The sequence below is a fragment of the Bufo gargarizans genome, chromosome 4, assembly GCF_014858855.1.
Source record: "Bufo gargarizans isolate SCDJY-AF-19 chromosome 4, ASM1485885v1, whole genome shotgun sequence".
Taxonomy (NCBI): Eukaryota; Metazoa; Chordata; class Amphibia; order Anura; family Bufonidae; genus Bufo; species Bufo gargarizans.
The window spans coordinates 243,321,749-243,465,927 of record NC_058083.1 but is presented as its reverse complement, the minus strand read 5'-3'; the positions used below and the strand labels follow the sequence as shown (position 1 = coordinate 243,465,927).

The window sequence follows — 144,179 nt, the reverse complement described above, 5'->3', positions numbered from 1 at the left end:
AGAGCGGGAGTGAAGCGTTTGCTATTACTTACGCTCCGTGGTCTCCCGTTGGCCCGCAATGCACTTGGAATACTCACCTTTCCAGCAGGGGGCCTCTAGACACTCTACAGCACGTCCATGGTCCCGCGTTGCACTGACCTCCTGACGTACACACGCCGTGACCTGACGCGGAACAATGGAGTGTGGGTGGCGCCCCTGCTGGAAACGTACGTTCGTGACACTGAGGGAGTGGGGGTGAGACTATGGCCGGGCGCCCCAAGTGTACAGCATTATAGCAACAAATGACGTTGTGCACTCCGGGTGTCAGGAGGAGGGGCAGGAGGGCACAAGGGGAGCAGAGACTATGACACAAGGGGAAGCAGAGACTATGACACAAGGGGGAGAGATGATTGCACAAGGGGGGAGAGATGATGGGTACAAGGGGGAGAGATGATGGCACAAGGGGTGGGGGAGAGATGATGGCACAAGGGGTGGGGGAAAGCTGAAGGCACTGGGATGAGGAAAAGCGGATGGCTCTGGGGTGGGGGAGAGCTGATGGCACTGGCGTGGGGGAGAGCTGAAAGCACTGGTGGAGTGGAGCTGATGGCACTATGGTGGGGGAGAGCTGATGGCACTGGGGTGGGGGAGAGCTGAAGGCACTGGGGGAGTGGAGCTGATGGCACTGGGTGGAGAGAGCTGAAGGCACTGGGGGAGTGGAGCTGATGGCACTGGGTGGAGAGAGCTGAAGGCACTGGGGGAGTGGAGCTGATGGCACTAGCGTGGGGGAGAATTGATGCACTGGGTGGGGAGAGCTGATGGCACTGGGTGGGGAGAGCTGAAGGTACTGGGGGAGTGGAGCTGATGACACTGGGGTGGGAGAGAGCTGAAGGCACTGGGGGAATGGAGCTGATGGCACAGAGGGGGGAAGCTGATGGCACTGGGGGATAGTGGAGCTGAAGGCACTGGGGAGAACGGAGCTGATCGCACAGGGAGGAACGAAGGGTGTTGGGGACTGATGGCAGGGGGTCTAATGAGTTTTTATAAAGGAAAACAGTCTATTAATAATTTTTTGCTTATTAGAGTACTCGATTAATGATAGAAATAATCGGTAGAATACTCGATTACTAAAATAATCGTTTGCTGCAGCCCTAGCGGGAGCTGCATGCTCCCATGTCTGTAGCAGCTGTTATATGCGAGCGATATCCCGGAGCCTGCTTGGGCCCTTATGCCTATTACTGGCATATTCCAATGCAGGCCTCCAGGTAGTAGCACTGCACTGGAATATAGAGAATGTTGTGTTCTGTGATGGATAAATATTCATCACAGAATACAATTGGCAATCTAATAATTGCTTGTTATAGTCACTTAAAAAAAGTTAAAAATAAAAAAGTTTAAAAATAAATTTTGAAAAAAATATATAAAAGTTTAAATCACCACCCTTTCCCCAAAATGAAAATAAACAATAAAAAAACATCATAGGCACTGCCGTGTCTGAAACACCTGTACTATTAAAATATAAATTCTAAATGAAGCAAAAAGTGATCAAAAGGTCATACACCCCCCAAAATAGGTACAGACATACACTGAAAAGTACAGATTGCCAAGCAAAAAATTAGCCCTCTGTACACACAAATAAAAAAAAAGTTATGGGGGTGAGAATATGGCTATAAGAAGGAAATAAAATTCAAAACACAAGAAAAACTATGCAAGTGTGGTATCGTTGTAGTTGTACTGAAACAGATTGTCAAAGCAACAGGTCAGTTATACTGCATAGAAAACGTTGTAAAGACAAAACCTGAAAAACTGTGGCAGAATTAAGATTTTTTTCCAATTTCACCCCATCTGACATTTTTTTCCAGCTTCCCACTACATTGTATGCAATATTAAATGATGGTATTAGAAAGTACAATTTGTCCCACAGAAAAAACAATCCTCATATGGCAATGTGAACAGAAAAATAAAAAAGTTATGGCTCTGGAAAGAAAGGGAATAAAAAACGAAAACACAAAAACAGAAAATCACTGTGTACTGAAGGGGTTACTGGAAGCCACTGTGAAACACGTGACTCATCTGCGACTTGGCTGTGTTTTTACAGACAAAACACAAATGGTCATGCAACAGCAAGTCACAGACAAATCGCACATATTTTTGTGTTGCGCAACTTTTCTGCAACTTAAAGTTGCACAACACATCACATCACCAGATCTCAGATGCACTACACATGTCAGGAAATAGAAGAGCTGATAAAATCATTTAGGCCTCTTTCACACTTGTGTTGTCCAGATCCGGCGTGTACTCCACTTGCCGGAATTACACGCCGGATCCGGAAAAACGCAAGCGTACTGAAAGCATTTGAAGACGGATCCGTCTTCAAATGCTTTCAGTGTTACTATGGCACCCAGGACGCTATTAAAGTCCTGGTTGCCATAGTAGGAGTGGGGAGCGGGGGAGCGGTATACTTACAGTCCGCACGGCTCCCGGGGCGCTCCAGAATGACGTCAGAGCGCCCCATGCGCATGGATGACGTGCCATGCGATCACGTCATCCATGTGCGTGGGGCACCCTGACGTCACACTCTGGAGCGCCCCAGGAGCCGCACGGACAGTAAGTATACGGCTCCCCGGCTCCCCACTACACTTTACCATGGCTGCCAGGAATTTAGCGTCCCGGCAGCCATGGTAACCATTCACAAAAAGCTAAACGTCGGATCCGGCAATGCGCCGAAACGACGTTTAGCTTAAGGCCGGATCCGGATCAATGCCTTTCAATGGGCATTCATTCCGGATCTGGCCTTGCGGCAAGTCTTCAGGATTTTTGGCCGGAGCAAAAAGCGTTCAGTTCTGGAACTGAAGACATCCTGATGCATCCTGAATGGATTTCACTCCATTCAGAATGCATTAGGATAAAACTGATCAGGATTCTTCCGGCATAGAGCCCCGACGACGGAACTCTATGCCGGAAGAAAAGAACACAGGTGTGAAAGAGCCCTTAGATACACCGAATAGTTAGTGCTCTCATTAAGAGAAACAAAATAAGAGTATTGCAGGTTTGATACATTTTAATGGCTAACAAAAATAGAAGTAATGATGTTACATAGTCACCAGTCTCTTCATCAGGCGTGCTACAAGAATATATGAAGAAACAGCAATATATATACAATAAGAACAGAAGCATGGGGGGAATGAATGGACATTTGGAAAAAAAAAAACAAAAACAGAACAACATATTAAAGGGAACCTGTCACCGGGATTTTGTGTATAGAGCTGAGGACATGAGTTGCTAGATGGCCGCTAGCACATCCGCAATACCCAGTCCCCATAGCTCTGTGTGCTTTTATTGTGTCAAAAAATCGATTTGATACATATGCAAATTAACCTGAGAAGAGTCCTGTCCCTGACTCATTTCACACACAGGACTCATCTCAGGGTAATTTGCATATGTATCAAATCGATTTTTTGACACAATAAAAGCATACAGAGATACGGGGACTGGGTATTGCGGATGTGCTAGGGGTGATCTTGCAACCCATGTCCTCAGCTCTATACACAAAATCCTGGTGACAGGTTCCCTTTAAAGATCTTGAGAATGAGTCCTTAATTATCTTACAGATAACTGATAAGGGGTGTGAAAGTTTTATGGTCTCTAAATTGATGTTATCTCAGAGACCTGGTGCCCCGACTATGTCTTCAGAAGACTCTTTAGATCTTGTAGTGTGTTATAAATCCCGGGGACAAATTCAGTCCAGTATTCAAAGTGTCAAGCAGTGTTATGAATTTGTATTCCCAAATTCTTCTAGCTTTTTGGGATTTGAAGTTACCTTTTAATATGAGAACTTTCATATGTTCTACATTGTGTCCTGGGCTACAGAAATGCTTAGCCACAGGAAAGTGTAGCTTCTTCTCTTTAATTGTGTGGCGGTGGGACCTCATCCTTGCATTAAGTTTCTGTCCTGTTTCTCCAACGTAGAGGCCTCTAACAGGACATTTAGTGCAGAGAATCAGATAAACAACATTAGATGTAGAACATGTGAATGTCCCAGGGATCCTATATTCCTGCTGTGTGTTGGGGATCCGGATCTTATCTGTTGTCATTATATAGGAACAGGTTTTGCATCTGCTTATATTACAGGGATGGGTTCCTTTTTCTGTGGTACCTGGCCTTGAACTTGATCTGATCAAAATGTTCCTTAGATTTGGAGGTTTGTCGGTAAGCTAGTAAGGGGGGGTCTGGGAAGATTGTTTTTAGTCGTTCATCCTTACGTAGTACATGATGTAATTTTTGGGCAGTGTTCTTCAGTACCTCTAGTTGTGGGTTGTAGGTCACAACCAGAGGTATGCACTGGTTCTGTTTCTTTTCATTGTATTGGAGAAGTTGACTTCTGGGGATCTTGGTGGCTCTTGTGATCTGATCTTCAATTGAAGCAGGATGGTAGCCCTGGTGTAAAAATGTCCTTTTCAGATATTGTAAATGCTCATCCCTGTCTAATGGGCTGGAGCAGATTCGGTTATATCTGACGGCTTGACTATAGATGATGGACTTTTTAATATGTTTGGGGTGGAAGCTGTCCCATTTGAGGTATGTAGGCCGATCAATAGGTTTCCGATACAGGGATGTCTGTATTGAGCTGTCTTGAAGTTTTATGGTGGTGTCCAGAAAGCTGACTTCTGTGTGGGAATAGTTGAGGGTCAGGTTTATGGTGGGATGGAATTTGTTGAATTGTTCATGAAATTTTATCAGTTCATGTTCAGAGTCGGTCCAGATTATTAGGATGTCATCAATGAAACGGAAGTAGGCCAAGGGTTTTTTGAGACAGGATACCAAAAAGTAATTTTCCAGTTTTGCCATGAACAGATTTGCATATTGCGGTGCCATTCAACTGCCCATGGCGGTCCCAGTGCACTGTAAATATATCTCCTTGTCAAAAGAGAAATAGTTATGGGTGAGGATGAATTTGGTCAGTTGTAGTACAGACTCTGAGATGATCCCATTCGCCTCCAAGTATACTTGGCAAGCAGTTAATCCATCATTGTGCGGGATATTTGAATACAAGGATTCCACATCTATGGTTGCTGGTTGCCAAGATTGTGCCTTTAGGGAGGGGACCTATGGCTGACAGTTTGTTCAATAAGTCAGTGGTGTCCTGTAGATAACTTTTTGTGTTCCTCACTAATTGTTTGAGGATGCCCTCTATCCAACCTGAGATTTTTTCAGTGAGGGTTCCCACACCTGAAATGATCGGCCTCCCTGGATTCCCTGCTTTGTGTATTTTGGAAAGCATGTAGAATACTCCAATCCTGGGATTCTCAGGTACCAAGTCTAAAAGTTAGAACCGAAGAGAGAAGAAAAAAGGGCCTCCCTATAATACCATAAATGAGGGCAAACAGAGAAACAATCGTATAAACCTAAAAATGTTGCTAGAAAAACAACCATAGAATGCCCAATAAAAATATAAATACTTTATTAAGTCATCAATTGATCAAAAAATTCGTAAGACATTTTCACAGAATTACTATGGAGAACAATCAGCAAAACAACCTGGATGCAGTAGTCCCCCCCGTCGGTGCCTCAAAATCCCGCCAAACAGATGGAATACATGTCTGTGCAATATGCAGTGAGATGATTCACAAGTAGAAAGTATCAGGTAAATACCCGCTACAAGTGACTGTGATGTTCAAGTCACTGCACAGCCCAGTGGAGAGTTAGTGTGTGGAGAGCCCAGTGGAGAGTTAGTATGTAATAATAAAACCCTAAATAATAATACTCTAGAGCACATAATCACATAACATCTATCTAATATATCCAGATGAATATGCCCCTATACAACAGATCATGAATAGCAGGCTGCAAAATATCAAACTCTCACACAAAAGTACCCACTGGGAACGTGAACATACCCACAGACATGATGAAGGGCTGAGACACCGAACACAAGGCAGGCTAGAACCCCGACGCGCGTTTCGCCTCAGCTTCGTCAGGAGGTTAATGAGAATGTGGCCATGGCTCCCTCTTTATACCCCTCATGTAGCTGCACATATGTAAATAAATTATATAACTCAGCTGATACCTATTAACCGAGCGCTTGTGCCCGATGATGCACGCCGAGGACATCATGGAGGCGCCGCATTCATCAGGAGGAGGGGTGGAACGCAAACATGCGTTCCAGCCCGCCTCCCAAGGAAACACAGCGGCGTCCCCACGTGACCCGGCGCACAGCGCATCCTGGCCAAGCGCTGTATCAACTCATCCAGCAGACCTGCCATTCGGCTCTGAAAATGTCAGAACCTGTTCAAATATATGGGAAATGATTTTAGCCCTGAATAAAGTCTACATGGGGTGTATAAGGTCCGGAAATGCCACAGGACCGCTGAGTATACATAGCTAGTAGCGGGGAAGATAGAAAAGAAAAAGGGGAAAATGGAGGGAAAGAAAGAGAAGGAGAGGTCAGCGAGAAATGAACAGAGACTCCATACCATATATTTAAATTATGGGTACACGTATCTATGGTCAAATAATCATACAAGAAATCATTGATATCATAATTTATAATAATGGTGAATTAATACATCAACAGTAACATGATTCTATGGGAAATTGAATACCATGATTTCTAACAGTAAAACTACAATTCCACAGTTCCATGATTCCATACAAATTTACAACAATTTAATATGATAAATGTATACATAGAGAGTAACATGATTCTATAAGAATTAAATCCCAAGATTTTTAACAATAAATTTACATATCCATGACACCATGATTCCATACAAAATTACAACAATTTGTCACCAACAACCATTATGTGCATAATTATGTGATGCAATATATATTTCCTCTAAGGGCTCTTTCACACCTGCGTTCTTTTCTTCCGGCATAGAGTTCCGTCGTCGGGGCTCTATGCCGGAAGAATCCTGATCAGGATTATCCCTATGCATTCTGAATGGAGTGAAATCCGTTTAGGATGCATCAGGATGTCATTAGTTCCGGACCGGAACGTTTTTTGGCGTGCTGCATGCTGCGCTTTTTGCTCCGGCCAAAAATCCTGAAGACTTGCCGCAAGGCCGGATCCGGAATTATTGCCCATTGAAAGGCATTGATCCGGATCCGGCCTTAAGCTAAACGTCGTTTCGGCGCATTGCCGGATCTGACGTTTAGCTTTTTCTCAATGGTTACCATGGCTGCCGGGACGCTAAAGTCCTGGCAGCAATGGTAAATTGTGGTGGGGAGAGGGGGAGCAGTATACTTACCGTCCATGCGGCTCCTGGGGCGCTCCAGAGTGACGTCAGGGCGCCCCAAGCGCATGGATCACGTGATCGCATGGCTCGTCATCCATGCACATGGGGCACTCTGACGTCATTCTGGAGCCCCCGGGAGCCGCGTGGACTGTAAGTATACTGCTCCCCCGCTCCCCACTATTACTATTGCAACCAGGACTTTAATAGCGTCCTGGGTGCCATAGTAACACTGAAAGCATTTTGAAGACGGATCCGTCTTCAAATGCTTTCAGTACACGTGCGTTTTTCCGGATCCGGCCTGTAATTCCGGCAAGTGGAGTACACTCCGGATCCGGACAACGCAAGTTTGAAAGAGGCCTAAGACGTGATGTGTGTACATCAATTATGTATATATATAAGAGAAAACAATAATTTTCCAAAGACAGAGATGATATTACTCTCATACCAATATTATCAAAGACAAATTCAAGTGACCCATCCAACAATTCATTCTATAGAAGTGTAGATCCCGGACACATACATAGTCAGTTATCCCAAATCCATAATTGTGAAAAAATCACCATGTATACTCGCACAAAAGACCATAGTGGTCGACACAATCTTCTAATACGGGCTGTATTATAACCTATGGTGACATATCCTGTGAAAAATTATTATGAGAGTGAAAACTCCAAAATCCATAATAATAAATACAAATAAAACTAATAGTTCATATTCAGGGGTGATAGATGTGCCCAAGTCCAGCTGGGTACCATCAATAGTGGTTATCCCAGCCCAGTCAGGCACATCATCACCCAAAATCCTTAAAAAATATCATATTTCAGTTCCAACCTATGTAGATTTAATACCATTGAGTCAATTCATAAAAAAAAAAAAAAAAAAAAATGCAACAATCTGGCCCATATGTCATAGCGGATTCCCTGTCAGATAATCATGACCCTAACCACATAGATGAAAGAATACCCAAAGTATGTATATTTTGAGTCCCATATATCCCTCCTTTCAAGTGCCTATATCATGATTCATCTTTATGTTGATATCTTCTTTTTAGTTTTGCATCACCAAATTTCCGGCCTATGTAAAAGCTGCTCCTCTGCTCGCACACCTCCAATCCTCACACCATGACCACACGAAAACTAAATAGAATAAAAGACAGTTAAAATCACTGAAAAATTCAGTAACACCACTACCCTAAATAAAGGATTTGAAACTCAAAGCCTCATTTAATCCATGAGGAGTCACCGTATTGAGCAGAACCATCCACTTTGTCTCTTTTTGGAGGAGGCAGCGTTTGATGTTGCCCCCTCTAATTCCCAAGCGTACACGATCTATCCCTTTAAAGAGAATGCCCCTAGGGTTGCAGCCATGCACCTCCCATTGCCACTGGTTTTAACTTCCTAAGCTTATCACACTCCGTAATCTCGGCAGCCGCCTTAATATCACGAATGTGTTCCAGGACTCTCGTCTTGAGTGCCCTCGTGGTCATACCTATATAGATCAGCCCACAGGGGCACTCAGCACGATAGATCACCGCCTCTGTTTTACAGGAGATGTGATGCACAATTTTGTACTCCTTCTCCCTGTTGGTGTTAGTAAATTTGTCTGATCGAATCATATATTTACATGCAGTGCAATCACCACAGGGAAAGAAGCCCCACTGTGGGCCCTTATCTCCAAATATCCCCCCCTTTGTAGGGGCTACATAGTGGCTCCTGGTCACTATATCTCTCAAGTTTTTGGCTCTCTTCCAAGTAACCAGCGGTCTATCAGAAATTACCTTTTTCAGGTCTCTATCTGTGTGAAGGACCTGCCAATGCCTATGGAGAATATCCTGCATTTGTCTCCATTGGGCATTAATGTTGGTAATAAACCTGGGAAAGCCAAAATCTTTTTCTTTTTTGCGTGAGGATTGTTTAAGCAGACTATCCCGCGAGGAGTTTTTGGCCCTATCATAGCCCTTTTTGATAACTTTGTGGCTATAACCCCTCTCTCGGAGTCTCCTGGAAAGATCCGCTGCCTCCCGCTCAAAACTTACTTCACTGGAACAAATTCTCCTCGCTCTGCAAAATTGTCCAATGGGTATAGCGCGAGCGACCTGTGGATGATGCGAAGAGGAGGAGAACAGTAATGAATTTGTAGCCGTGGTCTTCCGGTGTATATCAAAGCCCAGGAGGCCATCATTCTCCACAGTAATCGCAAGATCCAAAAAGTCGATACGTTCGCCACTATAAAGCCACGTCAACTTTATGTTCTGATCATTAGAGTTAAGATCACCCATAAACTTCTCCAGGTGCGACGTCGAGCCCTGCCAGATGAACAATACATCATCAATATATCTCGACCACGAGACTACGGCGTCATGACCTTCCAGATTCAAAACAATCTCCCTCTCCCACAGCCCCAGGAAAAGATTTGCGTACGAGGGCGCACAAGTCGCCCCCATCTCCGTTCCCCGGAGCTGTAGGAAATAGCAATCCTTAAAAGTAAATGCATTGTGTTTCAATGCAAACTCCAACAGCGTCATGATTAAATCAATCAAGTCGCTCTCTAGTTTTGTTGTATTTAGAAAAAATCGTGACGCTCGCAGCCCGTGGTCATGACAGATAGAGGTGTACACGTCGTCGCACGTAACCAGAACCATGTTTTTGTCCAAATGTACACCACTGAGTCTATGAAGAACGTCAGTGGTGTCACGTACGAAAGAGGGCAGGGTCTCTACACATTTTTGCAAATAGAAGTCCACAAAGCGGCAGACAGTCTCACACAAACTCCCAATCCCAGACACTATTGGTCTACCTGGAGGTGTTTTGGGATCCTTATGTACTTTCGGCAATAAATAAAGTGTGGGGAGTACCGGAAAATCGGTGGTGAGACCCTCCCACATTTTCGCACTAATAATGCCCTTGTCATATGCATACCTAAGGATACCATCCAGCTCACTCTTATATTGTGTCATAGGGTTAGATTCCAATTTCTGATAACAGGATATATCCCCCAATTGTCGAAAGGCCTCTTTCTCGTACATCTGCACCGGCCAGACCACAACATTGCCCCCCTTGTCCGCAGGTTTTATGATAATATTTTTCATATTTTTAAGTTCCTTTAGAGCCAGCCGTAACTCTCTATTGAGATTGTCATACGATCTATTATGACATCGTTTTTCAAGATCTTGTTTAACTAATTTTACAAATATATCAACTGCTGGACACGAGGCTGTAGGGGGCCAATGCTGTGATCGGCGGTGCAGGTGCATGGGAAATCTGGACACATCAGATTCCTGTTCATCTAATAATGATTGTAAATCATTTAGAGTTTGTATCTCGATAGGGGAGAGATCAGAATGATCCCCACCCCTACTAAAATATTTTTTAAAACACAATTTTCGTGTGAAGAGTTCCAAGTCCTTCACCAACAGGAAAAAATCTAATTTTCCCGTCTGTGAAAAAGTCAGACCTCTCCGCAAGAAGGATAGCTGGGGTTGTGTGAGAACAATATCTGACAAATTTATTACCTTTAATATCTCTTTGCTCGTTTCCCCAGGGCATAATTCTGCCTTGTCTTTCGCTATGTTGATCCTGCGTGGATCCTGCAGGAAGACCTCTGATGACCTTTTTCAACTCTTTTTTTTGATACACCGAATGACATGGTTGTGAAGATTTGAATGGGACACTGAGAAAGCTTAAACAGTCATCACAGTGGGGTTAGATGGGAGAGGATGCATTGTCCATGTGCTTCGTCTTGACAGCTCTTTATGTTTGATAGATCATCCTGTGGTAATGGAGTTGAAATCTTTTATATGCGTCAGTTTTAATGTACTGATTATGTTTCTGATATTGAGACAAGTTGTATGCTATGTTTCTGCTTATTTTATGTTGTAGAAAACAGAAAAATAATTTTTAAAAAAACGTGTTTTTTTTCTTCTCTATTAGTGGTACTGTATAATGCTGCGGAATTGCAAAACCCAAATCCACAGCATCCGTAGTCCTGTCCCTGGCGTTTCTAGTCTCTAACTGACCAAAAGTTCCATTCCTATTCATTTGGCCTCTGCAGCCAATCAGTGGCCTTAGTGGCGACATGGACAGGAACAGCACATGACCACAGAGGATCAGCAATTGCGTGCCGTTCCTGACCGGCTACAGCAATATCATGAATGAGAACAGAACATCATAAATTCCTATCCAGCAGGTACTGGAAGTGGTGAGCTTGGGGGCTAAGAAGCTAGAATGGCAAGACTTTCTAAAGGTGATTGAATTTTTATTTTTTTATTTTTTTTACTTCCTGTCTACCATTCATTTTTCATTGTCAGACAACCCCTTTAACTTGCTCCCCATTGCTCAAAATTAGTTTCAAAGTAAGCAAAACTGTCATGTGGGGTTGGTGTCCCAAAACATTGCAATACCTTTCTTGTGAAAATTCAGTCCTTTAATGATGAGAAATGCTTCTTATTATACAAATAAGGTTTTGAGTGCACCGACGGTGGGACCTATGGTTTTGGTGTCCCATTACTGCCTACAACAATGCCCAGCGTGTCCCCCTCTCGTTTGACATTTCCTGAGATTTCGGAGCCCGTAATGCCAGGTGCACTGAAAAAGGTTTGGTTAGGTTTCAAGGCACCTGCCTTACTTAGCGGTATACTTACTTTGAATGGTGACAGACTCTCTTTAAATGACTCTGGTATGTTACTGTCACACCTGTGAAAGGTGTTATAAGGTCTGAAAGACTGACTGCACATGAGTGATCTGACAGCCTCTTTTGGTTTCACTTTGTCTGTGTGTTGCTGGTATGTCCACAACCCCTGTTCAGGTGATGATCATGTGACCTTTACCTCTCCCTATTTAGTCTGACTTTACCCATCACTCCTTGCTCTGGATAGCTTTATTTGGTTTTGGAAGAGCTGGAGTGTGGTTCGTGTTGAAGTCCTGTTCATCCATCATCCTCAGAAGTTAAGTGTTCGGCTTGTTGTGTTTTGTATTTCTCCCCCCCCCCCCCCCCAGGTTCTTTACTAGGCCTCAGTGAGATGCTGGTTCCTTCACCAGGGAAGGAACGGGTTGTCTCTGCCCTGTCATTACCTTTAGGGCATCAGAGGATTACCAGGGTTTTCCAGGTTCCTGTGTATGGGCATCTCTACCATCGAGAGGTTCCCATACGGATAGAAGTTAGGGCCAGGAGAAGGGTTTTATAGCTTGTGACCCTTTTCTTTCCCTAGCGGTGAAACCTAGTGTTTTTTCTCTTCCTTCTTGTTGTCTTTTGGTGTTCTCCCCTACTACATCCGTGACAGGTACATCCTGTACGTAGCACTTCCTGTTGCAGCATCCAACCAAACCCATGATGCACTTCTCCTTTCTCTGCCACACTTCCAGCACCACCTCTAATGCCCAGCTAGTTTATAGCTTCCTCTCACCCAGCTGGTTACATAGACAATCACTGTCACTGCCCCTGTTGTTTCTTTGGCATGCCAATAGAAATAACATCTATAGGTGCTGCTGCCACAGGGACCCATACGTTTATTTAATGGATGTTTTCTAAAAAACGGACATTAAAAGCAGCCCCTTCAATTGTATGGGGGCCTTAGTTCTTTGAAAACTTCCAAAATAGGACACCTATTTCTGATGCCCATTATTAACAGGCCATTAAAAACAGCCAAAACCAGGAATGGAGTGGATGAGTATTTTTGACTGGTGCCTGATTTTGGCTTGCAATCACATCAGTAGTTTTCTACAGATTATGGGTCAGTAGAAAAAATTACATCAAAGACATGCAATACATGATGCATACCAAACACGCCCAAAACTACTGACACAACACAGATAGCATCAGTGTTCTGTCATTGTTTCACAGACTGTTGGTAGGAGATGCTCTGAAAACTAATTTTCAGCTGAGCAGCATCCATGGAATATGGATTCACACAAACAAAGGAGTGCAACCACATCAATTTTTTAAGATTAAAAAATAACATTTTATTTATATCATGGTAAAACAACATGTATTATGGTACATAAATATGTGTACACGGGGACAAATCACAGATATGAATCACCTTTTCAACAGACCCATAGCACTAAATTATGCCGAGATCTACCCCCTTGCATTGTACTCTCCGGAAACTCCCAGAAAAAATGGATCACACTGAGGGGATCCGGATCAAGGCAAATAATTAAACTGCACGCATGCTATCTATGTAGATTTGTGCCTCACTTATACAGCTCTAATCTTCAGATTTAACAAAGCCGAAAAGGTGCACTACATGACTATATTACATACCAAAATGCAGGGGCTGCTGGCAAGGTGAAGTTACTCCTCAACGCGCGTTTCGCGTATAGTTTGCTTCCTCAGGAGGAATATGGATGACACACGGAAGGGAAAAACAGACACAAAGACGAAACATCGATTCTTTATGGACATCTTCACGGATGAAACATTGACAGATTTTCCGCGGACATCAAACGGACATAGAAATGTGAATGAGCTATTACTGAGTGAAAGAAGCTTTAGGCCCCATTCATATGTCAGTGAATCATGGACCGCACACGTATCCATTGATTTTAATGTGTTTATTCACACATCCGTGTTTTTCCGCTGACTATGGAAAAACATGCACTATTTTAATGTTTGGTCAGTGATTCAGTGATGTCAGTTGGTCAAAAACATGGAACAGGTGGCAATCTTTCCACATCCTAAGGTTGCAGATACAGTTGAATGATATAGTGCAGCAGGGAGCCATCAGCTCTGTGCATCACCATTCACTGGCCTGTGCTCTACACAACAGCAGGCAGAATGCAGTAATGTCATCATACCAGCTGAGCTGTGATGGAGAGCGCATAGGCTAGGATTCATTCCTTGGCAAGGGAATCAGTCTGTTAGCTGATTCAGTCCTTTTTTTTTGCAGGCACTAAGGGAGCATCTTACTATGTGGGGGCACTAAGGGGACATTTTACTTTGTGGGGGCACTGTGGAAACATTGTAGTGTGTGTCAGGCACTAAGGGGGGCATTGTACTGTGTGGGGGCACTGAGGGGACATTTTGACATTCTGCTGTGTGGTGGCACAAGAGATCATTCTACTGGGTGGGGCATTAACAAGGATTATCTACTATGTGTGGGCACTAAGGGGATATGCTACTGTGTGTGGACACTAAGAGGGCATTCTACTGGGTGGGGAACTAAGGAGAGCATTTGACTGTTTAGGGGCACCAAGGGGGCATAACTATTATGAAAGGGCACAAAGCGGGCATAAGTACTGTGTGGGGGCACTAAGAGGGCATAACTACTGAGTGGGTGCACAAAGGGGGCATAACTACTGTGTGGGGGCGCAAAGGGAGCATAACTATGGTATTAAGAAGGGTGACCAAGGTGGAGTATCTACTGTCTGGAGGTATAAGGGGGACTGGGTGGTGTTGGGTGTGTATAGACAGGGATTGGGTGGAGGTGTGGCTAAGTGGAAAAAAATTCGAACATGAGTAACATGTGCTTCTGCTATTGTCCCTCCATGGCCTTTTTAAAAGTTGGGAGGTATAAAACTTTGAGATGTAAAAGAGACCTTAAAGTCTCCATATACATCATTCTAACACTGCAAGTGGGATGTGAATGACACACTGAGGACAAAAAATAGATACACAGATCAACAACTTCATGGATGAAACACTGACCGTCTTGTCATGTGCATGTGAATAAGACTTTATAAAGGTTTTCCCTTTTTAATTAAGCCTCCTAGTGTGTGGTCCCTTAAAGTGGTTCTCTGGGAATTAAGAAAATAAAAATACTTAAATATTTGTTTGTTATATTTCCAAATACCTTCTATTAGTTATATTGGCTCATTTTGTCTAGGGAGCAATCTTTAGGAGAAATAAAACGGCCGCCGTCCTATTAGTACACACAAAGCCTGTCCTAATTACACAGGAGGACAAGTTACTTAACAACACTGAGGTAAAGAGCTGCCTCATCCTCCTCTGTGCTCTCCTGGTCAGGGATTATGATCCTAAATACAGCTGAAGCTCTATAGGAATGGAGCTCATGAGGAGACATAAAGTACATAAAGGAGGTGGGGGTGTAGGTAATGAGCAGCAGCACTTGTATGCAGTCTCCATTACCACAGCTTCACATTACCACAGTCTGTCCTGTCCGTCCTCTCCGTACTTCATGTCTCCTCATGATCTCTATTCCCACAGAGATCCAGTTGAAGATCCTATTAAACTGTATTCAGGATCATAATCCCTGACAAGCAGAGCAGAGAGGAAAACGAGGCAGCTTTTTAGCTCAGTGTTGTAAAGTAACTTGGCCTATTGTGTAATTAGGACAGGTTTGTGTGTACTAATAGGAAGGCAGCCACTTTACAAATTACGAGTCAGACCACACATGGAGTACTGTGTACAGTTCTGGGCTCCTGTGAACAAGGCAGACATGGCAGAGCTGGAGAGGGTCCAGAGGAGGGCAACTAAAGTAATAACTGGAATGGGGGGGACTCATTGGCTTCTACCTCATGTTTTTTTTTTTGCCTTCCTCTGTATCAACTTGCAGGATAAGAGTCTGAACTGGATGGACAAATGTCTTTTTTCATCCTTATAACCTATGTTACTATGTAACAGAAAATATTACAATAAAGATGTAAGGACTATGGAGAACCATGAATAACAAAGTAGTGTGAGATGACAGACTCAGCTCTGCCACGTCTGTATAATGAAGCCATGGTGTACATGACTTTCTGGAGTATAAGGAATGACATGACCTACACTTTGGGCTGCTCTATAGGGCCAGATCTTCTTGCTCAATTATAGAATTAACAAAATAAATACCCGATGAGGTTGGAGTTCAGGAGGGGCCTGGATGTATTTCTGGAGTGTAATCATATTACAGCTATAGCTAATAGAGAGGGGTCGTTGATCCAGGGAGTTATTCTGATTGCCTTATTGGAGTCGGGAAGGAATTTTTTCCCCTAAAGTGAGGAAAATTGGCTCCTACCTCACAGTGTTTTTTTTGCCTTCCTCTGGATCAATAACTGGCTGAACTGGATGGACAAATGTCTATTTTCAGCCTTATAAACTATGTTACTATGTTATTTCTCCTAATGATTGCACCCTAGACAAAACAAGCCATTATAACTAATGAAAGGTATTTGGGAATATATATTTATAATGAAGTAATATTTAAGTATTTTAATTTTCTTAATTCCCGGAGAACCTCTTTAAGAAAGAAACATACTTACTTGTTCCCCACCACTCTAGTCTGGCGTCCTGGCTCTGTTTGGTGTTCTTCTGGGCCTTGGCTTGCTTTCCTTTCGGCAAGGGTATGAACGGGGTCTCGTGCTCCACTGCAGCAAATGACTGGCCTCAGCGGTGACATGTCCCCTTCCCGTGCCGTTTTCATTTTTTTCCTAAACTCTTTGTTTATTGTGGGATAAGATGTATTTTGTAATGGCACCATTTTAAATGATTGTCCACCTTCCTGCCAGACTATCCCCTCAACGTTGCTGGGACTGCAGAGAGAAGCATACTTAACTGTTCCCATCACACGATTTTCGGTCCCCTACTGCCGTGCCCACTGTCTGGTTTTCCTAGTGAACATCTGGTTTGCCGGGGAAGGGGTCATATGCACTGCTGAAGCCAATGACTGGCCACAATGGTGACGTGTCTCCCATGTGTCACGTAAATGGCGCATGGGGAGCAGTTCAGTATGCTTCCCTCAGAAGGTCTTGCCAACAACCCCTTTAATGTTCCATATGCTTATAAGTTCCATATGATGTATTGAAAAACTAGAAAAATTATCTGTGGGATGGAAATGGAAGAGAAACACATTTCCGACTTCACGTTTGTGTTTTTTAAAGGGCATGTTAACTTTATTCCGCAGGTCGGTTAGTAACAAATATTCTTTTGAAATTATGCTGCTTAATAGTGAATATTTGCATAAGGAAGTGGAGTTGATTAAGCATACCATATCTATGTTGGACGCCCAAATGCAGGGACTCCTTGGGGCTGATAATCTTACTATACATAAGGAAAGGATTGCACAGTATGTACAACGCCATGAGGTGGAGGTTGAAAAAAATCTAAAGAGATAAATGGCACAGGGATCTGGAGGATTACCAGACGGGTAAGGTGTACAACTGGCAAAAACAGCCAATACTATGAACAAAGTAATTTTGGATTCACTATTTGTGATTCTGAGTCCACAGATGAGTCGACTAAGTCCACTTTTTTAGGAGGACAAAAACAAAACAAAGATGGAATAACAGACGTGGTGGAAGGAAACATCACCGGACCCAGAAGAAATCCACCACCACAGGTCCATCCAGGTCGAATCAGAGAGACAAGAGGGAGGACAACGAGGCGCAATCCAAAGAATTAGAACTACTGATTGGTGAATATCTCCTCTATTGAACTCACTAAAGATCAGATAAGTATCCTGGGTCGGGGATTTACTTTTTGTCCGTCATCCACAAGTGACTGGTTCGATATAGAATTAGACCTACAAAGATTCTTTAGAAGACTGCGGTTGAAGGGATACTTTTCGGGAGATAGTGATAAGAATGTTGTGTTTGGATAGTAACAAAACCTTGTTGTGTTTAAAAGATTTAGGGTACTTTCACACTAGCGTTTTTTTTTTCCTTCCAGTATTGAGTTCCGTCCTAGGGGCTCAATACCAGAAAATTTTTTATCAGTTTTATCCTAATGCATTCTAAATGGAGAGCATTCCGTTAAGTATGCATCAGGATACATCAGATCAGTCCCTCTTATGTTTTTTGGCCGGAGAAAGCATGCTGCAGTTTTCTCCCCGGCCAAAAAATCCTGAACACTTGCTGGAATGCTGGATCCAGCATTCATTTCCATTAAGATGCATTAATGCCGGATCCGGCCCCAACTGTTCCGGAAAAACGGATCCGTTCTTGCCGTTCGCACATGCGCAGACCATTAAATGAGTGAAAAAAAATTAATACCGGATCCGTTTTTTCCGGATGACAACTGGAAAGACGGATCCGGTATTGAAATGCATTTGTGAGACGGATCCGTAGATTTGAGGAAAAAGAGTAAGTTTATTCCTCCACAAAACAATCATGTCATCGAGGATTACATCAAAGCGGTCACTAAACAGATTAATGACCTCAGGGAATAAAATAGTAACCAATGCACAGAGAATATAACACATCAGGAGAGAGATGCATTGAGATCACTTAAAGGAAATAAGGACATAACAATTAAACCAGCGGACAAGGGGGGGGTGGTAGTCGTGATGGAGACCAAAAAATATATGAGGGAGGTGAGAAGGCAATTGGATGATGTGGAGGTTTATGAGGACTCTGAGGAGTGAAAGGGGGACACGAAATTTGATATTATAAAGTAATTGGGAACTATTATAGATGGAGAAGTGATTGAAGGTATTATTGATAGTGATTTAGAAGAGGACCTGAAGGTACCACATCCTATCAAGCCCATGCTGTATATACTGCCCCAAATTCACAAAAGCCTTATAGATGCTCCCGGTAGGCCAATAGTCTCGGGGAGGGGGTCTTTATTTAAGGATGTGGCAATTTTTTTGGATCGTATACGCTGTACATATGCAGCAAACACCCCCTTATATATGATGGCTACCGGTCACTTTCTCCTTAAACTGCGTGACATTATAGTACCGCCTCATTTTCTTTTGGTTTCGTTTGATGTAATTTCGTTATATACCTGGATAGAACATGACAATGGCTTACGGTCTGCCGGTGTGGCGCTCGCCGGCACAGGTTTCTCTCTTATAGGTGCATGGTTTGTCCTCCAACTGCTAGAGATACTCCTGAGGAGGAATTATTTCCTCTTTGGAAACACCTTTTACCAACAATAGCGGGGTACTGCGATGGGGTCAAATGTGGCCCCTACGTACGCTAACATTTATATGGCAGATGTAGAGGACAGACTTGTGTACCGATCAAACTTTATGGAGAGGATCCTGTGCTGGTGGCACTACATCAATGAAATTTTTTTGATTTGGACAGGCACAAGCAAGGAATTAGATCAATTTCATGGACATTTGAATAAGGGCATCCCGAGACTGCAGTTTAACAAAGTTGTGTCAGGGAAATAATTGCAGTTCCTAGATGTTAAAATATATGTGGAAGATGGACGATTGAAAACTCATCTATATCAAAAACCAACGGATAGAAATAATCTGTTGAGATTTGATAGTAACCACCCGTGTAAAATGATTGAGTCACTCCCGTGGAGTCAACTGCTCAGGGTTCGGAGGATGGTCTCTGATGAAGGGAAATTTGACATTAGAATCGACGAGATGTGCAAAATATTTTCTGATAGGGGTTATCCCAGAAAACACAGAATAAAATCCTGACAGTAGAGAGAGAAACTACATTACAGTCTACATCACAGACAAAGGAGAATAAGAGGATCCCATTTGTGTCCACATTTGGTAACCATAGTGGGAAAATTGCCAGTATATTGAGGAAAGAGTGGCAGATCCTACACAAAGGATTACCCCAGATTAAGGAATTTGAGATACCTCCATTGATGGCCTACAAAAAGAAGGATAATCTGAGGAATATGCTGGTTAAAACGGATGTTGAGGGTGTACAGGTGGATCGCCAACAATACCTTACCCCACTGAAGAAAGGCAATTTCCCCTGTTTGGGTTGCTGTAACTGTGGCAATATGATTAAGGGGGATACTTTTGTACACCCCTATACAGGCCGTAGATACAGTCCTGATCAAAAGTTTAAGACCACTTGAAAAATGGCTAAAAAATCATATTTAGCATGGCTGGATCTTAACAAGGTTCCAAGTAGAGCTTCAACATGCAACAAGAAGAAATGGAAGTGAGACAAAACATTTTTTGAGCATTCAATTTAATGAAAACAACGAATAAACTGAAACAGGCTGTTTTTCAGCTGATCAAAAGTTTAGGACCACATGCCTTTAAAAGGCCAAATCTGTGCAAAGATGTGGATTCATTGTCATTTTCTGTCAGGTAGTCACACGTTGTGATGGCAAAGGCAAAAAAACTCTCCCTTTTTGAACGTGGTCGGGTTGTTAAACTGCATAAGCAGGGTCTCTCACAGCGCGCCATCGCTACTGAGGTGGGACGCAGTAACACAGTCATTTGGAATTTCTTAAATGATCCTGAGGGTTATGGAACATAAAAGTCAAGTGGAAGACCCAAAAAAATGTCATCAGCACTGAGCCGGAGGATCCAATTGGCTGTCCGTCAAGACACTGGACGATCCTCGACCCAAATTAAGGCCCTTACTGGTGCTGACTGCAGCCCCATAACCATCAGACGGCATCTGAGACTGAAGGGCTTCAAAAACAAAAAAATGTCTTCAAAGATCAGGACTGTATTGATTCAATGCCCGTGTAGTCTCATTTATGGAGGGGAGACGACTATTGAAATTAGAGAAAGGATTAATAAACATAAGAGTACCATCAGGAAGAAAATGTTGGATAAACCTGTAGCTAAACACTTCATCAACTATGGCCACTCGGTCAACCAATTAAGATTTAGGGAAATTGACTCTGTGGGTGTATTAAGAAGAGGAGGGGAAAGGGTAGCAATTTTGAGGAAGAAAGAACTAAAATGGATCTTTATTCTCAGATCACTGCAACCCTATGAATTGAACATAGAATTAAATGTAAGTGGTATTGAATAATATATCCAGCAGTATATTATATAGGTGAAAAGTATGAACATTGTTTTCAAATTGATTTTAATGTTGTCCTATTTATTTTGTCTAGACTTGGTGGTGAGTGCTCAGCGCTGGACCTTCACCATGCATGAGGATCCACAGTTGGCGTTCTGAAAGTGTTCATGTGATTATACTTCTATATGGATGTTTATTCCTGCTATTAATATGATCTGCATGTGGTGATTGTCTCAGTTGAGATCATAGTTTGCTATAACAAGTTGTGGATATTGGTCCCCATGGTGACGCTCACTCATATGACTGAGCAGCCGGTGAGGGCGGAAAGAGTTGTCCAATTATGTGATCACAAGAGGATCACGTGACGTGATGACATCATGGGGAGGCAGGGTCAAGGGCCTGCTACTGCAATTATAGAATTGAATGTCTATGAGTGGAGACATGGAATAACCACACGCAGAGAGGAGTCGTCTAATGGTCATGTGATCGGGTTCCTATCACATGACTGGAATGAGGGAAGATGTAGTGATATCGTGCGCTTTTTTCACGCATGTGCATTGAACATAAGGAGACGCCGGGCTGGGGGATGATGCATGAGGTGAGGAGCCCATCGCTTAATACTCTCCTGATGGTAATGAGCTATATGTTAACTATATTAAACAATACACTGTGATATTTGTAGATTGGTGGCTTTTCAAGCCCGGGTTGGGCTATGGAAATTCACTAAAGAGTATTGGTCTGCTCACTTTATGGGTGGTATTAGATGCCCTATAAGTAGTCTGGGATAGAACTTCATACTAGGCTTGACTAAGACTAGGTATTAGTCGAAACGTTGCTGCTTTTTATGCACCTTTTTGTACATTTCTTCATGGACTAATTGTAAATAAAGGATCTTTGGATGAAAATGCTGCCATCATCTTTCATCTTGGAATTTTATCTATAAAGAACAATGGATCTGGTGCTTTGGATTGGCTGATGCATGTCTGAAGGAGTCTGGAAGGTATAGGTGCTGCTGTACATAATATTTGTTGCACTATCCTCAGGATATGTCATCGATATTAGATGGGTGGGGGCCCGACATCCGGCACCCTCACCGTTAAGCTGTATAAAGAGCGTTCAGTGTATATGTGTCGTCTCCCTTTTCTCTTCCTGTCTGCTGCTGCTGTCTATGGTCTTTTGCCTGTGGGGTCATCAATAGTAAAAGCCCGGACAACCCCTATAATGGTCTATTCTCAGGTTCCACTTCTGATTTTGGCTTAAGAATAATGATGCAAAACACTGAGCATGTGAAAGTGGCCTTAGTGTCCGTTCACATGTTCAGGATTCTGTGAGGTTTATAAAATCCATAAGCATGCTGCATCCAGTGCTTGTAAATGGGATTTCTGGAACCCTATTCACATTTTTTTGTAAATTTCCACTCTAAAAAAAATGCACAAAAATGAAACATGCTACTTCCTCTGGATTAGCGAGACACTGACTAGCCTCATAATCCTTGTGCATAGTCATGGTACATCCAGCTGCAGAATATCAGCCTTGGATTTCTGATGAAGACTCTGTAGTAAGTACGTGTCGGATTTGCAATATGCGAACATTCCCTTACAATCCAAATCAGTCACTGCCTTAAAATACTCACTGGCTTTGTATTTATAAACTTTTTTCCTATCTCGCCATCCTCTTCCCACACGGCCTCTCCTCCCACATCACTGTCACTTTGTCATGTCTACTTCAACCTCTTTTTCTCCACCTGCTAACAGATGATTCGCTCATTATATCATAAATTAGGCAGTTTGCTTATTTTTCATTTTCACAGGTTTTGGAAGGAGGAAGCTTCCCAACTCCTACAGTATTTCACTGTGAAGCCACAGGCAAATAGCCATACAATATAAATGAGATGGAAAACATTCATTACAAGAATACCAACAAGTGTGCAAAATGCAATAAATACCTGAAGGAAAAGTAAGTGCACATAAACATGACAGTGAAAAAAGGACATTAAGGCCCCTTGCAGATGAGCGTGAGCGGAATAGGTCTGGATGCGTTGCGGATGATTTCAGTGAAAAATGTGTGATATCGCAAGCAAGTTTATTCAGTTTTCTATGCAATCGCGTTAAGTTGTTCAATTTTTTTTGCACGGGTGCAATGCAATTTAATGTGTTTTGCATGTGCGTGATAAAAAAACTGAAGGTTTACAAACAACATCTCTTAGTGAATCTATCAGTGAAAAACGCATAGCATCCGCCCTTGCTAGCGGAAGCGATGCGATTTTCACGCAACCCTATTCACTTTTATGGGGCCAGCGTTGAGTGAAAATCGCAGAATATAGAACATGCTGCGATTTTCACGCAATGCAGAACTGATGCGTGAAAAACAACACTCATGTACGCAGACCCATTGAAATGAATGGGTCCGTATTCAGTGTGGGAAAAATGCGTTCGCAACACACATTGCGCCTGCACGGAATACTCGCTCGTCTGCAAGGGGCCTAAAAACGAGTAAGCTGTCAGTTTTTCATTGCCTTGTGTCTATCCATTACCTGACCGTCTAACTATTTTTAACGTCCATTACAAATGAAATTAATTTTGTTGGCTATTTATATACACAAATCATATATTATACAGTATAATCGATGCACTGGGTACAGATATATAGTATATCCAGCAGTGTACTGATATGTACTGATATGTCAAGTACGAGGTATAATAGATGCAGTGGGTACTGATATATAGTATATCCAGCAGTGTACTGATATGTCAGGTACGAGGTATAATAGATGCAATGGGTACAGATATATAGTATATGTAGCAGTGTACTGATATGTCAGGTACGAGGTATAATAGATGCACTGGGTACAAATATATAGTATATCTAGCAGTGTACTGATATGTCAGGTACGAGGTATAATAGATGCACTGGGTACAAATATATAGTATACTAGCAGAAGAACCCGGCTTTGCACAGGTATATTTAATCTATTTCATTTAATGTTTCTGTGTGTCGTTAAAAAATATCGGCAGTATCCCCCATAACAGTTACCTGGCCCCCCTGTCTGCTGAGCTGTGTATCTAATCCTATCCTGTGTGATACTGCCTGCTGAGCTGTGTATCTAATTATATTATGTGTGATACTGTCTGTTGAGCTGTGTATCTAATCCTATCCTGTGTGATACTGTCTGCTGAGCTATGTATCTAATCTTATGTTGTGATACTGTCTGCTGAGCTGTGTATCTAATTTTATGTTGTGAGATACTGTCTGCTGAGCTTTGTATCTAATCCTATCCTGTGTGATACTACCTGCTGAGCTTTGTATCTAATCCTGTCATGTGTGATACTGTCTGTTGAGCTGTGTATCTAATTCTATCATGTGTGATACTGTCTGCTGTGTATCTAAGCCTATTGTGTGATACTGTCTGCTGAGCTGTACATGTCATCGAGTAGCCCTAGCCTAAAGCTGACCTATAGCAGTGAAGAAAAATGGCTGGGTTGTTATGGAAACCTGGAGTAAAACTGTGTGTATGTGGAGACTAAGGGCCTGTGAGCTTCTATTGGCTGATAAGGGAAATGTGACCGTGTGCATGGCAGTTGGGGGCTTGTATTGGCTAATGCAGGTAATTCTTGGGGAATATCTCAGGAACGGTACGTCCTAGAGAGCTGAGGCTCCCTCTAAAACCTTGCTGGACACCTGATGGACCTGTGTGCCAAATTTGGTAAAGATCGCTCCAGTCGTTTGGTCGCGCATAAAGAACAGACAGACAGACGTCCAGACAGAAACTCATTTTTATATATAAAAACACGATGCTTTGTTTATTCACACGGTGCATACAAGAGAAAAATAATAGTTCAAACACAGCAAGTCCCTGCTGCAGACTACTTGAGGCCTGTTTCCATCACACAAAACAAAGTCTATTTAAAGCCAGGAGTAATGTCACCTTTTTCTCCTTGGTAAAGTAAGTCCCTCGGTCCGGCTTCTACCCACGGAACACGGGTCCCTCCTGGCTTCAGCTGCGGGTTCCTGCACACTCCATTACAGGCCTCAACACACAGCCCAGCTCACCTCCACTTCTCACTCTCACAGCCAGAGAACACAGAAGCTCTACATTGAGCACCACACCCTTGTTGCTGGTCGGGTTTTAACCCTTCCCTGCAAAACCTGTCCTGGACCGTGGGGAGACAGGCACCCGCCCGCATATCTGCCTGCTCCCAGTAAGAGCCGGCCCGGATCCGCTGTGTTAACAGCCTAACCGCTGCAAAATACACTTTTCCGGCTCTTACTCCACCGGGGCCAGGACCCCCTGTGGCACGTACCTCCCGTCTACCACCAGCCCAGGTACTCTCCTACAAAACATATAACAGTGTACTGATTGGTGTTGAGTGAATCGAAGTTAAAGGGGTTGTCTCATCATCGTCATTGACATTGTCTTATAGGTGCGGGTCCCTATATAGAGAACAGAGCCCCGCAAACGGAGTGGCTGGAGGACTCCGGTCCGGCCACCACCAAGCCAGGCTCCCAATAGAAGTGAATAGGAGAGTACCGCGCATGCGCGGCCCCAGCTCCCATTCATTTCTATGGGGCCGACGGAAATAACTCGTCTATTTTCACCGGCCCCATAGAAAATGAATGGAGGGCAGCTGCGCATTCGCAGTGCGCCCTCCTTCACTTGCGGGACTCCATTCTTGATATAGGTGCAGGTTCCAGCGGTGGTACCCACACTTATAAGACAATGGGGACAAATCCTATCGATATGCCCCCATTGTCTATGATGAGACAACCCCTTTAACAAAGTGGAAGTCGATCAGAATTTCAGGAACAATTCGATTTGCTATGAATCCGAATTTCCTCATGCATTTTGGTAACTAATCAGATTTTTTTTTTTTTTTTTATGACTGCTGCGCATATTACAAAGAGAAAGTAAGAAGCCCGGGAATCAGGGATCACCCCTTTGTGATGTCACAGCCCTATAAAAAGCCTCATCCTACCCAGCCATTTTCCAGTGAACTGAGCATAGAGACAGATGTCACAAGTGCTAGGGAAAGTGATTTACAGACCTTTTAATAGTATAATCCAGGGTAGGGACAGTGAAGGGACAGTGTAGGGAGATTGTGGGGAGAGTTTTTACACACTGTAGGGAGGGCAAAGGGAGAGCATAGTGAGACTGCAGCACAATGCAGTGGGGTGAATTAGCTTAGAGTAATTTAAAGGGAACCTGTCACCAGTTTTATGGTGTCCTAACTAAGGGCAACATAAATAAGTGACTGATTCTCTTAGCAAAATGCTGGGTCACTTTCTTTAATTGACCCAGTCAATCTGCCAACATCTTATATTGAAAAGCTCCAGCTGATAATGATGAGTCATGAATATTCATGAGCTCCTGACTCTCCCCGCCCACCTGCTGCTGAATGACAGTTTGTTTCCATAGGAATCAGCAGCAGGTGGCCAGGGGAGTGGCTATAGCTCTGAATTAAATATACGCCGGACTTCAATGACATCACGCCGGACTCGAAACAGCTCATTAGCATGCGGCATGCGGCATCTTTGTGTGTATATTATGAGGTAACCATCTGTCACACCAGTAAGTGAATACATCTAAGGCACTTTTTAGTAGTTAATGATTGTATATAATTAGTTAGATTATGATCAAATATCCACATGACAGGTTCCCTTTAAGCATTAGAATGTTGTTCACCTGATTTATAGATAAGCAATTCCATTAGGCCTTGATTTATATATTGGGGTGAATTAACTGAGTAATTTAAGCGTTAGAGTATTGTCTACCTGGTTTCATAGTGAAGCAATTCCATTATTCTTTGATTCTCATTTTGGGGTGATGGATCCTGTCCTTGGAGCAAGGTCAGTATTTTGAATCAGGATTTGGTCATGATTTGGAAGCCAAAAGTAGGAGTAGGTCTAAAACACAGAAGACATGCAAAAATTTCCATCACATGTCATCTCTGTTTTGGACCCACTCCAGTTTTTTATTTATTTACCAATACTGATTAATTACTGACTAAATACTGGCGGTGTGAAGACGTATGCTCAAAAGACAGAATCCATTTTTTGTGGTGTTGTTTTTCTGATGAATCAGAAGAAGGGAAAAATAAGAAGTGATGTCAACACAAACTTACTGCTCACACCCTCTCCACTCTGTCATGGGCCTTGTATCCGCGTGTAACAGAACAGGTTCTCTAGCAATCTATGTGGAGTCAGCAGACAGTGTAAAAGGAGAGCGCTCTTTCACTCTATAGTAAAATCTTGGGCCACTGCACAGTTAAAGTACATTAAACCTGACACTAACATTGACCTGTAAGGCTGAATTCACACTTCAGTTATTTGACCAAATAAGTGAAGTGTGAACTGAATCCAAGAGTGACTCCTGCCACCTGCCTGTCATACTGATACACAGTAACAGTTTCACTACCACAACGGACTAGCTATGCATGATTCTGTGCTGCACCGTGATGAACACAAAGATACACTTTCCCCGCAGGCTGAGAAATAGCTGATTTATAAAGCGATTTGTGACAAATTAATTCTGATCGAATCAAATTTTTTTTAAACTTTAGTCATCTCTAGTACTGATATATGAGTTACAAGGTATAATAGATGCAGTGATTACAGATATACAATATCTATAGCAGTGTACTGATATCTGAGGTACAAGCTGTAACTTATAACTCATACTTCACATACCAGTACACTGCTGTACATACAATATACATGTATCTGTACACACTGCATCTATTATACCACTTACTATCTGACCGTCAGCAACATGTGACCTGTGATGTCATAACTCCTTTTACCCACTCCATTCTACCTTCTACCAGAAAGCTCTCTCCCGCCAACTCCAGCCTCATTGCTCCTGTCCTGCAAGTCTCAAACAGAAGTGAGACATTTCAATGGGGACAATGCTGCTGCCAGTTGTCAGAGGACAATGATGCTGGGTATTATGTACTTCATGGTGGTATTTATTTTGTACTTGTGGGGAGATATTTTGTGCTACAATGTTGTATTTATACGGTGAAGTTGGGGTGGTAATTTGGCATGCATGCTGGTTCAGATGCTGCTGTAGGGGTATTTTGAGCTTCATCATGGTATTGCTGCTGAGGAGGGTAATATATGTCCCTGACCATGTGATTTGGCATTTATTGTTCTTTATTGTTCCACTTTTATTATATTACTTGTTCCACCTTTCTTGTATTAATGGTTCACATAGGGGCAGGACCCACGAAAGCAAACCTCACCTCTGCAGTGCATTGCGCACCATTATTTTTATGTAATATCATATATGGCTGGTGGGGTTTGTGTGCCAGGGCTTTTTTGTAATCCCAATCTGGCCCCGATGGCATACTATATAACACACATGTAGTGGGAGGGGCTATGAATGGGGCATGGGGGCTCAATTTAGATTTTTGCTATGGGGCCTAGTGTTTTCTATGTACGTCCCTGACGACTGGGTTTCAGGTGGCCCCAACACTACGCTGGATCCCCTGGACACTGATGAGGTTTCATCAGTTACTGCTCTGGTTAGACTTGGTGCACCAAAATGGCAACAATAAACATATAAAATGCAATTCAACAATATAAAACATTATAAGTCTAAACAACTGCATACATCATAGTGCAAATTAACACTTCAAAGTGCACTAAAATACCCACAGGTAGACTTTGACACATCCGAGTAACAGGTTGGAGCAACACAGCGATCTTGGCCATAACTCCCATCCCATGACCGAAAATCTCTGTAGAACATGAAAGAGGTGCAAATCTTTACATTATACTTTTGTCTGTGGGTCCCACTCCTGGTTCTGGAGTACAGATGTAAAGAAAATGACCGTCTGAAAATGGCCACATACACACAACTATGTATTTCACATGAATTTTCCATGTGGATTTTCATTTTTCTGCAAACAAATCTGCGCAAAGAGTGAAACTTTCAAAGAAAATCCACAGAAAAGTTTGACATGCTACCGATTTCAAAATCTGCATCAAAGGTCAATTTACACACAGAAAACGTCTGCAACACATAGATGAAATCACATCGGAGGGGTCCGGAGCATGGGAGCGTCTGATGCGAGACGCTAGGCCCCGCCTCTCCGCTCCTCCGGCATGTCGGCTGTTCCGTCCGCTCGTTCCCGCTTGCCTGCTAAGCCGTTATGCTGAGGCAGGCAGGGGGGCGCTACCGCTGATATCTGAGCTTTGACGCTGCCATCTGGTCTGCTACCCGGTCTGTGAAAGAGGCGTGGAAGCGTAGAGGGGGATGGAGATGCCATGATCTGCAGGCGGTGTGGAAGATTACCCGACGCTGAGACCGGAGTATTGATACCTGGGCTTGTTGGTGACAGGAGGAGCCATTGTTACCCCCAGGAGGCAAGGAATGAGCCGCAGGTGCCGTGGAGCGGTGGACTTGCGTTGGAGAAAGTCGTGAGTTGCACATGTGTGCCTGTGCTTGCAATATTGGTTTAGAGCTCTTGTGGGGCTGTCGTTCCCCCCCTTTTTAGAGTACGCTGGACTGTATAGGAGTCCCATACGTGCTGTTGGTCTCAAACCTCATGCAGAGGATATATGGGCGATGAGACTTTGACCACTGTGGACTTTGGGGTATAACCTCCGGTATATAGCACCTTATTTTTATCCTTGGAGGAATACTGGGAGGGATAGAGTAAAAAAAAAAAAAAAGGAAGCACGAGTGAGAAAAAGAAAAAAAAAAAAAAAAAAAAAAAAAAACTAGGAGCGAATATATCGTGCTTATTACTGAGTATATTGCTCACCTCCCAGTTTATTGGTGCGTAAGCCCTCATTTGTTCTCTCCATTTTTTCTTTTCCGACCCCGAGACTCTGGCTCTAATTCTCTAAAGAAGTTCTTCTAAAAAGGGACTAACCTCATTCCTGCATCTATAAGTACTCTTCCTACTTTGGGTTCAAAGTTATACTAACTTTACTAACTTTACTAAAGAGAGGAAGGGGGAAAAGAAAAAGAAGAAAAAGAAAATAATCACTTGCGTTGCCCTATGTTCTATGGGTTCCGACCTGGGAGATACTGAGATACTGAGATGATGGTCTGGTAGGGGGATATGCTGGGAGCGCCCCTTGATACTATCTTGCTACTACCCGGATTTTTTCTACTTGTTCGGCGGTCTGCTACTAATACTGTCTCTCTGCTATCAATGTTGCGAGTTTGGCCGGACTGCCAAGATTGAACCGGGCTGTATGGAGGTGGAGGGTGTAGTTGCTGGTGCAGTCGTCGGATTATGGTCAAATGTTATGTACTTTTTTTCCCCCTTAGGAATGGTTAACTTAATTAATATTTGACTTTGCTAATATTTTCACCCTTAACCCTCCGCTGGATTAATCCTGGACTAACTCTTATTCTTTTTCTTTTATTTTTTTATTTTATGATTGAAGATCTAGTAGATAAGTGGGTATTAACAAAGTTTTGTGTTTTTTTGTTTGTTTTTTTTTCCCTTTTTTTTTTTTTTCTCTTAGAGGCGACTTCTGTGTTCTACGGAAAATAACGACAGCTTCTTTAATTTTTGACGCTTGCTTTCTGTTTTTTTTGTTCCTATCCCTGTTGTTCCAGTGATTTTTTGTGGGTGGGTTGACGGGAGGTGAGTAGGGGTGGGAGATAAGGAGACCTTAAAATGCCACCTAAGAAAGTTCCTACGGGGGGTAGCAGTAGTAGGAGGTCAGGTACGGGATTGGAGACCGGCCCTAAACAACAGGGATTAAATAAATTTCTAGCGCCAAATTCGCCTGGATTTGGGTCCCCACAAAGGGAGAGAACGATAGAAGCTGGGTCTCATGATTTGGTGCAGGATGGTGGGGCTTCGGGGGGAGGGGGGGAGAAGGGAGTATTAGCTGCATTCACAGAAAATGATGCAAAAATGATGAAAGATATACTTTGCACTGTCTCGAGGATGGAGAACCTAATGGGGAATATGGTGACCCAGATCGGGGCAGTGCAAATGGATGTTAGTGTAATACGGGTTGAGATGGAGAAGATAAGGCAGCGCCTACATGAGATGGAGGACAGGGTTCCCGTTTTGGAACATTCGGTACAGAAATTGGAGAAAGAGGTGGTTCTGTTAAAGGAAATGAATACTAGGATGGAACAAAAATTAATAAGTCAAGAGGATAGATCAAGGAGATCTAATATAAGATGTATAGGGATCCCAGAGCGCGTAGAAGGTGATAATTGTACCGAATATATGGAGAGATGGATAAGGGATAATTGTACGGAAGGTGCTCTATCTCCACTGTTTGCTATTGAAAGAGCGCATCGGGTCCCTACAAGAAAGAGGGTCCCAGGAGAATCTCCTAGACAGATATTGGTCAAATGTTTACTGGGCCAGGATCGAGATAGAATATTAACCGATGCAAGAACCTCCGAAAAGTACCAGATACAGGGTGTAAAGATAAGGCTATTTCCAGACTATTCTGCGCATACTAACGCCCACAGGAAAGAGTATATTGTTGTTAAGAAAAGATTAAGGGAAGCAGGTTTAAAGTACAGTTTACTATTTCCGGCAAAATTAAGGGTGGAATATAAAGGTAGGATTGTTTTTTTTCAGACTCCGGAGGAGGCTAGCGATTGGGCGGATGGGGAGGGCCTATGATGCCGGGGGACGTGGAGAGGGAGGGAGCTAGTATGCTAAGTTATGGAGTCGCCCCGACTGCTGGACAGCAGGGAGGGGGGCTATCTGGGATGGGGGGGTGTGGGTGGCGAGAGGGAGACGTGCTGTGATTTCCTTTTTTTTTTTTTTTTTTTTCTTTTCTCTTCCCCCTCTGCTAGATGGTTAGGATTGTTTCGTTGAATACGAGGGGTTTAAGGGAGAGAGTGAAGAGGTATGCTATCCTCGAGTGGATGAAGGGGTTTCTGCCAGCCATCATTTGCCTACAAGAAACACATTTGGATAAGGAATCTTTAAGATGGTTGCAGAAGAGATGGATAGGGGAAAGTTACCATTCTGTATACACTACTTATTCAAGAGGGGTCTCAATTTTGATCCATAATACAATAAAATTTGAATGTCTGACGTGTGAGGCCGATGACTGCGGCAGATACCTCTTTCTATATTGTAATATAGAAGGGGTCAAAATGGTAATTGCAAATATCTATATTCCTCCACCGTATACGTCAGAGATTTTATATCAACTGTATGGATTCATGTTGGATAGACAGGAATCTATAATGATTGCGATCGGAGACTATAATGCAGTAATGGATCCACTCAGGGATAGAACCTCTAGCAGAGGGGGAAGAACACAAAAAGTAGATTTTTATAAATTAGCCCATGAATTTAACTGGATTGACGTTTGGCGTCTCCAGAACCCGGATGAAAATAGGTATTCCTGCTACTCCAAAACACACCAAACCTGGTCTAGAATAGATATGGCCCTGGGAAATAAAAATTTGATGTTCTATGATAGGATCAAAATAAAGTATCTCCCCATGGCTTTATCAGATCATAATGCCGTAGTAATGGAACTAGATTTGAATAAAAAGAAGGCCTTATTACCGTTTAAGTTTAACTCCCATTGGTTACCAATGATCCCAGACAAAGAAAGTATAATGGAAGAATTAAAAAATTTTTTAGGGAGAATAATTATTCTGCAAGTAAGTTAATTGTTTGGGATACGGCTAAAGCATATCTAAGAGGATTGCTTAGTAAAAAAGTGAATTACTTAAAAAAAATTACCAGGGAAAAGGGGATTGCTCTGGAAAAAAAAGTTCAGGAATTAGCAACAACATGTATGAGAGATCCTACTGATGATAATAAGAAAATATGGGAGGAAGAACAGGAAAAGTTAAAGGCATATTATATGGAGAGAAGTAGGAAAGAATTAAGGTTTCAAGGGATCCGGCTGGCCACAGAGGGAGAAAAAGTTGGTAAAATTTTGGCAAATATAGCAAGAAATCAAAGAGAGAAAGCCTGGATAGGGGCGATTAAAGATAAAAGGGGTGAGACAATTAACACACCAGAAGGAGTTAAAGAAGTGTTTGTAAAATATTTCCAGGAGGTATACAAGTCTAGGGTACAATACTCAAAACAAGAATTAGACTTGTACTTAGATCAGATCCCTCTTAGGGAGATATCCCAGGCCCAAAAAATATTTCTAGAAAAAGAAATATCAATTGTAGAAATAAATAAAGCCCTGGGGCAAGTAAAATCTGAAAAGGCACCAGGAAGTGACGGGCTCCCTTTTGAAATTTATAAAACCTTCTCCCAGGTGTTAGTACCAGAACTAAAAACAACATTGGATGAGGCTAAAAAAATTGGGGACTTACCAGACTCTATGAAAGAGGCAATTATAACACTAATTCCAAAAAAGGGCAAAGAACAACTAGACCCGGGATCATATAGGCCAATATCTCTTTTAAATACCGATGTTAAAATTTTGGCAAAAGTCTTGGCCGATAGACTTTCAAGGGTGATTAAGGGTATAATAAACATAGATCAAACAGGTTTTATACCGGGCAGAACGATATACTCAAATATAAGAAGGTTGTATTTAAATATCGAAGCTAACAGAATAGAAGCGGGGGAGAAAGCCGTATTATCACTGGATGCCCAAAAGGCATTTGACTGTATTGAATGGGAATATTTATGGGCAGTATTAAAAAGGGTCGGTATAGGGGAAGGATTTATAAGATGGATACAGTTAATATATCAGGATCCGCGGGCCAGAGTGATGGTGGATGGGAGCTTGTCCCTGCCCCTTGCCCTATATCGGGGCACTAGGCAGGGATGCCCTCTCTCTCCACTATTATTCGCCATTGCGATTGAACCTATGGCAAGTATAATAAGAAACGATAGGGAAATTAAAGGCTTTCACTATGATGGAGGGGAAGAAAAATTGTTAATGTATGCGGATGATATTCTGTTATTTATGCACAATACTGGAGACCAGTTTGATAGAGTTATAGATATAATAGACAAGTTTGGTTGTTTTTCTGGTTTGAATATTAATTGGGGGAAATCATATATGTTGATGTTGGGAGATGCACAACCACAGGGGTTCTTAAAGGTGCAGGTGTTGGGAAAACAAGAAAACTTTAAATATTTGGGGATACAAATTTCCGGAAACATAGGAGAATATGAAAAATTAAATGTACTTCCCCTAATAAAAGAACTTAGGGCCAAAATACATGTCTGGCGTAGATTACCAATTTCAATACAGGGTCGGGTAAACCTAATAAAAATGGTTTTTCTCCCCAAAATACTATATGTCCTTCAAAATGCCCCAGTCAGGTTGTCGCAGGATACCTTTAGACTGCTCGATAGGTTAATGGGAGATTTTCTTTGGAAAGGTAAGATTCCCAGAATAAAGAGAGAGATACTTCAACTCCCAGTGAGAGAAGGTGGACTCGCAGTTCCGAATTGGTTTTTCTATTATATAATTACACAATATGGTCAAATAAAGAGTAGCTTGGATGGGTTGGTGGGTAGTCAGGTAGTAAATAGACTGGGATGGAAAGAAGAATGGAACTTTTTAGAGGTGTTGGAATCGGGTACACTGGCAGGAAAAAATACAGGAAATAGAGTTCTAAATTTAATGGAATATATATGGGTAGAGATTAAAAAAACACTGGAGATTAAAGGGTTTTTGCAATACACACCTATATGGAAAAATATTAACCTTAAGGAACTGCAGGGGATTAAAATGTATATTGACTGGGAGAAAAATGGGATGAAATACTTAAACCAGATATTCGAGGAGGGTAAATTGAAAGACTTTAATACAATGGTTAGAGAGTTTGGTATACCGCATAAGGACATATACAAATACTTTCAGCTTAGGAATGCATTGAGGTCAGTTATGCAAGAGGATAAATATAAGATGGAAAGATCTGAGATATTACACAAATTTACTAATCTGGGTGAAAGAAGAGGAATAACGGCAAAAAGATATAAGATATTGATGGGCGGAAAAAAGAAACGGGTTACAATACTAGCTAGGAAAAAATGGGAGAATGAACTGGAATTTTTTTCGGAAAAAAAATGGAACGATGCATTAAAGAACTATTCTCGAGTCTCAAACAGGGGATCACATAAGATTTCACAATTTTTTGTGGTTCATAGGTTGCATAGATCCCCATGGATATTGAAAAGAATGGGCGTTAGACCCTCGGATGATTGTGTAAAATGTGGGCGAGAGAGAGCTGACTTAATGCATTGCTTCTGGAGATGTCCCAGATTGTTTAGATATTGGACAGAAATAACAGATACTATATATCAAATTTTGAAGGTTCAAATATCAGAGGACCCGATGACGTGTATTTTGGGGGCAACCGAACATCTGGGTTTAAATAGAGATATGAGTATGGTTCTTAGTAAGGTTTTATTTCAAGCTAGACTCTTAATACTCAAGAAATGGGTAGGGGTTGACCCTCCAACAGTTCGGCAGTGGAGGAAAGCAGTAGAGGACATGATTAAAGAAGAACGGGTGATGGAGGGCCATAGTAGAAAAGGAAAAACTACGGATGAAATATGGAAGAGTTGGCTACTTTAGGGCTGGATAGATAGGTCGCTTTTTTTTTTTTTTTTTTTTGTGTATCGCACGTCTCCCCCTCCCCCCCCCCCTCCCCCCTAGGGGAGGCGGGAGGGTGGGAAACTGGGGAATAAAAATACTTGGGTATGTATAGATTAAGAATGGAATATTGTTATTATATATAGTACCTTATACTGTTATTATAAATAGTGGTGAGCTTGGGCGGGGGGGGGGGCTGGGGGGGCGGTAGGGCTAAAAAGTTAATTTGAATGATTATTGTAATGACCCGTTGGACGGTCTGATACTGTATATTTAATGTGTTTTGTATAACAATAAAGAAATATTAAAAAAAAAAAAAAATAGATGAAATCATTAGGGTATGTCCATATGTGACTAAAATGCTGTGGATTTGCCATTGTGGATTTTCGTGTGCCTGCATTGCACAGTACCAGCAAAGTATACGGAACCATTCATTTCAATGGGTCCGCAAAAAAAACCTGAATGTACTCGTATGCATTCCGTTTCCGTGTTTCCGTATCTCCGTTCTGTGCAAAGATAGAACATGTCCTATATTTGGCTGCAAATCACGTTCCGTGGCTCCATTAAAGTAAATATAGGTCCGCAAAAAAAACGGAATGCATACGGAAATGCATCCGTATGTCTTTCGTATCCGTTCCGTTTTTTGCGGAACCATCTATTGAAAATGTTATGCCCAGCCCAATTTGTTCTATGTAACTACTGTATACTGTATATGCCATATAGAAAAACGGAACGGAAAAACTGAACTAAAACGGAAGCAAAAAACGGAACAACGGATCCGTGAAAAACAGACCGCAAAATACTGAAATAGGCATACAGTAGTGTGAAAGAGGCCTTACGCTGTGGATTTCCCATATACAAATCCATGCGGCAAATCGGCATGTAATGCATAACGTATGCATGAAGCCTAAGCCTAGAACAGTTAAAACTACTGTTTTCAAGCTCCGATCTCCACCGTCGGCTGCCCCCTCTGTGCCCCCTGAGTGCCTCTTCTGTGCCCGCTTTTGCGCCATGCCACCCTCAATGACACTCTGTTGCAACTGCCAAGATCGGTGCTGACACAGTTACCGGCCAGATAAGTAGCATGTAGCAGCTCCCTCTCTCCCCCATCGGCATGTTGTGCAGTGGTGGCAGTTGGAGGCCTTATAAAACCTCCAGGCTTGCTATGTATCTCTTGCACACAACCGTATGCCTTCCGACACATACGAACCGTGTGCGGGCCATACGTCTCGGAGAGGCATTGATCGTGCGCACGGGAGTGCACAGCATCATAGATTACAATGATGCTGTGCATGTCGGGCTGCTCGCGGTGCTATTGTCCTGCACTCGTAAGATTATATGAGTGCAGGACAATAGTCCTGCGGGCGGCCCGACATGCACAGCATCATTGTAATCTATGATGCTGTGCGCTCCTGTGCGCACGATCAATGCAGCTCCGGGACATATGGCCCGCACACGGACCGTATGTGTCAGAGGACATACGGTCATGTGCAACAGGCCTAAGCCTGCCAGAGGCAGGGTCTGATCAGGCCTAGAGTCAGTGTAAAACTGACAGTGCAGAGCATTGCTAACAGATTATTGCAGTGCACTGTACAGCAATCAGACCCACTGTATGTTCAAAAACCAAGTGCGGAAAACCCCCCCAAAACAATTAAAAAATATATAAATAAATAAATCTCTTTTTTCCAATATCCCCTCATTCATTGGACAAAAAATGAAAAAATAAAATAAACTACACAGAATTGGTATCACCGTAACTGTAACGACAAAATCTATAAAATGATCACACTACTTATCATGCGTGCTGAATGCTGTAAAAAAAAATTTAAACATTGATGGAATTGCTGTTTTTGCCACCTTACCTAACAAAAAGATAGTATAAAAATAATCAAAAAGTCATATGTAACCCAACATGGTACCAATAAAAACTATAGCCCCTCCCGCCCTCAGAAAGCTATGTTGGCAGAAAAAGAAAAATGTTATGAATGTTAGTATACGGCAGGGCAAAATACAATATATTTTTAATTTCCAAAATGGTAAAACTAATCGCCACAATCATATCAAACCTCTCAAAAATGAAATGAAAAGTGATCAAAAAGTCATATGTACGGTATCCCAAAATGGTACCAATAGAAACTACATCTTTTCTTGCAAAAACATTATAGCAAATTTCATGTTAGAAAATCCAACTGCCCCTCCTTCCCTTCTGAAGGCTGCCATGTCCCCAAACAGCAGTTTAAGATAATATATGGGGTGTTGCTGTATTCAGGAAAAAATGCATAACAAATTGTGAGGTGCATTTTCTCCTTTTATCACTTGTGAAAATGAAAAATGTAGGGCTAAAGCAACATTTTATTGTAAAAAATTGAATTTTTCATTTACACAGCCGTGTCTCTAATGCTTGTGGGTCACAGCATTCACTGCACCCCTCAATAAATTCCTTGAGCGGTACAGTTTCCAAAATGGGGTTGTTTTTTGTTGGTTTCCATTGTAAGGTCCCTTCAAATCCAACATGGTGCTCAAAAACCATTCCAGTAAAGTCTGCCCTCCAACAACAAATTGTGTGCCTTGCCTTCTGTGCCCTGCCATGTGCCTATACAGCTATTTACAACCACATATGGGGCTTTTCTGTAAACTGCAGAATCAGGGTAATATATATTGAGTTTTCTTTTCTGTTAATCCATGCTGTGCTACAGGAAAAAATGGATTAAAATGGAAAATCAGCACTAAAAATGGCATTTTTAAATTTGCTTTAATTCCTGTGGAACACTTAAAGGGAACCTGTCACCCAAAAATCGCCTATTAAGCTGTTTACAGTACCTTATAGTGCTGTATAGTCGTTTCCTGATGCACTTTTTGTTAGTTTTGCAGCATGTATGCTCAGTCAGAAATCGATGTTATATTCAGCTGCTGCCCCGTGCTTCAAGTCAGGCTTGAAGTCACGGGGGCAGCGGCCTCGGCGTCTTACATGGCCCTCTCCCCGCCCCCTGCCTCTGTGACTGACAGCCGAAATCCGATTCCGGGACCGCGCTCAACGGCCGCATGCGCAGTAAAGGGCGGCAGGAGCGCGGTCCCGGCTGCCGCGCGTACTACGCGCCGTCTTACTTTCGCCGCACTGCGCATGCGCCCGACATCCTGTATCAAACGCGCCCGCGCCCGGCATCTGGGCGCGGGCGCGTTTGATACAGGATGTCGGGCGCATGCGCAGTGCGGCGAAAGTAAGGCGGCGCGTAGTACGCGCGGCAGCCGGGACCGCGCTCCTGCCGCCCTTTACTGCGCATGCGGCCGTTGAGCGCGGTCCCGGAATCGGATTTCGGCTGTCAGTCACAGAGGCAGGGGGCGGGGAGAGGGCCATGTAAGACGCCCAGGCCGCTGCCCCCGTGACTTCAAGCCTGACTTGAAGCACGGGGCAGCAGCTGAATATAACATCGATTTCTGACTGAGCATACATGCTGCAAAACTAACAAAAAGTGCATCAGGAAACGACTATACAGCACTATAAGGTACTGTAAACAGCTTAATAGGCGATTTTTGGGTGACAGGTTCCCTTTAAAGTTTTGAAAATAACGTCATTTATGGGTGGTTTCTATTATGTAAGCCCCATAAAGTGACTTCATAACTGAATTGTTCCTTTAAAAAAATGCCGGTTTTGAAAATTTTCTTATAACACATAGTAGCCAGATGATGAATGTAAAGTAATAACTATTTTATGAGGGATCACTCTTCGTCTTAGGCCTCATGCACACGGCCGTTGTGCAGCCGTTCCGTGCATTTCTGTGCGGTGGCCGGGACGGATCTAGACCCATTCAACTTGAATGGGTCCGTGATCCGTCCGCACCGTAAAAAAATAGAACATGCATCTATTTGCGAACCCATTCTGTTTGCGAACCCATTCAAGTGATGCGGGGTGCACACGGCCGGTGGCCATTTATTGTGAACCAGGTATATGTGGGCCGCCATACGGCAACGGCCGTGTGCATGAGGCCTTAAAAGCAGAGAAATTCAAATGTTTCCAAATTTTCTGTAAACTTTGAATGTATTAATATATAAAGGCAAAACATATTGACTCAAATTTACCATTAACATGAAGTACAATGTGTCATGAGAAAAGAATCTCAGAATTGCTTGGATAGGTAAAAGCGTTCCAAAGTTATTCCCACATTCATCTGTTAGCGACCGATCTGGAGGCTATAGACGTCCAGCTCATTTTTTTAGGCAACTCGAGGAGAAGAGGCAGACCAGGACAAGGCGCACTAGGAGAGGTGGGAGGAAATAATCAAGGGGGTTGAATACAGACAAGATCCCAGGTAAGGAGAAGAACTTAGTAGTTAATATCTCCTCCACCAACCTATCTCCAGCACAAACTTCTACAGAAAGGACTATCCTTCTGCCCAGCACCAAACTTGAACATGTTTACCCTGGAACAAGAGCTCCAGAGGTTTTATCGCACCTTGAGACTAAAAGTACATTTCAGCTAAACAGAACCAAGACCAATCGCTACCGATGATCCCCCAAGCACATTATCTATAGAATCATTAGGCCTTAAAAATAAGAGCTCATTCATGCCTCCACGTAATAAGCACCCAGTTGAAACATTTATCTCCTTTGTTTAAAACACTATACACGAGATCTTAAAAGAAAATACCCAAGGCCATTTCAAACACACCAACAATTTAACAGCAGAAGAAAGGATGGCCCTAGATTCCCTACAAATACAAAATGACATCATCATCAAACCGGCCGATAGTGGCCCCCATAGTGGCTTCCACTGATTCCGTTTGTTCCCCCATTGGCCACCTACCTTGAAAAGATCCTCACTCCACTCATTAAGACATCTAGATCCTTTCTCCTTGACACATCAGACTTCATCTCTAAATTACAACAATTAGACAAAACACTGAATTGTACACTGGTGACATTGGATGTAAATAGTCTATATACATCTATTGAACACAATAAGGGGATACAGGCAACGGCCAAACTCTTACACACACAATCCGAACTCTATATGGTACAACAGGAATTTTGCCTTGAACTATTAAAAACAATATTGACCAAAAAAATAAAAATAAATCATGTTCGGTGATACATACTATGGTCAAAAGAGGGGTACCGCAATGGGATCCAATGTGGCTCCTCCGTATGCAAATGCCTATATGATGGCCTTCGAAGAGGATCACATATACACACACCCTTTATTCCACCAATTCTCTGTTATTTGGCTTCGCTTCATTGATGACATTTTCTGCATATGGAGTGGCCCCACCTTCACCATTGAGGAATTTGTTCAGGACCTCAACAAAGTCTACCCAAATTATGTTTCACCATGCATGTTAACCAGGAAGAAATCAGCTTCCTGGACACAATTGTCAAACTCAAGCCAATGGGCAACATAACGCTGGATCTCTTTAATAAACCTACGGACCGCAATAGTCTCCTCCATTACAATCGTTGCTATTCCAGGGCCACCAAAAATTCCCTTCCAAAGTCACAATTTATACGGGTTACCGCATTGTCTCTAGTAGCGACGTGAAAGAAACCAGACTAAATGAAATTACACCAATAATTTCAGATGAGGGGTTACCCGCAATCTCTCCTCGATTCCACAAGAAATCCTCAACGATTGGCATGTGTAACGACATATCATCCCCTCATCCCCAAAATCCATCAGGCATTGAGGAAACATTGGCCACTACTAAAAAAAGCTTACCCTAACATCGTGGAATTTAGGCAACCCCCTCTCACCTGCTACAAAAGACCACATAACATCAGGGACAAACTCGTCAAGGCTGACATAGGGAGCTTTACTAAATTACCCAAACAAACTATTTTGAGGAGTCAACGACAAGGGACATTCCCCTGTCTACACTGCACACAATGTTCTAGTGTCATCAGAGGCGAATACATCACTCACCCAAGAACAGGACGACCATACCCTATCAAGGGATTCTACACATGTGACTCTAGCTTTGTAATTTATTTACTGAAATGTCCATGTGGCCTGGCATATGTGTGCAAGACAACACAACATGTCCGTGATCGAGTAAGCAAACATAAATCCACAATCAGACTTGGACACATAATGTTACCCGTTCCACACCACTTCAGTGAAAAAAAGCACCGGGTCTCGCAACTACGATTTCAAGTGTTGGAATAAATTAATTCCCCAAGACACGCTGGTAACCGAACCCTACTTTTAAAACAGAGAGAGGCGTACTGGATCCACACATTATCATCACATGGCCTTAACCGGGAATGCGATTTCTTTATAAATGTTTAATTTGACTGTAAAAAGCTATTAACTCCATGAGACTAACACATTCTTTATTTCTTTTTCAGACTCGTTGAAATCACAACTAGTAAGGGTGAGATATGTCCCCCCCTCCCCCACACTCCCCCCCCCACTTTCCCTCCCTCCCCCCCAAACTTCCCCCCCCTCCCAGCCCACACACATTCTCCAACTATGGTACTGATGTTTCCCTCGTGTTTCCTACATCGTTTGATATCAACCCCAAATCCAAACCATGTTTTTCAACTCTATCCACACTGCCTCTTATCACATCGAATTACACTCAGACATACCAGTAAGGTTTAAATAGAACTACTTTTCTTGAAACATGTGACGTAGACATCACATGATCTGACATTTCTCTGCCTCTACAGACCGGGTAGCGCGGCGCACGTCTGGCTGGGGCGCGTGACACGCAGGTGGAACGCACGTCGGCTCCGTCTGTGTCACGTGACTCGCGCTATTCCTGTTATTTCTGCCATTTCAACTAGACCACCACAGGGCATGTTTGCGTATCATCACTGCAGTTACATTGGCCCAACCATGGGGGGGGGGGGGGGGGATCTGTAAGGTCTCTATACTCACCATGATAAACCAGACTGCTACAATGGATATTACCATGCCATTATTTCAATACTCATACCGTATTTGGTTATACGATTCTGGTCACTCCGCGACTCCAACAAGCTGCCCCCTGTTTTTAGTCCCTTTATCCCTCTATGTTTGTTCATTATGTCCTGATTCCTGTTCTTCAAAAAAAATATATATATATTTTGAGTTTTTTTTATCTTTATGCATGTATCCTACCACTCACAGAAGTATATATCGCTTTGTTCTAGATTATGGACCGCTGAAGAAGGCCCTGACAGGCCGAAAACAATTTGTACATGACTGACCTATACGTCCTGTAATTGCACTGGATCATGATGGTTATATGATGAAATACTATTAAAACATAACTTTACTGCAAAGAAAAAACTGTGTGCTGCAATTTTCTACTACATTACCACATACAGTGAGACGTCAAATTTGTCATTTTGTTTTTTTTGTGGTTTTTTTTGCGGTGCGTATGCAGAACCATTCATTTCAATGGGGCTGCAAAAAAACGGAAATGATTCAGGGTGCATTCTGTGTCCGTATGTCCACAAGTGCGTTCTGCAAAAAAATAGAACATGTCCTATTCTTGTCCATTTTGCTGACATAGACAGGCACTGTTACAATGGATCTGCAAAAAAAAAAAAAAATGGATGTAACACGGACATCACATGGATGTTATCGGATCCGTGTTTTGCAGATCGCAAAATACAAACGGTCATGTGCATGAGCCATTAAAGGCTATGTACACCTTTGGGGGCAATTTTTTATTGCATTATACTTATTTTGAGCTAAAAATCTTTTTTTCAATTGGTCTTTATTAGCAATATGGAATCTTTTTTCTGTACAGAGCTAAGGTACTCTACTAGCTGCCTGTGGATTTTTTTGCCCTGTCATGAAAGGAGCAGACGGGCTTCTTATCTGTGCTCTCTCACATCATAAACACTCATTAAAGCTCAATCCTTATCTTTCTTATAAGGGCTCCTGCACACAACCGTTTTTTTCCCCTGTTTCCTGGCCGTTTTTTGCTGTCCGTATACGGAACCATTCATTTCAATAGTTCCGCAAAAAAAACGGAATGTACTCCGTATGCATTCCGTTTCCGTATTTCCGTTCAAAGATAGAACATGTCCTATTATTGCCCGGAAATCACGTTCCGTGGCTCCATTCAAGTCAATGGGTCCGCAAAAAAAGCAACACATATGGAAATGCATCCGTATGTCTTCTGTTTCTGTTCAGTTTTTTGCAGAACCATCTATTATAAATGTTATGCCCAGCCCAATTGTGTCTATGTAATTACTGCATACTGTATATGCCATACGGAAAAACGGAACGGAAAAACGGAACAGAAACGAAAACACAACGGAAACTAAAAACGGAACAACGGATCCGTGAAAAATGGACCGCAAAACACTGAAAAAGCAATACGGTCGTGTGCAGGAGGCCTAAGAATGTGGCTTAAGGCCTCTTTCACAAAACAGTTGTTTTTTTTCGTTTGCGGGCCGTTTTTTGCATTCAGTATATGGTACGTATACGGAACCATTAATTTCAATGGTTTAGCAAAAAAAATGGAATGTACTCCGTATGCATTCCGTTTCCGTATTTCCGTTTCTCCATTGAAAGATAGAACATGTCCTATTATTGCCTACAAATCACGTTCCGTGGCTCCATTCAAGTCAATGGGTCCGCAAAAACAATGGAACACAAATGGACTGCAAAGTTCGGGTGATTTTATTATTTTCCATTATAACATGGTTATAACAGAAAATATTAGCATTCTTAAAGGTAACCTGTCACCGGGATTTGATGTTAGAGCTGAGGACATGGGTTGCTAGCTCGCCACTAGCACATCCATAATACCCAGTCCCCATAGCTCTGTGTGCTTTTATTGTGTACAAAAAAATAATAATTTGATCCATATGCAAATTAACCTGAGATGTGTCCTGTACGTGAGATGAGTCCAGCGTGAAGGAGCCCAGCACCGCCCGCATCCTTAGAATCTCCTCCTTGCTCCCCGACATCAGACAGCCAGATCGCCGTAATCTCGCGATGAGCGAGCTAGCGCATGCGCAGATACTTCCCTGAGGCTGATGCCAGCACAGGGCAGCAACACTATGACGACACTGTGCATACGCTAGCTCGCGCATCGTGAGATTACGGTGCTCTGGCTTTCTGACGTCAGGGACCAAGGAGGAGATTCTGAGGATGCGGGGCGGTGCTGGGCTCCTTCAAGCTGGACTCATCTCACGTACAGGACACATCTCAGGGTGATTTGCATATCTATCAAATCGTTTTTTGGGAAACAATAAAAGCACAGAGAGCTATGGGGACTGGGTATTGCAGATGTGCTAGCGGCCATATAGCAACCCATGTCCCCAGCTCTATGCCCAAAATCCCGGTGACAGGTTCCCTTTAAGGCCTCATGCACACGACAGTATTTTTTTGCGTCCCGCAAAACGTGGTTCCGTTGTTCCGTGATCCGTGGCCGTTTTTGCTTCCGTTGCGCTTCCGTGTGTCCGTGTTACCGTTTTTTTTTGCGTCCCGTCAAAAATCCAAGAATGGTGAAAAAAATGGCATTTTACTATCTCCACCCAGGATACTGGTATAAATCAGGGGCACCTGAGTATGCATTTGTGGCCATTTTCTGTAGTCTTTCCAGAGTACAGAGGTTATTTTGGCTGCTCTCTTTGCTGTTTCACCATGTCTGATTCAGAGGAAGAGGTCTTAGTGCATTGGCTCGTTTCTCGGCAATGGGGTCCGCGCCCTCCTTTGTTGAATGATGAACCGACTAGAAGGCGACGTTTTTGGGTCCATCCGATTGTTTCCAAACGCTACCGGAAAGGACACTTCCATACCCTTTACCAAGATCTGCGGCTGCATCCAGAGAAGTTCTTTGCCTTCTGTCGGATGTCAGTGGGTACCTTTGACCGATTGCTGTCGTCTCTACGTACTGTCCTTACCTTTATGGACACCAATATGAGGCGCAGCATTTCACCTGAGGAAAGGCTCATCGTCACGTTGAGGTAAGCAGTATAGTACTTGTTAAGTTTCACCAGTAATGTGCACTGCTTGTGTCTGGAGGACCATGTGCTAGAAAATGGCTGCTGTGAAACATGTGCTACTGTTTCCTGAAGTCCCCTTCTTTTTAAATCCTATTTTTCTTGGGGGTGTTTTTGTTTAGATTTAACCTCTTGAAAACCTGCGACATATGATTCTTTTTTTTGGGGTTAGGTTTATTTTAGCAGCTTTAAAACGTGTGTTCATCTATAAAGGGCTCCAGACACTCCATGATTCGTCGCCATTCGCCTGTAGTTTGTTTCAAATTGTGTTTTTAGTCAGTCACTCAGCCATGTTACTGCAGGCTGTTACATGCCTTTTTTGGCTTCTAGACAATTTTCCACAAATACAGGTGTATTCGTTTGTGTTTAGGAGTGTGTGAACGAATTGGGTCACTCTGTCAGGTTCTCTAGTGGCGTGTACCACCTATTAGAAGTCTATATCCCAGTCTGTTCACTTTTATAGGGGATTGTGCTGCTGCCAACCCCTCAGATTTAATGTTCACATAATGGCTATTGCTCGCAGATTTCTTACCTTGCACATGACTATCTGCATTTTTTCCAAAGGGTAGAACCAGTGTTTATGTTAAAATTTCGTGTTAGTACTGCCCTTACCCCAAATGATGCTACGGTATGGTTTGTATTCCCCATTGCCAATATAATTTAGTTTAAGCATCCATGGACATGTTGCAGAGTTGGCAAGCCGTTTTCAGACAGAGGTGCGACTGGTCATCCATCATTTGGCTACTTTACTGCCAAAAGCACACCAGACAATTTTGCAGGAATACTGTGGTACAATATGGTTGGGGCTTTTGGTTTTTAACCATTTGCTAGACAATGCATGAATTAATTCCATGCTGCCTGTCGCTTGAATTGTGTGCTTTCGGCAGATCAATGCTATGTAAAGTCTAGGGTGTATATTTGTTAACCCTTGAATTTACAATGGTTGTGGGCGCACACAGAGAGACCCTTCCCATAGGTTACGCTCCACTAGACATAGTGTGGTTTTAAATAATGTAGTGTATAGAACGTTGCTAAGGAATCCAGACTCTGTTGTTCCGTTACTTATTTTTTTTATTTTTCTCACAACAGATTCCTTGCCACTGGGAACTCGTTTGCATCCCTGCATTTCGAGTTTCTATTAGGAACCTCCACGATCTCGAGAATTGTTTTACACACTTGCCAGGTCATCTGGCAGCAGCTCCGAGAGACGGTGATGCCGCAACCCAAGGTGGACGATTGGCTTCGGATCGCTGAGGGCTTTCAAAATTCAGCGCAGTTCCCAAACTGCATCGGGGCAATGGATGGCAAGCACATCCGTGTGAAGAAGCCGCCACACTCAGGGAGCCGTTTCTTCAATTATAAACAGTTTTTCTCGGTAGTGCTGATGGCTGTTGCTGACAGTAACTACCGGTTTATAATGGTAGATATTGGGTCCTATGGAAGCACTGCGGATGCTCGCATCTTTAGTGCTTCTAGAATGGGTGAGCGGCTTCTTGCCAACCAGCTAGCCCTGCCCGAGTCCAGAACACTGCCCGGATATGCCCGTCCGCCGGCTCCATTTGTCATCGTGGCGGATGAAGGGTTTGCATTGACTCCACATGTTATGCGGCCCTTCCCAAAGCGTGGTTTGGATGTCAGGAGGCGTATCTTCAACTACCGGTTGACTCGTGCCCGTCGGTATGTGGAGTGCGCTTTCGGGATACTCTCTAGCAAGTGGAGGGTGTTCTTGTCATCCATACAGATGGATCCGGAGAATGCTACCCTGGTGATTCAAGCTTGTGTTGTTCTGCACAACTTCACCAGGATTCACGAGGCTTCCTCTTCTGTAGACTTGGAAGATCTTCCAACGTCTTCAGATTTGGGCTTGGAAAGGACCCTGCATAGACGACCAGGGACTGCAGGCATTGCAGTTCGTGAACTCTTTGCAGACTACTTTCACAGCCCAGAGGGGTCCTTGCCATGGCAGAGGGACGCTATTCGTGGCAGTTTTTGAAATCTTCTGGGCTCGTTAGTTTTTTGTTATTTTCTAGATAGATTACTTGAATTTATTGTATTAGTGGAGTGTAGGGACTCGCAAGGTAATGAGGACCCTTGACGTGGGCTTGCGGGCTGAGATTTTGTGGACATCGCATATTTTATTTAATCTACACATTTAATTTAAATGATGCTTTGGTCTAAATTTATTTAGACTATTTCATCATTAAACTTCGAGTATTTGGTCCATAAAATTTTCTAATACCTCATGTTGAAAGTTAATAAATTTAAAGGTGCGGTGCATCTTAATAAAGTGTTGCATGTGTAGATACTGTGTGTGTGTTTTTGGGCAATATACACCAAATGATAAGGTTAATGGTTTGTGGAATGTTAGAAAATAAAACCAGACACATTTTTAGTGCACAAAATAACTTTTTTCAAAAATATTCAGCACCAAAACAGGTTAGAATCAATATTTTTGACAAATAAACACAACCAAACAAATTGAAACAGAAAAACCACCCCCCAAAAAAGAAAATCATAACTCAAAGAGGTCCTGGGTGAAAGACCCTGCCGGAAAGGAGGACCGTGGCCTTCCTTGAGCCTGCTGTTGTGGGACAGTGGGCAAACTGCCCTGGAAAATGGGCTGTGATGCCCTTTGCAAATGGCCATGGGGTGGCCCGTACTGGGGGTGTGGGGCAAAAGAAGGCGCCTGAGTTGGTTGCCTTTCCCGTCCAAATTGGCCGGCCACTTGGGGTTGCCCCTCATTTTCAAGATCCACCATCCATCTGTTCAAATGGCCCAGGATGTCCCCATGATTTGGGATGGCGAACATCTTCATGACCACCGCTATAGAAGCCACGCATGCGTTGTGGTCCGGTTCCGGCACTTTTTTCAGAAGGGGCGCCAATCCGCGAAGCATCTTCTCCTCCACTCCGTCACTCCGCCTCTGTGCCAGAAAATCAATGACGCGTGCGTCAATAACCTCCCGACTCTCTGGCACAGAGGTGGAGGGAGGGACTTGGCGGGGGCGTCTTCGGTGCGGCTGCCTGACACGGGGTGGACTGGGCTGTTGGTGCTGGCCCTGTGACGACTCCTCCGGCTCCTCTGCTGGCGTCGGTTCCGGACTAATTGCAGGGGAGAAAACAGCTGGGGTTTCACTTCCATCTGTCGACGACTCCCCAGAGGGTTCCAGACTGTCCACAGTACTGTTTTTCAAAGACATGTAAAAACTAAATTAGATATCTCTTTTTAAATTTAACAGAAAATAAACAGTGATATTAGGTGTGATCAGCTGTATACAGACACTATACATATGGAGTGGCTCGAAACAACATAATGTAAGAGAATATGCAATAAACACATGCATCTATGTGAACAGTGCAATTCCAAATGTATTTACAATATATAGGGCAAGATGGGTCACAACTGGTAAAGCGCAAATGGTAATGTAATGGTAAAACATGGTTTGATGGTTGAAGCAGTCCAGCGAAAGAAGAGGAATATTCATTCCAGGCACCAAACCAGTGCGGATATTGACGCCATCTCACCAGTATGTGGCCTGCTTCAACCATACCAACATACAAGAGGTAGGGTCTAACTCAGGCATGTCCAAACTACGGCCCTCCAGCTGTTGCAAAACTACAACTCCCAGCATGCCTGGGTAGCTTACAGCTATTAGGGCATGCTGGGAGTTGTAGTTTTGCAACAGCTGGAGGGCCGCAGTTTGGACATGCCTGGTCTAACTGGTCGAACTTATTTTCCAGCAAAATAATAACATGTACTGGGCCACAAATGTGCATGATGAGAGCAGTCATTCAGAGACGGGTGGTCAAGCCTAGAAGGAACATCATTGGATTCTGGTTTTTTTTTCATTGAACACAAACAAACCAAGGAATCAATGTTGGTCCTGGTGCCATACATTGAAAGCAATGTGAATGACGTGGCCAATACCAAATGGTGATCAAATTCCGACATGTCAGTAAAAAAAAGGAATCTATATGGGAACTATAAAAGCACCCGCTAATGTCAAAACTGATATACTAATCTGGACTTGCATTAAAACGGGAGACATGCACATTTGGAGGTATAAATGACCTATCCCTATGAAAAGTTCCAAAGATTATCGTGGTATAAGACCAACAGGAGGCAAACACGCAGAACATCTGTATGATGAGATAATGCGTGCGGAGCGCACGTGGCTTGTCGTTTGTGAAATCCTTTCATTATTAAAAACATCTATGTTCTGGGACCTGCCCAAAATTGATGCAGCAGGAACCAAACAGAGAGGGGGGGTGCTATATGCGCACTACACGTGTCGTCTCATCATACAGCTCAGCAGCGGGTTTGAATGGGGGCAACCTTTCACATAAAGTGATGGACACAACCAACCCCAGGCATGTGCAAACTGATGCCCACCATCTGATGCACAACGACAACTCCAAGCAGGACTGGTTAACTTACAGGTATTCAGGCATGCTTGGCGTGTGCCTTCAAAAAATGTGGGATTGTGACATTTTGTACATGGCTGCCCCACAGAAAGTAGATGCCTTCAATAGTACAACAGAAATGAAGCCATTACTTTCGTGTACACATTAGCTGAGGCATCCACAATTGAAAGATTAAGCACAATGAGAAATGGATCAACAAATCATAATTTACTTACGGCCTCAAGTCCATTACGGGTCTGAGAAACTGCAACTGGGCAGTATATATGTATGGCCTCTTCCGGGAGGGACCCTCTCCACTACGCCCCTTGCTGGAGACCTCTCGCCGAAATTGGTCCCGGCAACTGGCCCAGCGAGTTTTGGTTTGTTTCACTGTTCATAATGAAGCAAAAAAACAAAAAAAATATTACAAAGGATCCAAAGAAACCAGCATAAAATGACATTTTACAAAAAAGGGAGCAAATCGGGAATAACAAGGTACCAAAAAAAAAGGACCAAATAAACAGCACATGGTACAGTCCAGCAGGTGTCTGGATACTAATGCAGACGAACAAGATGGAGGATACTAGTCGTGTAAGCCTTGTGGCCCTAACTTTAAAAATTAAAGTGTCGGTCACAACTCTAAGATGCTCAAATACAAGGACATGTGTCTGGGACAAAAAGGGCACAAACATGTGATTATAAACATGAGAACTGTATGCTGGAGCAAAGGGAGTGACAGCCATTTACACTTAGAAATGGTGTTGTATGGAATGTAATAGACGTCACTTTAACAAAGCATGTGCGGCCCTTTATGGCAAATGAAGCTGAACTGCACAAAAAACACTATTGGGAACTCAGGGTTAAAAACAAAATCTGGTTGCCATCCAGTGGGCACGCACAGCACAACTACATTGCTCTCACTTACCTAAGTCAGCACGGCCTCTGCTATCAGCTTTGGCCCAATCATTCTTTCGGAGGCTACGGGCCACCTGCTCCCACGCAGCATCCTTTCTGGTCCGATCCAGATATATATTGCTGCGCGTATCCCAAATTTCTGGCCTCTCCTGGACCAGGGTGATGAGCTTTTCCACATTCCACCTCGGCATTTTCTTCTCAGTGAAAAATTTATGGCTGCCTCACCACACAGAGAAGCTTCCAGACACAGGTGGCTAGAAATTAGCATAATCTGTGACCCTAAACTTCCTGTACATTTTTTTTTTTCAAATTTTATTGCCACAACTTTTGCCAGACAGAGTGCCCATGGCAAATGAAATAAATAAAACGGGCGCGGACGCGGACGCGGGTGTCAAACGGGTGTGCAAACGTGTTTTTAACGGCCCCATTGACTTCAATGGGGCCGCGATCCGTTAGCCGTGAAAAAAATAGGACAGGTTATATTTTTTTCACGGCCTCGAAACACGGGTCACGGGCGCGGTGTAAAAACGGTGCACAAGCCGAGTTTTCAACGGCCCCATTGAAAGTCAATGGAGCCGCAGAAAAAAACGGCTAACGGCACAACGGCCACGGGTGCACACAACGGTCGTATGCATGAGGCCTAAGACAGAATGCTAAATAAAATGGCCATTGAGGGGTTAAAAATTATTTTTAAAAACTCACCTCATCCACTTGATCGCGCAGTCGTTATCTTGATCTTTCTGCAGGAACTGCAAAAGGACCTGCGATGAAGTCACCGTGCTCACCACATGCTGAGCGTGGTGACGTCATCGCAGGTACTTTTGCAGGTCCTGCAGAAAGAAGAGGATACCAGCTGCGCGATCAAGTGGTGAGGTTTTTTTTTAACTCCCTCAATGGCCATTATTTTTTTAGCATTCTGTCTCAAGAATGATATTATTTTACGTTATAACCACGTTATAACAGAAAATAATAAAGTGAAGTTCGGGTCCCAATTGACTTTAACCCCTTAGGGACACAGCCTTTTTACACCTTAGGACCAGGCCATTTTTTGCAAATCTGACCAGTGTCACTTTAAGTGCTCATAACTTTAAAACGCTTTGACTTATCCAGGCCGTTCTGAGATTGTTTTTTCGTCACATATTGTACTTCATGACACTGGTGAAATGAAGTCAAAAAAATATTTTTTTTTGCACCAAAAAATACCTAATTTAACAAATTTTTGGAAAAATTTGCAAATTTCAAAGTTTCAGTTTCTCTACTTCTGTAATACATAGTAATACCCCCAAAAATTGTGATGACTTTACATTCCCCATATGTCTACTTTATGTTTGAATTGTTTTGGGAATGATATTTTATTTTTTGGGGATGTTATAAGGCTTAGAAGTTTAGAAGCAAATCTTGAAATTTTTCAGCAATTTACAAAAACGACATTTTTAGGGACCAGTTCAGGTCTGAAGTCACTTTGCGAGGCTTACATAATAGAAACCACCCAAAAATGACCCCATCTAAGAAACTACACCCCTCAAGGTATTCAAAACTGATTTTACATACGTTGTTAACCCTTTAGGTGTTGCACAAGAGTTATTGGCAAATGGGGATGAAATTTGAGAATTTCTTTTTTTGTCAAATTTTTTATTTTAACCCATTTTTTCCACTAACAAAGCAAGGGTTAACAGCCAAACAAGACTGTATCTTTATTACCCTGACTCTGCCGTTTACAGAAACACCCAATATGTGGCCGTAAACTACTGTACGGCCACACAGCGGGGCATAGAGTGAAAGGTGCGCCGTTTGGTTTTTGGAGGGCTGATTTTTATGGACTGGTTTATTTACACCATGTCCCATTTGAAGACCCCTGATGCACCCCTAGAGTAGAAACTCCCTAAAAGTGACCCCATCTAAGAAACTACACCCCTCAAGGTATTCAAAACTGATTTTACATTCGTCGTTAACCCTTTAGGTGTTGCGCAAGAGTTATTGGCAAATGGGGATGAAATTGGAAAATTTCATTTTTTTGCCTTATTTTCCATTTTAACCCATGTTTTCTACTAACAAAGCAAGGGTTAACAGCCAAACAAGACTGTATCTTTATTACCCTGACTCTGCCGTTTACAGAAATACCCAATATGTGGCCGTACACTACTGTACGGCCACACAGCGGGGCGTAGAGTGAAAGGTGCGCCGTTTGGTTTTTGGAGGGCTGATTTTTATGGACTGGTTTATTTACACCATGTCCCATTTGAAGACCCCTGATGCACCCCTAGAGTAGAAACTCCCTAAAAGTGACCCCATCTAAGAAACTACACCCCTCAAGGTATTCAAAACTGATTTTACATTCGTCGTTAACCCTTTAGGTGTTGCGCAAGAGTTATTGGCAAATGGGGATGAAATTTGCAAATTTCATTTTTTTGTCTAATTTTCCATTTTAACCCATTTTTTCCACTAACAAATCAAGGGTTAACAGCCAAACAAGACTGTATCTTTATTACCCTGACTCTGCCGTTTACAGAAACACCCAATATGTGGCCGTAAACTACTGTACGGCCACACAGCGGGGCATAGAGTGAAAGGTGCGCCGTTTGGTTTTTGGAGGGCTGATTTTTATGGACTGGTTTATTTACACCATGTCCCATTTGAAGACCCCTGATGCACCCCTAGAGTAGAAACTCCCTAAAAGTGACCCCATCTAAGAAACTACACCCCTCAAGGTATTCAAAACTGATTTTACATTCGTCGTTAACCCTTTAGGTGTTGCGCAAGAGTTATTGGCAAATGGGGATGAAATTGGAAAATTTCATTTTTTTGCCTTATTTTCCATTTTAACCCATGTTTTCTACTAACAAAGCAAGGGTTAACAGCCAAACAAGACTGTATCTTTATTACCCTGACTCTGCCGTTTACAGAAATACCCAATATGTGGCCGTACACTACTGTACGGCCACACAGCGGGGCGTAGAGTGAAAGGTGCGCCGTTTGGTTTTTGGAGGGCTGATTTTTATGGACCGGTTTATTTACACCGTGTCCTGTTTCAACCCCCCTGATGCACCCCTGGAGTCGAAACTCCCTAAAAGTGACCCCATTTTGGAAACTACGGGATAAGGTGGCATTTTTTGGGGGAGTATTTTTAGGGTAAATATAATTTTTGGTTGCTCTATATTACATTTTTGTGAGGTAAGGTTACCAAAAATTGAAATTCTGATATTTCATCTCCATTTGCCATTAACTGTTGAGGAACACCTAAAGGGTTAATAAAGTTTGTATAATCATTTTTGAATACCTTGAGGGGTGTAGTTTCTTAGATGGGGTCAATTTTAGGGAGTTTTTACTCTAGGGGGGCATCAGGGGGGCTTCAAAAGGGATATGGTGTCAATAAAAAAGGCCATCAAAATCGGCCTTCCAGAAACCATGTCGGTCCTTTCCTTTTGCAGCCTCCCTTTTACGGATACAGCAGTTTACGACCACAAATGTGGCGTTTCTGTAAACTGCAGTATCAGGGTAATAAATTTTAACTTTTGTTTGGTTGTTAACCCTTGTTTTCTTACCGGAAAAAACGGACTGAAATGGAAAAGTGCCAAAAATAGCGGTTTTGGCACCGTTTTTTTGTTTTTTTTTTAACCGTGTTAATCTGGGTAGTTAGGTCATGGGATATTGTTATAGAGGAGATTCTTACGGACGCGGCAATATCTAATAAGTCTACTTTTTTTTACAATTATTTAGGTTTTGACTATATTATCTTTTTTGATACAACTTTTTTTTTTGGGTATCTCTAAAGTCTAAGTGTAATTTTTTTAATTTTCTTTTAGCCAATTATCTTATGTGGGGGCTCATTTTTTGCGGGATGAGCGGACGGTTTTATTGGCACTATTTTGGGGGCTATATGACTTTTTGATCGCTTGCTATGAAACTTTTTGTTATGTAAGGTGACAAAAAAAAAATTTTTTGCACCTATTTTTTTTTTTTTTTTTTACTGTGTTAATCTGGGGGGTTGGGTCATGGGGTATTTTTATAGAGGAGATTCTTACGGACGTGGCGATACCTAATAAGTCAACTTTTTTTTTACAATAATTTAGGTTTTAGACTATATTATCCTTTTTGATACCCTAAAAAAAAATTTGTATCTCTAAAGTCTAAGGGTCATTTTCAATTTTTTTTTTTATCTGATTATCTTATGTGGGGGCTCATTTTTTGCGGGATGAGATGACGGTTGTATTGGCACTAATTTGGGGGCTATATGACTTTTTGATCGCTTGCTATTAAACTTTTTATTATGTAAGGTGACAAAAAAAAACTTTTTTTGCACCTTTTTTTTTTTCTGGACCGTGTTAATCTGGGGGGTTAGGTCATGGGGCATTTTTATAGAGGAGATTATTACAGACGCGGCAATACCTATGTCTACTTTTAATAAATTATTTTAGTTTTTTTGGGTGTCTCAAGTCTGAGAACCATTTTTTTTTTTTATCCCATGTCAGTCCTAAATTGGGATATAAATTTAGTACTCCATGGAAGTGTGATACTCCCTGAAGCAACCGTCAATGCAGAGGCCCGGATGATCGGGGCATGTGTCGCACTGAGTAGTCGTGTCCTTCCGTATCCCCCTCCTGCGACACACTCTGCACTTTTTTTGGGTTCGTCCCTTCTTTCCAGTATGGGGGACCACACCTGGAAAGTGTTGGCCAGGGACGATCCGGGCGCCTACAGTTCCCGAGGTACTCCGGCCTGCTCTTTCCCGGTCCGAAAAGATCAGGGCCTTGAGGACTGCCTCATAGAACTGGAGGAATGTCCCTGTGCTGCCAGCGCTTCGGGATAGTACAAAAGAGTTGTACATGGCAACCTGCACCAAGTAGACCGCAACTTTTTTGTACCATGCCCGGGTTTTGCGCATGGCGTTATATGGCTTGAGGACTTGATCCGAGAGATCAACTCCTCCCATATACCGATTGTAGGCGACGATACAATCGGGCTTGAGGACCGTTGCCGCGGTACCTCGCACAGGGACAGGGGTGATGCCGTTACCATGAATTGTGGACAGCATAAGGACATCCCTCTTGTCCTTATACCTGACCAGCAACAGGTTTCCAGTGGTAAGGGCACGGGTCTCACCCCTGGGGATGGGTACCTGGAGGGGGTGGGCAGGGAGGCCGCGTTGATTTTTCCGCACGGTCCCACAAGCGGACGTGGATCTGGCGGCAAGGGACTGGAACAAGGGGATACTGGTATAAAAGTTATCCACGTACAAGTGGTAACCCTTATCCAGCAGTGGGTACATAAGGTCCCACACGAGTTTCCCGGTAACACCCAGAGTGGGGGGACATTCTGGTGGTTGAATCCGGGAATCTCGCCCCTCGTACACACGAAATTTGTAAGTGTACCCTGAGGTACTCTCACAAATTTTGTATAGCTTCACGCCATACCTCGCCCGCTTGGAAGGCACATACTGGCGGAAAATGAGTCTCCCCTTGAACGCAATGAGAGACTCATCAACCACGACCTCCCTTCCAGGTACATAGGCCTCCATGAATTTGGCCCCAAAGTGATCGATGACCGGCCGTATCTTGTACAGACGGTCATGGGCAGGATCACCTCGGGGTGGACATGCTGCATTATCGGAATAATGCAGACATTTCCTGATGGCCTCAAACCGGGAGCGTGTCATAACCGTACTGTAAAGTGGGGTCAGATATAGGACGTCCCCACTCCAGTACAGCCTGGCACTGGGTTACTTGACCAGGCCCATATGCAGCACGAGGCCCCAAAATGTCCTCATTTCGGCTGCACTGACCGGCGTCCAGCCACCGGGCCTGGCCAAAAAGGAGCCCGGGTGTTGAGCGACGAACTGTTGGGCGTACAGATTCGTCTGCTCCACCATCAGATTTACCAGTGAGTCACTGAAAAAATGACAAAAAAAGTCATATTCAGTGTAGCCCACTGTGGAAATCTGGATTCCTGATTGGCCTACAAAATCAGGAATCACGGGCTCGTATCGCTCTGGGCTACACCAGACAAGTTCACCGGCAGGGTGCTCCGGTGGATTTAACTGGTGGGCCGGGAAACCAGTACGAGCCCCAGAGCTGCTCGTACTAGTGTGGGCCACAGGGTCCCTAACATGGCGGTCCCCTTGCTCCGCCTGGCGGCGTCTCCGCCGCCTTGGGGGCTCATCATCATCGCTAGATGATGAGGAGGATGCGGATGACAACAGGAATGTGGGGTCATCCTCATCCTCACTGGGACTCTCGGACTCGGAGGCAAGCTGGGCGTATGCCTCCTCGGCCGAGAACGTCCGGCGGGCCATAGGGGAGTGTGTGTCTGCGTGTATATGTGCGTGTGTGTAACTCTTTATTTGGTGTGCGTGTGTGAGGGGGCACGGGTGTTCACGAACTCACCCTAAAACTAACAGAAAAAAATAAATAAAACTAACTAAAAAAAGGGCAAAAAAGTGAGGAAAAAAAATTCAAAACTGCTGATCAACCGTCCGAAGTTGATCAGCGGTGGGGTGTGCGATGCGCTTACAGTGGCCGGACGCTAAGTGCCGGTCACAGTCAGCGAACTCAAAAAAAAAAAAAAAAAAAAAGCACCCCAAAAAAGGTGGGGGGGGGGGGGGGGCAAGTGGCGGGGGGGGGGGCAAGTGGCAGGGGGAGGGGGGCAAGTGGCAGCACCTCTGGGGGGTCTAGGGTCACACAGCTGTGCTGTGGACCCCAGACACCCTAACTAGGGTGATGCAATAAAAAGTAAAAAAAAACTAACTTTCCCTTTTTTTTCCCTGCCTATCCCAAACTTTCCCTAGCTGTCCCTATGTACCTGATGGGGTGCTGGGGCACAGATCGGGTCCTGGGGGCACAGATCAGGGGTGCTGGCAGCGATGGTGGACACAAGCAGGCAGCTCCTCTCTCCTCCGGCGCTGGAACACAAAAGGAGGAGGAGAGGGGCGCCTGCCTCTTTTGAATCTGCCGCCGCACCGCCCCCTGACCAATCAGAAAGCGATCCTGAGTGGTGATGTCACCATCACCACTCAGGATCGCTGGATGGTGATTGGTGGAGTGAAATCACACCACCATCACCATCCTGTTCCGGGTTATCGGGTCTTCAGAGACCCGAATAACCCGGAAACGCAGAAAACCGCAGGTCTGAATTGACCTGCGGTTTTTTGCGATCGCATACATGGGGGGGTCACCGGACCCCCCGACGCATTTGCCCCAAGTGCCTGCTCAATGATTTGAGCAGGCACGGGGTTCCGATCGCCGCCGGCCGCGCGGCGGTGATTGAAAATGCACAGGGCGTACATGTACGCCCTGTGTCCTTAAGTACCAGGGCACAAGGGCGTACCTGTACGCCCTGTGTCCTTAAGGGGTTAATGGGGACCGGGGTCAAGTTCAGGTCAAGATCGGGTGCCGAACCAGAACTTTGACCTGAAGTTTGGCCGAACCAGAACTTCCACGGGTTCGCTCATCCTTATTTATGGCCTCTTGATAGTTTAGAAATAAGGGTAATTACATGACCGTCACAAAGTGAAAGTACCAGTCAAACAGTTAGAAAAACTGTTAAACCTTTGAGACTGAACGGGTCAATATTTTTAATAAAGGCCAGCCAATTGAAAATATGATTTTTAGCCAAAAATAAGTTAAATGCAATCATTAAAAAAAAATCGACCCAAAGGTGTACATAGCCTTTAATGTGTGTATTCACACATCAGTGGTTATCTACGCACAATGGGTCTGTGGTGAAACCTCGGAAGCATGCTCTGTTTTTGCCCATGATTACGGATCCCTCACGCACATTACAGTCAATGGGTTTTTTGAAAACCACAGACTCAATATGGCTGCCATCCTTGATTGGTCCGTTGTTTTCATGGATCGTTGCTAGACATTGCTGTACAAAAAAACAGACACAAAGCCCAAAGGCAGTTTCTTCCCGGACATCTTCATGGATGAACCGCTGACCATATTGTCTCAGATATAATTACAGATGTTTCCGTGCGCGAGTGTGATCCTCAGTTCTGGACAACGCTCTTTTCTCTGAAGCGCACGGCATTATACTGATTTATAATAATTTTTCCCAGTGTTTTTGGCTCACTAAACTAAACACCATGGAAACTGCGCACTTTTTTTCCTTACTGTATGTTTCTTTTATTGCCTTTTTTAGCAGCATTTTGTTCTAAACAACTGTGCAAAACATTTTTTTTCCTGACATTTTTTAACTGTAGAAAAGATGCCAGAAAAAAAAATTCCAAAGTTTCTAAATCCTGTTGGCGGTGTCATGGTGTGGGCAGCTCTGCAGGTCATGGGCTGGCGGTTAAAGCCACAACTGTGCCAAGAAGGGGGCCACACCAGGTGTCCGCTTGCGGTTTGGAGCTAAGGCTACTTTCACACTTGCGTTGCGTTTAATTCCGTTGAGATCCGGAATTAAACGGATCGGTTTTGATTTTGCACATCAGGATGCCTCCGTTCCGTTAGGATGCGGCTGTGTGAAATCAAAATGAAAATAAACGCATCCGTCATAAAATATATTAAAAGTCAATGGTGACGGATCTGGTTTTTATGGAGCCTAAAAAAAAGGAACCGTCACTACTGACCAGTGCCGGATCCGTTTTTATAACTGGTCACAAAACCACAGCCTGCAGCAGTCTTGTGTCCGGTCACAAAACGGAAGACATCCTGAACGGATCTCTTTTTATTCAGAATGCATGCCAGCTTCTCAATACCGGAAACCAACGCAAATGGGAAAGTAACCAAAGCCGCAAGCCAGTCTGCAGTGTCTAAACTGGGACATTGTGACAAACAAATCGTGGCAGTTTCTGTGTGGTGATTTTCAGTGTGAACTGGCCATTTATCGCAGTAAACATCAGGAAAAAAACACTGATGGAGTAATGTATTTCTTGAGGCTTTTTATTTTTCACAAAAACAGGACCTTTTAGGGCCGGGCACGTGGTGTTTTTTGACAGAAATTGCCTCAGATGATTCTGCCAAAACTGCGAAACAGCCGCCCATTGTTTTCAACGGAGGCCGCAGTTTACACCGCTACACGTCCTCTCCTGGCGAAGAACCGTCTGTGTCATCTCCGGCGGTAAGAGAGCGGGCACGGCCATTACAGGTCCTGCCTTCACAGGAGGCTGTGCCCGCGAGGACATGCTGAGGTAAGATGTCGTAAGCTGATCAGGGGGCAGGCCTGGCACTGTGCGCTCAGGAACGGCTGTGACACTGTGGGAGAGGGTCCCTACTACGGGGAGCAGAGCGGTGAGTTGGGCACTGCTATGGCACGCTGTCTGTGCCATGTGATATCCATGCCATGCTGCAGCACCCGCCTGTTCTTCCCTGCTCAGTGAGGGTTATATAGTGGGCGTCGGGCTATACATTGTGGCTGATCAGTTGTCCTGCCCACCACCAACACAGACCTCCCAAGTGTCCCTCTTTTGGAGTGACAGTCCCTCTTTTTGTCCCAAGTCCCTCTTTTCTCCTTAAAGGGGTATTCCCATCTTAATGATATCTGTTAAATCTGTTAATGATTTAACAGTGATCATTTTTCTAAATATATTTAATTAAAGGGGTTTTCCCATCTTAGACAATGGGGGCTTATCGCTAGGATATGCCCCCATTGTCTGATAGGTGTGGGTCCCACCTCTGGGACCCGCACCTACAACGAGAACGGAGCCGGGGAGAGTCGTGGCTGGAGGACCCCGGGTTTCCCAGGGTCCATCCACCACCAGGCACAGCTCCCTGCCTCTCCCATTGAAGTGAATGGGAGCGCACCGCGCATGCCCGGCCACCACTCCCATTCTTCTAGCGCTCGGCTATTTTCGGCGGCTCCATAGAAATGAATAGAGGGCGGCTGCACATGTGCAGTGCGCCCTCCTCCACTTTCTCCGCTTCGTTCTCCTTGTAGGTGCGGGTGTCAGCGGTGGGACCCGCACCTATCAGACAATGGGGGCATATCCTAGCGATATGCCCCCATTGTTTAAGATGGGATAACCCCTTTAATTCCCACCCCTTAGAAGAAAATAAACATATACTTACCTGACTGTTGTCTTCCGTCTCCCCTGGTTACGACCACCGCTTTTCTCAGGAATTGCGGTGGCCGCGCTTGCGCATAAGACTTCTCCCGGCCGGCCGAGCCCAGTCCCGAAAGCGCACGCCGAGGCCGCGCATGCGCTATGGTAATTTCTTTCTGCCCAGTATAGTATAATTGCCAGGAAGAAGTCACCCGGGCGCATGCGGGGCCTCGGCGTGCGCGTTCAGTCCAGTGCGCGGCCCGGTGGGAGAAAACTTCAATCAAGATGGAGCCCGCCCCCTGCCGAGTGCCGAAACCAGGAAGTGGACAGCGCGCCGGGAGCAGGTAAGTATTAAACGGCGTGTTGATAATACCCCTTTAAATGTCCCTGTTTTTGATCTGAGGTATAGATTTGCATTATTACATTTACAATATTGACCCGGAAAGCATTTCTCTGGTTGGTTTCTATATATTTGAGCCCACCTTGTATATTATTTCATTATTTTATGCAGTTGGAATTTTACAAACCTCTATAGTCAGATTATTTTTGCGCCATTTTGTAAGAGAAAACTATTGGAGTCTATAAATAGGCAGGAAAATGGCATCTTTCACACAATGAACCATAAGGCTACTTTCACACTAGCGTTTTTGCTGGATCTGGCAGGGCTCAGCAAAAACGCTTCTATTACTGATAATACAACCGTCTGAATCCTTAATGAACGGATCCGGTTGTATTACCTTTAACATACCCAAGACGGATCCATCATGAGCTCCATTGAAAGTAAATGGAGGACGGATCCGTTTTCTATTGTGTCTGAACAGAACGGAATTCTCCAAAATGCATTCCGTTCCGTTTTGCTCTGCATCCCACGCCATGGGAATGTAACCAAATGGAAGGGAACGCATTTTGGATCATTCTGTTCTGTTCAGTTACGTTTTGTCCCCATTGACAATGAATGGGGACAAAACGGAAGCGTTTTTCTCCGGTATTGAGCCCCTATGATGGATCTCAATACCGGAAAATATAAACGCTAGTGTGAAAGTAGCCTAAGTGTCAGTCTTTGAACATCCAAAAAGTTGGAAGGTATGGCGACATGCCAGGCTGTCCCTCCAGAGAAACGGACTCCCAGGTCCCTAAGAACAATGGCAAATGATTGGCAGAATTTGGGCAATTATGTGCAGGTTTGGCGAACAGCGCCCGAAATTTTCCAGCAGACAGTTTGCTCTATTTTTATAAACGCCAGTCAGCCCAGGTCGGCCACTTTTATCTCGTGAATGGCCAGCATTATTGAACTGACCCACAAGAAGTACAATTCTTACTGAGGATAGCAAATATTAGCACAACACAAAGCAGTACCCCATTGTGTAGTGTGTGCTGTGCCCCCCCTAGACAGCGCACCTTGGTTGAGGAATACCAGTCTGCGCCAATTTGAAATCTGTGATTTTGACTCCGATTTCCCCCAGACCTCACCCTGTGCAGAAAATTGACAGGCTGTAAATTTCAAAATCCACACCGAAGGTCAATTTCCCTGAGGAAAATTTCTGCATCATGCACACGAGATTTTGAAAAGCTCATCTACTTAGCTGGTACTTTACACTGCGGATTTTCTGCAGAGTAATCACCATGTGCGCCATCATATGCACCATGTCCATATACCCTAAGGCCTCTTTTACACCCAGTGGTTTTTGTCCGGCCGATTCTCTGTATATTTGCAAAGTAGAGGGCGGATCTCTGGTGGACCCCAATATAGCCAAATGCGTCCTGTGGGCAGGCAACAGTATCCGGAAATGTCTGATCCAGAGAACACCAGCAGTTCTTTACCTGAACAGCCTGCTGGATTTCCCTTGCCTAAGGCGGGGTTCTGTGGCCTCTGGCACTCCAGCTGTTGTGAAACTACAACTCCCAGGCAGCTCCATTCACTTCTGTGGGAGTTATAAGAACAGGAAAGCAAGTGTGCATGCTGGGAGTTGTAGTTTCACAACAGCTGGAGTTCTGAAGGTTGCTGATCCCTGACCTAAGGGAACACTTCACCAGCAAAGTCATGAGAATCTAGCAGATTTTGTCCCCACGCTGCTGAAAATAATCTGTAGTGTAAATGGATCCTTGTGGTGGGGGTACTGAGGGGTTTATGGTGATAGTGATGGTTAATTTGTAGCCATGTTTTATCTGGGGTCAGAGGTTGAAAATAGGTGTAAAGTCTGTTTTCTTCATTGATTGTATACTACTCTGGTAATGATTAAGCCTGCTACAGCTGAGGGACAAAGCAAAACCTTAGAGGAGTTTTCAGGACATCAATATCTGATCGGTGGGTTCTGGCTCCCAGCACCCCCACTTATCATCTGTTTGAAGACGCCTCAGCTCTACGGTGAGTGCCACCTCCTAGGCCAGTGACGTCACATTCATTGGTCCCAAGGCCTATGTGCAGCTCCGTCACAGTCAAGTGAATGGGCCTGCATTGCAATACCAACCATGGCTGCTATTCAGTGTATGGTGGTATGCTGTGAGGAGATACACTCATTGACAAAAATAAATAATGCACCAAGAAGGAGTTATTGGAATCAAATGAAAACTGTGCGAATGTAATGATGATATATGTATATGATTACTATATTAGAGTGAAGGCATGTTTATTGGAGTTAATTGTATAATTGAAAGGAAGCTCTAACACTCTGTTGGGCCTCCTCTAGCCCTGATACAAGATGAGATACCGTGGGGTATGGGGCATACAGGTTCTGTATGGTATCCTGCAGCACATTTGCCCACAGACTGGGATTTTTTTTGCAATGAGTGTAACTGATGTATATAGAGGGAGGACTAGAGGAGGATTATAATGTACAGTACAGACCAAAAGTTTGGACACACCTGCTCATTCAAAGAGTTTTCTTTATTTTCATGACTATGCAAATTGTAGATTCACACTGAAGGCATCAAAACTATGAATTAACACATGCGGAATTATATACAAAACAAAAAAGTGTGAAACAACTGAAAATATGTCATATTCTAGGTTCTTCAAAGTAGCCACATTTTGCTTTGATTACTGCTTTGCACACTCTTGGCATTCTCTTGATGAGCTTCAAGAGGTAGTCACCTGAAATGGTCTTCCAACAGTCTTGAAGGAGTTCCCAGAGATACTTAGCAATTGTTGGCCCTTTTGCCTTCACTCTGCGGTCCAGCTCACCCCAAACCATCTTGATTGGGTTCAGGTCCGGTGACTGTGGAGGCCAGGTCATCTGGCGCAGCACCCCATCACTCTCCTTCATGGTCAAATAGCCCTTACACAGCCTGGAGGTGTGTTTGGGGTCATTGTTCTGTTGAAAAATAAATGATGGTCCAACTAAATGCAAACCGGATGGAATAGCATGCCGCTGCAAGATGCTGTGGTAGCCATGCTGGTTCAGTATGCCTTCAATTTTGAATAAATCCCCAACAGTGTCACCAGCAAAGCACCCCCACACCATCACACCTCCTCCTTCATGCTTCACGGTGCTAACCAGGCATGTAGAGTCCATCCGTTCACCTTTTTTGCGTCGCACAAAGATACGGTGGTTGGAACTAAAGATCTCAAATTTGGACTCATCAGACCAAAGCACAAATTTCCACTGGTCTAATGTCCATTCCTTGTGTTCTTTAGCCCAAACAAGTCTCTTCTGCTTGTTGCTTGTCCTTAGCAGTGGTTTCCTAGCAGATATTCTATCATGAAGGCCTGATTCACACAGTCTCCTCTTAACAGTTGTTCTAGAGATGTGTCTGCTGCTAGAACTCTGTGTGGCATTGACCTGGTCTCTAATCTGAGCTGCTGTTAACCTGCGATTTCTGAGGCTGGTGACTCGGATGAACTTATCCTCCGCAGCAGAGGTGACTCTTGGTCTTCCTTTCCTGGGGCAGTCCGCATGTGAGCCAGTTTCTTTGTAGTGCTTGATGGTTTTTGTGACTGCACTTGGGGACACTTTCAAAGTTTTCCCAATTTTTCGGACTGACTGACCTTCATTTCTTAAAGTAATGATGGCCACTCGTTTTTCTTTACTTAGCTGCTTTTTTCTTACCATAATACAAATTCTAACAGTCTATTCAGTAGGACTATCAGCTGTGTATCCACCTGACTTCTCCACAACGCAACTGATGGTCCCAACCCCATTTATAAGGCAAGAAATCCCACTTATTAAACCTGACAGGGCACACCTGTGAAGTGAAAACCATTTCAGGTGACTACCTCTTGAAGCTCATCAAGAGAATGCCAAGAGTGTGCAAAGCAGTAATCAAAGCAAAAGGTGGCTACTTTGAAGAACCTAGAATATGACATATTTTCAGTTGTTTCACACATTTTTGTTATGTATATAATTCCACATGTGTTAATTCATAGTTTTGATGCCTTCAGTGTGAAGCTACAATTTTCATAGTCATGAAAATAAAGAAAACTCTTTGAATGAGAAGGTGTGTCCAAACTTTTGGTCTGTACTGTATATAGAGGGAGGACTGGAGGAGGGTATATAATGTATATAGAGGGAGGACTGGAGGAGGGTATATAATGTATATAGAGGGAGGACTGGAGGAGGGTATATAATGTATATAGAGGGAGGACTGGAGGAGGGTATATAGTGTATATAGAGGGAGGAGAGGGGTGTATAGTGTATATATAGATGAAGGAAAGGGGTATATAGTGTATATATAGAGGAAGGACTGGAGCAGGGTATATAATGTATATAAAGGAAGGACTGGCGGAGAGTATATAACGACCCCAAAAAAGTTGGGGATATTTGGCTTTCGAATGAAATTTATGGAAAACGTAAAAAGTTCACACTACAGTGATATTATATCATGAAAGTAGGGCATTTAAGTAAAAGTGTGCAATGGTGATTTCCTCATCTCAAACAGTTTATTGAAACAAAATCCAACAGTGGTGGGTATTCCCCCACAAAAATGTCAATGTCTCAATAGCTTGTCATGTGGCCTTGAGCATCAATTACAGCTTGATAACGACGTCTCATGTTGTTCACAAGTCGACTTATTGTCTGCTGAGGAATGGCATCCCACTCTTCTTGAAGGGCGTCCCTTAGGTCATTGACGTTCTGGGGTACAGACTTTACAAGCCTATACATGTCGACTCAGCTAATCCCATAGGTTTTCAATGGGATTCAGGTCTGGAGAAAGTGCAGGCCACTCCATTTGAGGTACCACAGTCTCCAGCAGCCATTTCCTACTGATGTAACCTCGATAAGATGGCGCATTGTCATCCATGAAGATAAAATTAGTCCTCTGCTGTCCATGCAGAGGCACAATGACTGGATTAATGATGGTATTCCAGTAGTATGGTCTTGTCACTGTACCATTTACAAAGTGTAGGGCAATGACACCTGTGCCTGGTGGTGTGGTCAGGTACCCTTACAGGTCGTCTAGCACGCAGACCATGCTGATGTAAACGGTTTTGAATGGTCTGACGTGACACTTGGGTGCCTCTCGCCTCCCTTAAATGTGCCTGGAGTTGTGTGGCAGTCATCATCTGGTTCTGGATTGCTTACAATGAAGCGGTCAATTCGTGTTTTGCGAATCTGCGATATGCGGACCGCAAAACACACCACGGTCGTGTGCATGAGGCCTTACTTTAATTCCACAGGTTGGTACGAGTCCGGCGATATCTTATATGTATAGTTGTTCTTACATTTTGGAACTGCTAAAATAATAAAAACCTTGGAAAAAAAATCTGTTTTATTATTTCTTTGCCATATTCTGACCCCTATAACTTATTTGCACTAAGGCTACTTTCACACTAGCGTTTGGGTGTCCGCTTGTGAGCTCCGTTTGAAGGGGCTCACAAGCGGCCCCAAACGCATCCGTCCAGCCCTAATGCATTCTGAGTGGACGCGGATCTGCTCAGAATGCATCAGTCTGGCAGCGGTCAGCCTCCGCTCCGCTCCGCTCAGCAGGCGGACACCTGAACGCTGCTTGCAGCGTTTGGGTGTCCGCCTGGCCGTGCGGAGGCAAGCGGATCCGTCCAGACTTGCAATGTAAGTCAATGGGGACGGATCCGTTTGAATATGACACACTATGGCTCAATTTTCAAACGGATCCGTCCCCCATTGACTTTCATTGTAAAGTCTGGACGGATCCGTTCAGGCTACTTTGACACTTAGAAATTTTTTAACAATATAATGCAGACGGATCCGTTCTGAACGGAGCCACCGTCTGCATTATATGAGCGGATCCGTCTCAGACGGATCCGCTCTGAACGCAAGTGTGAAAGTAGCCTTATGTGTACAGAGTTGTGTGAGTGGTGATCTGTGTGAGTGGGGTGTGTACGACTTTTGAAGCGACCAAAAACGGGTAATCAGCCATTTTGACTTTTTTTGCATTTCGCACTGTGGAGCCAGAGCATATGTGGAAGCACGCACTTCCAGGTTTGCACTCGCTCATATGCCGTGGTCAGGATTGACCACACCGGTCGCAGACATGAGCCGCTGGTGTCTGCTTTATGAAACAGCAGGCACCTTGCGGATATGGTGCCCACTCCACTCGCCTTGCTAGTAGGGCGCTGTTCAGGAAAGGGTTAACAGCTGTTTTTTTGTTTGTTTTTTACTGCTGTGTGCATGTAGCCTTAGTACAAGTTTCAGCATTGAGGACATTAATGCATTCTTCATTTTGCTTCTAGAAAATATGAAGCCAGTTATTGTCGTCCATGGTGGCGCTGGAGTGATCGTGAAGGAATATGAAGATGGGTATCGGTCTGGAGTAAAGAGGGCGGCTCTGCGAGGTTATAGTATACTGAGAGAAGGAGGAGATGCCATTACAGCTGTAGAGGAAGCTGTGGTGGTGCTTGAAGATGACCCACACTTCAATGCAGGTAAAACTGGTTACATAACAAAACACACACCAGATATCATCTCATCATTTTCCTAAACCCTGAAGAAATACAAATCAGTTTTTTTGTGGAAAATATGTAGTTGAACATTAGATACATTTCTCATCTGTTAACCACGGGGTACATTCACAGTGAAAAAAAAAGTCTAATAAAAACGATATGCTGTCAGTTTTTCATGTCCATTTTGCACCAGTGTGTGCATCAATTTTCTGTCCGTCTATCCATTATTAAGGGGTGTTTTGGTGGTGTTAAAAACTACCAGAATTATTTCATTGGCTTTTTCTTATCATCCCAACCCCTGCAGTGCCCTCAGTATACATAATGCCCCCCAGTATAAAATGTATAAATATATATATATATATATATATATATATATATATATATATACGCCTGGTAAACTAGGACCTGTCATCCACAGCGAAATAGCACCCTTCCCTTAAAGAGAGATCGTTATCTGTGAGCCTTCCAGGGGGTATCAAGGTCACACTAGCAGCAGGCCCCGCTAGATGTACATGAGAAGGACACAAGCAATGATAGTTAGTGCTTTGAAGTAAAGCCATTTAGGGAATAATAATAATAATAAGCCGGTTACTGCTCTCTGATAAGGAATGCTTAGTTCTTGTATTTCTTGGCAGTTGTCGGCTTGTGCTTGGAAACCATCGACCATGGATCCAATCTCGGTAAAGGTGGCATTCGCGCTGCTGGCTAGGGGCAACCAAGAGTGTATCTGCAGGGGGTTAATCTCCAGAAGTGACCACACCGCAGGCAGGTCTGATGGCTCACGGACAGTGCAGCGTTTCCCCTCTTTGCTGAATGTAAGGCCAAAGGTATAGAGCCATCTGTATAATACCTTGTGGCTCCGTAGATAATCTGTAAGAGGTTTCAAAGTGCAACGTTTTTTAAGTGTTGAAGGGGCTATTTCCTGGTATAGCTGTATACGAGCTCCCTCGTGCTTCAAATCCTTTTGGCCCCTTGCTGCTTGTAACAAAGCCTGCGGTGTCGCAGAAACTCAGAAGGCCGTAGATTACATCACGCAGTCGGTCACCGCTCCCCTGAGGTGGTCTCAAGGATCTGTGAATCCATTCGATGATTATAGATTGCGCCCTCTCTTCACCCAAGAGAACAGTGAATATTTGCAGAGCTGCAGTACGCAGTGCATTTGGCTCTATGGATTCTGGAAATCCCTTGAACCAAATATTTCTCCTCCTGATCCTCTATTAGGAGGTATGCATTGTTTATTGAGTTCGTGTGGGTATGGACATATTTAGACATAGCCAAACTATGCTCTGAGAGCAGGCACTGATTAGACTCTAAGGATTTGACCCGGAGGCCTAATGATTGCATTTCATGGCGCATTTCTCTCAATTCCTGTAACACTCTTTTAGAAAACCCCTTGTTAGGTTGTTATTATCTTCTACCTGAGAGTTGCCACTTGTTCTGTGCGCAGCACCCGCTCCGGCATCTTCCTCCTCCTCCGAGTCAGACATAGGAGCTTTCGGCACCATCTTGTCCGTGCGCGCTGGTGAAAGCTCAATCTTTTTTTTTTTATGAAGTGATCGATGTCTGCTTGTCCTTTTTTGTGTTTGGCGGACATGGGAGGCTCTCTGGGTTTGTCCTTCCCGATCTTGACCATATTAAAGATAATTCGGGCATCTTAAGGATTAGAAGCGTGGGTCTGTGGAGCTGTAGCTCTGGATCAGACCTCCATCACACTCAGCAGCCAGGCTCCACCCCCCCAACTGGGGCGGTATTTTGTACAGTGTATGATTTTTAAAGAATTTATTTGTCTTGGACTGCTGAACATAAGTATTTGAACACCTGAGAAATAGCAAGAATTCTGTCTCTCAAAGACCTGTTACTGTGCCTTTAAAAAGTCCACCTCTACTCATTCTAATCTAACTTAGTAGCACCTGTCTGAGCTCTTTAAAGACACCTGTCCACCTAGGGTTGTTTCGGGTATCGAAAGTCAAGCAGCCAGCATAGCAGGTGCCTGGCCACTGTGTCACCAATGATAATTAACCTTTAATACAAATACAGGAGGTGTGTGCCGGCGGCACACGCCTCCTGTATCTGTATTAAAGGTTAATTATCATTGGTGGCACAGTGTGCCCCCCCCCCCAGTATTAAAATAATTGGTGGCGCAGTTCACTCCCCCCCAACCCCACAAGTATTAAAATCATTGGTGGCAGTGGCCACAGGGTCCCCTCTTCATTGGTGGCAGTGGCAGCTTGTGATCGGAGCCCCAGCAGTGTAATCCTGGGGCTCCGATCAGTTACCATGGCAGCCAGGGCGATACCCTGCTGCCATGGTAAGCTCCCTGCTGCTGTGTGCATTATGCACAGGGCAGCAGAGACAGTGTAAAGTCCTATTAACCCTAATAGAGATCTATTAGGGTGAATAGGACAATGGATTAAAAGATCTAGCCCCTAAAAGCAAAAGTTATTAAATATAAAATAAAGTAAAAAAAAAAAAATTTGCCCCCTTTCCCAATTTTACATATAAAATATATAAATAAATAAACATATGACATATCGCCACGTCTAAAAAGTCCAAACTATTTAAATATTTTTAAAAAATCCTATGCGGTGAACGCCATAACAGAAAAAATAAATAAATAAAAACCGCACGATTTGCAATTTTTGTTTAGTCACCTTGCCCTCCCAAAAATGGGATAGGACTGTTCAATTATGTGCCGGATGTTCCATAAAATGCGGAATGCACGCAGCTTTTTTGGTGTTTTATTTTTTTTTGCGTGGTATCGAATAGTATCGCGTATCGCAATACTTTTTTATGGTATTGAAACCAAATCAAAATGTTGATATCGAAACAACCCTATGTACACCCCACAGTCAGTCAGACGCCAACTACTACCATGGGCAACACCAAAGAGCTGTCAAAAGACACCAGAGACAAAATTGTGGACCTCCACAAGGCTGGAAAGGGCTACGGGGCAATTGCCAAGCAGCTTGGTGAAAATAGATAAACTGTTGGAGTAATTGTTAGAAAATGGAAGAGGCTAAAGACGACTGTCAGTCTTCCTCAGGACTGGGGCTCCATGCAAGATCTCACCTCGTGGGGTATCACTGATTATAAGAAAGGTGAGGAATCAGCCCAGAACTACAAGGAAGGAGCTGGTCAATGACATGAAGAGCGCTGGGACCACAGTTTCAAAGGTCACTGTCGGTAGAACACAACGCCGTCATGGTTTAAAATCATGCATTGCATGGAAAGTTCCCCTGCTTAAAGGGAACCTGTCATGTGGATATTTGATTATAATCTAACTAATTATATACAATCATTAACTACTAAAAGTACCTTAGATGTATTCACTTACTGGTGTGACAGATGGTTACCTCATAATATACACACAAAGATGCCGCATGCTAATGAGCTGATTTGAGTCCAGCGTGATGTCAGTGAGTCCAGTGTATATTTAATTCATAGCTATAGCCACTCCCCTGCCCACCTGCTGCTGATTCATATGGAAAAACAAACTGTCATTCAGCAGCAGGTGGGCGGGGAGAATCAGAAGCTCATGAATATTCATGACTCATCATTATCAGCTGGAGCTTTTCAATACAAGATGTTGGCAGATTGACTGGGTCAATTAAAGAAAGTGACCCAGCATTTTGCCTAAGACAATCAGTCACTTATTTATGTTGCCCTTAGTTAGGACACCATAAAACTGGTGACAGGTTCCCTTTAAGTCTGAGGTAAATCTTGTTGGTGCACAACTGAGTGACATAATTTTAGCCTTAAGGACCAGTAGCCAGCAGTCAGAATTGGGTTTTTAGGAACCATTTTGGGATATATATATATATATATATATATATATATATATATAGGCCCAGATTCAGGTAGATTTGCCCATTACTTACACCTGAGCCGCTCAGCTGAATTTCTCTGCGCTGGAGCAATTTTGCCAAATTGCCACCTGATTCAGGAATCGTTTGTTCATTTAATTTGCTCCTGTTTAAGGCAAAGCTGAGGGCGCAAGGCCGTGCAAGTCAAAGTGGGTGTGCCCCTATGTAAATGAGGAATTTTCGGCTCAGCAGAGGTTTGCTAGCAGAATTTCAGGGCAAATCCTGCTCAGCTGCTTGCACTGAGCAAATAAATAGGAGCAGACTTGCGCAGGTTCTTTGCTGAATTTCATCCTGCTTTTTCCTACCCCCCCCCTGAGCAAGGAAATTCAGCCCTTTTGCAAGACATGGCACCTCCCAAAGGGACCAAAATAAGGAAGGCCAACTTTGTGGCTGCAGAGATGGACATCCTGATTGCTGCACTCCAGCAGCATAAGGAAGTCCTATATGGTGCCCAGCGGGCAAACACCACCATTGCCCAAAGGAGGGCTATATATGAAGCCATTGCCCTGGACATCAATGCCCTGGGTAATGAAGTGCGTACCTGGGATGACATTTGGCCATCTTTTGCTAACTTGCCCCTGCTTTTAACAGGAGCAAGTTTGCCCAGGGAAAAAAGCTTGCACGCTTCCAGCGCAAGATGCGCATCACACGCGCATGTTTCTGAATCATCGGCAGTACCTAATTTGCATATTCGCTGAGGGAATTCCATGAAGGCGCAACTTACACCCGGCGCAAAATTGCACGCAAATTGCGCAGGAACAGCTAGGCTGCGTGCGCGGGAAAATGGCCGCATTTCAGGCTTAACTGGTTTACAGAATCAGCCGCAAATTTGCATAGGAGCAAATCAGTACTTGCGCGGCGCAAATCACACTTGTTCCCGCGCAAGTGCTTCTTGAATCTGGGCCATAGTGTATTAAATAACATTTATTATTTAATTTTAGGGGAAAAGATAAAAAAACTGCAATTTTTACATTATATTGTGGAATTTATTTACAGTGTTCACTGTTCCAGTATAACAAAAAAATGTATTATCTGGGTCAGTACAAAGATAATAGTGCCACATTTCTGTATATTTTTTACTATTTTTCCTTTCTTCCTGCAGGCTGTCAGTTCTGCAACTGCTCCCTCCTCCTCCTCCTCCTCCTCCAGATTAAAGGGCTGCTTTAGCTGCTCATTTTTCTAGATAGGTAGCAGATAGATATATTGTATTGCTTGAAAGCTGCCATATCCAAGCTTTCAAAAAATACCTGAATCACAGCATTATATTCACTACATGGGAAGATTTCCCTGTTAGAAATTAGGATGAAATGAATACAGCTGAAAGTAAAAGTAAAATCAGATTTTACCGCCTTTACTCCCAACTCGATTTCTAACAGTGATATCTGTCTGTAGGTCCATGATCCGTGACCATTTTTTCGTCCGTGGGTCTTCCTTGATTTTTGGAGGATCCACGGACATGAAAAAAAAGCCAAACGGAACCGTCCTGAATTACAATGCAAGTCAATGGGGACGGATCTGTTTGACGTTGACACAATATGGTGCAATTGCAAACGGATCCGTCCCCCCATTGACTTTTAATGTAAAGTCAGGAGTCCCTTTTATACCATCGGATTGGAGTTTTCTCCAATCCGATGGTATATTTTAACTTGAAGCGTCCCCATCACCATGGGAACGCCTCTATGTTAGAATATACTGTCGGATATGAGTTAGATCGTGAAACTCAGATCCGACAGTATATTCTAACACAGAGGCGTTCCCATGGTGATGGGGACGCTTCAGGTTAGAATATACTAAAAAACTGTGTACATGACTCAGGCAGCAGGGGGCAGACCCCTCCCTCCCCTGTAGTTAACTCGTTGGTGGCCAGTGGACCCTCTCCTCTCCCTCCCACTCCTAATTAAAATCTCCCCCCCTATCATTGGTGGCAGTGGAGAGTACCGATCGGAGTCCCAGTTTAATCGCTGGGGCTCCGATCGGTAACCATGGCAACCGGGACGCTACTGCAGTCCCGGTTGCCATGGTTACTTAGCAATTTGTAGAAGCATTATACGTACCTGCGACCTGCGATGTCTGTGTCCGGCCGGGAGCTCCTCCTACTGGTAAGTGACAGATCATTAGGCAATGCACCACACAGACCTGTCACTTACCAGTAGGAGGAGCTCCCGGCCGGACACAGACATCGCAGCTCGCAGGTAAGTATAATGCTTCTACAAATTGCTAAGTAACCATGGCAACCAGGACTGCAGTAGCGTCCCGGTTGCCATGGTTACCGATCGGAGCCCCAGCGATTAAACTGGGACTCCGATCGGTACTCTCCACTGCCACCAATGATAGGGGGGGAGATTTTAATTAGGAGGGGGAGGGAGGGGAGAGGGCCCACTGGCCACCAATGAGTTAACTACAGGGGAGGGAGGGGGGACCAACTGGCCACCAATGAGTTAGCTACAGGGGAGGGGGGGGGGGGCCCACTGGCTACCAATGAGTTAACTACAGGGGAGGGGGGGGCCCAGGCAGCAGGGGGCACAGTTCTTTTAGTATATTCTAACCTGAAGCGTCCCCATCACTATGGGAACGCCTCTGTGTTAGAATATACTGTCAGATCTGAGTTTTCACGAAGTGAAAACTCAGCTCTGAAACAGCTTTTATGCAGATGGATCTTCGGATCCGTCTGTATGAAAGTAACCTACGGCCACGGATCACGGACACGGATGCCAATCTTGTGTGCATCCGTGTTCTTTCACTGGACCCATTGACTTGAATGGGTCCGTGAACCGTTGTCCGTCAAAAAAAATAGGACAGGTCCTATTTTTATTGACGGACAGGATACACGGATCACGGTCTCGGCTGCAAAACGGTGCACTTTCTGATTTTTCCACGGACACATTGAAAGTCAATGGGTCTGCGAAAAAAAACGGAAAACGGCACAACGGCCACGGATGCACACAACGGTCGTGTGCATGAGGCCTAATTCTGTTGTTTCGGTGTGCCAGCTTTCAAACAAGACCAGGCCGATATCTCTGGCTATTACCAATCCAGAGATTTAAGCAGCTAAGGGTACTTTCACACTTGCGGCAGGACGGATCCGGCAGGCTGGTCTCACTGTCGGATCAGTCCTTCCGCTGTTTCGCCAGACCGCCGCTCCGTCCCCATTGACTATAATGGGGACGGGGGCGGAGCTCCGGCGCAGCACGGCGAAAGCCGCCGGACTAAAAAGTCCTGCATGTCCGACTTTTTAGTCCGGCGGCTTTCACCGTGCACCGCCGTGCTGTGCCGGAGCTCCTTCCCCGTCATAGTCAATGGAGACGGAGCGGCGGTCCGGCGAAACAGCGGAAGGACGGATCGACAGGGAGACCAGCCTGCCGGATCCGTCCTGCTGCAAGTGTGAAAGTACCCCGAGCTGAGCTTGGGCAAAACTGTGAGGTGGTTGAACTGTATTTTATCAGTAGTGGTATTACTTTCATAGATAAGTGACAGACCACTGATTTCAGCCTGACACTACTTTATGCTGCCTTTAGTGAGGTGACAGGTTCCCTTTAAGTGGTATGCAGGCAACTGCAGCCACACACTACAAATGGCAACATCCACAAGACGATAAACATAGATAGTGCCTTAAACCAAACCTGTCCTGATGTTTTCCGCCTTATCTGAGAGCACAATGTGAGAGCAGGATGCAGCTTGTACTGTAAGAAAGCTAGAAATCTTCAGATTGTGATCATACCTCTCTGGCTCTTACAGTGTATGTACATGTTGTAGGTAAATGAACCATGGACCGAATACTTTGCTATGAATGCCATTAGTATGGTTTTGTTACCTTCCCCTAATGGGATCGATCCCATTTTGAAATGACCAATTAGCAGTAAAATTTCCAAAATGTTCAAATGATAATTATCCAGAAAAAGCATTATAAATAACATGTTCACTATTCAACACTTTCATGTATTTAAGGGCTTTGGCAACCCCAACACTCCCACCCTCCTGGGCAGACCTACAAAGGGAAGCCTACTTAACCTTCCCGGGGCTTCTTCGCTTTCTGGCCTTGACTGCCTCTCTTGGGTCCCCTCTGCTGTTAACTTCTGCTTGCATCATGTTAATTGGTCACGTGATGCAAGGGGGGCAGGTCACCCCTACGGCCAGTGATTGGCTGCAGCAGTGTCAAAGCACATGTTACAGCAGGGTATCCAAGCGAGGCAGCCAAGGCAGGAGAATGAAGGAGCTGAGATTCAGCACCATGAAGCAGGTAAGTATGCTTCACTTTGCAGGTCTGTACATGCACAGTTACATATACAATTTCTCATGTTGATCATTTGCTCTAGGTTTTGAGATGAGTGAAGATGTAGGCTTTGTTGTTTTTTTCTATCTGAACATATCTCTGAATTTAGTCTTTTATGTGTTAACCTTACAATTTGTTTCCTTAGGCCACGGGTCTGTTCTGAATGAAGAGGGAGAGGTTGAGATGGATGCTATTATTATGGATGGCAAGGATTTAACCTCAGGAGCCGTATCTGCAGTCAAATGCATTGCTAACCCAATAAAGCTGGCCCGTCTTGTAATGGAAAAGGTATTTTAGTGAAGCTATCTTTGGGGGATGCATTGCCTCTATTCATTGGCATATGACCTCGTCAATCTAGTGTGACTAGAATTCTAAACAATGTTGCAAAGAAAATGTGATAACAGAGTCAGTTCACACGGCTAATTTCTAACATAGGGCTCTTTCACACTTGCATTCTTTTCGACGACGGAACTCTATGCCGGAAGAATCCTGATCAGTTTTATCCTAATGCATTCTGAATGGAGAGAAATCCGTTCAGGATGCATCAGGATGTCTTCAGTTCAGGACCGTAACGTTTTTGGCCGGAGAAAATAGAAAAAAGCGCAGCATGCTGCGGTATTTTCTCCGGCCAAAAATCCTGAACACTTGCCGCAAGGCCGGATCCGGAATTAATGCTCATTGAAAGGCATTGATCCAGATCCGGCCTTAAGCTAAACGTAGTTTCGGCGCATTGCCAGATCCGACGTTTAGCTGTTTCTGAATGGTTACCATGGCTGCCGGGAAGCTAGAGTCCTGGCAGCCATGGTAAAGTGTAGTGGGGAGCGGGGGAGCAGTATACTTACCGTCCGTGCGGCTCCCGGGGCGCTCCAGAGTGACGTCAGGGCGCCCCACACGCATGGATGACGTGATCGCATGGCACGTCATCCATGCGCATGGGGCGCTCTGACGTCATTCTGGAGCGCCCCGGGAGCCGCACGGATGATAAGTACTACTATGGCAACCAGGACTGGCTGCCATAGTAACACTGAACGCATTTTGTAGACGGATCCGTCTTCAAATGCTTTCAGTTCACTTGCGTTTTTTCCGGATCGGGCGTGTAATTCCGGCAAGTGGAGTACACGACGGATCCGGACAATGCAAGTGTGAAAGAGCCCATACACGTGTAAAAAAAAATCTGCGCTGAATGCAAGCAGATTTTTCTGCCTCAAAATTAGGCACATTTATCGATGTGTATTTTTCTGCTTCCCATTAATTAGCGTGGGAAAATAGGTTTGCTATATTGGCACATATAACAGACTGCCTGTCAGTATGACAGGAATACTACAATGCAATACGTTCCTATCACGGTGGTGAGTCTGATAAAATGTTTAAAAATAATAAGAAAGTGAAAATAATAAAATAAAATAAAATTCCCCTTAAAAAGCTCTATAGTGTATAAAAAATACACATAATTGGCATTGCTACCTACCACCGTAAAGACCCAAGCAATAAAATTATCATGATATTCAGCCAACACAGTGAACACCATAGGAAAAAAACATCATCCACAAGAAACAAGCCATAACACAGTATGTTGATGGAAAAGTATAAGGCCCCTTTCACACGGGCGAGTATTCCGCGCGGATGCGATGCGTGAGTTGAACGCATTGCACCCGCACTGAATACCGACCCATTAATTTCTATGGGGCTGTTCACATGAGCGGTGATTTTCACGCATCACTTATGCGTTGCGTGAAAATCGCAGCATGCTCTATTTTGTGCATTTTTCACGTAACGCAGGCCCTATAGAAATGAATGGGGTTGCGACAGAAGGAGATGCCGGGCTACGCGAGCAAGTGGACTAAGGTGAGTTAAATAATTTTGTATTTTTTTTTTTAACCCCTCCAGTGCTTATTTACTATGCATTCTGTATTCACACCGATCCCAAGGCAGAACTTCTGTGAAGAAGTTCGGGTTTAGGTACCAAACATGCACGATTTTTTTCACGCGAGTGCAAAACGCATTACAATGTTTTGCCCTCGCGCAGAAAAATCGCGGGTGTTCCCGTAACGCACCCGCACATTTTCCCGCAACGCCCGTGTGAAAGGGGCCTAAAAGTGTCTCTCCCAGAATATGGCACCACAAAGACAAAGTAGAAATATATTTTTTAAAAAGACAACATTTTGGTAACACTGATTATACTGACATGCAGAATAAAGTTCACATGTCATTTATATTGCATAGTGAATGCCAGAAAGGCAAAACTGAATCCAAAAAATTGTGGAATTCCTGCAGTTTTTTCCTAAAAAAGGAAGTTGAACTCGATTCTTGCTCTTTTGATCTACAGCTGTATTCAGCACTCTCTGATTTTTGAGGCATGTCACCAATTTCAATCATTGACTGAAGCAGTAGAAATGACCAAGGAGTCCATGCTAGAAGTTTACAAGCAGTGTAAATCAGCAAAAAGTTGTACATTTATGCGCAAAAGTTGTCCTGTGAAAAACTTTCTACGTCCGGGCATAGAAGTCTTGATAGATTCACCCAAAATGTATTACAAATTAGTGTTGTTAAAGCAAATAGCATTTATCAGATATTTATCATTTATGTAGAGAAAGTTAATACAAGGCACTTACTAATGTATTGTGATTGTCTATATTGCCTCCATTTTTTCATCACATTATACACTGCTCATATCCAGGGGTTACATCGCTGCAGCACAGATATGAGGTGGCTGGGATGGGAACTCATGACCACCACAGAAGCCAGCGCCCTTTCCTATAGTGTGCATGATTGCCACCGCTGCAATCCTTAGATGTTGATACCAAACAAAAGAAGCAGCACTCTTTTAATGTGGAAAAAAAAAAGAAAATAACTGGTGCTAACAGAAAGATGAACCGGAAAGTCCAAATCCAATTTCGTCAAAGAATGTCCGCAGCACTCCAAGAGTAAAATTGATAGAAAAGGGAATTTATTGACCCATGTGCAAAAAAACACAAGGTTTCAGTTTTATCACAAATATATAGGATGTTACAAAAAGATGGACCTGACTTGACATCGCCATATCCCTGCAACCACAGACTGCCATTCGCAAGAGGGTGATTTAGCAACACAAGGCGTTTAGAGTTCTACAGTTGAGCAAGACTGAATTCACTATTGCAGTGCAGAGTGGGTATCAACAGCATTTGGCATTGATCCACCAATGAGCATTCTTCGTTGGTACCAACATACACCATACACATTTCACTCACACTACCGTGATTACCCAAATACTTCAATAGTTTAGTTACCTGCTTTTTTTTGCAGGTAATACACTGGACTTTGATAGCATCAGGCCCAATGGTCAGTTAGGCTCCTCCCACATGCCATGTTAAGCTCTACCCATTTTTCCCGCTAAACCAGGCAAGTTCAACCTAGCGCTACAGCAGGGCGATCATTGTATGCGTTTAGTGGTCTCTGACTGGGATGGGCCCCCCTACCCTCTGGGCTGAACCTGCTGCACAGGCATTATGCCCGCCCTCAGCAGCCACAGACATTAACCCGTAGGATACCAGCACCGTACATGTACGACGCTGGAAACTGGGACATAAATTCCTCGTCGTACAGCTACGGCGCTCTGATCGGGCAGGAGCTGCAGGGGTCCAGCAGTCACTGATAGCCGGACCCCTGCTGTATGCGCCGGCATCGGTGAAAACACATATGCTGGCGCATTAACCCTTTGCCGCGGTTAACGCTGACCGCGGCATGTGCGGTATCCTGCTGGGTTCCCGCACTGCTGTGACGGGGACCCAATGGCAGGGAAGGCAGCCCGATGCCTTCCACAGGCATCGTGGCTGCCTTCTGTGAAAGCCTGTGAGATCAAACCCCCTGGATCTCACAGGCAGGAAGCTGTAAGTGTATTACAGTGAGTAATACACTTACAGCCAATGCATTGTAAAGGGGATCAGACCCCCAAAAGTTGAAGTCCCAGTGTGGGAAAAAAATATAAAGTTAAAAAAGAAGTTAAAAAAAGAAAGTATTGCAAAAAAATTTAGTTTCAAGAAAAAAAGAAAAACGTCCTTTTCCCAAAATAAAGTAAAAAGAAATAGGAAAAAATAGGAAAAAAAAGAAAAGTAAACATATTAGGTATCGCTGCATCCATGTCAATCAGCTCTATAAAAATATCACATGATCCACCCCGTCAGGTGAACGCTATAAAAAATAAAAATAAAAGCACTGTCAAAAAAGCCATTTTCTGTTCACCTTGCCTCACAAAAAGTGTAATACTAAGTGATCAAAAAGTCTTATGTAACCCAAAATGGTACCAATCAAACTGTCTCATCCAGCAAAAAAATGAGCCCCTACCTAAGACAATCGCCCAAAAAATGAAAAAAAAAAATATATGGCTCTCAGAAAATGGCAACACAAAAACAAGATTTTATTCTGTTCAAAAATGATTTCACTGTGTAAAACTTAAAGGGCTTCTGTCACCCCTCTAAACCGTTTTTTTTATTTTATTTTTGCTTACTTATAATCCCTACACTGCAATTTATGCCTACATAATCTAATTAATCATTTTGGTCCAGTAGATTGTGTTAAAAACGTGCTTTCAAAATATGCAAATTACCTTGCTGGTAGCAGCCGCATCCTCCGACCCTAAAGAGGCCCCCTCCGCATGCTGATTGACAGGGCCAGGGAACGGGATCGTCCTTTGCTGGCCCTGTCTGCTATCAAGATCTCACGCCTGCGCCGTAACAGTATTCAGTCGGCGCAGGCGCACTGAGAGGCGGCCGCTCCATCCTCAATGCGCCTGCGCCGATGACGTCACATCTACACCCGGCGCAGGCGTATTGAGGATGGAGCGGCCGAGCGAGCGGCTGCCTCTCAGTGCGCCTGCGCCGATTGAAGACAGGTACAGTGCAGGCACGAGATTTTGAATGCAAACAGGGCCAGCAGAGAATGATCACGTTTCCTGGCCCTGTCAATCAACATGAGGAGGGGGCGTCTTTAGGATCTGAGGATGCGGCTGCTACCAGCAAGTAGCCGCCCTACTTGCTGGTAGCAATGTAATTAGCATATTTTAAAAGCACGTTTTTAACACAATCTACTGGACCAAAATGATTAATTAGATTATGTAGGCATAAATCGCAGTATAGGGATTATAAGTAAACAAAAAAAAATAACTGTTTAGTGGGGTGACAGAAGCCCTTTAACAAAAATAAAAATGATAGACATATTAGGTATTATCGCGTCCGTAACAACCTGCTCTTCAGTTGAATGTTGTAAAAAATAAAAATAAAAAGCCAAAACCATTTTTTCACCTTGCCTCACAAAAAGTGTAATGCCAAGTGATCAAAACGTTTTATGTATCCCAAAATGGTACCAATCAAACAGCCATCTCATCCCGCAAGAAATTTGCCCCCACATAAGACAATCACTTAAAAAAATAAAAACCAATGGCACCCATAAACCTATCCATCAAAATCTACGCTGCAAAAGCCATATGGAGCTTCTTCCGTATTGAGTCCCGCCATGTGTCCCCCACAACAGTTTACCGCCACATATAGGGTGTTGACATATTCAGGAGAAAATGGGTAACAAATTTTGGGTGCTTTTTCTCCTGTTACCCCTTGTGAAAATGAAAAATTTTGGGCTAAAGCAACATTTTATTGGAAGTAACAAAACTTTTCATTTTTAGAGCCAACTGTTTCCAAATTCCATAAAATGCTTAGGGGGTCAAAGTGCTCAGTACCCCCTTAATATATTCTTTAAGGGGTGTAGTTTCCAAAATGGGGTCACTTTTTGAGGGTTTCCACTGTAGGGGTACGTCATTCTAGTGAAATCTGCCTCCAAAATCCATATGGTGCTCCTTTCCTTCTGACCACTGCCACGTGCTTGTAGAGCAGTTTACCACCACATATGGGGTATTTCTGTAAACTGCAGAATCTGAGTAATATATATTGAAGTTTATATTGCTGTTAACCCTTTCTGTGTTGCAAGAAAAAAATTGATTAACATAAAAAAAAATCTAACAGAAAAGTGAAGTGTAGAAATTTCACCTCCATTTTCTTTTAATTCTTGTGGAACACCTCATGGGTTAACAAAGTTTGTAACATCAGTTTTGAATAACTTGAGGGGTGTAGTTTCTAAAATGGGGCCATTTATGGGTGGTTTCTATTACATAAAACCCTCAAAATCACTTTATAACTAAATTGGTGCTTAAAAAAATTTATTTGGAAATTTTGTTGAAAATTTGAAAAACAGCTTCTAAACTTCTAAGCCTTCTAACGTCCTAAAAAAATAAAATGACATTTACAAAATTATGCCAACATAAAGCAGACATATGGGGAATGTTGATAGTAATACCTCGTAAAATGGTTAGCAATCTGTCTTAAAAGTTGAGAAATTCAAATTTAGAAAATTGTGAAATTTGTTAAATTTTTGGTAAATTTGGGATTATTTTATAAATAAAGGTGAAATATATCAACTCAAACTTACCACTATCATGAAGTGCCATGTGTCATGAGAAAACACCCTCAGAATGGCTTGGATAAGTATAAGCGCTTCAAAGTTATTACCACATAAAGTGACACATGTCAGATTTGCAAAAATCTGCCTGGGATTTAAGGTGAAAAGTGGCCCGGTACTGAAAGGGTTAAGCAGTCTGTGTTATCTGTGTATACTTCCGGATCTGAGAGCTGAATATGCTGTATTGTACGGTGCAGTTATGGAAGGTAAAATGAACATCCGTCTGGTCTGTAAATGAGATGTAGGAGCCGTTTCTATAATAGTAGCTGAAGGCCTGCTAGCAAAGGTCCATAAATGACATGGTAAAGCTTAATAAATGTCCGTGTCAATTTGAAATGACACTTCACATTCGCTAAGAGAGTGCTGTGAGAAATAGATTTACAAATGTAGTTTGAAGTGAAATTGCAGATTGCTCCAAAGCTACTTAGCGTCTGTTCACTGTAGTAGAAGCAGATTTTCACTTCTGCATTGGACAGCTACTTGATATATTGCCTGTTTTCACCGAGAATGTGCTGAACACCTGTACAAACATTGATGCGGAAGGCACTAACCTAAGTCACAATCAGTAAATGAACACTTCATCTGTCAGATCATTATTCAGCATCCATCTGTGTTACCTGTAAATGTATCTGGTCTCTCTGTATTGCCACTTCCAGGAAATGTGAACACAGCACTTGCTAAGCCCCCACTCCAGATGCACCCCATCCCCTTCCCATAATATACAGTGCCTATTGGATTGCGATCTGGGCTGTGACTAGGCCATTCCAACACAATTACGTTTCCCCTTAAACCAAGTGTTGCTTAAGCAGTGTGTTTGGGGTCATTGTCCTGCTGGAAGGTGAACCTCCATCCTAGCCTCAAATCACACAGAGTGGTGCAGGTTTTGCTCAAGAATATCCCTGTATCTATTAGCACCATCCATCTTTGCCTCAAATCTGACCAGTTTCCCAGTCCTGGCTGCTGAAAAACATCCCCACAGCATGATGCTGCCACCACCATGTTTTACTGTGGGGATGGAGTTCTTTGGGTGATGTGATGTGTTGGGTTTGCGCCAGACATAGCTTTTTCTTTGATGGTCAAAAAGTTCAATTTTAGTCTCGTCAGACCAGAGCACCTTCCTCCATACATTTTGGGAGTCTCTCACATGCCTTTTCGCAAACTCACAACGTGCCTTTGTTTTTTGCTGAAAGTAATGGCTTTCTTCTGGCCACTGCGGTTGAACTCTGCAGCTCCTTCAGGTTACCTTAGTTCTCTGTGCTGCCTCTCTGATTAATGCCCTCCTTGCCCAGTCCGTGAGTTTTGGTGGGCGGCCATCTCTTGGCAGGTTTGCTGTTGTGCCATGTTCTTTCCATTTGGTTATGATAGATTTGATGGTGCTCCTGGGGGTCATCAAAGATTTGGATATTTTTTATAACCTAATCCTGACTTGTACTTCTCAACAACATTGTCCTTTACTTATTTGGAGAGTTCCTTGGTCTTCATGGCAGTGTTTGGTTAGTGATGCCTCTTGCTTAGGTGTTGCAGCCTTTGGGGCCTTTCAAAAAAGGTGTGTATATGTAATGACAGATCATGTGATACTTAGATTGCACACAGGTGACATCATTTCACTAATTATGTGACTTCTGAAGGTAATTGGTTGCACCAGAGCTTTTTATGGGCTTCCTAACAAAGGGGTGAATACATACGCACATGCCAATTTTCTATTTCTAAGCAATAGTTTTATTTATATATTTTTCTCATTTCACTTCACCAACTTAGACTATTGTGTTCTGGTCCATCACATAAAATTCAGAGTAACAAAACATTGAATTTAAAGGTATTCTGTCACCAGGTTTCACCCCCTCCAGATAAAAATATGGTTATGTTCAGGGAGCTTTAACCATTCCTAATGTGGTCTTATAAATGTAATCTATAGCCTCATTTTGCTAAAAATGAGCTATTACTAACCTGTCATTCATAAAAATAAGGTGCCCAGGGGATGTAAATGGATCCAAGCGGCCGCCCGCACCCGCCGCCGTTCGTGCCCAGCTCCGCCTTTCCCGACCTCAGCGCCGCCTCATACTCTTCTGTGATGCCTCCCGCTCTCCCTCCCTCCCTCCCCCCCCTCCTGCAGTAAGATCGCTGTGACGCCTCCCCCCTCCTCCTGCTGTAACATCGCTGTGACGCCTCCCGCTCTCCCTCCCCCCCTCCTCCTGCTGTAACATCGCTGTGACGCCTCCCGCTTTCCCTCCCTCCCCCCTCCTCCTACTGTAACATTGCGATGTTACAGCAGGAGGAGGGGAGGGGGGGGAGGCGTCACAGCGATGTTACAGCAGGAGGGGGGAGGGAGGGAGAGCGGGAGGCGTCACAGCGATGTTACAGCAGGAGGAGGGGGGAGGCGTCACAGCGATCTTACAGCAGGAGGGGGGGGAGGGAGGGAGGGAGAGCGGGAGGTGTCAGAAGATTATGAGGCGGCGCTGAGGTCGGGAAAGGCGGAGCTGGGCACGAACGGCGGCGGGTGCGGGCATCAGCTTGGATCCATTTACATCCCCATGGGCACCTTATTTTTATGAATGACAGGTTAGTAATAGCGTATTTTTAGCAAAATGAGCCTACAGATTACATTTATAAGACCACATTAGGAATGGTTAAAGCTCCCTGAACATAACCATATTTTTATCTGGAGGGGGTGAAACCTGGTGACAGAATCCCTTTAAGGCTGTAATGTAACAAAACACAAAAAAAAGTCAAGGAGGGTAAATACTTTTGCAAGGCACTGTAGTGTGTTATAATGGAGCCAAAAATAGCGTCTACAAGAAATGTTTGAAAGGGGTTTTCAGAGTTATTTTAAGTGATCTATCCTGTGGATAGATTATCAGTATCTGATCGGTGGGTGGTCTGACTAGGGTTGGGCGATATACCGGTGTTCACGATATATCGCGGTATTAAAAAACAGCGATATGGCAATATCACTGTTTCCTAATTACTGCGGTATTTTGTGACGTCATGTGCGTTGACTGTTTCAAAAACTGCGTCCGCCCGCCCCTGCATCATTACACACCAGTTTCCTCCCGCAGCGGCCGACCAGGCTCCTCCTCGCTTGCTCTCATGGTGCAGTCTCCGCCCACCGACGTCTAACGTCGGAATCAGATGACGCCCAGGCTGAGCAGCACAGTAGCAGCGAGCGAGTGGCGGGAAAGTCAGTCAGAAGTTGACGGGCAGCTATTACAGTGAAGGCGTTTAAGCATGCATGGGATAGGCATAAGGCTATCCTTCATATAAGATAGGGCCAGGGACTATTCATAGGATTCAGATATATTGGGCAGACTAGATGGGCCAAATGGTTCTTATCTGCCGACACATTCTATGTCTATTAAAGGTGTAATGTCTCTGCCTCAATTATATGTCTTCTGTCCGACCTTGGCCTACTCAGTCGTCAGTCCTTCATGGCTGCCTGCCTGCAATGCAACTAGCTGCATGCTCCGCACTGCACATTGAAATAGCAGCCATCTGGCAGGCAGGGAATAAGCCATCACGAGTCCCTCCCTCCCCCATGACCAAGAGGAAGGAATTACTGTATGGTGGTTGCAGGCAGGTCACACATGTGGCCATAAGACATGGGGGGGGCAGCACATTGTGGCTGCTGCCCCCACTGTAATGTCTCCTTGTGGCTGCTGCCCCGGCGAACACTGCCATACAGTGTGACAATTAATGTCTCCAAGTTGTGGCTGCCTGGCCGCTGCCACAAGCCAATGTCTCCTCGTGGCCCCCATTATCCCCATAAAGTATAATGTCTCCTTGTGGCTGCCCTCATATATCTCCTTGTGGCCCTCATACAGTATAATGTCTCCTTGTGACCCCCCATACAGTATAACGTCTCCTTGTGGCTGCCCCCATACAGCATAATGTCTCCTTGTGTTTTTTTTCTTTTAAACGGGTATTTATCGCGATATATATCGTTATCGCGATAAATTTCCTAATATCGTTATCATCTGATTATTTTTGATATCGCCCAACCCTATGTCTGACACCCGGAATCCGCTGATCAGCTGTTTGAGAAGGCAACGTTTCTTGCAGTAGCGCCGTGGCCTTCTTGCAGCCTAGTCAAGACCATGAGATGTCACTGGCCTAGACGTAGCTCAGCCCCATTGAAATGAGTGTGGCTGAGCTGCGATACCAAGTACAGCCGCTGTATACTGAGGATAGAGCATCAGTAGAAAAGTCGTGGAAAACCCTTTTAAGCTCCCAGGATGCTTCATATGAGCATTCTGATCAGTTGAGTTTATGAGAAAATTGCGGTCCACAATGCACGGGCACTGACCGTAGGTCCGCCGCATGCAGATGCGGACCCATTCACTTGAATGGGGTCCGCGATCCGCATCTAACGGTCCGCACCGCAGAAATGTAGTGCATGCACTACTTTTTTGCGGTGCAGAGGCTCGGACAGAAACCCCATTACTCTATTCCGCAATGACCTTTCGGATTGTGGACCCAGTCAAGTGAATGGGTCCGCATCTGTGATGCGGAGTGCACGCGGCCGGTGCCTGTGTATTGTGGACCCGTTGTTTGCAGACCGCAATACAGCCGGGCAACAGCCGCATGCATGAGGCCTAACAGAGAGATATTTTCATCGACTAATTGGTGATGTTTGTCCGCAGATCAGATACTAATACATTAGCACCATTTACTGTGAATGGTAAAATGATACTTGCAGTCACAATTGGTCCTAGCTTCTCCAGCTTCAAAAATATCATAGATGCACCCAGACTGTTCAGGAATTGACAGTCATGAACCCTGACGCATACAGCTTTGCTCGATATAAAAAAATAGGGAACTTTGTGAGTGATTACCATTGCATTACATATACTATACTAGTCCTGAGTCACAGGACAGAAAGTTGTCCACACTGTATAAAAAAAATCTGCAAGAATAAGTAGCATGCTACTTGTTTGTGCAGATCCTGAATGGAAAAGCTGACTGATTTAGCCCCTTCACAGTCAAGCCCAGCCTACTGAGCACTTGCAGGAGCAGCATCTAGCAGAATAAGGCCTCTTGCACACGACCATATGTATTTTGCAGTCCGCAAAAAAAGATGTGCAAAAAATATGGATGACGTCCGTGTGCATTCTGTATTTTGCGGAACCGTACAGCTGGCCCCTAATAGAACAGTACTATCCTTGTCCGTAATGCGGACAATAAAAGGATATGTTCTATTTTTTTTGCGGAACGGAAATACGGAAACGGATTGCACACGGAGTACCTTCCTTTTTTTTTGCAGACCCATTGAAATGAATGGTTTCGTATACGGTCCGCAAAAAAAACGGAATTGAAAAGGAATGAAAACGTATGCAAGAGGCCTAAAAGTTTATATTCACACCACTCCTGATAAAGGCTGCACAAAAGGTTTGTTTGTCACGTTCTCCTTGACCCCTACTTAGCAGTGTAATCAGTTTTTCATGGGTCAAAATTGCTGACACACTGCTTTTAGCCCCTTAGTAACCAGTCTTATTTTAGTATTAGGACCCACATATACCACATTAATTATCTTTTATTAACTCTTTATGGGAGGAATAGAAAGTAACAGGCATTCTGCCATTTAATTAGTTTTTATTTTTATTTTGTGCTCTTAAGGCTAGGTCTACACGACGACATTTGTTGCGCGACATTTTGTTGCACCAATGTCGCGCGACAATTTTTATAATGGCAGTCTATGGTGTCGCACTGCAACATGCGACATACTGCGACGCGACAGTCGCAGAAAATCCATTCAAGATTTCAGTGCGACACCATAGACTGCCATTATAAAAATTGTCGCGCGACATTAGAGCAACAAAATGTCGCGCGACAACTGTTGCGCCCCATTCTGTCAAGTCGCGCGACAAATGTCGTTGTGTAGACCTAGCCTAATTGTGCAGCATACTTTTATCCTATGGATCTGTATTGAATGTTGCATCTAGGTGGTTAAATGGACAGGATGGGTGTTATCGCTGATCCCAGCCATTAGGCTAGGTCTACACGACGACATTTGTCGCGCGATTGCACTAATGTCGCGCGACAATTTTTATAATGGCAGCCTATGGTGTCGCACTGCAACATGCGACATGCTGCGACTGCGATGCGACAGTCGCAGAAAATCCATTCGAGATGGATTTTTCTGCGACTGTCATGTCGCAGTCGCAGCATGTTGCAGTGCGACACCATAGACTGCCATTATAAAAATTGTCGCGCGACATTAGTGCAACAAAATGTTGCGCGACAAATGTTGCGCCCTATCTGTCGCGCAACAAATGTCGTTGTGTAGACCTAGCCTTACAGCAGGAGCACAGCTGTCATTCAGTGCTGGTCTCCAGCTGTTATTGTGTGGGACGGCTCCTGTGTCCGCACAATCACCCTGACATAACTTTTTTTCTTTTGTTCACTTGCTTCCTAAATGCATAATTAAGCAACTTTAAAAATGCAGATGGAGCAGTTTCTTACTTGACTCTGATAACTTTCTGCAATGTGACCAAAACCCAAAACTTAAATAAAAGTTTCTTGCAACTGTTTATTTAACTCTTTAAGGGTCCATTCACACATCCGCAAAATGGGTCCGCATCCTTTCCGCAATTTAGCGGAACGGGTGCAGACCCATTCATTTTCAATGGGGCCGGAATGTGCTGTCCGCATCCACATTTACGGATACGCACGTCCGCATCCGTGCTTCCGTTTCCACAAAAAAATAGAACATGTCCTATTCTTGTCCGCAATTGCGGACAAGATTAGGCATTTTCTATTATAGTGCTGGCGATGTGCGGTCCGCAACTTGCGGAATGCACATTGCCAGTGTCCATGTTTTGTGGATCCACAATTTGCGGATCCGCAAAAAACACACACTGATGTGTGAATGGACCCTAAAGCTACATTCACACAGCAGTATCCATTTTGGGCTAATCTTGTCTGCGAGAACCGGAAAAATTGCAGAAGAAAAGGGAACTGAAATCCAGGCGCTATCCCCAGAAAACTTCTAGACAGGTCCATGTAAAATGGAATTCCTTTATTTGATCGTCAACACGTTTCAAGGGCAAAAAGCCCTCTTCATCTAGCACATTCACATTAAAAAAGGACAAGCATGGGACATCTATTATTTGCAGCACAACCACACGGTTAATGGGTCCATGTTCGATCCCCAAAAATTGCGGCTCAAACGTGGACCGACAATATGGTTGTGTGAATGAGGCCTTAGTGGCAAGCTAAGGATTGCTACATCTACAGAGTGTGTGCAAGTCTTTTATCCTAGTTGCCTCTGACATAGATCAGAAAGAAAAACACTGCTCTTGCGTCTGACATTTCTCTCTGCTCTCCCCCTGGTATCTCTCAATGTTGGAGGCAATAGTGGGGAGGTGGTTGCACATGGCAAATCAGATTGGGGAGAACCCATTCAAGTTATCAAGGGCAAATTACACAGGTTATACATAGGCAGGAAAGCACACAAAGGAATCAGTGGTAAAGACGAGGTAAATCACATCAGTTGTAGGCAGAGAAAGGAGAAAATATGCCAGACTGCAGGAGCATGGGGCGACACTCCTCAGCATCAGTGACTGTCAGCACAAGTGAAAGGAGATTCCTCATGAGCTGTAGAAGGGGAAATCAGTACAGTAATGAAGCTGTTCTGACACATGACAGCTAATGAAGACAACAGCATCCTGTTGCGGCTCGGATGCGTACTCATTCACTTCAATGGGGCCGCAAAAGATGCGGACAGCACTCCGTGTGCTGTCCGCATCCGTCTCTCCGTTCTGTAGCCCCGCAAAAAAAATAGAACATGTCCAATTCTTGTCCGTTTTTTTCCGTAAATTGCGGAAGGCACACGGGCGGCTTCTGTTTTTTGCGGATCCGCGGTCGTGTGCATGTAGTCTTAGTCTGAAACTAATATGCAAATTGCATATCAGTGGGTCTGAAAATGAGTGAAGACATAAAGATTGCTGACAGAAACTTAGTACAGGATACTAGTACATGCTGTACTAACATTGACAGCACAGGGGCGGGATTCTCTGAAGTGTGGATAAGTCCTAACATATGTAAAAAAAAAATTCCATGTCAAAGGTGTCCATCGTCTTTAAAAGGGTTGTCCGCTTTTGTAACATTGATGACATATCCTCAGGACTGCCAGCACCGCTGATGATCAGCTGTTTGAAGAGAGAGCTCACTGTTTTCCTGCTCGCCGTCGACATTGCAGTGGCGAGCAGATGTAATTACAGCCTGGCTTCATATTCAAGTTCTCTTCAGACGGCATTCTCCTCGAAAAGCTGATCCTGAGGATAGGTCATCAGTATTACAAAAGCAGACAACCCCTTTAGGGTACTTTAACACAGGCTGTTCACCCTGTCGGATCCGTCCTTCCGCTGTTTCGCCGTGCCACTGGACCGCCACTCCGTCCCCATTGACTATAATGGGGACAGGGGGGCGGCGCTCCGGCGCAATACGGCAGTGCACGGCGAAAAGCCGCCGGACTAAAATGTCGGACATGCAGGACTTTTAGTCCGGCGGCTTTTCGCTGTGCACTGCCGTACTGCGCAGGAGCGCCGCCCCCGTACCCATTATAGTCAATGGGGATGGAGCGGCGGCACGGCGAAACAGCGGAAGGACGGATCAGACAGGGTGAACAGCCTGCTGGATCCGTCCTGCCGCAAGTGTGAAAGTACCCTTAAGTGTTCACTCACATGAGCATTCATATAGCATCATTTTACATTCTGTTTTCTTTACAGAAGGCAAATTGGATTCCAGCTAAATCCATTCAGTACAAAGCAGTGATGTCTAAACACTATTTTTACTTTTGTCACCATTTTGAGTTACAAAATAGTTTTAACAATTCACCTTCTTTATTGTGAACTGTAATTGCTTATATAAGGCTCATTACAAATGCCCCAGTCTGGTATACAATGCTAAAATAAAATGGTGTGTATATATGTGCAACAATTTATTTGGCCTAATTTTTTTAGACAGATCACATGCTTCTGACTTGTAAGGGGGCATCTCTGTTTGCTAAGGCACAGGGCATCCCTGAAGTTCCCAATGAAGAACTCATCACTGAACGTTCAAGAGAGAGATGGAAGAAGAATCTGAAACCTGGTTCAAACCCAGTGGCCGATCAATTGTGAGCATAACCTGTGTTTTTAATATCAACCGGGGTTCCTAAGATCATTGGGGTTCCCTGAACCCTTATCAGGGGTTCTCCAAATAGATAAGGCTACTTTCACACTAGCGTTCGGGTGTCCGCTTGTAAGCTCCGTTCGAAGGGGCTCACAAGCGGCCCCGAACGCATCCATCCAGCACTAATGCATTCTGAGTGGACACGGATCCGCTCAGAATGCATCAGTCTGGCAGCGTTCAGCCTCCGCTCCGCTCAGCAGGCGGACACCCGAACGCTGCTTGCAGCATTCGGATGTCCGCCTGGCCGTGCGGATCCGTCCAGACTTACAATGTAAGTCAATGGGGACGGATCCGTTTGAAGATGACACACTATGGCTCAATCTTCAAACGGATCCGTCCCCCATTGACTTTCAATGTAAAAGTCTGGACGGATCCGTTCAGGCTACTTTGACACTTAGAAATTTTTTAACACTATAATGCAGACGGATCCATTCTGAACGGAGCCACCGTCTGCATTATATGAGCGGATCCGTCAGTGTGAAAGTAGCCTTAACAGGAGTCACTTTTACTGTATAAAAGGGAAACTGATTTCAGCCTGTCCAAAGACGCGTGGCAAAATGGCTAACAAATCTCAGATAGCTTTGAACACGAATTATAGAATGTTTTACCCACCTCTACACTAAGCTTCTTTGGCTTAGTTTCCACATTCAGGTTGTAGGATGCATTTTTTTTAGAGGGTTTGTCAAGCTTTAAATACTGATGACCAATCCTTTGGACAAGCGAACAGTATGAGATTGTGGGGACTCACTTTCTGCAGCCACCGGTTTGGGAAACATAAGTGGATGGAGCCAGGAGCAGATGTCCCTCTCCTCTGTGGACAAGAGAGCGTGATACCAAGCACAGCCTCTATACAATGTGCGGCGCTGTGCTTGGTAAGCAAAGAGAAGGCTGCGGCGCTCACAGGAGCACCGCTGCCTTCTCAGACAGCTGATCGGCTGAGGATTGGTCATCAGTATTTGGAACTGGACAACCCCTTTAATTTTGCAAGTTTCAGTGGATAGATCACAGCCTGTTACTCTCTCCTTCCTTAACAACCTTCCAGCGACATGGGTTACTATAAAATAAGAGACCTTTTCTTCAAGCAGTGACCTTTCTTACCAGTGATAGAAGATATGTGCTCTCTTATTGTCATATTTAGGGCTCGTTCGCACGACCGTTGGTGTCCCGATTTGCGGATCCGCAATACACGAGCACCTATTTATTTCAATGGGTCCGCAAATCCGGAGATGTGGAACGGAACACTACGGAAGCACTACGGAGTGCTTTCTAGGGTTTCGTTCCGTGCCTCCGCGCCACAAAAAGATAGAACATGCTCTATCTTTTTGTGGAACGGAGGGATCGCGGACCCATTCAAGTGAATGGGTCTGCGATCCCCATGCGCCTGCCCCACGGAAGGTGCCCGTGCATTGCGGAAGCCAAAACTAGGAGTGGGTTCAAAACATGAAAGAAGCACAAATCTTTTCATTTTACTTTTTCTCTGCAGGTTTCATTTTTGGTTTTAGATGACAAAGGCCTCATGCACACGACCGTTGTTTGGGTCCACATCCGAACCGCCGTTTTGGCGGCTAGGATGCGGACCCATTCACTTCAATGGGGCCGCAAAAGATGCGGACAGCACTCAGTGTGCTGTCCGCATCCGTGGCTCCTTTCTGCGGCCCCGTTAAAAAAAATATAACATGTCCTATTCTTGTCCGCGCTTTGTGGACAAGAATAGGCATTTATATTGCAGGCTTCCGTTCCGCAAATTGCGGAAGGCAACACAGGCAGCTTCTGTTTTTTTGCGAATCCGCGGTTTGCAGACCGCAAAAAACAGCACGGCCATGTGCATGAGGCCAAATACTGAGGAGAAATACTGACCAAATACTGACTATGTCAAAGTGGCCTAAAAGACTGAGAAGAAGGGCAGTTACACATTTAATCACCTCCTGCACTTGATGAGGCCACCGACTGACTCTGTGACTTGAGTTTTTACTGGTATCTAGGGGAGATTTTGGTCTTTTTAGTTCTGCTGAATGTGGAGAAATATGTGCATATAGACATAAGTAGCAATTATGAACGCTACGCACCTTGAACTTTATTTTAGGAGATTTTGTACACTTCCGACTCTGCTCGAGTCAGCCTTTTAACCTCTACCATGATTTTATTTTTACAAGACATTAGGCCCCTTTCACATGGGCGAGATTTCCGCGCGGGTGCAATACGTTAGGTTTTCATTTCTATGGGGCTGTGCACATGAGCGGTGATTTTCACGCATCACTTGTGCATTGCGTGAAAATCGCAGCATGCTCTATTTTGTGTGCTTTTCACTCAACGCAGGCCCCATAGAAGTGAATGGGGCTGCGTGAAAATCGCAAGCATCCACAAGCAAGCGTGGATGCGGTGCGATTTTCACGCACGGTTGCTAGGAGACGATCGGGATGGGTACCCGATCATTATTATTTTCCCTTATAACATGGTTATTAGGGAAAATAATAGCATTCTGAATACAGAATGCATAGTAAAATAGGGCTGGAGAGGTTAAAAAAAAATTAAAAATAATTTAACTCACCATAATCCACTTGCTCGTGGAGCCCTGCTTCTCTTCTGTCTTTATTTTTGCTGTGCACAGGAAAAGGACCTGTGATGACGTGGTAAAAAGATCATGTGATGGACCATGTGATGAGCGCAGTGACGTCATCAAAGGTCCTATTCCTGTGCACAGCAAAGATGAAGACAGAAGAGAAGCCAGCTGCGCGAGCAAGTGGATTAAGGTGACTTAAATTATTAATATATTTTTTTTTAACCCCTCCAGCCCTATTGTACTATGCATTCTTTATTAAGAGTGCTATTATTTTCCCTTATAACCATGTTATAAGGGAATATAATAAAATCTACACAACACCTAACCCAAACCCGAACTTCTGTGAAGAAGTCCGGGTCTGGGTACCAAACATGCCGATTTTTCTCATGCGCGTGCAAAACGCATTACAATGTTTTGCACTCGCGCGGAAAGATCGCGCCTTTTCCCGCAATGCACCTGCATCTTATCCGGGCCAAAAACATGACGCCCATGTAAAAAAGGCCTTACACTTTTTGCCAAAATCGTAACGTTTAAAGTGCTTTTCACAACATGGCAGGTAAAACATATATGGGTAAGAAAGTGTAATCTGATTTATTTTACTTTATAATTCAGGTTGTATGGTATCATGTGTATGCCAAAAATGGGGAAATAGTTTTGGCAGAAAAAGGGTTAAACTACATTGCATTATATAGCAAAAATAGTTTCTAAAAGCAAACCGGTTAGTAACTCCTATCATGTATGTTCTGTACGATTACTGGAGGTTTGCATCTCGGTAGTGACTACACGTCATCTGAAATTACTTGCAGTCTTCCATTCTAATATCCACTTTGTAGGTAAATTATACCTTATTTACCCTAATTGCTTGACTGACCTGGGATATTTCTTTATTGATAGAGGTCTGGGAACTGTTGGTGCTGTTGCCATCGATAGTCAAGGTAACGTGGCCTGTGCAACTTCTACTGGTGGAATAACTAATAAAATGGTTGGACGTGTTGGTGATACATCCTGTATAGGTAAGAGAGAACCTACCAGCTAAGGCTCTTTTTCCAAACCAAACACGTCATTGTGTTGCCTCCATTAAAACACATTCGACTCAAACACGCAGACCTGCAAATGCGCAGATGACAGGTGCGCTGTGTTTCATTGGTGAAGGTATGGGGACTTTGGTCACATTGCCCTCTGTCTGGACAGGAGCACCTCCTCAACAGGGTGGGAGGCATGGCTTCAATAGGTTATGAGACTGCCCCTAAAAGTGTCACAACCCCTTTAATTTTAAAGCCATTGTTATAAACGTGTGCCAACAATTTAAATACATAGGAATACAAAACACTTGTGTAATCTTTAAAGCTGGATCTTCCATTTAGGGTCCATTAACATGTCCGCAAGTGTTTTTTGCGGTCTGCAAATTGCGGATCCGCAAAAAACTAACATCCGCCATGTGCGTTCCGCATCTTCCATACCGCACATGGCTGGTTGTCCATGGCTTTTGACAAGAATAGGACATGTTCTATTTTTTTGCAGAACGGAAGTGCGGATATGGACACCACACAGTGTGCTTTCCGCATCTTTTGCGGCCCCATTGAAAATGAATGGGTCCGCACGGATGTGGACCCATAAGGCGGACATGTGAATGGACCCTTAAGGACACTGGCAACCACAATGATATTTGCTTTTCCTATATTTATATAGTTATTTATTTCAAAAGCATTTGGTTTTATTAGAGCTACTTGTTACGATGCAAATGTGGATAAAGGGATCTGGACTCTGCTGCAGGGGAACCACCAGACTGCTTCTCTGATTAGTGTCTGTTCAAGTGAATGTTAACCCATGGGATCAAGTGACACTGGTGCACAACACTGAGGAATCAAACAAAACCATAGCCAGGGACAGTTCAAGGTCATGGCAGGCAGAATTTGAGAAATCTAGCATAAACTGTCCAAGGTCAGGGTAGGCAGCTCAGGCTCAGTATGAAGGTCAGGCATAGGTCAGGTCAGGCAAAGAAGGGTCAAGTCCATGAAACAGACAGATGTCGATACACAGGCAGATAAACTTAGAACAGCTCAGGACACTAGTGGACTAGAACCTATTGCTCAGGCACCTTCCCGCAGGAGAAGGTCCCTAAAGTACCCCAAAGCGGCTAGCCATTGGTTGTTGAATTTAGGATGTGTGCACACTGACCCTTTAACCCTTCTCTCAAGTAGGGCGCATGTCGAGTGTTTAAAGCTGGCTCCCATTCCAGAGCAAGCATCATGCCAACCAAGTCGCTACAGTTTTACATAGCAGACACCGAGAGGTAATGTTCGGCGATAACACTGATTGCAGTCATTTAACCCTTCAGATACCATGGTCTGAACTGCTCCCTCGCAGATAGATCAAGGGAGCCTTTCAGTTGCTGGCAGGCCTCAGGCCCTCTGAAGGATCAGAGGCTGCCACAGCTATGTTCCCATGGAGCCCTGTCTGTGGCAAGATTCCATAGGAACATAGCAATTCTCCCATAGGCTGCAATGGTAATTCATTGTAGTGTATGGGAGAAGTGATCAGATTATCGCATGTTAACGTCCCCTTGGACTTAAAATAAGTGAACGTAAAGAAAAATGTAAAAATTCTAATCACCCCTTTTCCCTACATACATCAAATGCTGTAACAGGGAAAAAAAATGAAAAGAAAGACTGAGGCCTCATGCACACGACTGTTGTGTGCATCCGTGGCCGTTGTGCCGTTTCCCGTTTTTTTTTCACGGACCCATTGACTTTCAATGGGTCTGTGGAAAAATCGGAAAATGCACCGTTTGGCAGCCGCATCCATGATCCGTGTTTCCTGGCCATGAAAAAAATATGACCTGTCCTATTTTTTTCACGGCCAACGATTCACGGACCCATTCAAGTCAATGGGTCCGTGAAAAATCATGGATGCACACAAGATTGTCGTCCGTGTCCGTGATCCGTGTCTGTTTTTTCCTATCATTTCTATGGCAAACTTGTCCGTGGATCCTCCAAAAAACAAGGAAGACCCACGGACGAAAAAATGGTCACGGATCACGGACCTACGGACCCCGTTTTTGCGGACCCTAAAAAAAACGGAAAATGCACCGTTTGGCAGCCGCATCCATGATCCGTGTTTCCTGGCCATGAAAAAAAGATGACCTGTCCTATTTTTTTCACGGCCAACGATTCACGGACCCATTCAAGTCAATGGGTCCGTGAAAAATCACGGATGCACACAAGATTGTCGTCCGTGTCCGTGATCCGTGTCTGTTTTTTCCTATCATTTCTATGGCAAACTTGTCCGTGGATCCTCCAAAAAACAAGGAAGACCCACGGACGAAAAAATGGTCACGGATCACGGACCTACGGACCCCGTTTTTGCGGACCCTAAAAAAAACGGTTGTGTGCATGAGGCCTGACTCTGAGACAGTTTTGTCCTTGCTTCGCCTCCCAAAAAAAAATGTCATAAAAAGTGACCAAACCGTCATACATATCCCATGATATCAATAAAAACTAAAGATTGCCCCACAAAAAATGAGCCCTCACTCAGCTCTGTAGATGTGACAAAAATAAGTTATGGGGGTCAGAATATGGCAATGTAAAGAAAATATTTTTTTTTCCCAAAGTTTTTTTTAAATATATGTTAATATTAAAACACAAGAAAAACTATATAACTGTAGTATTGCTGTAATCATACTAACCCAAAGGATGGAGGCAACAAGTAATTTTTACTTCATACGGAATGCCGTAAAAAACAAAACCCATATTAAATTGTGCCACTAGAAAGTGCAACTTGTCCAGCAAAAAACAAGTCCTCATACGTCTATGTGAAAATAAGAAAGTTATGGCTCCAGGAAGGCAGGGAGGGAAAAATGAAAAAGCAAAAATGGAAAATCACTGTGTCAGGAAAGGGTTAAGAGTCAGAGGGAGCGCGCATGTGCGTCTTCAGGCAAAGTGAGTGAGGAGCCTGCATGGATGGATGGGCTACTCTGGAGTCCGGACCCACCAGCATGGAGAGAAGAAAGGGAGGCGGGTTCGCTTAGCCAGGGGTCGGTGTTCTGGAGTTGGTGAACAGAGCAGCAACGGTGGCCATGGGCTGCTCATGTAACGCTATTTATATGTAATGCAATTGTGAATTCTTCCTGCTGGTACTGTTTTCTCTTTGGCCACTAGATGTCAGTATATCTAGCATTCCCCTATGGCAAAGACTACAATGTTCCTAAGCTCTACTACTGTATATATGCCAAATACCAATGACATGCAGTGCCCAAATACTGACAGTTTGATCAAACATTGGCTTTCGGTGAAAAATAAACAAATCGGTGTTTTCATTTTTATAGTTTGTTGCCCTCTCTCTTTACATATTTAACAGTATTTTATTTTTAAAAGGACTTTCCAGGATTTTGATATTGATGGTCTAAGCCAGGGATGGGGAAGGTTTTCGCTGCCATTTGGATATTTGTAACATTGTTTGGGGGTCAGACAAAATTCACAACTTAAAAATTTGACGGCTATATTTAGTCAAACATATAAGTGACTTAGGTTTAAGTTACTGAAATTGTGCTTCATTTAAAAAAATCTAGAGTGCTGTATTTTTGCAGCACAAAATGGCGCCTGCACTTTATATTACAAATAGTACAGGCGTCATTTTGACCACACATAGCTGTCTAATATTCAAGTTGAGAATGTTATATATTTATTTCTTTATTTGGCATTGATTTGGCCTCAGATCTGCCCCCCACCTCCATCAGCATCAAATCAGCCTCCTATCAGACCCCCAGCCTACATCAGCTGCAGATCAGACCCTCATCAGACCCTCCCCAGCCTTAGATCAGACCCCCAGCCTCAGATCACACCCCCATCAGACCTCCCAACCTCAGATCAGAACCCCATCAGAGCCTCCCGAGCCTCAGATCAGACCCCATCAGACCCTCCCTAGCCTCAGATCAGCCCCATCATACCCCCCAGCCTCAGATCACACCTCCATCAGACCTCCCAACCTCAGATCAGAACCCCATCAGACCCTCCCTAGCCTCACATCAGACCCCCCCCCCCAGCCTCCGACCAGACCCTCATCAGACCTCCAGCCTCAAATCAGACCCCCCAGCCTCAGATCAGACCCCCAATAGGCCCCCCAGCCTCAAATCAGACCCCCCAGCCTCAGATCAGACCCCCCAATAGGCCCCCCAGCTTCAGATCAGACCCCCAGCTTCAGATCAGACCCCCAGCTTCAGATCAGACTCCCAGCCTCAGATCAGACCCCCCACATAGGCCACCCAGCCTCAGATCAGATCCCCCAGCCTCAGATCAGACACCATTAGACCCTCCCTACTTTCAGCTCAGCCCCAATCAGACCTCAGATCAGACATTTAAAATAAATAAAAAAATAAACTTACCTCTCCAGCTCCAGACAGCGCTGCCTCTTGGCAGATTCACTTACCCTCCTTGGTCTTCTTCCTGCCGCGCTGTACTGTGACCTGACAGCGCACAGTGTCAGGTCATAGTGCGCGTCTACGTGCACTAAGTCCTGACGCTGTATGTGTCAGGACACAGCGTGGGGCCAGGGAAGGTGAGTACAGCTATCAATGCGCTGTTCTCACTTTCCTGTGCCTCCCACATGCTAATGACTACTTCCATAATGGAAGCAGTCATTAGCATTTTCTGTCAGGGTTCCGGGGGCCACATGAAATGGTATGCGGGCCGGAGGATCCCCACCCCTGCTCTAAGTGCTTAGGCCTCTTCCTAGGTCATGTGATGTTACGTTCATGTCCTAGGCGCAGCTCATTCCTATTCAACTGAATGGGGCTGAGCTGCAATACCAAGCACAACCGCTATCAAATGGACAGTGCTGTGCTTGGTAAACTGTGAGGAGGCCATGGAGCTCACCGGAGCTCCAGTGAGCGTCGCCGCTTCCTCAAGCAGCTTGTTATGCCAATCCCATATTGAAAGATATAGAAATTCAAATTGCAGCACTCACTTGCGTATTGTATCAGAGGCACAGATGTGGCCAGCACAAAGCCAACATAAACTGTGTAAAAATAAGAAGGATCCAGCTTTTGATAAAACTATATCCTTTATTTGATGTGGTAAAATCCATACAAAACAAGATAGATGCGAAATTGACGTGTTTCGGATCTCGAGTTAACGATCCTTACTCATGATATAAAATGCCATGTGTGACTCTCCCATATAAGTACACTTCCTCCAATCACATGCATAGAAACAACATCACATAATAATCAGGTGTGCGCAAATCACAAAACATGGAATGACAAATCCAACGTGCAGAAAAAAATTAAAATTTACAAATTCATTGATACTGTAATTGTATGGATTTTACTGCATCGAATAAAGGATATCGTTTTATCAGAAGCTGGACCCTTCTACTTTTACACAATCCCATATCGATGACCTATCTTGAGGAAAGACCATCAATATGAAAATCCTGGGGAACCCCTTTACATTAGGCCTCTTGCGCACAACCATATGGCTTTTTCAGTATTTTGCCGTCCGCAAAAAATATGGATGACGTCGGTGTGTATTCCTTTTCTTGCCGAGCGGAACAGCTGGCTCCTGATAGAACAGTCCTATCCTTGTCCATTATGCGGACAATAATAGGACATGTTCTATCTTTGAATGGAAATGCGGAAACGGAAGGCATACGTACGTACATACAGGAGTACCTTCCGTTATTTTTGTATATCCATTGAAATTAATGGTTTCATATACAGTCCGTATACAGAATGGAAAAAATGGAACGTAAGCGAAAAAAAAATAATGTCTGTGTGCAAGAGGCCTTATCCTGATCCTGAAAGCTGATGGACCAGCGTTTCTTGGGCAGCTGTCTCCGTGGATAGTTTGTGCTTGCTAAGGGGGTATAAAGATAAATTTGCCTACACAGTGCTGTTACCTGATACCTCTGACCTTATTTTTGATGGAGCCACAGTGCAGTGCTGTATATCATCAACGCCCAGCAGAACCCATTGACTTACAGTGGTGTGAATTGGGGTCCCATTCATGCTTACCATTGAAGAGTACTTTAACCTTTTTGCTGCCAGGACAATTTTAACAAACAAAAAATACTAGGCCATCTTATATACCCATAGCAGTACTTTTCCTAAAATTAGACATTTGGCACAATTAAAGGGTTGTTTGGAACCATCAGCGTTTGTTTCTGTCCTGTAGCGGTGATGTTCTGACAATACACATGTGAATGATGCATCCAATCACTTTACTAGACAGTTGTGCCCACTGTGCTGCCATGTGCTGAGGACAGTGACGCACTGCCAGAGCCATGTGCACGTTGGTGGAGCGTCATCACTGCAAGACATTTGTACAATTTTGTTATTTTAAAGAGTAACAAAACGTTTGATAAAATTTTTGTTAAAATGTCCCTAATGCCTCAATAATACTTTTTGTAATATGCTATAATAAGGCATCTTGTGTTTTTAATAGACTTTTCCCTCCCTAAAGTTCTACTTTCCTTAAAATTCACTTTTCTGTACACCGCTGACTTCACAACGGAGAAAAGAGTTTACAGTTTATCAATGGGGCTGCAGTGCAGGGAGTACTGGCAGGAGCACATATTGCTGCTCCTGTCCGTAACCAACCCCTACCCCCGAGGTTTACTAAATCCTGGCATAGCACATGGGCACATGAGTACCCTGTGTGTACAATTTTAGAGTGAAAAAAGGAAAGGAGTACCTTGCAAAAGTATGGGAACCCAAGGAGATTTGAGTGTTCAGATAATGCTGAACGATAGCGTTCAGACTTTAAATAGCCTGTTAGGGTTAAGGTTTGTTCATGATCATTGTTGGGAAAGGCCAAGTGATGCAAATTTCAAAGCTTTATAAATACCCAAACTCCTATAACCTTATCCGACAAAACTGCAGCCATGGGTTCTTCTAAGCAGCTGCCTAACACTCTGAAGATGAATAGTTGAGGCGCACAAAGCAGGGGAAGGCTATTGGAAGATAGCAAAGTGTGGCAGTTAACAGGCAGTTATCAGGAGCAGGGGAGATCAAAAGAATGTCTGGAAGACCAAGAAAAATTTCAGAGACAGCTGCTCGTAAGATTGCTAAAAAAAGGCAAATCTGAACTCCTGCTTGACTGCAAAAGATTTTCAGGACGATTTAGCAGACTCTGAAGTTGTGGTACATTGTTCTACTGTTCGACACCTGCACAAATATGTCCTTCTTGGAAAAGTCATCAGAAGAAAACCTCTCCTGTGTCCTCGCCACAAAATTCAGTAAAAGATCATCTAAACAAGCTGATGCATTTTAGCAAACAAGTCATGTGGACCGATGAGGTTAAAATAGAACTATTTGGCCACAAAGAGCAAAAGTACGTTTGAAGAAAAAGGGGCACAAAATTTCATGAAAAGAACACCTCTATCCAACCATTAAGCATGTGGGTGGCTCAATCATGTTTTGGGATTATGTTGCAGCCAATGGCAAGGGGAACATTTCACGGGTAGAGGGAAGAATGGATTCAATGAAATTCTAGCAAATTCTAAGCAAACATAACACCAACTGTAAAAAATCTGAAGTTGAAAAGAGGATGGCTTCTACAAATGGATAATGATCCTAAACACACCTCAAATTCCACAATATTATACCTCAAAAGATGCAAGCTGAAGGTTTTACCGAGGCCCTCACAGTCTGAACATCAGTGAAAATCTGTGGACAGACCTCAAAAGAGCAGTGCATGCAAGATGGCCCAGCAATCTCACAGAATTGGAAGAATGGATGAAAATCCCTGAAACAAGAGTTGAAAGACTCTTGGCTGGCTACAAGCCGCAGTACTTGCCAAAGTGGATACTACTAGGTGCTAACCATGCAGGGTGCCCAGAGTTGTTCTTCAGGCCCTTTTCCTTTTTTGTTATTTTGAAAATATAAAAGATGAAAATAAAAATTGTTTTAAATACAAAGGGAATGTGTCATCTTTAACTTTTTAAGATCATTTCATCTTTAACTTACTTAACTGTGCACAGTAACAGTAATTTTGACCAAGGGTGCCCAAACTTTTGCAAGCCATTGAATAGATGTATTGCTGTGTTGTGGGAAGTCATAAAATATGTATTGCTGTGGTGTTAATGAAGTCATAAAAATGATTTTTATTTTTGCAAAAACGTTTATTCTACAGAAAGACCACTAGGTGTCATTGTAGTGCCTGAATAGTTACTGGATTTCAGTGAATACCTTTAATTTAAGAACCTACTTGAGCAGCTCAAACATAAAAACATATTTAGGGCAGTTTCATATGACCGCATTCAATCTGGGAAACATACATGTACTCTGTGTGGGAACAGTATTCCTGGACAGAACACTGTTCCTCTGAGGTGAACTTGCAGCATCATAATGATTTACAGGTATGATGCTGTGACTTTCTGTCTCACTGCCGGTCTACTGAACTGTACTGACATAATGCCGTGACTACAATTTAATAGACCCATGGTGAGACAGGAATTCACAGCATCATAAATCATTATGATGTTGCAGGTTCACTTCAGGCTGGGTTCACACCTGAGCGTTTTACAGCGCGTTCCTACGCGCTGTAAAACGCTCAACAAGGAGAAACCAATGCTTCCCTATGGGAATGGTTCACACTTGGGCGTTTTACAGCGCGTACGATCGCGCTGTAAAACGCCCGACGCTCCAAAAAGTACATGAGCGACTTTTGGGGCGTTTGTGGCCATAGGACACTGTAGTGAATCACACAAACGCGCGTTTACTATTACAAAAACGCGCATAAAAATGCGCGTCAAAAACGCGCGTAAAACGCGCGTTTGCGCAACGCTCAAGTGTGAACCCAGCCTCAGAGAAGCAGTATTCAGTCCGGAAAGTACTGCTCCCACAATCATGTATTACTGTAGATAATAGTCCAAAATTGGGGTTACAGATTCCCTTTAACAACCTACTCTTAATGAATGCTCTCACAGATCAAAGTGCCTGTAAGAAGAGTGCATTATATGGTGCAGGACATTTCATGGCATACAGTTGTAAATATGTGTGCTGTATGGGACTGTGGGGAGGAGAAAAGGTAAATATGAATATCATTTAATAAAATAACAGAAGTGTGACCTCTCCAGTATCAGGGCTATGAGTGGACAGAAGACGACGTCTTAAGAATGTCAGTTACAGCTACATGGAGAATGTGCACTTATCTGCACCCGTCTTGTTATCTTGTTCTTATGATGTGCAGGTTCTGGAGGCTACGCCAGTAACAGTGTTGGTGCCGTCTCGACCACCGGTGATGGTGAAAGTATTATGAAAGTGATTTTAGCAAGGCTTATTCTACATTATATGGAACAAGGTAAGTTGTTTCTATACTGTTGCGTGTAACCATAGTTAAGCCTAAAAAGAGGAACTTTTAGTATTTTATCATTTATTGCAGCAATTTATCACATTTATTGGGGTGGTTGGTTATTCCACGTTTGGGTTTCTTCAAACAGACAGCCATTTGTATTTTATTGTGTATTGTTCACTGTATGAACCAATTTAAAGGGGTTTTCTGAGACTTATATACTGATGATCTGTCCTCTGGATAGGTCATCAGTATTTGATCAGTGGGGGTCTGACACCCAGGACCCCTGCCAGTCATCTGTTTGAGAAAGCAGCAGAGCTCACAGTAGCGCTGTGGCCTTCTTTAAAGGGGTCTCCAGGGGTAGGATGTGGTACTACGGCTCTGCCTCGTTCACTTTAATAGAGCTTAACCTAAACAACCTTTAATAATTTGACATTTACAGTACCAATACAACATATTACTGATTCATTCACAGGCACACTATATGATTATAAAGACAGCAGTAACATGTATTAGCTTTCCAAGTACAGAAAACCTCTATTCTCAACATAGTAAGGCTATAGCTTTTTATTAAATGAGGGAAAAATTTTACCTGGGATATCTACATGCAAGGCTGACCACTTACATCCAGGCTGTAGCTGTTTCATATTGAAAAGAGTGGTTTTCTATACTTAGAAAGCTAATACATGTGTCACTAACCAGCGGGAGTCAATCCACTGTGCCCCGTGTCCTACCTCCTCTAAGGGCGTTATATAAGTGAACCCCTCGATCTTCACAGTACCCCTGATGGTGGGGATAGACTTTCCCGAGGGGAACACCAGGTCGCTACCTCTTGAGAAGGATTGGCACATGAGTCTGCTGGTCTAGATGGATCAGGAGGTACCTGACCAAGGTACCAGAGGTAAAGATGTAGTCAGCAGGCCTGAGCCACTTATATGGGCAGAAGGGCTAGGATTGGTCAGAGGGGTCACATGATCTTAATACATAAAGCACAGGAAGTGACGCGCGCCGGCCCTTAAGGAAGTGCTGCAGGGAACAAGCAGCAAGCATACTGTGATCAGGGCTGAAAGGAAAGTGTGGAGCGGATCTCAGAACAACAGTACCTACCTACACGGACAGAGCCCAGGACTGCAGCGGTGAATAGGGAAGCACTGGCATCAGATCACCACTGAACACTGCGCCCAGGACCGCGGCGGTAAGCAGGGGAACAGCGGCGCACAGCAGCCACTGTTACAACATGTTATTGGTGTCTTTAAAATCATTATTGTGCCTGTGAATAAACCAGTAATATTTATTAGCTTTCTAGAAAGTCTGTAGAAATACTCTTCTCAATATGGTAAGGCTATAGTAACTATATACTATAGCTATATACTAGGACACAGCTCTGATCTCAGCAAGCTGATGTCTAGACCTGTCAAGTCAAGGGGGGGGGGGGGGGGGGCTGAGCTCAGGGGTGTTACAAAAGCAGTGCTCCAAGGATTTAGCAGCACCTCTCTGGTGCTCCAAGGTGGTCATTTGCATATGAATAAAAACATAGATATCTCTGCAGCTGTTTAACATACATTTTTAATCAGCATGATCAACCCTACCAGGCATTATGTTTGATTTAATAGGGTTGATCATGCTTAAAGAGGCTCTTTAACAAAATGTAGGAATTTTACAGTTAAATAACAAAACGATACTTTGTATTCATATGCTTTGAAATAACTTACTGTAAAAGGGGTTATCCAGCCTCTACTAAGTGATGGCCTATTCTTAGGATTGACTATCACTAGCCGATTGGCCAGGGTCCAATATCCTGCACCCCACTGGTCAGTTAGGGCAGGCATGTCCAAAGTGCGGCCCTCCAGCTGTTGCAAAACTACAACTCCCAGCATGCCCTAATAGCTGTAAGCTAGGGCATAGCTCTGTCACTGTAAATCGGTGCCAGAACTGCACAACACCCTCCACCTTTTAGTAGAGGGAGCTCATTACTACAGTGCCCCTACCCCCTGTGTCCTGCACAATTTACACATTGACAGAGAACAGCTAGAGAGAGATAGATGTAGAGAGACACACATAGACCTTGCAGTAGCTTCAAATAAGTGTTCTATCTCACCCCAGTACTGGATTTACAGTGACTGTGTTTTATACTGCTATAGAGTGTTTGCCATGCTAGTAGGGCGCGCTACAGTGATAGGGGAGCAGCAGGGGTATAGCTATAGGGGGTGCAGAGGTACCAGTCGCTACCGGGCCCAGGAGCCTGAGGGGGCCCAAAGAACCTTGTGCCGTATAAGAAGACACTGGTAGTATAGAAAGTGCATGCTGGTCAAGTTACACCTGTGGCTGGAGGGAAGGGGTTAGGTCAAGAATTTGGCATGGGGGGGGGGGGGGGGGGGGGGTGCTTCAATTTTCTCAGCCAGCACAAAAGCTGTATCTTCCCCTGGCCACAAGGCACAGAGGGAAGGGGGGCCCAAGCTGAACTGTTGCACCAGGGCCCATGAGCCTTTACACACGTGAAATCTCATCTTCTGTATATGATATACCAGCTAGTCTGCAACTACCTGGAGCTGAGCTCAGGGAAAACTGACCATTAGAGTTGGAGGCCGAAGAGGAGAAAACTGATAAAAAAAAATCTGAGTACAATTCATGTAATGACCAGAAATAGTGCAACTCCTCATGTATGCACACAACAGCTTATTCTGTAGCATTATCCTGAAATTACTTTTAAGGTGTCTACCATGGTAGGTTTATACAGTGATCCTTCTACCTGTTAAGACTCTTACCTTTAGAATTAAGGTGGTAGAGAGGTAGACATAAAAATTTTTTTTCACAGTTTCAACTCTCATTGTATGTGTCAATAGATTGTTAGACTGTTCTGATTTTATTCATGTCCACTAATAATAACAAAGGGGATGATCATTTTTACAACTGACACTATAAATGTATTTGTATTACTTGGCTGTAGTATATGGCACAATACATCATGTTGTAAATGCCACAGGCTAAACTTTGTTCTCATTTGTACATAAGAATCAGTTCTATTTTCTGCTGCTTCAAGAATGGCTGACTGTTGTGAAGTATACACATCGGGGAGATTTACTATTTTAAATGAAGCAGAATTCAGTTGCAGATTGTACAGCTCAAATCACACAATCGTGTCAAGGGAAAGGGGCAAGGTTGAGTAAAATTGGGCAAGTGCATTAAAGATTTTGATAAATCTGGTGGTAATTCTATCATCCCCTCCACCTCCTTTCTACATCTTAAAGGAATTGCCCAAAATGACAAAAATATCCTTGATTTAAAAAAGAAAATCGGTGTCATACCCACCCTCTGATTTTCCATTCACTCCAGTGAAGCTGAGCTTCAATACCAGAAACATCCATGGTTAGGTACTGTTTCTGGAAGAAAGCAGCATTGGGCTTTAACCACCTCCGGACCGCCTAACGCACATGTGCGTTCCGGAGGTGGCAGTGCTGCGCACAGTCACGCATATACGCGTCATCTCGCGAGACGCGAGATGACGCGAGTATGCGCCCGCGCGTGCGCAGTTCGCGCCGGCATTTCGTTCAGGACCATTTCGTCAGCAACCTGCCAGCCAATGATCGTGGCTGGCAGGTTGCTGATTTTTAAAAAAGCCAATCACAGAGCCATATAGCAGATCATATTTGTAAATATGATCTGTTATATGGCTGCCTGCTCCTCTGCTGGTTCTTTTCGTCGGTTGGATCCAGCAGAGGAGCAGGCTTCACAGTGAGTACACCAAACACTACACTATAGCCCCTGATCACCCCCCTGAACCCCAATTAACCCTTTGATCACCCCTTTGATCACCCCTGTCAATCACAAGTGAAAAGAAAAAAGTAATCAGTGCAAACTGTCACTTTTTTTTTTCACTGTTATTGACCGTTAGGTTTTAGGTATAGTTTAGGTCCCTTGGTTAGGTAGTTAGCGATCAGTTAGCGCCCAGCCCACCGCACCGCAGTCCGTTATTCGCTGATTAGCGTATCGCTAATCAGCATTTGTACTTTTATAGTATCTGGAAGTGATCAAAACTGATCACGGTCAGATCTATAATTGTATTAGTGTCACTTTAGTTCGCCCTCCACCCAAAACGCAGTGTTTGCCCGATCAGGCCTGATCGGTCGCCCACACGTGCGTTCGCCCACACCCGCCCCACCGCAGTGACAAAAAAAAAATCAGTTTTGATATTTTTTATCAACCGCAGCGGCCTCCGGTACTTCGCTAGCCTCCCCTTTGTAAGACAGGCTTGCTTTTTTTTTCTTGGGTAGTCTCAGGGAATACCCCTAAATTTAGTTGCCCACATGTCTAACAGGGGGTATTCTTCTGAAGAGGCCTACAGGCTTCTGACCCAGTCGGATGAGGAGTGGGAACCCTCATCTGATGAATCCAGCGGGTCAGAATACGAACCTGTAGAAAGCAGTGGCTCTCTGACCCAAAGTTCGGACGAGGAGGCTGAGGTCCCTGATACCACCAGGCGTACCCGGCCCCGTGTCGCTAGACCGCAGGTTGCGCAGGATCCGCTTCAAGAGCAGCAGGGTGGGGCTGGTGCTGTCGGATTACGTGGTGAGGCATACACCAGCAGCCCAGCCCTCCCTGGACCTAGTACCAGCACTGCCGTACAACCTGGTGAAGTAGCGAGCACCAGAAGGGCAGTTGAAGCTGGTACGGTGGCACGTGCAGTAGTGACCCCGTCGCAGCCACCGCAAAGACGTGCCCGTAGAGCCCCTAGAATCCCAGAGGTGCTGGCAAACCCTGATTGGCAGTCCCCAACTTCAGCCGCACCTGTAGTTTTCCCTTTCACTGCCCAGTCTGGAGTTCGGGTTGAGACGGCTCAGATCGGTTCGGCCCTGGGATTTTTTGAGCTGTTCTTGACTGCGGAGCTTTTAGACATAGTTGTGGCCGAAACAAACAGGTATGCCACACAATTTATCACCGCTAACCCGGGAAGCTTTTATGCCCAGCCTTTCCGGTGGAAACCAGTCCAAGTTTCCGAACTTAAAACTTTTCTGGGCCTCCTCCTCAACATGGGCCTGACAAAAAAGCATGAATTGCGGTCATATTGGTCCACGAACCCGATTCATCACATGCCCATGTTCTCTGCTGCCATGTCCAGGGCACGTTTTGAGGCCATCCTGCGGTTCCTGCACTTTAGTGACAACACCGCCTCCCGTCCCAGGGGCCACCCTGCTTTTGACCGGCTCCACAAAATTCGGCCCCTCATAGACCATTTCAACCAGAAATTTGCAGATATTTATACCCCAGAGCAAAACATCTGCATAGACGAGTCCCTGATACATTTTACCGGGCGCCTTGGCTTCAAACAATACATCCCAAGCAAGCGCGCCCGGTATGGGGTCAAATTGTATAAGCTCTGTGAAAGGGCCACAGGCTATACCCACAAATTTCGGGTCTATGAGGGAAAAGATCAGACCCTGGAGCCGGTCGGTTGCCCTGACTACCTGGGGAGCAGTGGGAAGACAGTTTGGGACTTGGTGTCACCCTTATTCGGCAAGGGGTACCATCTTTATGTGGACAATTTTTACACAAGTGTGGCCCTCTTTAGGCATTTGTTTCTAGAACGGATTGGCGCCTGTGGTACGGCGCGAACTAGTCGCGCGGGCTTCCCCCAACGGCTCGTTACCACCCGTCTTGCAAGGGGGCAGAGGGCCGCACTGTGTAACGAAGAACTGCTCGCGGTGAAATGGAGAGACAAGCGTGACATTTACATGCTCTCCTCCATTCACGCAGACACGACAATACAAATTGAGCGACCAACCCGTGTCATTGAAAAGCCCCTCTCAGTCCACGACTATAACCTCCACATGGGAGGGGTCGACTTCAATGACCAGATGTTGTCTCCGTATTTAGTTTCCCGACGCACCAGACGCTGGTATAAGAAGGTGTCTGTATATTTAATTCAATTGGCTCTGTACAATAGTTTTGTTCTCTACAGTAAGGCTGGGAGAACTGGATCCTTCCTCAAATTTCAGGAAGAGATCATCGAGAACCTCCTGTATCCAGGAGGTTCCGTGGCCCCAACCACCAGTGTAGTTAGCCGTCTACACGAGCGACATTTCCCCAATGTCGTTCCTGGTACCTCAACCCAACCGTCACCCCGAAAAAGATGTCGTGTCTGTAGCAGGAGTGGAATAAGGCGTGACACCCGCTATTTCTGTCCTGACTGTCCGGACCACCCTGCCCTATGCTTTGGAGAGTGTTTCCGGAAGTACCACTCACAGGTACACTATTAGCATAGGGATCATCTCACCAGGATAGGCACACAGGGCTATTAGGGCCCATTCACTCACTGCTGCTGCAAACGTCTCCTTTCACATGGGACAAAGTGCATAACGCACTTCGCCACATCTTTGGGCGATTTGCGCTTTGCACATTGTCCCATGGGGAAGGAGAGGTTTGTTCTATAAAGGTAAAAAAACAAAAAAAAAAACAGGTAAGCAAACAGGTTAATGTTTAGTTCCAAAAGTTAAAGTTACATGTTCTGTTCCAAAGTTAATAAAATTATTGCGTTGTGGCCTGGTTTTTTCTTTTTTTTTTTTTTTGTCTTTTTACCTTCCAGGTGGACCAACCGATCGACCAGCTGCAGCACCGATGTGCATTCTGACAGAAGCATTGTGCTGCTGTCAGATTACACACAAGTCGGTGTATGCGGCGCTGCAAGACGGGATTTTCTCCTCTGCAGTGACAGATACGTTTGCCGAGGCATACGAGCTGAGGAGGAGGCGGCGTTCCTATGCTTTGGCAAGCACTTTGTATATATATATATATATAAATAAAAAAATCCCGGCAATGATTTATTCATCCACATCGATTGATGTGAATGGAGAAATCTGGTTTGCCAGGGCATACGAGCTAAGTGGGTATGGATGTAGGGCGGAGCTCCTATGTCCTGGCAGGCGCCTTTCCCCTCCATTTTTTTTTTTTGGCAGAGATTTTTTCATCCACATTGATCGATGCGAATGAAGAAATCTGTGCCGTTCATTTTTTTCTTTCAGCCCAGAGGCTGAACGGAAAAAAAAATCTCATTACCTGTATGCTCAATATAAGGAGAATAGCAGAAACTCCTAATGCTGGCCATACATGTAATGATTGCGGAGACCCTCAAATGCCAGGGCAGTACAAACACCCCACAACTGACCCCATTTTGGAAAGAAGACACCCCAAGGTATTTGCTGAGGGGCATATTGAGTCCATGAAAGATTTAAATTTTTGTCCTAAGTTAGCGGAAAGTGAGACTTTGTGAGAAAAAAAAAAAATAATCAATTTCCGCTAACTTATGCAAAAAAAATAAAAATTCTATGAACTTGCCAGGCCCCTCATTGGATACCTTGGGGTGTCTTCTTTCCAAAGTGGGGTCACATGTGGGGTATTTATACTGCCCTGGCTTTTTAGGGGCCCTAAAGCGTGAGAAGAAGTCTGGGATCCAAATGTCTAAAAATGCCCTCCTAAAAGGAATTTGGGCCCCTTTGCGCATCTAGGCTGCAAAAAAGTGTCACACATCTGGTATCGCCGTACTCAGGAGAAGTTGGGGAATGTGTTTCGGGGTGTCATTTTACATATACCCATGCTGGGTGAGAAAAATATCTTGGTCAAATGCCAACTTTGTATAAAAAAATGGGAAAAGTTGTCTTTTGCCAAGATATTTCTCTCACCCAGCATGGGTATATGTAAAATGACACCCCAAAACACATTCCACAACTTCTCCTGAGTACGGCGATACCAGATGTGTGACACTTTTTTGATGCCAAGGTGGGCAAAGGGGCACATATTCCAAAGTGCACCTTTCGGATTTCACCGGTCATTTTTTACAGATTTTGATTGCAAAGTACTTCTCACACATATGGGCCCCTAAATTGCCAGGGCAGTATAACTACGCCGCAAGTGACCCCATTTTGGAAAGAAGACACCCCAAGGTATTCCGTGAGGGGCATGGCGAGTTCCTAGAATTTTTTTTTTTTTGTCGCAAGTTAGTGGAATATGAGACTTTGTAAGGAAAAAAGAGAAAAAAAAAAAATCATCATTTTCCGCTAACTTGTGACAAAAAATAAAAAATTCTAGGAACCCGCAGTGCCCCTCACGGAATACCTTGGGGTGTCTTCTTTCCAAAATGGGGTCACTTGTGGCGTAGTTATACTGCCCTGGCAATTTAGGGGCCCAAATGTGTGAGAAGTACCTTGCAATCAAAATGTGTAAAAAATGGCCTGCAAAATCTGAAAGGTGCACTTTGGAATATGTGCCCCTTTGCCCACCTTGGCAGCAAAAAAGTGTCACACATCTGGTATCGCCATACTCAGAAGAAGTTGGGGAATGTGTTTTGGGGTGTTATTTTACATATACCCATGCTGGATGAGAGAAATATCTTGGCAAAAGACAACTTTTCCCATTTTTTTATACAAAGTTGGCATTTGACCAATATATTTTTCTCACCCAGCATGGGTATATGTAAAATGACACCCCAAAACACATTCCCCAACTTCTCCTGAGTACGGCGATACCAGATGTGTCACACTTTTTTGCTGCCAAGGTGGGCAAAGGGGCACATATTCCAAAGTGCACCTTTTGGATTTCACCGGTCATTTTTTACACATTTTGATTGCAAAGTTCTTCTCACACATTTGGGCCCCTAAATTGCCAGGGCAGTATAACTACCCCACAAGTGACCCCATTTTGGAAAGAAGACACCCCAAGGTATTCCGTGAGGGGCATGGCGAGCTCCTAGAATTTTTTATTTTTTGTCGCAAGTTAGTGGAATATGAGACTTTGTAAGAAAAAATAAAAAAAATAAAATCATCATCATTTTCCGCTAACTTGTGACAAAAAATAAAAAGTTCTATGAACTCACTATGCCCATCAGCGAATACCTTAGGGTGTCTACTTTCCGAAATGGGGTCATTTGTGGGGGTTTTCTACTGTTTGGGCATTGTAGAACCTCAGGAATCATGACAGGTGCTCAGAAAGTCAGAGCTGTTTCAAAAAGCGGAAATTCACATTTTTGTACCATAGTTTGTAAACGCTATAACTTTTACCCAAACCATTTTCTTTTGCCCAAACATTTTTTTTTTATCAAAGACATGTAGAACAATAAATTTGGCGAAAAATTTATATATGGATGTCGTTTTTTTTGCAAAATTTTACAGCTGAAAGTGAAAAATGTCATTTTTTTGCAAAAAAATCGTTACATTTTGATTAATAACAAAAAAAGTAAAAATGCCAGCAGCAATGAAATACCACCAAATGAAAGCTCTATTAGTGAGAAGAAAAGGAGGTAAAATTCATTTGTATGGTAAGTTGCATGACCGAGCGATAAACGGTGAAAGTAGTGTAGTGCCGAAGTGTAAAAAGTGCTGTGGTCATGAAGGGGGTTTCACCTAGCGGGGCTGAAGTGGTTAAATCCTGTACAGCCACCTGTAAAATGTAGCAGAGACAAATATATTTAAGGTCAGAAAGTACAGCTTAAAGGTGTTTTCCGAGATTTATATACTAATGACCTATCCTCTGTGGGGGTCAGACACCCTGGATCCCTGCTAATCAGCTGGTCAAGAAGGCACCGGTGCTCATACTTTGATCACCTGCTGGTATGGTGAAAGGTTATTCATACTTGGAGTATATTTGGTGTGTGACGGGAAACAAGTATAGCTCATGATCTAGTCACATGTTACAGTTTATATCTGTTATATATAAAATGTTGTGTCTGGGAAATCTGGAATAACTATGTTTCCATTCCAGGAATGTCTACAGAAGAGGCAGCAGAGGCCGGTCTCAACTACATGAAAACACGGGTAGATGGAAGTGGAGGCGTCATAGTGGTTAACAGTACAGGTGAATGGGCAGCAAAGTTCTCCACAAAGCAGATGTCTTGGGCTGCAGTTAAAGATGACCATCTACACTATGGCATTTATACAGGAGAAGACAAGATGGAGTCTGTTGCTGCAGCCACGTCCACTAGTGAATGTAATCCCACAATCTGACGACAAAATTATTCACTTCTTTTGTGTATTCCTTTGTGAGTTTGGCCTCTTGCACATGACTGTATGGCTTTTTTTTTGTATTTTGCTGTCTGCAAATAACGGATCCGTAATAAATACGGATGACGTCCGTGTGCATTCCATTTTTTGCGGAATGGAACAGCTAGCCCATGATAGAACAGTACTATCCTTGTCTGTTATGCGGACAATAATAGGACATGTTCTATCTTTGAATGGAACGGAAATACGGAAACGCAAGACATACGGAGTACCTTCCGTTTTTTTTTCTCGCAGATCCATTGCAATGAATGGTTCCGTATACGGAATGCAAAAAACTGAACATAAACGGGAAAAAAACCAGTTTGTGTGCAAGAGGCCTTAAAGACAGGGGCATATACTGTGTCCTGGATTGCAGACAAGCCTATCCATTAAGTAAAGATTATTTTTAGCTTTTAAATGTATGATCAAAAGGTTCTGTTCACTGACAGCATGTAAAGGCCTCGCAACTGGTGAGGAATTGAGGCAAACTGTCCAATATACAATGAATAAACTGTATTTACAAGAGTGGACACCACATACACACTCCCTGCAGTTGACCAGCACTAGAACTGTCGGCCATGCACAAGAACACCGACTCTCCGTTTTTTAGTGTTTGCTCTTTTGACAACTCAAATTGTGGTGGCTTGTGAGGCATTAGAAATAAAACCTGGTTAATGATTAGACTTGCATGGTAATTAAAAGTGTGCATGTTGTTGCCAAGGATTTTCTATTCGATTGGTATCATGTTGTTCTGCTTTTCGCAGAACAGCCTAGAGGCGTGCTCATTTAGCCCGGTTTAGTTATTTGATTGATTTGTGCTTGAAGGGGTTGTTCAAGTTAAAACAAGAAAGAAATTGATAGTTCATAAAAAAAGGTGCTACACCCCAGCCCCACTTTTCCAATCCTCCTGGCCGGATGTTTCTTACATGCAGACAGTTACGCTGGGTTCAGACCTGAGCGTTCTGAAACGAGCGCTCTGTATGCACGATTGTACGGGCGTTTACAAACGCGCATACAGAGACTGGCGTTCACACATTGTCGCGCGTTCCCGAATTTCTATGTGCGGGAACGCGCGACAAACGCCCCCAAAAAAGCTCAAGCACTTGTTTGAGCGTCGGGCGTTTTACAGCGCGATCGTACGCGCTGTAAAACGCCCAGGTGAGAACCATTCCCATAGGGAATCATTGGTTCTTGCCTGTTGTGCGTTTTACAGCGCGTAGGAACGCGCTGTAAAACGCTCAGGTGTGAACCCAGCCTTAGTGAGGACAGTGATTGTCTGCAACAGCCACATGCAGTAGATAGTGCATGATAGTGCATCAAAAGTAAAACGACGTTGTGGCTGCAGTGGCGCTGAGGATTGTGACGGCCGTTGCTGGAGCAGGGAGGGTTCAAAACGGTGAGTATACTTTTTTTATATTATTATTTTAAATTCTTCCAACAGCAGGTTTTTAAAGATGGCGCCTGCTTAGGAGCTGAGCAAGTGCCATAGCTGGTGGATGTCTGCTGTGTTACACAACAGACACCTGCCACCAATGTGAGTGATTGGAGATACATTCCAATTACAGACATTGAATTATGGTTGCAATTTAACACTGCATCTGAGGGGTCATTTACCGGTAGTGGGCTGCTGATGGTGCCCCCACCCATGTCAAGATTGCAGGAGACTTTCAGTTGCTATGCCAGCCGGTAGCCTTGTGAAGGCCCCTAGACTTTCCATTGCCAACTACAGATTGCCACACAAAATAATAAGCCCCTAAACATTTCTGAAGACAGAAATGGTATATGAATGCATTGTATATACATTTGGTATTGCTGCAATCATACAGACTAGTAGAATAAAAGTAACATGTCATTTTATTTGCATCGTAAGCGCCACAAAACAATGGTGGAATTGCATTTTTGTTTTTCAGCTTCCCACTATTTCATATGGTATATTAAATGGTGTCTTTAGAAAGTACAACTTTTCCCACAAAAATTCCCTCATATCCTTCATATTTATAGGGGTTATCTGGGGACTAAAAAAGATTTTTCTTTATTTGTCTCATTTATTGTAATGTCCCTTGTGCCTCTTTCACACGTGTTGCAAATTTCAGCCGCAATGCACGAACACTCACCGTGGGGCAGCCGCACCGGATCGCGGACCCATTCACTTTAATGGGTCCGCAATATCTTTTTGCAGAACGGAAGTACGGGACGAAACCCCACGGAAGCACTCCGTAGCGCTTCTGTAGGGTTCTGTTCCGTGCTTCCATTCCCTACCATTCCGCATCTCTGAATTTGCGGACCCATTGAAGTGAATGGGTCCGCATCCGTGATGCGGAATGCACGCGGAACTGTGCCCGAGTATTGCAGATTGCAATAAGCCTTAGATGCAAGCCTTGCTCAGTGCAGTATGGAAATTTAGTAGTCTAATGCTGTTGGCCAAGGTCATGATCCTGCATGACCCCAAACTACCTCCTCCTTAGTGTCAGCTCCTCACTTGAAGAGGTGATGCTGTTAAATGGAGAAAAGGAGGCAAATCCTTCCCTTGCAGTAGGCTGACATTAGCTTTCCATACAATGACATCGCAGCAAGACCTCCAGTAAACTGTGTATAATAACATCGTAGCAGGCAACCCATTGGACTTCAATGAGTGAGACATTAAATTGGTGAACATGGACAGATGGGGTAAAAATATACATCATAGGGCCTTTACAATGAATGAGGCAATTAAAGAACAATCTATTTTAGCCCCTGGTTAACCCCCTCCCAACCAATTCTGTACATGCACGGCGCAGGGGGACGTGACTTGTCACCCAACGCTGTACATGTACCGTGCTCTGATCGGGCGGGTGCAGGAGCTTCTCCCACTCAATTAGTGGCAGGGGCATGGCTGTTCCTGACAGCTGAGCCTCTGCTGTATACGCCGGCTGATGCAAAGCTTACCGTGGCATGTACTGGATTTGAGGATGGAGGGGCCCTATTGGGTCACTGCGCTGCAGTGACAGGGACCTAATGGCTTCTATGGCAGCCTGATGTCTTTCACAGGCATCAGAGCCTGCCAGCTACAGAAGCCTGTGAGACCCAGCCTCCAGGCTGGGTCTCATAGGCACAATGTCAGTATAGTACACTGACACTCGATGCATTACAATACAGGATGCAATGCATAATTAAGTCATATAAAATTGTAAAAAATATAATTGTATGCCCCTACATAAGACAATCACCCCAAAAAAATTATTTCAGGAAATGTTTTTACTGTGTAAAACTTAGAAAAAAAGAATAAATATTAAGAAAGAAAAAATACACATATTAGGTATGCCATGTCCAGAACGAACTGCTCTATAAAATTATCACATGATCTACCCCCCTCTTGTGAATGCTGTAAAAAAAATATACAAATGGTGCCATTTTGGTCCCCTTGCTCACAAAAAGTGTAATACCAAGCAATCAAAAAAGTCGTGTGTACCCTAGAATAGTACCAATGAAAAACTAAAATGATGGCTTTCAGAAAATGGTAATACAAAAATGGTTTGTGTAAAAAAAAACTATAAACTTGGTATCTCTGTAATCGTACTGCCCAGCAGAATAAAGATAATGTGTATTTTTTTCAGCATAGTGTATGCAGCAATAACAAAACCAAAAAGCAGTTGGAGAATTGCTGCATTTCTTTATCCTGCTTCCCAAAAAGCTAAATAAAAAGTGATCAAAAAGTTGTATGTACCCCAAAATACAATCAATGATCATGGAAATTCATCCCGCAAAAAAAGTGGACTAGTACCCAAGAGACTGTTCAATAACAACATGGTGCCCGCAAACCAAGCCATCAAAATTTGTGCTGCAAGACCCATATTGCGCTCTGCGGTGTGCCCCTACAGCAGTTTACATATGAGGTGTTGCCGTATTCAGGAGAAAATGGGAAACAAATTATTAGGTGCTTTTTCTGCTGCTTTCCCTTAAAATGAAAAATTTGGAGCTAAAGCAACATTTTATTGGAATTGAATGTTTTCATTTTCATTTCATTGTCAAGTGTTTGTCAAGTGTTTTGTAAAATCTGTAAAACGTCTGTGGGGGTCAAAGTGCTCAGTACACCACTTACTAAATTCCTTGAGGGATGTTGTTTCCAAAATGGGGTCAATTTTGGGGTATTTCCACTGTTGGGGTACCTTAACGTCTCTTCAAATACAACATGGTGCCCAAAAATAATTTCAACAAAATCTACCCTCCAAAAACAACAGTATATAGTGCTCCTTGCCTTCTGACCACTGCCATGTGCCCATAGAGCAGTTTACGACCACATATGTTTTTTTTCCTGTAAACTGCAGAATCAGGGTAATAAATATTGAGGTTTGTTTTGCTGTTAACCCTTGCTGTGTTGCAGGAAAAATATAGATTAACAAAGAATATCTGCAAAAATTTGTACTTTTGAAATTTCACCTCTATTTTCCTTTATTTCATGTGGAACACCTCAAGGATTAACAAAGTTTGTAACATCCGTTTTGAATAATTTGTTGAGTGTAGTTTCTAAAATACTCCTTTATGGGTGGTTTCTATCATGTAACCCCTCAAAATCACTTGATAACTGAATTGGTGCTTAAAAAACGGTTTTGGAAATTTTCTTTAAATTTACAAATTGCTTCTAGAATTCTAAGCCTTCTAACGTCTTAAAAAAATGACATTTAAAAAATGATCCCAACATTTAGTAGACATATAGAGAATGTTGATTAATAACTATCCTATGAGGTATTACTATCTGTCTAAAAAGAAGAGAAATTCAAATTTAGAAAATTAAACATTTTTAAAATTTTCGGTTCATTTAGAATTTTTATGTTACAAAGTGGATTTTATCGCTAATGAAACCATGAAACAAAAAATGAAGACTACAGCAAGAAATAAGGTATTTTATTGTACATGGCAGTAGTAACACCTTAATATGCTCAAACCAGGTGACAGATTCCCTTTAAGGTTCAAAACTTTTCCAGTTGACCAAATAGAAAGTTGTTCTCCCAGCCTTCGTAACATCAAATATACTCTTTGCTTCAAACTCATCTTCAGGGCCAACTGGAGTGGGAGGAGAAACTTAAGATCTGGAATTGCGGTTGAGCACAAACAGTTTGAGGTGAAAAACATGGAAGCAATTAGGAATACATAACAAAGGCAGAAAACATGATTTGTAACACACAGGGTTACAAGACTTCAAAAGGACCTAAAAATCTGGTTGCAAACTTAGAAGAGGGTAGTTTTAACTAGATGTTCCTGGAGGGTAACCAGATTTTATCACCCAGGAAGAAGTGCAGTGTTGGCCTGCGCCTCCAGTATGCAGATTACTTCATACAAGCTGCCTCTTGGGTCAGGTAAAATTTAGTCTACTACCAGACCTGGATGGAATGTATCAGTGTAGACTTGGCAGCTGGAGATTTCATCAAGATATACCACTACATAGACGTGGAGCAGATCACAAAATATGTAATTTACTAACTCCTGAAAGACAGCTGGGGCATTGCTGAGACCAATGGACATGACGAGATATTTGCCATGACAGGTGTTAAAGGTTGTCTTCCACTCATTACCATCATGAATGTGTATCACGTAATAGGATCCCCAAATATCCAATTTCGTGAAGATCCTAAGCTCATGATTCCTATCAAAAAGTTCATAACTCAATGGTGGTAGGTACTTGTTTTTTACGACGGTCTTAATCAGACCTCAATAATCAATGCAGGGAATTACTGAACCATCATTCTTTTTTACAATGAAGAAGCGGGCTCCAGCAGGGGAGAAGGGCTTGCAGATGAATCCTTTTTCTCTCGGCTCTTCTTATTGCAGTCCTACATGGCTTGAGTCTCTGGCAGTGAACACATATACATGGTCTTGTGAGGGAATAGTTCCAGGCAATCGATCAATTGGGTAATCAAACAAAGAGGTGGCAGAGTCTCAGCTTCTTTCTTGTCGAACATGTCTCTATAACTGGCATAGGATGGAGGAAGTCCCTGGTGGCTTTGCGGGACTTAGGGTCTACAGACAAGCATAACTGTAGCTAGACAGTGTTAGTGATAATGAGATCCCCAATACAGTCGATCACAGGAACATGGAAGTAGAGCCATGGTAACCTGAGCAATAGAAGACTGATGAATTCTGAGAGAACATAGATTTTCCTTGAATACAGGACCCACACATGGAGATCCATGGGCACAGTAGCATACAGGATAGCTTCTAGGAGAGGTATGTTGACAGAAGCCACAGCCAAGAATTTCTCCTGGCGTACTGTGGGTATGTGGTACCGGATCACCATGCAAGATGTTGCCATTTGAATCAGAGTCCAGAAAGTCCCATTCAGTGAACTGGGTGTAACCGCTGGATAGGACTACAGGAATCATTCATTTTGGGGAGTTGTCATTTTAACGTAGGGTCGTCTATCCTATCGACTTTAGACACTGGGGTTTCCTGGCTTGAGAGGAAAGCTCTTCACATAATGACTACCGCAGCAAAGGCACAAATGGTTGCTGCATCTGTGCTGGTGCTCCTCGCAGACAGCTTGACTGTAATATGCTGTGTAGGCTGTACTGGAGAAGCCAATGAGGAGGGGAGCAATGGCCTCTGGAAGGTAGTTGCAAGATTCTCTGATATACTCCCTAAAGCGGAAATCTATGCCTGTGACCAATGTAAACTAGGTATGCAGACATGGAGAGCGGCACCCAGGGATATCCCTGCACTTACTATTATCCCTGAGCGCATCTCCGTTCTCCCGGTATAGGCTCCGGCATTTTCATATGTGCGGCTCAACTGGGTGGAGCCTGCCGGCGTCTCCTTCTCCCAGGCTGTAGCGCTGGCCAATCGCTGCGCTCAGCTCATAGCCTGAGAGAGAAAAAAAACTATCAGGCTATGAGCTGAGCGCTGCGATTGGCCAGCACTACAGCCTGAGAGAAGGAGATGCCGGCAGGCTCCACCAAGTTGAGCCAAACATATGAAGATACCTATACAAGTAGGAGCCTATACTAGTAGAACGGAGCGGCGCCCAGGGATAATAGTAAGTGCAGGGAAATCCCTGGGGCGCCGCTCTTCATGTCTGTATACTTAGTTTACATTTTTTATTCTAGTAAAAGGTCCTCTTTAACCACCTCAGCTCACCTAGCTTAAACCCCCTTAATGACCAGACCACTTTTTACAATTCTGCACTACACAATTTTCACGGTTTATTGCTCGGTCATACAACTTACCACCCAAATGAATTTTACCTCCTTTTCTTCTCACTAATAGAGTTTTCATTTGGTGGTATTTAATTGCTGCTGACATTTTTACTTTTTTGTTATTAATCGAAACTTACCGAAATCTTTGCAAAAAAATGACATTTTTCACTTTCAGTTGTAAAATGTTTCAAATAAAACTAAATTTCTATATACATTTTTCTCTAAATTTATTGTTCTACATGTCTTTGATAAAAAAAATGCAATAAGTGTATATTTATTGGTGGTTTGCGCAAAAGTTATAGCGTTTACAAACTATGGTACAAAAATATGAATTTCCTCATTTTGAAGCAGCTCTGACTTTCTGAGCACCTGTCATGTTTCCTGAGGTTCTACAATGCCCAGACAGTAGAAACACCCCACAAATGACCCCATATCGGAAAGTAGACACCCTAAGGTATTCGCTGATGGGCATAGTGAGTTCATAGAAGTTTTTATTTTTTGTCACAAGTTAGCGGAAAATGCTGATTTATTTTTTCTTACAAAGTCTTATATTCCACTAACTTGTTAAAAAAATAAAAAACTTCCATGAACTCACTATGACCATCACGAAATACCTTGGGATTTCTTCTTCCCAAAATGGGGTCACTTGTGGGGTATTTATACTGCCCTGGCATTTTAGGGGACCTAAAGCGTGAGAAGTAGTTTGGAATCCAAATGCGTAAAAAATGCCCTGTGAAATCCTAAAGGTGCTCTTTGGAATTTGGGCCCCTTTGGCCACCTAGGCTGCAAAAAAGTGTCACACATGTGGTATCGTCGTACTCAAAAGAAGTAGGCCAATGTGTTTTGGGGTGTATTTTTATATATACCCATCTCTCTAAATGTCAACTTTTCCCATTATTTATACAAAGTTGTCATTTTAGAGAGATATTTCTCTCACCCAGCATGGGTATATGAAAAAAGATACCCCAAAACACATTGCCCAACTTCTTCTGAGTACGGCGATACCATATGTGTGACACTTTTTTGCAGCCTAGGTGCGCAAAGGGGCCCAAATTCCTTTTAGGAGGGCATTTTTAGACATTTGGATTCCAGACATCTTCTCACGCTTTAGGGCCCCTAAAATGCCAGGGCAGTATAAATACTCCACATGTGACCCCATTTTGGAAAGAAGACACCCCAAGGTTTTCCGTGAGGGGCATGGCGAGTTCATAGAAGTTTTTTTTTGGCACAAGTTAGCGGAAGTTTTTTTTTTTCTCACAGTCTCCCTTTCCGCTAACTTGTGACAAAAACTTCAATCTTTCATGGACTCAATATACCCCTCAGCGAATACCTTGGGGTGTCTACTTTCCAAAATGGGGTCATTTGTGGGGTGTTTATACTGCCCTGGCATTTTAGGGGCCCTAAAGCGTGAGGAAGTCTGGAATATAAATGTCTAAAATTTTTTACCCATTTGGATTCCGTGAGGGGTATGGTAAGTTCATGTGAGATGTTATTTTTTGTCACAAGTTAGTGGAATATGAGACTTTATAAGAAAAAAATAAATAAAAATACTTCTGCTAATTGTGCCCCCCAAAAAAAAAATCTTCTATGAACTTGCCATGCCCCTCAAAAGTGATCTTTTTATAGTGCCTCAGCGATTTTACTGTGTTTTTGCAGTAATCAGAAAAAAAAAAATCGGTCACTGCGGTGGGGCGGACTGAACGCAAGTGTGCGCACAAGATCAGGCCTGAGCGGGCGAACACTGCGTTTTTTGTAGAGCCTATAGAACATGTCCTATTCTTGTCCGCAATTGCGGACAAGAAAAGGCATTTTCTATATAGTTCTGGCAATGTGCGGATCCGCAAAATGCAGAAAACACATTGCCAGTGTCCGTGTTTTGCGGCTCCACGGTGTCAGTGTTTTGCGGATGCGCGGATCCGCAAAACACATACGGACGTCTGAATGGAGCCTTACAGCGAGGTGATCAATGACAGGGGGGTGATCAGTCTTGGTAACCACGGGCGAGTCTAGAGTACCCCTCGGTCAGGAGGGGAACATAGAGACAAAAGAAGGGGTATGGGGGCGCACAATAGGGTAGTAGGTTCAATACAAACTTAATTGTTAAAAAAGTTTAAGGTGCTCACCTTTTTAGGTTGTGCAATAATAGACACGACTCTTTTGTAGGTATGTAAGTAAAAGAGAGACTTTCCGGATCCGTGGATGCAGCCGCAGAAGAGGTATCTTTGGGATCGGAGGCCCAATCCCCCAAAGGATGCTTGTAGAGAAAAAGGTTTCTGATCAGGCGCAAAACACACAGGATCCAATCCGTCTCTTATAGGTGAATCTTCTTTAATTGCATAAAAAATGTAGAACAACGCGTTTCGGGGCTCAAAGTGTCCCCTTCATCAGGTTAACAGTAGTCCCACTACTGTTAACTTGATGAAGGGGACACTTTGAGCCCCGAAACGCGTTGTTCTAAATTTTTTATGCAATTAAAGAAGATTCACCTATAAGAGACGGATTGGATCCTGTGTGTTTTGCGCCTGATCAGAAACCTTTTTCTCTACAGGGGGGTGATCAGGGCGTCTATATGGGGTGATCAGGGGTTAATAAGGGGTTAAATAAGTGACGGGGGGTGTAGTGTAGTGGTGTTTGGTGCTACTTACAGAGCTGCCTGTGTCCTCTGGTGGTCGATCCAAGCAAAAGAGACCACCAGAGGACCAGGTAGCATTTATATTAGACGCTGTTATCAAAACAGCGTCTAATATACCTTTTTGGGGTTAAAAAAATCGCATCGACAGTTTGTCAGCGAATGATCGCTGCTGGCAGGCTGTAGATCCACTTGTTTACCTCCGGTTCCTATGAACACGCGCTCCTGTGTTCGCGCGTTCACAGGAAATCTTGCGTCTCACGAGATGGCGCGTCAAGGAGGAACAGATCGACCGCCGCCAGGACACAATCCTGCGTTAGGCGGTCCGGAGGCGGTTAAAAGGTGTGTGGCCCAGGCCAAAGTTTTACTGGACAGCAGGGACAACAGGAAGGCAATCTTGCCCCTTTCTTTAGGGAACTGGTGGGCATGTAACACAAAATAGATTTTGCACTGATTCAGGAAGCTACTACGAGTCTTAGGATCTCCCTCATAGCACAGCGGTAGTGATAGATGCAATCTAGCCCAGCCAGAGGGAGAGACAAGCAGTGGCTTTGGTGCAGACGCTGCAGTGTGAGGAGTCGGAGCAGGAGGTGGGATAATCAAGGAGTACAGGCATGCAGAGATGGTATTCAGGTATTTGAGAAGTTGCTCCTGGCAAATACTGTACACTGATTGGTCAGGTCCTTGACCACGTCCTGTAACCACAACTTACAGGGGCATGTCATGAGCAGACAGTGATGTAATGGGTGTAGAACCTATGTGTCACAGAACAGATTTGATTTAGGGCTACTCTTAATGGCGTTACCTATTTGGTGGCCCTGATCTTTACCCTTTAACCCTAAACAGGAATCTGGTTTGTGCTGCAGGCCGGTACCTCCTGGAGTAGTCTCTGTTCAGTTCCAGCTGACCCCGACGGGTCAATAGCCACAGATACATGGCACCAAGGGAACAAGCAATATTGTGGTCAGTGGAGCAGCTGAGGGCAGGAAAGGCAGAGTACATTGAATCTGGTTAACAGGCCAAAGGTAAAGGCAGGCAGTAGAGGGTTAGATCAATAAACAATCCAAGGTCAGGGCAGGCAGATCTGGTTTAATTAGATAAACATGCAGAAGTCAGGTACAGATAATCAAATGAACACCTTCTTAGGGGCTAGCAAGCTAGGGAGGCAGAGACATGAAGTGCAGGCAGGAAGAGGAACGCCACAGCCCAGCATGGAATGGACAGCCAGAACGCCACTCCAGCAGCCATACCCTCTGGAAGGGAATCAAGAGTTGTCAGCAGGCATGGACCACCAGAGCAGGGAGACAGGTGGATCTTATGTTCTCACCAAAACAAAGAAGATGTTGATGGGCACTGTGATCTGTGAAGCTTTTGTTGCAGTTTTTAATTCTTTTTTTATTGAAGTTAATGCAGTGGGAAGAGTTTTTGCTTCAAAAAATGATTCCTGCCCTAAGGAGGCCAATCGAACTATAGATGGGATCCCAGTCAAGTGCACTGTGCTCTGGCTTAAAATAAAAATTCATACTATTCTAACCAGATCAAACATGCCCTATATATTATGCTATTACCAGTTTTTTTTGTAGTTTAGGTTTTTAAAAGTTAACTGTTTGGTGAGAATTTCCAGCTCTAAATCCTCAGTAACCTCATCTCTATCCTATGGAGAATGTTAGAGACTTGCTTAGCGTTCACAGATTTCTGTCAGTTTCAAATTTACACCTTCATGAGAAATGTTGTTCTCAAGCCGTTAATAGATCTTTAATTTCCCAAAATTATTGCTGCCTAACATCAAAGACATTATTTTCTTTTAATTTAGTATACTGTACTTGATATACAGTATAATAAAAATCCATGGAAAGAAAGTTTCACAATTTATGGCTCACGACAAAGATACATCTGACAATTATCTGTGTAACTGTAACAAAAGGCTGTTTGTGAGGCTACTACATTTCTTGTAAATATGTATAATTTCCAGCTTCCCAATTCCATACTGTTCCATACATAGCAACATACTTTGTGTTGCTGAAATATTGTCCATCTAGTTCAGCCTATTACTCTACAAAGTTGATCCAGAGGAAGGCAAAAAACCACATGAGGTAGTATTTTTTTCAACATTTCCTCAAATTCCTTCCCGACTCCAATCAGGCAATCAGAATAACTCCCTGGATCAACGACCCCTCTCTAGTAACTATAGCCTATAATATTAATACACTCCAGAAATACAGTACAGACCAAAAGTTTGGACACACCTTCTCATTCAAAGAGTTTTCTTTATTTTCATGACTATGAAAATTGTAGATTCACACTGAAGGCATCAAAACTATGAATTAACACATGTGGAATTATATACATAACAAAAATGTGTGAAACAACTGAAAATATGTCATATTCTAGGTTCTTCAAAGTAGCCACCTTTTGCTTTGATTACTGCTTTGCACACTCTTGGCATTCTCTTGATGAGCTTCAAGAGGTAGTCACCTGAAATGGTCTTCCAACAGTCTTGAGGGAGTTCCCAGAGATGCTTAGCACTTGTTGGCCCTTTTGCCTTCACTCTGCTGTCCAGCTCACCCCAAACCATCTCGATTAGGTTCAGGTCCGGTGACTGTGGAGGCCAGGTCATCTGGTGCAGCACCCCATCACTCTCCTTCGTGGTCAAATAGCCCTTACACAGCCTGGAGGTGTTTTTGGGGTCATTGTCCTGTTGAAAAACAAATGATGGTCCAACTAAACGCAAACCGGATGGAATAGCATGCCGCTGCAAGATGCTGTGGTAGCCATGCTGGTTCAGTATGCCTTCAATTTTAAATAAATCCCCAACAGTGTCACCAGCAAAGCACCCCCACACCATCACACCTCCTCCTCCATGCTTCACGGTGGGAACCAGGCATGTAGAGTCCATCCGTTCACCTTTTCTGCGTTGCACAAAGACACGGTGGTTGGAACCAAAGATCTAAAATTTGGACTCATCAGACCAAAGCACAGATTTCCACTGGTCTAATGTCCATTCCTTGTGTTCTTTAGCCCAAACAATTCTCTTGATGAGCTTCAAGAGGTAGTCACCTGAAATGGTTTTCACTTCACAGGTGTGCCCTGTCAGGTTTAATAAGTGGGATTTCTTGCCTTATAAATGGGGTTGGGACCATCAGTTGCGTTGTGGAGAAGTCAGGTGGATACACAGCTGATAGTCCTACTGAATAGACTGTTAGAATTTGTATTATGGCAAGAAAAAAGCAGCTAATTAAAAAAAACGAGTGGCCATCATAACTTTAAGAAATGAAGGTCCGAAAAATTGGGAAAACTTCGAAAGTGTCCCCAAGTGCAGTCACAAAAAACATCAAGCGCTACAAAGAAACTGGCTCACATGCGGACCGCCCCAGAAAAGGAAGACCAAGAGTCACCTCTGCTGCGGAGGATAAGTTCATCCGAGTCACCAGCCTCAGAAATCGCAACAGCAGCTCAGATTAGAGACCAGGTCAATGCCACACAGAGTTCTAGCAGCAGACACATTTCTAGAACAAGTGTTAAGAGGAGACTGTGTGAATCAGGCCTTCATGGTAGAATATCTGCTAGGAAACCACTGCTAAGGACAGGCAACAAGCAGAAGAGACTTGTTTGGGTTAAAGAACACAAGGAATGGACATTAGACCAGTGGAAATCTGTGCTTTGGTCTGATGAGTCCAAATTTTAGATCTTTGGTTCCAACCACCGTGTCTTTGTGCAACGCAGAAAAGGTGAACGGATGGACTCTACATGCCTGGTTCCCACCGTGAAGCATGGAGGAGGAGGTGTGATGGTGTGGGGGTGCTTTGCTGGTGACACTGTTGGGGATTTATTTAAAATTGAAGGCATACTGAACCAGCATGGCTACCACAGCATCTTGCAGCGGCATGCTATTCCATCCGGTTTGCGTTTAGTTGGACCATCATTTGTTTTTCAACAGGACAATGACCCCAAAAACACCTCCAGGCGTGTAAGGGCTATTTGACCACGAAGGAGAGTGATGGGGTGCTGCACCAGATGACCTGGCCTCCACAGTCACCGGACCTGAACCTAATCGAGATGGTTTGGGGTGAGCTGGACAGCAGAGTGAAGGCAAAAGGGCCAGCTAGTGCTAAGCATCTCTGGGAACTCCCTCAAGACTGTTGGAAGACCATTTCAGGTGACTACCTCTTGAAGCTCATCAAGAGAATGCCAAGAGTGTGCAAAGCAGTAATCAAAGCAAAAGGTGGCTACTTTGAAGAACCTAGAGTATGACATATTTTCAGTTGTTTCACACTTTTTTGTTATGTATATAATTCCACATGTGTTAATTCATAATTTTGATGCCTTCAGTGTGAATCTACAATTTCATAGTCATGAAAATAAAGAATACTCTTTGAATGAGAAGGTGTGTCCAAACTTTTACTCTACATCCAGGCCCCTCTTTAACTCTTTTAGTGAACTCACCATCATCACCTCCTCCTCCGGCAGAGAGTTCCATAGTCTCACTGCTCTTATAGTAAAGAATCCTCTTTTATGTTTTTGTAGAAACCTTCTTTCCTCTAGATGCAGAGGATGTTCCCTTGTCACAGTCTGGTATAAAGAGATCTTGGGAGATTATTATCAGTTTCTTTAGTGTTTAAAGGGGTTGTCCCACTTCAGCATATAGCATTCATTATGTAGAGGAAGGTAATACTAATGTAATACTAATGTATTGTGATTGTCCATATTGCTTCCTTTACTGGCCGGATTCATTTTTCCATCACATTATACACTGCTCGTTTCTATGGTTACGACCAGCCTGCAATCCATGGTGGCCGTGCTTGCACACTATAGGAAAAAGCACAGGCCTCTCTAGTTGCCAGGACCGTGGGACTGCACATAGACTAGTGTTTTTTCCTATAATGTGTAAGCACGGCCACAATTGATCGATTGCAGGGCGGTCGTAACTAGGGTTGTCGCGGTACCAAAATTTTTATTCGATTTAGATACTAGAAAAAAGTATTGCGATACCTGATACCATTCGATACCACGCGAAAAAACTTCCGGCCCATAATCGAACAGTCCGATCCTATTTTTGGGGGGGGGGACAAGGTGACAAAAAAAATTCAAATCACTAGTTTTTTTTTCTGTTACGGCGTTCATCGCATAGGAGATTTTTTTATATTTTAATAGTTTGGACTTTTTCGGATGTGGCGATATTTAATATTGTTATTTATTTTATTGTTTATATATTTATATGTAAAATTGCGAAAGGCGGTGATTTATTTATTTATTTTTTATAACTATTAGCCCCCTTAGGGGCTAGTACCTGGGATCGTTTAATCTCTTGTCCTATTCATTCTAATAGAGATCTATTAGGGTGACTAGGATCTTACACTGTTCCTGCTGCCCTGTGCAGACAGCAGGAGGGAGCGTACCATGGCAGCCAAGGCTTCAGTAGCGTCCTGGCTGCCATGGTAACCGATCGATGCCCTGCAATTTCACTGCTGGGACTCCAATTGGAACTGCCACTGCACCACCAATGAAGAAGGGGGGGCCCTGTGGCCACTGCCACCAATTACTTTAATACTCGGGAGGTTGGGGGGGCATTGTGCCACCAATGTTTATAATACTGGGGTTGGGGGGGGCGCACCGCACCACCAATGAAGATAAGAAGATAACTAACATTTAATACAAATACAGGAAGTGGGTGCTGGTGGCAGAATCACTTAGCCAGCACCCGACCTTTATGACAAGGTGCTGCGATCCGAGGCAGTTAACCCCTCAAGCGTGGCACCTGAGGGGGTTAACTGCCACCGATCACAGCGCCCGGTCATAGAGGCCGGGTGCTGACTATGTGATTCTGCTGCCAGCACCCGCCTCCTGTATTTGTATTATACGTTAGTTATAATCATTTGTGGCGCAGTGGCCACAGCCCCTCCCCTCCTCCGCCCCTCTCTCCTCTCATTGGTGGCAGCAGCAGCACAGGGGGGAGGTTAGGGAGAGAGATACTCCTTCTCCCTTGTGCTGCTGAGGAGAACATGGCTCGTGCTGAGAGCAGTGCGTGCCATGTTCTCTGATACTAGGCTGTGCAGTATCTGTAAATGTCAAATCCCGGTATTGAATCGATACCAGTACAAAAGTATTGATTGGGTAAAGATAATTCGATACCCGGTGCAACCCTAGTCGTAACCATGGAAACGAGCAGTGTATAATGTGATGGAAAAATGAATCAAGCCCGCAAAGGAAGCAATATGGAAAATCACAATATGCAGAGGAGCGGTTGAACAAATACAACATTATTCGTCCGGCTACTCCTCAGCATATCTGCTGGGTTGCAGCTGGATTTCACTATATCACTGTAATGGGGGCCAGACAGCGCATGACTGCACCCAGCAAGGGTGGATCCGACAGGCTGCTCCTGGCCCATACAGCCTACCAGAACTGTTTCACGCAAGTGTGAAACAAGCCTAACATTTCTCCCAAATTCCAGATGAAAATATTGCATTTTAGATCATAAGTTTTTTTAGAAACTGGTCAAAATAACAAGACAGTTACTGTAATATCAGACCGGAAATAATGCTAAGAAAACATGTGCATATTCATTTCTAAACAATATAATACTAATATTTCAACTTTGGTCCAGAAATCAATATTTCATTGAATAACCCTGAATTCAACAAACACTGGAATGTAATGGCTGCCATACATGTGGAAATTCTGATTTAACCCATACAAGTACGATGCTGGGAGGGTCATTAAACATGGCAACTGCTCGCGTGTGCCATGGCCGGCGGGTTTCTGCTGGTTCAAACAGCAGAGGCCCGCGGCTAATGTCCACAATCACAATCGCAATCATTTAAGCCTTTAAATGCTGTGGTCAAGTGCAACCACGGCATTTAAATAGTTTTGTTGCATATGTCTGCTATTGCCCGCCATTCAAGGTATCCCCCATAGTAATGCCTGCCACAATAATACTCTAGTGCTAATCAAAAATGCTCCCATACAATGTCAGCTAGAGATCCAAAAAGTGCAAGTTATGGTGCATCATGTACGGAGCAAAATAATGCCAACCCCAAAAGATTGTAATGTGTAGGTTTAAAATATATATATATATATATATATATATATATATAAACCAACATTTGGAAACCAGGTGGGAAAAGTGTAATGCCATTAGTCAATGGCCACCATGGCTCCTCTGCTCCTGGCATGCTGTGCCACTGGAAGGCTGACCTGGTGTCTGGCTCTGCTCCGACCTTCTGTACCCGCCTGTGTCCTTCTACATCTTCTTGGCGGGTACAGTAACCGGAGCAGTGGCCTCCTCCTTCCTGGCTTTCCTCTTTTGTGCTGTTGCTTAGAGCATGCATGCTCTTGCAGGCTCTTCAAAGGTCAGCGAGTGCACCCTATCTTCGCCAGCCTATGGCTGATTTCTATCAGAAGGTGACTGAACCATAGTTGTGTCTAGCTTGTTAGTTGTCCTACGAAGGTGTGCTGTAGTTCGGTTGTTTGCTTATGCCTCACCTCTTCCTGTTTCTGGATTTGATCCTTTGCTGCCCGCCTTGACTAATTTTTTGATTGAAGGTACTCTCCCTTCCCTGACCCTAGCTCTACCCTGACTACAGTTTTGCCTAATTCTGTGGTGCCACAAACTGGTATCCCTGTTGGACCTTTGTGGACAGTTGTTGTCGTCCACCTGGGTGTTTGTGTTTGTCTGTCCTCTCCCTGGTGTTTCCCTCTTAGTGCAGTGGTGAGGACTAGCGATCCCACCGGCCCGTTCACTATCTAGGGCTCATTTCAGGGAAAGCCAGGGTTTAGGCACGTGATCGCCGCACGGGTGAGGAACCCGTCTAGGGACGTCAGGGCAGTCAGGTGCCAGCCGCAAGGTGAGTTAGGGGTCACCACCTTTCCCTCTCCCTTAGGCAGGGCTTTCCCTGTTTTCCTCCCTGTGCGTGACGCCGGTCATTACATTATCTCTGGCCCTTATTTTGTGTAGGTAAAAAAAAATATATATATATATATATTTATATATTATTTTTTTTTTTGGATCAAAGTATGGATCAAATTGCTGCTCTGTCCAAACAATTTCATGGCCTGTCTTTGGAGGTGGTAGGATTGAAGGCGTCGGTCCTCCAGCAACAGCAGCAATTACAACTGACCGCAAGCCCAGCGGTTGCTACTGGTAACCAGGTTGTTGCGGAACCCAAGGTCCCTCTCCCTGACAGATTTTCTGGGGGAAGGGACAAGTTTTTGGCATTCCGCGAGGCCTGTAAGTTATATTTTAAACTGCGCCCTCACTCCTCTGGTAATGAAGATCAGCGGGTGGGGGTTGTTATTTCCCTGCTGCAGGGGGACCCGCAGTCCTGAGCGTTCTCTTTACCTACTGATTCCCAGGCTCTTCGGTCAGTGGATGAGTTTTTCGGGGCCTTGGGTCTCATATATGATGACCCTGACCGAGTCGCACTGGCTGAATCAAGATTACGGAGACTCTTACAAGGAGAGCGGCCGGTAGAGGATTATTGCTCTGAATTCCGTAGGTGGGCTACGGATACCCAATGGAACGACCCGGCTCTCAGGAGTCAGTTCTGCTCTGGGTTATCCGAAAGGGTTAAGGATGCGCTTGCATTATATGAGACCCCCTTTTCCCTTGATGCGGTTATGTCCCTTTCTATCCGTATAGAGAGACGCCTTAGGGACAGGTTGAAAGAACCGGAGAAATTGGTAACTCCTCTCAAGCAGCAGTTAGTCTGTACGGACTTAGACGAGCCTATGCAGCTAGGAGGAACTACTCGTCAGGCATGGGTTTCTTTTTTTTTGTGGGGAGAGGGGTAATTTCATTAATGTCTGTCCTTCTTTCCTCAGAAACAAAAGACCGTCGGAAAAACTACTAACCCCAGGCTGTGTGGAGGATGTCAGCCGGGGGGTATACGTCTCCTCCATACGTACATCGCAATTTGTGTTGCCAGCGGTTATTGTTTTTGGTGATAAGACGGAGACTATTTCTTTCTTTTTAGACAGTGGAGCAGGGGTAAATTTGATAGATGCCCATTTTGCCCGCACTTTGGGTTTGTCTCTCTGTACATTACAGAGACCCATTCCCATATTCGCTATTGATTCTGCTCCCCTGTCTCAGAGAAACCTCACCCACATTGTTCATAATATACACCTTCGGGTAGGGGACCACCATAACGAGATGCTTTCAGGTTATGTTCTGGAGGGGCTTCCCACTCCGGTGGTGCTGGGTCTTCCCTGGTTGGTAGCGCACAATCCAGTAGTGGATTGGCAGGCCAGGGAGATATTGGAGTGGAGTGAGCAGTGCAGAGAAAATTGCTTAAATAGCAATTGCTTAGTCGCCTCCATAACTACCCTACCTACATTTATTTCGGATTTTGAGGATGTTTTTTCTGAAAAGGGTTGTCAGAAGTTACCACCTCATCGTCCTTATGATTGCCCGGTTAACCTTATTCCCGGCGCAAAATTACCCAAGACCAGGTTGTATAATCTTTCGGGTCCAGAGAGACAAGCCATGAAAGATTATATCTCCGAGAGCTTGGCTAAGGGACACATCAGGCCCTCTTCTTCACCCGTGGCTGCAGGGTTTTTCTTCGTTAAAAAGAAAGATGGGGGCCTGCGCCCTTGCTTAGATTTTCGCGAATTAAATCGGATAATCATCCGAGACCCATACCCTCTTCCTCTCATTTCTGACCTGTTTAATCAGATTGCGGGTGCTAGGTGGTTCTCCAAACTTGATCTTAGGGGGGCCTACAATCTGATTCGTATTAAGGAGGGGGATGAGTGGAAGACAGCGTTTAACACCCCTGAGGGGCATTATGAAAATCTAGTTATGCCTTTCGGTCTGACTAATGCTCCTGCCGTCTTTCAACATTTCGTTAATGACATTTTTAGTCATCTAATCGGCAGGTTTGTGGTAATATACCTAGATGATATTTTAATTTATTCGTCTGATCTGAGAACACATGAGGAGCATGTCAGACAAGTACTGCAGGTCCTACGGACGAATGAATTATATGCTAAGATTGAAAAATGTGTCTTCGCCGTTCAGGAAATACAATTCCTGGGTTATTTTTTATCTGCTTCAGGTTTCCGTATGGATCCTAGGAAGGTCCAGGCAATTTTAGATTGGGAGCTTCCTGAGAACCTCAAAGCACTACAACGGTTCTTGGGCTTCGCAAATTTCTATAGGAAATTCATAAAAATGTATTCACTTATTGTAAAACCGCTTACTGATATGACTAGGAAGGGGACTGATTTTTCTAAATGGTCTGACGCCGCTAAAGTTACTTTTTCCTCTCTAAAAGAGAGGTTTACCTCAGCACCTGTACTAGTCCAACCTGATGTCTCTCAGCCTTTTATTGTTGAAGTCGATGCGTCAGAGGTGGGAGTGGGGGCGGTGCTGTCTCAGGGTCCGTCTCCTGGCAAATGGCGTCCTTGTGCTTTCTTTTCGAAAAAACTATCTGCAGCAGAAATCTCGTTGTTTCCCTGGAGGGGGTAATGTGAGTGATCCGGTGCCCATTCTACAAAGAGGAGTGGTTGTCTCTGCGGTACACTCTGTTTTGGAGGGGAAGGTGTTAGAGGCCCAGGGGGACGCCCCGGTCTCTTGCCCCTCAGAGAAATTGTTTGTACCGTTGAACCTACGTTTCGAATTATTAAAGGAACATCATAATTCGGCACTTGCTGGGCACCCGGGTAGTAAAGCAACCTTGGAGCTATTGTCTCGTCGTTTTTGGTGGCCAAGGTTGCGTCAGGATGTATTGGATTTTGTGTCTTGTTCTACCTGTGCGCGCGCAAAAGTTTCACATACACGTCCTGCAGGGTCTCTATTACCACTCGTCATTCCCAATAGACCGTGGACACATCTGTCAATGGATTTTATCACTGACTTACCTTTGTCTGCGGGTAAAGCAGTGATTTTGGTAGTAGTGGACAGGTTTAGCAAAATGGTACACTTCATTGCGTTACCCGCACTACCTAATGCTAGGACTCTTGCTCAGGTATTCGTCAGTGAAATCGTGAAGCTTCACGGGGTCCCCTCCGATGTTGTTTCAGATCGGGGTACCCAGTTTATTTCTAAATTTTGGAAAGCTTTTTGTTCCCGTTTGGGGGTACACTTGTCCTTTTCCTCAGCTTTCCATCCTCAGTCGAATGGACAGACTGAGCGAACCAACCAAAACCTTGAGACATATCTAAGATGTTTTGTGTCTGAAAACCAAGAGTTGTGGTCATCATATTTACCGTTAGCTGAATTTGCCATAAATAATCGTCGTCAGGAATCCACTGGCAAGTCACCATTTCTTGGTGCATATGGTTTTCATCCCCAATTCTGTACTTTCAAAGAGGGGGGGTCTTATGGGGTTCCCGAAGAGGAACGTTTTTCGTCATCTCTTTCATCGGTATGGCAGAAGGTGCAAGCTAACTTGAAAAATATGGGAGGTAAATACAAATGCATGGCTGATAAGAGACGGTCGCCAGGTCCGGACCTAGGAGTGAATGACTATGTGTGGTTGTCTACTAGGAATATTAAATTGAAGGTTCCCTCTTGGAAACTGGGTCCTAGGTTTATTGGCCCTTACAAAATTGTAGCCATCATCAACCCCGTGGCTTTTCGCCTGGAGTTACCTCAGACTTTTAAAATTCATAATGTTTTTCAAGTCGTTACTCAAAAAATATGTTCCACCTCTAGAACCATCACCGCTGCCACCCCCTCCTGTTGTCGTGGATGGTAATCTAGAATTTCAGATATCCAAAATTGTTAATTCTCGTCGGGTCCGCCGCTCTCTTCAATATCTGGTGCATTGGAGAGGTTACGGTCCCGAGGAAAGAATGTGGGTTCCTGCGTCTGAGGTAAACGCCGACAGGTTAGTTCGGGTTTTTCATGCCTCTCATCCTGAGAGACCTGGTCCTGAGTGTCCGGAGGCCCCTCGTAGAGAGGGGGTACTGTCACGAGGGTATCGAGAACCACGCCTGACTCCGTTATACCCGGGGTCAGGAAGTCGCAGCGGTTGGCTGCACGCTCTATTTAAGATAGGGCTGTTTTCCTTATGGTAGCTTTCTGGGTTTGCTTTGCAAACCCTTTTGGCTCACTCAGGGATCCGTAGCTCCTTCTCCTCAGCTGTTCCTTGTCCAGCACTCCCAAACCTCCTTATATTCCTCTCTCACACTTCTCTGGTTGCCAGAGATAGAGCTTCCTGCCTGGACATCTATCCTGACCCACTGGAGCTGTGTTGCTGCGTTCTCTGACTGTTGATTCAGAACGCTACCCTCCGGATCCCTGTTGGACCTTTGTGGACAGTTGTTGTCATCCACCTGGGTGTTTGTGTTTGTCTGTGTTTGTCTGTCCTCTCCCTGGTGTTTCCCTCTTAGTGCAGTGGTGAGGACTAGCGATCCCACCGGCCCGTTCACTATCTAGGGCTCATTTCAGGGAAAGCCAGGGTTTAGGCACGTGATCGCCGCACGGGTGAGGAACCCGTCTAGGGACGTCAGGGCAGTCAGGTGCCAGCCGCAAGGTGAGTTAGGGGTCACCACCTTTCCCTCTCCCTTAGGCAGGGCTTTCCCTGTTTTCCTCCCTGTGCGTGACACCGGTCATTACAATCTATTTGTTTAGCTTCAGTTTGCTCAACATTCATTGTGTCTATGGCCCTTGTGGCTGCCATAAAGCAATTTTCCTAAAGCTTTTTAATGGCTGTTAAGAACAACTCAGGCAAGATGGCAGCCCCTATAATCATGTCCGGGAATAAAAAAAATCTGTAATCAGAAAATAACTAAAGATTAGAAAAAAAGGAGATGTGTTGCTATCAGGTTTTAACGGGCACAAAAAATTTTTGGTGACACATTTCCTTTAAAGGGGTTAGCCAATGATTAATGTAAATAATGAAAGCCAGACATCACATAGTACGTGACAATGTCATTCTAACAAAGCTAGGACCAGCCCTGTACCTGACATAGATCCAGGGATCTCCCCTTTAATTTCTCAAATTGCTCTGCTAGATTTATATCAAGATGGCAGCTGAAGGGGAGTGTCCTTTCTCAGGGGGTGTGTCTTTCTTCAGTAGCTCTTTCCCTATCACAGCTCTGGAGGCAGCTAAAGGATACAACTGAGCATGTGCGACCTTCTCAGTAAGTAAGACAAAAAAATTAAAAACAAACAGCAGGTGGCGCTATACAGATACATTTTATTGAATAACTCAATACCTATACTAAATGTTTACATGCAATTATGAAAATATTCAGATCCTGGTGCTGGTTTGAAAACTGAAGAATATTTGTCGTGGGACAACCCCTTTAACCGCCTCCGGACCGCCTAACGCAGATGTGCGGTCCGGAGGCGGCAGCGCTGCGCACAACGACGCATATACGCGTCATCTTGCGAGACGCGAGATGACGCGCTATGCGGCCCGCGCATGCGCAGTTCGGGCCGGCATTTCGTAGAGGACCATTTCGTCATCAGCTTGCCAGCCAATGATCGCGGCTTGCAAGCTGATGATTTTCAAAAAATCCAATCAGAGAGCCAGATAACAGATCATATTTGTAAATATGATCTGTTATATGGCTGCCTGCTCCTCTGCTGGTTCTTTTCGTCGGTTGGATCCAGCAGAGGAGCAGGCTACACAGTGAGTACACCAAACAGCACACTTTATCCCCAGATCACCCCCCTGAACCCCAATTAACCCTTTGATCACCCCTTTGTCAATCACTAGTGAAAGGAAAAAAGTGATCAGTGTAAACTGTCACTTTTTTTTTCACTGGTATTGACCGTTAGGTTTTAGGTATAGTTTAGGCCCCTTGGTTAGGTAGTTAGCGATCAGTTAGCGCCCAGCCCACCGCACTGCAGTCCGTTATTCGCTGATTAGCGTATCGCTAATCAGCATTTGTACTTTTATAGTATCTGGAAGTGATCAAAACTGATCACGGTCAGATCTATAATAGTACTAGTGTCACTTTAGTTCGCCCTCCACCCAAAACACAGTGTTTGCCCGATCAGGCCTGATCGGTCGCCCACACGTGCGTTCACCCACGCCCGCCCCACCGCAGTGACAAAAAAAAATTTTTTTTTGATCACTGCACAATCACTTTACACGCACTGCGGCGATAAAAAAATCAGTTTTGATATTTTTTATCGGCCACAGCGGCCTCCGGTACTTCGCTAGCCTCCCCTTTGTAAGACAGGCTTGCTTTTTTTTTCTTGGGTAGTCTCAGGGAATACCCCTAAATTTAGTTGCCCACATGTCAAACAGGGGGTATTCCTCTGAAGAGGCCTACAGGCTTCTGACCCAGTCGGATGAGGAGTGGGAACCCTCATCTGATGAATCCAGCGGGTCAGAATACGAACCTGTAGAAAGCAGTGGCTCTCTGACCCAGAAGTTCGGACGAGGAGGCTGAGGTCCCTGATAGCACCAGGCGTACCCGGCCCCGTGTCGCTAGACCACAGGTTGCGCAGGATCCGCTTCAAGAGCAGTAGAGTGGGGCTGGTGCTGTCGGATTACGTGGTGAGGCATACACCAGCAGCCCAGCCCTCCGTGGACCTAGTACCAGCACTGCCGTACAACCTGGTGAAGTAGCGAGCACCAGAAGGGCAGTTGAAGCTGGTACGGTGGCACGTGCAGTAGTGATCCCGTCGCAGCCACCGCAAAGACGTGCCCGTAGAGCCCCTAGAATCCCTGAGGTGCTGGCAAACCCTGATTGGCAGTCCCCAATTTCAGCCGCACCTGTAGTTTTCCCTTTCACTGCCCAGTCTGGAGTTCGGGTTGAGACAGCTCAGATCGGTTCGGCCCTGGGATTTTTTGAGCTGTTCTTGACTGCGGAGCTCTTAGACATAGTTGTGGCCGAAACAAACAGGTATGCCACACAATTTATCACCGCTAACCCGGGAAGCTTTTATGCCCAGCCTTTCCGGTGGAAACCAGTCCAAGTTTCCGAAATTAAAACTTTTCTGGGCCTCCTCCTCAACATGGGCCTGACAAAAAAGCATGAATTGCAGTCATATTGGTCCACGAACCCAATTCATCACATGCCCATGTTCTCTGCTGCTATGTCCAGGGCACGTTTTGAGGCCATCCTGCGTTTCCTGCACTTTAGTGACAACACCGCCTCCCGTCCCAGAGGCCACCCTGCTTTTGACCAGCTCCACAAAATTCGGCCCCTCATAGACCATTTCAACCAGAAATTTGCAGATTTGTATACCCCAGAGCAAAACATCTGCGTAGACGAGTCCCTGATACATTTTACCGGGCGCCTTGGCTTCAAACAATACATCCCAAGCAAGCGCGCCCGGTATGGGGTCAAATTGTATAAGCTCTGTGAAAGGGCCACAGGCTATACCCACAAATTTCGGATCTATGAGGGAAAAGATCAGACCCTGGAGCCGGTCGGTTGCCCTGACTACCTGGGGAGCAGTGGGAAGACAGTTTGGGACTTGGTGTCACCCTTATTCGGCAAGGGGTACCATCTTTATGTGGACAATTTTTACACAAGTGTGGCCTTCTTTAGGCATTTGTTTCTAGAACGGATTGGCGCCTGTGGTACCGCGCGAACTAGTCGCGCGGGCTTCCCCCAACGGCTCGTTACCACCCGTCTTGCAAGGGGGCAGAGGGCCGCACTGTGTAACGAAGAACTTCTCGCGGTGAAATGGAGAGACAAGCGTGACGTTTACATGCTCTCCTCCATTCACGCAGACACGACAATACAAATTGAGCGAGCAACCCGTGTCATTGAAAAGCCCCTCTCAGTCCACGACTATAATTTGCTCATGGGAGGGGTGGACTTCAATGACCAGATGTTGTCTCCGTATTTAGTTTCCCGCAGAACCAGACGCTGGTATAAGCAGGTGTCTGTATATTTAATTCAATTGGCTCTGTATAATAGTTTTGTTCTCTACAGTAAGGCTGGGAGAACTGGATCCTTCCTCAAATTTCAGGAAGAGATCATCGAGAACCTCCTGTGCCCAGGAGGTTCCGTGGCCCCATCCACCAGTGTAGTTAGCCGTCTACACGAGCAACATTTCCCCAATGTCGTTCCTGGTACCTCAACCCAACCGTCACCCCGAAAAAGATGTCGTGTCTGTGGCAGGAGTGGAATAAGGCGTGACACCCGCTATTTCTGTCCTGACTGTCCTGACCACCCTGCCCTATGCTTTGGAGAGTGTTTCCGGAAGTACCACTCACAGGTACACTATTAGCATAGGGATCATCTCACCAGGACAGGCACACAGGGCTATTAGAGCCCATTCACTCACACAGCTGCTGCAAACGTCTCCTTTCACCTGGGACAAAGTGCATAACGCACTTCGCCACATCTTTGGGCGATTTGCGCTTTGCACATTGACCCATGGGGAAGGAGAGGTTTGTTCTATAAAGGTAAAAAAAAAAACAAAAAAAACACCAGTAAGCAAAAAGGTTAATGTTTAGTTAAAAAAGTTAAAGTTTATATGTTCTGTTGCAAAGTTAATAAAATTATTGCGTTGCGGCCTGGTTTTTTCTTTTTTTTTTTTGTCTTCTTACCTTCCAGGTGGACCAACCGATCGATTAGCTGCAGCACTGATGTGCATTCTGACAGAAGCATTGCGCTGCTGTCAGATTACACGCAAGTCGGTGTATGCGGCGCTGCAAGACGAGATTTCTACTCTGCAGTAACAGATACGTTTGCCGATGCATACGAGCTGAGAAGGAGTCGGCGATCCTATGCTTTGGCAAACACTTTGTATATATATAAAAAAAAATAATAATCCCGGCAATGATTTATTCATCCACATCGATTGATGTGAATGGAGAAATCTGGTTTGCCAGGGCATACGAGCTAAGTGGGTATGGATGTAGGGCGGAGCTCCTATGTCCTGGCAGACGCCTTTCCCCTCTTTTTTTTTTGGGCAGAGATTTTTTCATCCACATTGATCGATGCGAATGAAGAAATCTGTGCTGTTCATTTTTTTCTTTCAGCCCAGAGGCTGAACGGAAAAAAAAATCTCATTACCTGTATGCTCAATATAAGGAGAATAGCAGAAACTCCTAATGCTGGCCATACATGTAATGATTGCGGAGACCCTCAAATGCCAGGGCAGTACAAACACCCCACAACTGACCCCATTTTGGAAAGAAGAAACCCCAAGGTATTTGCTGAGGGGCATATTGAGTCCATGAAAGATTTAAATTTTTGTCCTAAGTTAGCGGAAAGTGAGACTTTGTGAGAAAAAAAAAAAATAATCAATTTCCGCTAACTTATGCGAAAAAAATAAAATTCTATAAACTTGCCAGGCCCCTCATTAGATACCTTGGGGTGTCTTCTTTCCAAAGTGGGGTCACATGTGAGGTATTTATACTGCCCTGGCTTTTTAGGGGCCCTAAAGCGTGAGAAGAAGTCTGGGATCCAAATGTCTAAAAATGCCCTCCTAAAAGGAATTTGGGTACCTTTGCGCATCTAGGCTGCAAAAAAGTGTCACACATCTGGTATCGCCGTACTCAGGAGAAGTTGGGGAATGTGTTTTGGGGTGTCATTTTACATATACCCATGCTGGGTGAGAGAAACATCTTGGTCAAATGCCAACTTTGTATAAAAAAATTGGAAAAGTTGTCTTTTGCCAGGATATTTCTCTCACCCAGCATGGGTATATGTAAAATGACACCACAAAACACATTCCCCAACTTCTCCTGAGTACGGCGATACCAGATGTGTCACACTTTTTTGCTGCCAAGGTGGGCAAAGGGGCACATATTCCAAAGTGCACCTTTCGGATTTCGCTGGTCATTTTTTACACATTTTGATTGCAAGGTACTTCTCACACATTTGGGCCCCTAAATTGCCAGGGCAGTATAACTACGCCACAAGTGACCCCATTTTGGAAAGAAGACACCCCAAGGTATTCCGTGAGGGGCATGGCGAGTTCCTAGAATTTTTTATTTTTTTGTTGCAAGTTAGTGGAATATGAGACTTTGTAAGGAAAAAAGAGAAAAAAAAAATCATTTTCTGCTAACTTGTGACAAAAAAAAAAATTCTAGGAACTCGCTGTGCCCCTCACGGCATACCTTGGGGTGTCTTCTTTCCAAAATGGGGTCACTTGTGGCGTAGTTATACTGCCCTGGCAATTTAGGGGCCCAAATGTGTGAGAAGTACTTTGCAATCAAAATGTGTAAAAAATGGCCTGCGAAATCCGAAAGGTGCACTTTGGAATATGTGCCCCTTTGCCCACCTTGGCAGCAAAAAAGTGTGACACATCTGGTATCGCCGTACTCAGGAGAAGTTGGGGAATGTGTTTTGGGGTGTCATTTTACATATACCCATGCTGGGTGAGAAAAATATCTTGGTCAAATGCCAACTTTGTATAAAAAAATGGGAAAAGTTGTCTTTTGCCAAGATATTTCTCTCACCCAGCATGGGTATATGTAAAATGACACCTCAAAACACATTCCCCAACTTCTTCTGAGTACGGCGATACCAGATGTGTGACACTTTTTTGCTGCCAAGGTGGGCAAAGGGGCACATATTCCAAAGTGCACCTTTCGGATTTCACCGGTCATTTTTTACAGATTTTGATTGCAAAGTACTTCTCACACATATGGGCCCCTAAATTGCCAGGGCAGTATAACTACGCCACAAGAGACCCCATTTTGGAAAGAAGACACCCCAAGGTATTCTGTGAGGGGCATGGGGAGTTCCTCAAATTTTTTATTTTTTGTCGCAAGTTAGTGGAATATGAGACTTTGTAAGAAAAAAATAAATAAAAAATCATCATCATTTTCCGCTAACTTGTGACAAAAAATAAAAAGTTCTATGAACTCACTATGCCCATCAGCGAATACCTTAGGGTGTCTACTTTCCGAAATGGGGTCATTTGTGGGGTTTTTCTACTGTTTGGGCATTGTAGAACCTCAGGAAACATGACAGGTGCTCAGAAAGTCAGAGCTGCTTCAAAAAGCGGAAATTCACATTTTTGTACCATAGTACCATTTTTTTATCAAAGACATGTAGGACAATAAATTTGGCGAAAAATTTATATATGGATGTCGTTTTATTTTGCAAATTGCAAAATTTTACAGCTGAAAGTGAAAATTTTCATTTTTTTGCAAAAAAATCGTTAAATTTTGATTAATAACAAAAAAAGTAAAAATGTCAGCAGCAATAAAATACCACCAAATGAAAAGCTCTATTAGTGAGAAGAAAAGGAGGTAAAATTCATTTGGGTGGTAAGTTGCATGACCGAGCGATAAACGGTGAAAGTAGTGTAGTGCCGAAGTGTAAAAAGTGCTCTGGTCATGAAGGGGGTTTTAGCTAGCGGGGCTGAAGTGGTTAAGTAAATTCTGTTCCCCAAAAATACATTTTCAAGGACATATCTAAAGTACATAGAAGGACGTGAAATGCTTTGTAAAGGAATTAATGAAGTAGATAAATGTAAGCAGTCTCATGGAAACTAGTCTCAGGTTAATCTTCAACTTTGGTGGTTTATTGAGATGAGACCAGTGAAGGCAAAGTGATCACTTTTTTGTGTGATTATTCTAATAATGATCAATGTCTGAGCTTGTTTTATTCTTAGTGCACAGTTGTGTTTTCTTTAGTCCAGTGTGTAATGTAATGAAGCAACTTTATAATAAAGCAAAGAGTTGACATTGAGTTGACCTTTTAAAGTTCATTTAGTTAATCACAAATCTCCAAGCACAGCAGTCATGGCTGGTTAATCTTCTGTTTTGATTTAATTAAGTATTAACTGAAGGAGTTGTTGGCTTTGAGTTATGAAACCAGGACACATAGCACTGAAATAGAGGAATCCACAGTTACACATACAGTACATCTCACATGACAAAGAAGTTCTTAATGCCAAATCTGATGACAAGCTCTTATAGGATATCTGGGTTCTGGTTGTCTCCACCTTCTATTAGAGAACCTACACACATCTGCAATGGCTCCAATGTGACTTTTTTTTTATTTGGAGATGTCCAGTTTAGAAAAACATTTTCATAAAATTCATCAGAAATTTTGAGTTAGCACAGCTACAAATGTAGGAAAATGACACAAAAAGGGAGCTAACCGTAAATAGCCAAATAGATGCTGAGTGCTCTAGATGAACTCCTTGTACCCTCAGGGGTGAATAGAAAGAAAATATAGATAAGTAATACCTAGGCTCTCATTTATATCTACTACGCTAGTTTTCTGGCGTGAAAGAAGACTGATATCTAAGCCATGGGCTTGCAAAGATTTCAGTTCAGGTACATGGACTACTGAATGTTGAATGCTTCGTCATAAATCAAGTGCAGCATCTGGCAGTGTGCCTGGTTATTATAGCCTGGCATACTGCCCCATTGAGCCTCATAAT

At 44.0% G+C, this 144,179-nt stretch overlaps 2 protein-coding genes across 4 annotated transcripts; one reads left to right on the top strand and one right to left on the bottom strand.

The window, feature by feature from the left end:
* Positions 1-47,813: 47,813 nt before the first annotated feature.
* LOC122935353 lies at positions 47,814-50,048 on the bottom strand. Its single transcript, XM_044291118.1, has 2 exons — positions 49,941-50,048; positions 47,814-48,483 (listed from the first exon to the last, which is right to left on the bottom strand). Exons 1-2 carry the CDS (start codon positions 49,952-49,954, stop codon positions 47,814-47,816), a joined length of 684 nt encoding a protein of 227 aa, XP_044147053.1. The 5' UTR covers positions 49,955-50,048.
* A 9,567-nt stretch (positions 50,049-59,615) lies between these two features.
* Positions 59,616-114,235, top strand: ASRGL1 (asparaginase and isoaspartyl peptidase 1). 3 transcript variants are annotated; one of them, XM_044291379.1, is made up of 7 exons: positions 59,616-59,746; positions 67,245-67,436; positions 75,733-75,875; positions 91,028-91,182; positions 94,693-94,811; positions 103,986-104,096; positions 113,835-114,235. In XM_044291379.1, the coding sequence occupies exons 2-7, from the start codon at positions 67,250-67,252 to the stop codon at positions 114,074-114,076; spliced, it is 957 nt and encodes a 318-aa protein (XP_044147314.1). In that variant the 5' UTR covers positions 59,616-59,746; positions 67,245-67,249; the 3' UTR covers positions 114,077-114,235. The 3 variants fall into 3 exon arrangements, with proteins under 3 accessions (XP_044147314.1, XP_044147315.1, XP_044147316.1); XM_044291380.1 differs by lacking the exon at positions 59,616-59,746 and adding an exon at positions 59,755-59,846; XM_044291381.1 differs by lacking the exon at positions 59,616-59,746 and adding an exon at positions 62,945-62,963.
* Positions 114,236-144,179: the final 29,944 nt, after the last annotated feature.

What these genes read in the sequence shown, in the direction of transcription:
- ASRGL1 (XM_044291379.1), top strand. Translation starts at nt 67,250, where the DNA reads ATGAAGCCAGTTATTGTCGTCCATGGTGGCGCTGGAGTGATCGTGAAG. An exon ending in TGACCCACACTTCAATGCAG is followed by an intron (nt 67,437 to 75,732) that starts GTAAAACTGGTT and finishes TTGTTTCCTTAG; the next exon opens with GCCACGGGTCTGTTCTGAAT. An exon ending in AACCCAGTGGCCGATCAATT is followed by an intron (nt 91,183 to 94,692) that starts GTGAGCATAACC and finishes CTTTATTGATAG; the next exon opens with AGGTCTGGGAACTGTTGGTG.